The sequence below is a fragment of the Thamnophis elegans genome, chromosome 2, assembly GCF_009769535.1.
Source record: "Thamnophis elegans isolate rThaEle1 chromosome 2, rThaEle1.pri, whole genome shotgun sequence".
NCBI classification, from domain to species: domain Eukaryota; kingdom Metazoa; phylum Chordata; class Lepidosauria; order Squamata; family Colubridae; genus Thamnophis; species Thamnophis elegans.
This window is the reverse complement of record NC_045542.1, coordinates 99,432,988-99,577,166: the sequence shown is the minus strand read 5'-3', so window position 1 is coordinate 99,577,166 and position 144,179 is coordinate 99,432,988. Positions and strand designations below refer to the sequence as shown.

The 144,179-nt window shown below is 38.6% G+C and overlaps 2 protein-coding genes across 2 annotated transcripts; both read right to left on the bottom strand.

Annotated features, from left to right (window-relative positions):
* Positions 1-63,885: 63,885 nt before the first annotated feature.
* Positions 63,886-91,563, bottom strand: REEP2 (receptor accessory protein 2). Its single transcript, XM_032212357.1, has 8 exons — positions 91,482-91,563; positions 90,828-90,900; positions 83,587-83,663; positions 82,849-82,969; positions 77,121-77,234; positions 76,680-76,827; positions 75,677-75,837; positions 63,886-72,238 (listed from the first exon to the last, which is right to left on the bottom strand). The coding sequence occupies exons 1-8, from the start codon at positions 91,511-91,513 to the stop codon at positions 72,164-72,166; spliced, it is 801 nt and encodes a 266-aa protein (XP_032068248.1). The 5' UTR covers positions 91,514-91,563; the 3' UTR covers positions 63,886-72,163.
* A 3,989-nt stretch (positions 91,564-95,552) lies between these two features.
* Positions 95,553-143,212, bottom strand: KDM3B (lysine demethylase 3B). Its single transcript, XM_032209238.1, is given in 25 exon segments — positions 95,553-96,802; positions 97,596-97,730; positions 99,282-99,458; positions 99,767-99,906; positions 100,449-100,568; positions 103,215-103,345; positions 103,453-103,543; positions 104,452-104,623; positions 105,318-105,584; positions 106,230-106,486; positions 108,466-108,742; positions 110,624-110,751; positions 111,102-111,209; positions 112,355-112,507; positions 113,799-114,013; positions 115,588-115,789; positions 117,803-119,051; positions 120,590-121,132; positions 121,134-121,163; positions 122,043-122,111; positions 124,398-124,522; positions 125,928-126,033; positions 132,061-132,174; positions 135,328-135,495; positions 142,897-143,212. Coding segments are annotated over 25 exon segments (5,229 nt in total). The 5' UTR covers positions 143,068-143,212; the 3' UTR covers positions 95,553-96,721.
* Between the last annotated feature and the right edge of the window lie 967 nt (positions 143,213-144,179).

Here is a 144,179-nt window from a genome sequence, read left to right as displayed (position 1 = left end):
TCAACATCCACCACGTGCACATGTGCATGCATACTTACTACCTGCAACGCTCCAGCTGCTCGGCGGAGCAGCGCCATACACTCTGTGTGCGTGTGTAAAAGCCCCGATCGGCTCAAATACAGGTAAGGAGGGGGAGTGGGCAGGTGGGCCCTACAGAGCACTGTACTGGAACAGTACCTGGTGCTCCCAGCAGGCACCGATATGCCCGTACTGGGGCGTACTGCTTGTATTCCACCACTGAGTTACTTATCCTCCTAGCCTTCCAAACTGGCTTTTGCCACAAGCCCTGGGAAGTGGGTGAGATGGACAAGAAGATTTAATGAAGCACTGAATGTGGAAGCTTAACTTTGGAGGCTTAAACATTAAATATGTATGGCTTTAATAGATATATGTATTGTTTTGTTTTATTACTACTGTTATTTAATTGTTGATTCTTTAATTGCCTTATGCAAGTTTAGTGGCTGCATAAATGAAAATAAATAAATAATGCTGTCTTATCACACTCTTCCCCACCCCCCGGTTACTTGCTTAAAAGAGCGTGGACTGACTGGGGACATAATTTATACAAGGTTCAGTAAAGTTCTCATTATATTTTAACCAATTAAACCTGAAATAGTTAATCAGATTTTTTTTTCATGATTATCAAAACTAATTGATCAGAAACGTTCCCCCAAAAGAGAGGTGTTTCCTCTTTTCTAGATCCAATGGTCTTCCACATTTTTGTGAACAAGTTATAATGAGTCAGCAGTGTGTGGCAGAAGCCAAAAATAGCTAATACAATCCTTGGTTGCATAAACAGAGGCATAGAATCAAAATCACGTGAAATATTAGTACCACTTTATCAATCCTTCATAAAGACCACACCTGGAATACTGCATCTAGTTTTGGTCACCACATTACAAAAAAAAGATGTTGATACTTTGGGGAAAGTGCAGAGAAAAGCAACTAAAATGATTATAGGCCTGGAGACTTAAACGTATGAAGAATGGTTGCAGGAACTAGGTCTGGCTAGTCTAGAGCAGTGTTTCTCAACCTTGGCAACTTGAAGATGTCTGGACTTCAACTCCCAGAATTCCCCAGCCAGCATTCGCTGGCTGGGGAATTCTGGGTGTTGAAATCCAGACATCTTCAAGTTACCAAGGTTGAGAAACACTTGTCTAGAGAACAGAAGGACTGGGGGAGACATGATAGCAGTGTTCCAGTATTTGAGGGGCTGCTACAAAGAAGAGGGAGTCAACTTATTTTCCAAAGCACCAGAAGGCAAGACAAGAAACAATGGTTGGAGACTAATCAAGGAGAGAAGGAACCTGGCATTAAGGAGAAACTTCCTAAAAGGTGAATACAGTTAACCAGTGGAAGAATTTGCCTTCAGAAGTTGTGGGTGCTTCATCACTGGAGGTTTACCCTATATATACCCTATGAAGCGGTATATAAGCCTAACTATTGCTATTGTATTTAAGAAGAGCCTGGGCAGCCACTTGTCTGAAATAATATAGGGGCTCCTGCTTGAGCAGGGGGCTGGACTAGAAGACCTCCAAGGTCCCTTCCATCTCTATTCTGAATTGAATTGAAATAAGGAAGGGGAAGAAAAAGAAACGGCTAGCCCTTCAGAAAGCCAGGCCCTCGTTTTCTTTTTAAATGATTCACTCTTCTCTGCTCTTCACAAGTTAACTGCAGTACACCCACTTCTTTTCTTTCTTTAATGAAGCATTCCTAGACTTCTTAGACTATGCTGTCAACGTCCCCATTCAACACTTTCCTAGCCACTCCTGTCGTTTCTCTTCACTTTTGTCCTACTGGCAAGACTACTTCCGGTTCCTTTTATGGGCACATGTGTCTAAGGAGGCGGTGCATATATTTATAAATCTCTTGCAACAGCTGGGCCAACATTGCCCTTGTGTGTGTGTGTTTGTTTTGGCAGAGAAAGAAACCATCCTTTCTGAGCTCACGCTACAAGGCCCAAGATGGAGTTAATGGAAGTTGTATGCTGGTCTCACTCAAAGGCTTTTTCTATTCATTTTTTAAAAAATTAAATAGAGAGAAAGGAAAAGTGTGTCCGTGTCCGCACATGCTGTGTGTGTGTGTGTGTGTGTGTGTGTGTGTGTGTGTGTGTGTGTGTGTGTGTGTGTGTGATTGCCTCTAGGTCAGTCTTGATTCCTTGTGACTGTCTGGACAAGCTCCTGATGTTTTCTTCACATTTTTGAAAGTGGTTGGCCATTGCCTCTTTCCCAAAGCTGAAAGGGAGAATAACTGAGCCAAGGTCACCCAACTGGCTAATGCAGGACTAGAACTCATGACTCCTGGTTTCTGGCTCGGTTCCCACTTCAAGCTCATTCTTTTGATGCTAGAGCCGAGGTGGCACAGTGATTAGAGTGCAGTACTGCAGGCTACTTCAGCTGACTGCTAGCTGCAGTTCAGCAGTTCAAATCTCACCAGGCTCAACATTGACTCAGCCTTCCATCCTTCCGAGGTGGGTAAAATGAGGACCCAGATTGTTGGGGCCAATATGCTGACTCTGTAAACCACTTAGAGAGGGCTGTAAAAGCACTGTGAAGCAGTAGATAAGTCTAAGTGCTATTGCTACTCTGAAAACGCAATCAGGCTGGGGAAATAATAACATTGAGATTAGGCCAGCCTTCCCCTGACCTTGTTGGAGAAATTCTGTTCAACTGATCATCTGAGTTTCACAACATTGTAAGTCATAGTAGCCATTTCCTTGTGCTTCACTGCAGGGACACCTCCTAGCCTCCACCAGCCTCTGAAAACTGCCCCATTTGCTTCTCTCTCCTTACGAAAATGGCATCGAGGCACCTGTTCCTTTGTATCAAATATGACATCGGAACGTACTATTTATATGGCAAAGGAAAGAAATGAGGCTGACCCGTTTTGAAAGACTTGCCTGCGCAGGGGAACAACATGCCCCGTTCCACCAGGCTGTAAATGTTTCCACTCAATATTATCCTAAATAGTTTTGTTCTTTAAAAAGAAGAGGAAGAAGGATGCTTCTGTAGTACGTTTGTTTCCAGACTGCAGCATCACCGCCCGAAATAAGCATTGTGGTTTTTCACTGCATCTCAGTCACCCTGACACAGGAAATGCTGCTCTCTGCTTCTGTCACATTTTCCACTGCTCTAAGAAAATCGAGATTTAATGCAATCAGCTTCAGGGGAGACAGAAAACACAGAACCTCAACAGCACATGACTAAGATACAAAAAAAAAAAAGTATTTCTCCTGACACCCCCTTTTAAGTCATTGTTGGATGAGCTCTTGTGTGGACATCACATCACGTGTTCTCATGTGACCCAGGGACTGCAGTTACGTTATCATCAGAAACCATAATAAGGTTAATCGTTGCTTTTCAGTAGCCGCGTTGGAAACCGATCACATATTGAACTACCCAGGAGCAGATGGTATGAAGCACTTCCAGGCAGTTAGACAGAGCCTCCAAGTTTTCTGCAAATTATAATATGTGCCAATTATAATCAAGAGAACTAGCCTGGTGTAATAGGTAAGTTATCAGGCTAGAAAGGCGAAAACTGTTGAGTTCTAGTCTTGCCTTAGGAACAAAGGGTGACCTTGACCCAATCACTCCCTCTCAGCCCTAGGAAAGAGGCAAGGGCAAGCCACTTCCCAAAAACCTTGCAGGGACTTGTCCAGGCAATCTCCAGGAATCAGAAACTGACTCAAAAGCACACAGGCACATTCCACTCAAACTAGAAGAAGCCTTAAGAGTACTGTATGCTGCCAACTCTCATCTGAGACCTTGGAGCAGCTCAACTTTCAACAGTTGTACCTTGAGGTGGTTGCTATCTTTGTTTTATCTTCCACTTGTTTGGTTTGTAGATCATCCCATGGTGACCCCCCCCCCACAAGGCCAATTTCTGTCACTGCAATCAAAGGTTATGTCTGTAAAAATGCTAAATCAACTTTGAGCCACCCTTCAACCTCCTTATTTGAAAATTTAGTGCTTTATTCTCAAATAATGTACATCTCATGTTTAAATGTACCATTCTGGACCCTGGCCATTGGCCTGGACCCAAACCTAGGCAAGAGTGATGGAAAATATGTGATCAAGGTGAGTTTTCTGGAGATAGTTTGCAGTTGTTATAGAATATCTCTGTCCCTAAAAAGACTTTCCAGTGTTATCCCGTCCTACCACATTCCAGGGGCAGTGATTAACCCTCACCTCCATTTTTGCTTGGGAAGAGCCTAGAGCCTGAGGGGACTAATTTTACAGAGCATGTAGGAATATGCTTTGCTGGCTAAGTTCCCATATTTTCATGCATTGCACTAAGCTGTGGTTCACTAAATCATGGTTGGCTGAAAGAGCCACAATTGTCTGAAATCATCCATCCTATTAAATCACAGACCACAAATCACCACAACTGTCTTTACATGACACCTATTTGGCTTATCGCAGCATGTGCAATTCACCTCTCCCCACCCTTTTTCTCCCCCATTACAAATACTGTCGGCAACATGTTGAAAGACTTGGGCAAACATGCCTTGTCCCCTGTCGGGTGGAAAGCATGAAAGTAGCATGCTCTGCTATTACGTAACATCCATGTTTTCAGTGTTAGTTCTTTTTCTTTTTAAATTAAAGTGTGTCTAGGGTAAAACTCCCTTAAGAACAGAGAAAGTAAATTCCTGTTCGTTGCTATAGCAACACCTTTATAATACTTCTGGCCTTCCTCTAGTGTAAAATGGCACCGTCTTTATTAGTGGCAGCAAACATTTCTCAAATATTCTGAATTTTTTTTTTTAATGCTTATGATTTTCATTTGGAAATACATACTGCTTCTAGATGGGTAAGAAGAAGGCGTATCCATTCCAGGCTAGGTTTTAGCATTTCACTTTTGCCCCTCCCTTTGTCTGCACAATAGAATTGCACACAGGTTTGGTGTGTTGTTTAAAGAATCTTACAGGACTTTTTCTATTCCAATTGCTGAATTTGCTCAACCTAGAGGGAAATGAACAAGGCAGTTAGTTCAAGGAAGTGACAGGGGTGAAAGATTTGTGAAATGTTATGTTCAGTGTATGAAAGGCTCATTAGCTGAAAGAAATCACAAACGACCAAGCTGAACAATAAATAAACCACTGGGTGGCTGGTACAGAGAAGCCCAAAACTAAAAAAATTCTTCAATTATTCCATGATGGGGCTTTGCTCAGGAAAATGGTCAGATAGCTTAAGGAAGATAATCTTCCACCCATGAGGTCTTTGATTAAAGATCCAAAATTCTTCATATCTTAAGATATGGTCTAAGCTTTTGATAAACCTACCAGCTGCTTTTTCCGGTGTTAACAATTGCTACTCTTACGGCCTGGCTTGGTACATTTGGCCATTGCCTTTTTTGTTTTAAGTCCTCCTTTTTAATGTGAGTTTTTCTCTTTTTGACAAGTATGCTGAGATTGTGATATACACGAATTTAATTAAGCCGTACACAACACCCTGACATAGTGGTCAGCATGACTGAAACGATGGGTAAAAAGAAGCAGGATGGGGGTCAGGTTGATGTGATACAAACATCGTCCATTTACGCACATCTTGACTTTTTTTGAGCACAGCGTGCAAACATACCTGGGAATGATTTGGCACTCTTTTCATCAAAATGTCTTTTTGTTTGTCGAAGGAATACAATCCCTTTAATTCAGTATTTTAAAATTTCTGGCTTGCATCTGATGAAAGAAAATGTCCTTCTGGGTTCGGCTCCAAGTGGGGAAAAAGACACTGGAGACATGGAGGCTGCTTGGAAAGATGGTTTATTGTTGGACAGGACCACATGGCTTGAGTCCTGAACAGAAAAGGTGATCACATGCTTCAATGTTGGTGGAGAAGAAGAGAAGGAAGGACTGAGATGCTGAGTCCCTGGTTTTATGCCCTCTCTGGCCTTTGATCTTGAGCTTGTATTCTGATTGGTTGTCAGACTCCCATGGGGCCATGCAGGGGCAACTCTCTAGGCTGCATTTTGAATCCAGGTTTGGTTGAGTTCTCAGATGCCATATGGTGAGTTGGGTAAAATGCCAATAAATGCCTTAATCCCATCCCCCTGGAGCTCAAGTGGAGAAGTCTTTATTATGTAAAGGGACTAGCTTGGCTTTCTTAATGGCCCATTGACAAAGTGGGGATGGGCAGGAAACTACAGACAGCTATTCTGTCTTTTAAAACATGTTTCTTTCTTTTCACTTCCAGAGAAATATTCTGCCTTTTCAATATTTCCTAGGATATTTCATTTTTCTGGGAGAGGGCTGGGTGATAACTTCCTACACATCTTTAATAGATTTTTTTAAATGGTTTTCTTACTCTGGGAACCTACAAAGTGTTTCAGTGATAAACAAGTAAGTCTGATTTTTCTAAAGATTTTTATTCTATGTAGATCCAAGTAGAAACCACAAGCATTTAACCAACAAATAAAACAACCCCGATAAAAGGCTGGAATACTGCAACGTGCTCTACATGGGGCTGCCCTTGAAGAGCACCTGGTGACTTCAGCTAGTCCAGAATGCGGCCGCCCGAGTGATCGTGGGTGCACCTTGGTTCGCCCACATAACACCTATCCTCCGCGAGCTGCGCTGGCTACCTGTTGATCTCCGGGTGCGCTTCAAGGTGCTACTTACCACCCATAAAGCCCTTCATGGTAGTGGATCTGCGTACTTGAGAGACCGCCTCCTGCCAATTACCTCCTTGCGACCTATTAGATCGCACAGATTAGGCCTCCTCCGAGTTCCATCCGCCAGTCAGTGTCGACTGGCAACTACACCGAGGAGAGCCTTTTCAGTAGTAGCTCCGACCCTTTGGAACGATCTCCCCATGGAGATTCGTACCCTCACCATCCTCCAGACCTTCCGCACAGCCCTCAAGACCTGGCTATCCCGTCAGGCCTGGGGATAAAGATCGTAATCCGTCCCCACCCGAATGATGAATGTTGTGTACTATTTTTACTTATGTATTGTTTTATGTCTTACTGTCTTGTACTCCCCTCCCTATATATTGTAAGCCGCCCTGAGTCCCCTCAGGGAAAAGGGCGGCCTATAAATAATAAAACCAACCAACCAAAAGAAATAACAATGTATATATGAACAGCAAATTTGAAATAGTGTTTTGCTTGCTCAAAATATACCTGAAAGGTCATCAGCTTCTACAATGGTATCCACCTTATTCCTTCATGATTTACAGAATTAATGGAGACGAAGTGGAGGTTGCAGCCAGTGTTCGTAAGGACGCATAACAACAACAAAAATATCAATAACAATACATTGTTCTCCTTTCATTTTGCTCAGGTTTGCATCTGATCATTCTAAGAAAAGAGAACCGGATATGGTTCCATTATCCAGGCCTTGCACACTGTCAGGCATTCAGAAATTCCCTCTAGCTTCCCCAGAAAGAATGAGGAGCACAGATGGGAACCAGTGGTGGGTTTCAATTTTTTTTTACTACCGGTTCTGTGGGCGTGGCTTGTTGGGCGTGGCTTGTTGGGCATGGCAGCAGAAGGTTACTGCAAAATCTCCATTTCCTCCTGATCAGCTAGGACTCGGGAGGCAGAGAATAGATGGGAGCAGGGCCAGTCTGAGGTGGTATTTAATGGTTCTCCAAATTTCCACTACTGGTTCTCCAGAACAGGTCAGAACCTGCTGAATACCACCTGTGGTAGGGACATAACTGATACGGACAAAGTCTCCTTCCCTCAATGGCTGAAATCTTACAAGTGCAGCTGCTATGTCTAGTTCCAAGCAAAAGCCTCACCTAGAACAGGAGGCTCTTCCCATGCGTGGGAACTGTGACATTCTGGGCTGGGACTTTGCTTGATATGTATACCGACCATGCTTATTGGTATGCGTGGTCATCTGCTTTGTTCTTGCTCTAGGGCTCTTCTGATTTTCACACTGAATTTTAAGTATAGGAACCCAATGATCTGAACTTTCCAAAAATCTACAAAAAATGAAAGTGCAAGAAGTTTAACTTCCTTTTTTTTAAAAAAATGGCACGTCGCAAAGTGACTATTTGCAAGCTACATCCTCTTAAAAACGAAAGTTCATGCCATAATTTTGCCTTTCTAGTTCTTTTTTTAGCCTCCGCAATGGAAAAAGAAATTGAGAAAGGCTGTAATGTGGCCCTGTTTTAGCAGCAAGGCACTTTTATGCACTCGGTGACTCAGGATAATTTTATAAAAAGGAAGCTGACCAGTCAAAAATAGGTAAGAGTGCAGACAAAAGTCTCACTGTAATAACTGTACTGTATTTGCCATGAGAGATGAAATGCATTCACATTGGAGTGTTTCAGCCCTCCCCTCTCCTCACGATAGCCCAGTTTTGTATTAATTGGTGGTGCAGTGGTTAGAATTTAGTACTGCAGGCAAATTCTTCCCACAGTTCAATTCTGAACTCAAGATTGGCTCAGCCTTCCATCTCTCCAAGATAAAATGAGAACCCAGATTGTTGGGGGCAATATACTGATGTTATAAACCTCTCAGAGAGTGCTGTAAAGCGCTATGGAGCGATATATAAGTGGTATTACTACAGCTATTGTAAATCTAAGTGATGGGCTTCTGTAGGATGCTGGGAAATAGCCCTACCAATTTATTATTGATCTCATTGTTTTCAGTTTGGGGGGGGGGACCGAATATTGCCCTATTACCTTGCCCTTTTTTTTTACTTGAAGAAAAACAGGATTTGCTGAATTCTGCATGTAGAAAGGCAATATTCCTTGTCATTTACTGTTGTATTGAATGAGACCTGTCCTCACTGCATCCCGTATATGCCACCTTTTTTATTTCCCTTGGAGCTTCCCTCAAAGGTTCTTACATTCCATTATCAGTATTCAGGATGATGAAGAATATGCAGCCTCTAACAGAATTGAGCAAGTTGTCCTGATATCAGTGAAATACTGAATTTTGCAGATGGAGAGCAACAGATTGTAGGCAAGTTACAGTTAGTAGGAAAAACAGAGCTCTTGGAAAAGCTCTGTAGTGCAGAGTGGAACAAGGCCAGAAGAGAAACAAGCCAAATGACAATGATTGCAACTTGGATTAAAAGGGATATGAGCATATAGCAACACTTAAGTAAATGATTCCATGCAGGAGAGACTGAAAAAGACAAAAGGAATAGAAGGCGAGAGACATCTGTTTCTCAAGTATTGTCGTCATTATTTATCACTGTGTGTTTTGTATGTCTCCTTTCTACAATGGTTGACATGCAAGGATTTCTGAGGCCAAAATCTCCTGTGAATATCTTTCTTAGTGCTGTTTAGTCAGAATGGATTAATCTAGAGATAATGACATAACTATTCACATAAGAGCTGGAGGACTGCAATGGTCCAGGATCAGACTAATCTTTGAGGCTGGGAGCTTCTGTCTGGATGAAACTGTCTGGCATGTCTGCAGAATGAGTGGCACTAAAGGCAACCTTTGTCTTGCCTGCAGAGAAAATTAATTTGCATCAACTATCTGCTCACAGAATCTGATCAAACAATATAACCAATGGATGTTAATAAGCCAACGCAGCTGTCTTTTCATCACTAAAGGGATTATATGAATAACCTGCAAGATGACTAATAATTGTTATACTTATGACTAATGATTGTTAAAAGAAATAACAAGCAAGGTTTATCATTTTCTCTCAATGCTTCACAGTGTCTTTATCATTCTAATGCTCTTCAGATGTGTTAAGACTACATAATTCCTCATCAGTATAAATACTGGGAGTCCTACCAAAACCACATCTGGACGTAGCCCAATAGGGAAGACTGATCTATGGGAGAATCAGGATGCTCCTGCTTCAGTGGTGAAATCCACTTACCTTTGCTACCTGTTCGGTAGCAATGTGAGGGCGTGCATTATGCATTTTATGCCCCTTTCTAAGTGTCTCATAGCCTGAATACATGTCTAAACACTCTTTACCACAAGAATATAATCTCCTTTCTATCACAGGCAATATTCATTTTTCTCAGCAACACTTACTGAATCTTTGGAGCAACTGATTTCAGATGTCAAGAAATGAATATTTTTGCTTCATTGGTAGTCAATTACAGGTGGAAAGGAGAAAGAGGAAGGTGGGAGAAAGGACTGCTGTGACTGATAGACTGATGAAGTTTAACTCTATAGAGATGCATGGATTGAAGATTTTACTTTCTGAATGTTTGCTCTCACTTAATGGTTAAGAGCAAAAGCGCCACAGCCAGAATCAAGGATGGTGATTGGCTGCCTATCAGACTCTCTCCTGCTATATAGATTCATATCTTTAAGATGTAAATATAATCAGCCTGTACTACTATTTGGGTTACTTAGGAGTTTCACAGGTGACCTGGAGTGCCTGGCCATCTCATGATAAAAAGCCTAACTTCCTTACCGTTATTTTCATCCAAACATAGCTCGATGTTTCAAGAAAATATTCCAAGTCCCTAGTAGGAATCCCACATGGACTGTCACGAAGCAGTGTTCAAGAGACACAATGGGACTTCACATCCACAGCTCCCTGGCGTTATTTTCCTGTGCAGGTTAGGTTATCTTTACTTATGTCAGTGTTCAAGTAATCTTTAACCAGGGCAGGTTTGAGTACAATCTATTTATACCGTGCCTCTTTTTGTTTGTTAACCAATTGTCAAGGAGTCATTGATAGGTGGGATCGCGGCATTTCATGGGCCATTTCAGATGAACGTGGGCACACATCCTCCTCTCCAGGCCACAACCAGGCTTTGCCTGCTGCCATTCTACTCTGTCTCCATCCAGCATCAGACCCAGCAGCAACATGCTTGGCTCCTTTTGGATTTGCACAAAAACAATACGGCTATACTGTCTGTTTTAAAAAAGTTTTTTTATTTTTCCCTTTCAAATTCATTCATAGATATACATTCTTATATTTTCTGTTTAATATTTGTCTATTCATCATTAGTCTCTGTACTCATTTTTACAAATGTACTCTGTGTGTGTGTGTGTGTGTGTGTGTGTGTATATATATATATATATATATATATATATATATATATATATATATATATATATATATATATATATATATATGTAGGTCTCTAGTTATTCAGGTTTTCTCCCGCGTAGAATTGGAGATGTCTTGGCGACGTTTCGACGAAGTCTCATTCGTCATCTTCAGGCTGCTTCAGGCTACTTCAGGCTTGGAGGAAACACCAAGCCTGAAGCAGCCTGAAGATGACGAATGAGACTTCATCGAAACGTCGCCAAGACATCTCCAATTCTACGCGGGAGAAAACCCGAACAACTAGAGACCTACATACTAACACCCGTGAAAACCTCAGAAAACATATATAGATATAGATATAGATGATATAGATATAGCTATAGATATAGCTATAGCTATAGCTATAGCTATAGCTATAGCTATAGCTATAGCTATAGATATAGATATAGATATAGATATAGATATATAGATATATAGATATATAGATATACATACATATACATACATACATACATACATATACACACATACATACATACATATACACACATACATACATACATATACACACATACACACACAGACACAGACACACACATATTCTGAACCCCCTTGTCCCACACCAACACACTCTGAGCAAAGATAAGTTACAGCATTTAATTAACATACATACATACCCCCCCACCACACACACACACATTTTGGGTCACTTTCTTGCCACCCCATGCCTCCATCTTATTTTGCAACAACATTACCCCTTCCATCTTCTCAACCTCCCTTCTCTGCCTTCTTTCCTCCTCTCCTTGCTTCTTTCTTCTTCCCCTCTCTTTCCCCTCTCCTCCTCCCTTCTCCTGTTTCTTACCCTCTCAGCTTTACTGTCTTTAATGTGGAGGTTCATTTTACGTTCCTTGGCAGCACAAGACTTCCCTCCTCCAAAGAGACATCTACCTGTTTCTTTGGGGAAGGGGACTAAACAATCTCTTGGAATGGTGCAATGGTTAAACAGTTCAATTGACAAGACTTCTTAATTTGCCTCTTAACTCTCTGCCTTTACTATTTTTGTTCAAGGCTGAAATAATGTAATTGGGAAGAGACCCATCCCCCCCCCCCGGGTTTTTTGAACAAAACATGGCTGAATTTGTTGCCTGTATAAAGGCAAGAAGTGAAGGGCAGGAAAGTCCTAAACAAGAGGACAGCTTGCGACTCAGTTCCCCTTGTGACCCATGTTGCTTTACTTGAGTCATCTTACATGATGACAAAATGGGTAGAAGGAGAGGCCCAAGGAGGAAATGAAGAACAAAATCCTAAAGTCGGATCTGCTCTGTTCTTACTACAATGGTGTGGTTGGCATTTTTTAAAAAAAAAATTACTGCCAGCTGGTGGCACACTGAAGTGGTGCAGGGAGCCATGGAGATGACCTGGTAGAAACTACTCAGAAACTACTACAAAAACAAAACTTGCAAATGAATGGCTTGAACCTGAGAGAAGGTGGAAAATATTTGGGAGAAACCCAGACTGACTCTTCCCCTGACTCATTGAGGAACAAGAGGGAGGGAAGTGAAAACACGACCAGAACCAACATTCTGCTACTTGCAAGCACATCTCTGAATATAATTACAGTATATTATACTGTAATATAGCATACTGTACTTTTCGGAGTATAAGATGCATTTTCATCCCTAAAAGAGGGTGAAAATTTGGGTGTGTCTTATACACTGAATGTAGCCCCCCCCCATCCCCCCACCCTTTGGCCTCTGCCTCCCAGCAATTTACCTCCTTGCAGCAAATGGAGAAAATGGGGCTTGCGGAGGCTTTGCTGGCTGAGGAACTCTGGGAGTTGAAATCCACAAGTCTTAAAGTTGCCAAGGTTGGAGACCACTGGGCTAAACAATCCTTGCAGCCGGAAACAGCTGATGATGGGGAGGAAGCTTAAACTGAAAGTGAAACTTGCTGTTTGCTCCAAGAGGCAAATTGCTGGGAGGCAGCGGCAGATTTTCTTTCCTTGTGCTAATCAGGTTGTTTGCTGCTTGCTGCTTGCTGCTTGCTGCTTGCTGCAAGGTGGTAAGTCAATAACTACAAATGCCTATAGAATGTTCAAATTATTAGACTTATTTTTTAAAGACTGCTTTATTATTGTTCTAGATAGCTTAACAAAATGAAGAAGCTTTTTAAAATAAATGCTCAATCTGAAAAGGCCCAGTGCTATTGTATCTTCTTTTAAATAGCAGAGAATAATGCATACTTCCAGGAAGCACATCAATTTTAACAGCATCTGTACAAGTATAGTCTGAAATGTAACAGGGGAAGTAGGGTAGAGGGGAATGATGGAGGGAAGATAGAAAGTTGGAGGGGGGCGGAAGAAAGAGGTGTATGGAGAGTGGAAGAGGTATATTGGGTTTCTATTTTTTGGGGTATTGTTGACAAGAGGAATTCTGTGATGATTGTTTAATGTTGCATGGCCCCGGCTATGCACAGTATATATGTGAGTGTATGAAAATGAAAAATGGAAAATAAAAACATTTTAATAATGAAATGTAACACTACAAACAGTGTATATTATCTGTACTGTTTGCTGTTTGTTGCAAGGAGCCAGAAGCAGATTCCCACCCCCCCTTGTTTTCCTCCCCAAAAGCTAGGTGCATTTTATATTTTGGAGTGTCTTATACTCTGACAAAAACAGTAATATAATGTAATGTAATGTAGTGGAGTGGAATGGAATGGAAAATGCATATTTTATAATCTTACAAACATGACTCTGAGCAGCATGCAAACAATAGTTAAAAACTCCATAATGATCTAAAAAAATACAAAATAAAATAAAATATAAAAAAGCAAACATATTGTCAGTTACAAAAGACCAGGCCCCCATGTGAAAAGCCAATTAAACCGATTTATTGCTAATCTTGCCTATGCACTGGAATCTTCTCAACTAAGGATCAGCCCCTGCTTGGAGTTAGATAAAGATCAATAGAATTCAAGGGACTTCGTTTGCTTGAGTCTATGTAGAGATTCTAGGCTGATCCCTCTTTTAACCCAACCCCGTAGATTCAGCTATTCATTCTCCTATACATCTAAAATAAACAGGTATCCCTTTAAACTTCTGTGTTATATAATGTTTCTAATTTTAATTTTTATCTTTTTTAGTGTTTAGCTAAGCAATAGCAAATTTTAAAAAGGAGATATACATGAAACCCAAATAATTGTCTTTGCCTCATATTCTAGCACGTATCTTTTCTATTTCTCAGCCAAAATCATATTAATGAATGAGTCACCTTTTACATTGTGCCCTTTTGATTGAGCATGTTCCTTGAGCTGTAGTCTTAATAAAACTGGAGTTAGGGCATTGATCTTACTAGACAAACTACTGTTGGGGTTGGAGCAGGCCTTCCTCTTATGATGGGTTAGAAGGAAGCACAAAGCTTTTCTTTTCACATAAGTAGTTTCAAGCATTTTGTGAATTGACTTGAGTCATTGTGGTTGGGTGGCATATATCTTTTTTTTTAAATGAATGAATAAGGTTCTCCAGAATTGAAATCTCGTATTGAACTGAGTTTTAGTGGAAACAGTGCTCAATACTTTGCTGTAGGAGGTTGTGCAGACATGTGCTGTACAAATTCACTATCACGTCCTATTTAATCATAGCATGTTATGATCACATTTTACAATACAATACAATAGCAGAGTTGGAAGGGACCTTGGAGGTCTTCTAGTCCAACCCCCTGCCCAGGCAGGAAACCCTATACCATTTCAGACAAATGGCTATCCAACATCTTCTTAAAGACTTCCAGTGTTGGGGAATTCATAACTTCTGGAGGCAAGCTGTTCCACTGATTAATTGTTATAACTGTCAGGAAATTTCTCCTCAGTTCTAAGTTGCTTCTCTCCTTGATTAGTTTCCACCCATTGCTTCTTGTTCTACCCTCAGGGGCCTTGGAGAATAGTTTGACTCCCTCTTCTTTGTGGCAACCCCTGAGATATTGGAACACTGCTATCAGGTCTCCCCTAGTCCTTCTTTTCATTAAACTAGACATACCCAGTTCCTGCAACCGTTCTTCATATGTTTTAGTCTCCAGTCCCCTAATCATCTTTGTTGCTCTTCTCTGCACTCTTTCTGGAGTCTCCACATCTTTTCCACATCATGGCAACCAAAACTGAATGCAGTATTCCACGTGTGGCCTTACTAAGGCATTATAAAGTGGTATTAACACTTCACGTGATCTTGACTCTATCCCGCTGTTTATATAGCCTAGAACTGTGTTGGCTTTTTTGGCAGCTGCTGAACACTGCTGGCTCATATCTAAATGGTTGTCCATTAGGACTCCAAGATCCCTTTCCCAGTTACTACTACTGAGCAAGGTCCCACCTATACTGTACCCGTGCATTTCATTTTTCTTGCCTAAATGTAGAACCTTACTCTCTTCCCCATTGAATTTCATTTTGTTAGATATTGCCCAATTTCTTAGACACAGTCTAATTTAGGTGCTCCTGTCATATATGGTGAACATCTCTCTTTGTTTCCTGATTAATCTCCCAGAAGGAGGCCTATTCCCAGGAAAACTGAGTGATTTTACAGTATCTGTGCAGCTATAAGGACTACACCCTAAAAGGAGATTCTCTTTATCTTTTTTTTAATAGTAAGCATTTAAATTCATCTTAGAATTCATCCACCCTTGTTTGGGAAGCTTCAAAAGCAGGAGTTTTGCTTAGCTCCATTACTGGAATTGTTTTCAATAAAACAATTTGGTGGGATTGAATGTGCAAACAGTATAAGGTATTTAGGATACTGTCTACAACTCATGATTGTTTCCCCCTATCTCATGAACATCACAATTTTGGAAAGGTCTCCTTCAGATTTTTTAAGGCTGCTACCATTGAAAGAACAAAGAAGAAAGTTGTGAATATTCCCAAGGTTGTTTCTCATGGTCTACTAGGTGCAGCACAACAACAGCCTCCCTAACTGTTGTTAAAGAACATATCCCCACAACATTGTCCATCTCATTCCCAGCCCCACTGCACAAGCAGCTTAATGTTGCATTTAGATGATCCAGTGTTGAAAGAGTGTTTTTCTTCTGCTCCTGAACAAACCATAAAGTTTTCTCCATGATGCTAGAGACAGAGTGTCCTGGGGATGTTGCACAGTCCCTCTGGACTGATGGCTCTGCATTACCCTCCATCATGCCCATTTTAGCTTGAGACTTGAGGAGAGACTCAACCAGTAACTTTCAAATTGCTCCTTCTCCAATATATCAACAATATGCCTGCTTTCTTAGGGAAAGCAGTGGGTGGTAGTGAGGGAGATGCCATGGGGATCCACCAATCACATTATTTAAGTTGTCCTGCATCAAATCTCTGAAGACGTCCAATGGTGGCAGCACAAACCATGCCAGCATGCGTGGGGTGTTACCTCCTGCACTGGGGAAGAAGGTACAAGAAGATGGCTGTGAGGAAAAACCCTCAGGTGTAGCAGCTTTTTTTTAAAAAAAACAGGAACTGTGGTTGTATTGCAGAGGCTTGTCAATGCTTAAACTCAGTGGTTACCATGGAAACCCAAACTCCAGGATTTGCTGCTAGAGAGTAATTGGCAATTATATCCTTCTGCCTCAAAAAGTAGCTCCTGAAATCAATTCAGCCTTCTCTTGTGGCTGTTCCTCCTGCCGTCCTCAAGCCTGGCTCCTGTGCCTTTGGCTGGCTAGAATGCAACCGGTATAGTGTTGCCAAATTTTGAGAATTCCTAAGAAGAAAAAGGTAATTTGTGGAGCAAGTCTTCTTCCGCAAAATAGTAGGGCAGGAAAATTGGGATCCTGATGTGTTCTGACTCCCCTCGTCCCACACCAACACACACTCCAAGCCAAAGATAAGTTACGGCATTTAATTAACAGACAGACAGGTCTTGGCAGCAAACTGGCACAGACAAGCTTGGGCAGCAATCCAGCACAGATAAGGCTTGGCAGCAATCCAGCCTGCCAAGCTCACAATAATGTTCTCCGACATAAGTTCCTGCGTTCACTTCTGCAAGAGGGGCGTGTGCACAAGTAGTCCTTTTATAGTCTGGAGAGGAGCCTAATGACCACCAGCTGAGTGCAATTACCTCCTGTAACTGCACAACTGTTCCTGACGCCTATTAGCTCTTCGGTGCCGGGCATCCAGGAACAACTCACTGCTGACCTCAGGCTCACACTCCCTTGTCTCCTCCCTTTTGGTCCAAGGCTCAGGCGCCTCCTGGTGGCCAACCAGCCTCTCTGCGCCCTGCTCAGAGTTGGAACCCTGTCCAGGGTCCTCCACATCCTCCAGAGCCGACTCATAGGGCCCCTCGCTGTCGGAGTCTGGTGGCAGCTCCAACGGCTCCTGCTGGGCCACAACATGATGAATCGTCAGGACTCAAAATTTCCCACCCTCTATTTTGAGGAGGGAGACATGGGACAATGCGTCCGCAAATTAGGTCTGCATGATTGTTCTAACCTTGAAAAAAAGTAACATATTACAGCAGAAGATATATTTCATCATCATTCACTTACATATAAAGGAACTAATAACACAATAGATATATTGACATGCATGGTCTTTGAAGATAACCTAATTGGGTGTTATGTTACATAAAGAATCCAGTACTGCAAAAATATTTAGATAATTAGAACTATATTGATTTTTTTTTTCATATAAAGCCTGGATAAATAACAATTACCTACTTCTAAAATATTTTAAGCTGAAGTTATTTCCCCATGACTATATGATAAAAATAGTAGAATTTGGTAGAATTTGAAAAACAAATTAGATTTCTACAAATATACTAAAGGTCTCCACTATTAAACTGCGAAGAGAGATAATCTATTTTAATTTCAATTAAAGCTAGTGGACGTGTGCTGTTACTGAAATCCAATTAAGATATGAACGTGATACAATTGATAAAATATGAATGCTGTTCTTGAAATAGAATTAGTTATCAAAGAAGCATTATCCAGGATCTGTTCCAAGGGTATTTTTCACTCCTTATTTACTTTATTGCCAAAGAAACAATCAAACAAGATTAACGGATAAGCTGTATGAAAGCCAAGCTGGAAATCATGCAAAAAAACCCTCTGTTAATTATAAGGTAGTGGAAATTACGTTTATGACCATTAAAAAAGAAGAAGTATAGCTCTGGATAATAATATATATCAGTATAGGAAATATGGTAAGTGTCTAAAACAAGTCTTTAGCTGAAACCAAATGACTATTTTATAGCACATTAATTCGGAAGACATCTCCTGTATAGTTAACGCTCATTGTATCATGATGTACAAATATGCTATCATATTTTGCATGTTTTGTAAATTTGTAACAGTACTAGGGAATATAAAGCAAATGTATTGATGATTTAGGGCGTGTCCATTGTACCTGCATGTGCCTGGTCCACCCGCTTTGCAAAGTGAAGAATGAAATTTCCATTGTTTTCTCTTGGAAGTTTTGTCTGGTGATAGTTTTATTTCCAAACTAGACAATGAATCCCACAGTATAAATAAAATAACAAGTGCATACATGCATCGACCTATTAAAAGGTTTGGGGAGGTATACTGTGTGTGTCCAACTATTATGATTCACAATTTTACTCCATTTTGATTGAACAAAATCTGTGAACTCAATGGCACTGAACTAATTGTTTTCTTCTTTCTGTGTATGTACATCAGAAATAACTTTTCCCAGAAGGGAGGGAGGGAGAAAGGAAAGGGAAAGGAAAGGAGGATGGAAGGGAGAGAAGAGGAAGGAGAGAAGGGTAGGAAGGGAAAGAGGAAGAGCAGGAGCAAAGGAGAGGTAAGGGAAGAAGGAAGGGGAAGGAGAGGAGGAAGGAATAAAGTAGAGAAGGGAGAGAGGGTGAAAAGAAAGAGGTAAGGTGAGGAGGATGGAAAGGAGAGAAAGAGGAGGAGAGAGGGTAGAAAGGGGAAGAGGAAGAGCAGGAGTAGGAGAAAGGTACAGGAAGAAGGAAGGGAAAGGAGGAAGGAAGAAAGTAGAGAAGGGAGGGAGGGAGAAAAGAAAGGGAAAATAAGGTGGTGTTACAACAGGAGGAAGGGATGGTAAACAAAGCAACCCAAACTGTATATTATAACCTATTAAATGAAATAATAAATGTATAAGAATGATAAATGTTAAAACACCTGTAACCAAACGACATGCTGTATGTGATGATGGTTTTTTTATTGTTGTGTGTATGTGTTGTCTATGTAATAAAAAAAAATTATAAAAAAAAGAAATAACTTTTCCTTATCCTTTTATTAGCAATCAGTATGCAAATAAGAAATGTAAATTTATTTCAATCTTCCTGTCAACTCTATGGCTCTGTAATTGGGCAAACAGTCTTACAGGTTCTGCAGAGCAGGGGGATCCTGAATAGCTGCATCTTCTCTCACTCTATCAAAGTATGGAAAAGCACATGCGCCAATTCCTTTTTAGAGAGTCCCCAATTTACAACCATTCATTTAGTGACAGACCAAAGTTACAATGGCACTGAAAAAGTGTATAACCAATCCTTGTACTTATAAATGTTGCAGTGTCCCACAGTCACATGATCAGAATTCTGCCGCTTAGCAACCTGCCTGTTTCTACAACAGTTGTAGTGTCTCAGGCTCATGTAATCATTGTTTATGACCTTCCCAGCCAGCTTCCAACAAGGAGGGTCAATGGGGGATGTTGGATTTACTTAACAATTGCATAATTCACCCAACAACTGCAACTGGAGCCGAGGTGACGCAGTTCGGCTGTTCAAATCTCACCGGCTCAGGGTTGACTCAGCCTTCCATCCTTCCGAGGTGGGTAAAATGAGGAGCCGGATTGTTGTTGGGGGCAATATGCTGACTCTGTAAAACCGCTTAGAGAGGGCTGAAAGCCCTATGAAGCGGTATATAAGTCTAACTGCTATTGCTATTGCTAACTGATTCGTTTAACAACACCTGGCAAAAAAAGATTTAAAAAAATCAAGCACAAATTCATTTAATTACAGCCTAGCTTAGCAACAGAAATCCTAATCCCAATTGTGATCATGTGGGCTACCTGTACTTGCAATTTGGGCCATTTAATAAATCCTTAGGATTGTTCTGCAGGGAAATGGCCTTAAAAAAGCAGATATATGTTTTCAAGGCAGGGCCATTTCTCTCCTTTTCCTTTCTCTCTCTTCCTCTCCCTCAGTACCAGGAGTTGTATTCTGAACAGTTGGTCCTTGGTAACCATGACTACGCCATGATGACATCTACAGAAAGTCCTACCATCACTCTATGGAATCGGATCTTATTATTGTAATACCTGTGATCCCTTTTAAACGGCTGTTTAATATTTTTGAGTATCTTCTTCTTGCTCTGACATAGCCTCTGCTTGGTTTATAAACTTGCTCTCAGTAGCTCTGAGTAGTTTTATGCATATCATACATATAGTGTTTATTAATGGTTATGAGCATTTAGAAAATATGAGTGTCATGGCTTCAAAATGTAGTTCACCTGTGCATTTTATATGTACATTAGAAAGCCCATAAGGGGGACACATCAGAGGTGGGTTTGGACCAGTTCAGCTGAGAAGGTAGTAACTCAACCTGCCACGCCCCCAAATTAGTTTTATCGTCATCAGCGCCATCTTGATTTTCAGTTCTGCACATGCTCCGAACAATCTTCTTTGCAAAAATGTATTTTTTCCATTTTTCTAATGTTGTGCGCATGCACAGACCTATTTAGGTGCAAATGCTCATGCACACACATTTTTTTGCCAGTAGCAACCCACTCCTGGGACACATACCAGGTGTGGGAAGAGAAACATAACAGCAGTTTCATGTAGATGATAAACAGGAGCGGGGGGGGGGGGAAGTACCTGCAAAGCAGGGTCCATGAACTGGACCTCTTGCTCCTCATTAACACCAGTTGGGACCAATCTAGGAAGAAGGAGGTGAACCAGCACAAGACTGTGCCATGTACTTTCCCACTCCCTAAGTCAACCCAAAAGGATACCATGGTTGATGACATCAAAAAGTGCTGAGAATTCAAGAACAGCAAGGATGGATGCATCACCTTCATCCTGCTCCTGCCAGAGATTGTCCATGAGTGTGACCAATGCACTTTCGGTCCCATATTATATGTTATAGTTTTATTGTTTTGAATGCTATAATATTTTACAAAGGACAAAGGTGGTTCCTCAGATAATCTGTCCCCCAAGCCATGAAGAGCTTTTAAAATGAAAACCAGCACCCTGAATTCTACCGGGACGCACGCCGACAACCAATGGAGCTCATAGATTAGTGATGTACATGTGCTAAACAACCAACACCACTTATTATCCATACAATTGCATTTTGCACCCTGTAAAGCTTCTGAATGCTCTTCAAAGGCAGTCCCATGTAGAGCATGCTACAGTAGTCCAGATGGGAAGTCATGAGGACATGAATGATAGTGAGCAGAACCTCTTGGTCCAGGAATGGGTGCAAAGTGTGTGTGTGTGTGTGTGTGTGTATGCGTGTATGTGTGTATGCGTGTATGCATGTATGTATGTATGTATGTATGTGGTAGATGGCATATACACATACAGGCACATGTATGAGAGTGCAAGTTCTCCAGCTGGTCAGGCATCAAACATTTCTATCTATTTTGGCATAGTTTTATTGTTGAGATATTTTCTTACCACTTTTAAAAAGAGTACCTTGTTGTCAAACCACTGAAAAAAAAAAAGAGGAACATTAATTGGTATTTTCATGGACAAGAATAGAAGACAAGTTTAAACTTTGATTTAAAGTATTTCTCCCCTGGACTAATAGAAGGCTGCGCAGGGGCACAGTGGTTAAGATGCTGGGCTTGTCAGCTGGAAAGCCAGCAGCTCGGATTTGAGACCCTAATGCCATGCGATGGGGTGAGTTCCTGTCCTCGCCCCAGCTCCTGCCAACCTAGCAGTTCAAAAGCATGCAAATGCAAGTAGATAAATAGGTACCACTTTGGTGGGAAGGTAACAGTGCTCCGTGATGCCATGCTGGCCACATGACCTTTGGCAAAGTCTTCAGACAGCACTGGCTCAATGGCCTTGAAATGGAGATGAGCACCAGCCCCCTATAGTTAAGCAAGGACTAACGGAGTAAAATCCACAGGGACTCCGTTACCTTTGTACCTTTACCTTTAATAGAACTAGTTGGTCTCAATTCAATGCTAATCTTTTTTTTAAAATTCCATCTTAAAATATTGAGTTCTGACAGCGATTTTCAATAAATTCCTTAATGACATTGCTTTTGCACCTGTTAAATTATTTTCTAAATGATTAAGTTGTACACTCAAAGTTAAATGTACGATGCTCACTGAACTGTGCAGCTATACATATGGAAAAAGCACTAAATCCCTGAAGCGTGGCAAGTCTGCTCCCATTTGTCCTGTAGCTGACTCTAAATAGTGTCACTTCAAAATGTGTTAAGCTTCCCCACTGGACTTCAGGGGCCGTCTGCATTTCTGCTTGGTAGAACCCTGAGCTTCTGCTAGAAAGGTCTGCTTTGATAGTTATTCAGGCAATGGTGTTTTCCTAAGTCCCCTCTCCTTTCTAGCCAATGCGGGACTAGAAATCGGCTCAGCTTGGGAAAAGAGATGAATATGGGAAAGCAGAGACAGAGGCTCCGTTCTTACTCAAGTAGACCAACAACCCAGCTCTAAAGGTTAAAAAAATAGGTTGAATATTAAGGGGGATGATAGCATCGTGTCTTGAGGATCTTAGTACTTATTTGTTTATATTCCACCTTTATTATTTTTACAAATAACTCAAGGTGACAAACATGCCCAACACACCTTCCTCCTCCTATTTTCTCCACAACAACAACCTTGTGAGGTGAGTTGGGTTGAGGGAGAGTGACTGGCCCAAGGTCACCCAATCGGTTTTCATGGCTGAAGCAGGACTTGATCTCCCAGTCTCTTGCTTTCTACCCTGGTACCTTAGCCACTAGACCAGTGTTGGTGAACCTTTTTAGCTGAAAAGGGAGTGTGAGTGTGTGTGAGTGTGCAGAAGCGCGCTTCACATGTGCACACTTGTCTGGGCCACAACCCAAAAGAGGAGCTGGGCACGTGCGCGCCGGAAAATGAACTTCTGGTTTACAGTGTGCACATGCTCACCATCCAGCTAGTCTTCCAGTTACTGGTGCGCATGTGATGATCAACTGACTAGCGCACATGCTCATGCCAGAAAACGAAAGACCAGCTCCTCCAGTTTCCAGCACTGCCGCATGCACGAAAGCCAGCTGATCGCCCCACAGCAAAAACCCGGAAGAGGAATGGGTGCCGCCACGCGTGCCAGGCGACATGGCTTGGGCATGCATGCCATAGGTTCGCCATCACAACACTAGACCAAACCGGCTCTAATGGCTGTGATATCTTGTAACACATTTCCTGTTATGGAGATTGTAACATGAATGTAGCAAAAAATTTTTTAGCAATCTTCTTGGGCATAAAAGAATGAGCTGAAAAGATTTCTAGAAAATGTTGCCATGCATAATTCAAAGCTCATTTTCTGCCTTGAAACTGTGTCCATTTTTTTTTGTCTCTCCCCCCCCCCCGTTAAAAACACATTTCTGAATTCCAAACAAGGAAGATTTATTATTAAATTGACGTGCACAAAGTCAGTATCAGCATTTATTAGTTAAACCTGTGAAAGAAGGCATGCCTCTGAGCCTTTTGCACATCCCAGGAAATGCCAAAAAAGGACCCATTATTAGCTTGATCTTCCTCCTTTTTTTAAAAAAAAAGTAATTGATTAAATGTCCTCAAGTCACCATCAATTCTTAGTAACCACATAATTAGTTTCTAAAGGGTAAGGCAAATAACTTTAATGGAAACATGCAAGAACCATTATAGGCAAAAGAGGCTGAAACAATTTATAAGTTCCCAAGAAATAAGATAACACAGGGAAGCAGCTCAGCTGCCTTGATTCCCTGGAGTATAGCAAGGGAAAGAAGATCCAACACAATCTGATTTGCAAGATTGTGTAATTACAGCCAGTCTCAATGAAAATAGTTCTAGCCTTCCCATGGAAGTGATTTCCTGGCCTTGTCTACCTAGTGGGACTATCATCAAACTTTTCCAGAAAGGTCAGTCCCAAATCATGGCCTTTCAGATCTTCCAATGGTACAACCATTACCACTGTAATCTAGTCCATTTGCCTTACTGTTGTTCATTCCCTTTTTAAGTCCATATTTGAAACAACCTCAGTCCTAGTCTTAACTAAGCCTATCACATCTTTTAAATCCATTTTCATAAGAGACATTCTTAAGAGTAATTTCAGCATGCATTGTTCCCAAATAACCTTGAATTCTTCCAGAGTTAGAATATTTTGCTCCTTTCTTTATTAGTGGTCTCTTCTCCTTTAATCTTCTTTCTGTTCTTTTTTGTTTCTGTCTATTATCCAACTATCCCATCTTATCGTTTTTTTAAAAAAAAATTCCATGCATTTTCCCATTGGAGGATTACTTACATATAGTTTCAAAATCTTCATTAAAAAAAAAAAGAATTTAAACAAACCACATGAAGGATTCTCATAATTTATTTCAAAATCTTATTTGATGTAATGTAATATGTGGATTGTCTTATCTTGAGGAACAAGGGGAAGGAATGCTGCCTAGAGAACATTCAGACAGGAAAGCATGAGTCCCCAGTGGCTTTAACACTCAATGGAAGAAATTTGGAAAGGATCCGTCTTAATGAATCAAGCAGTTAAAAGTAGTTCCAGGAAGTTTGTACTTTCAAACTTGCAAGATTCTGTTAATATTGCCTGACAATATAGCAGAATTAGTTCATTTAATCAGGTCGCCTGTCTGGAAGGGCTGACATTTCCAATCAATCTGGCCCCTTAAATCCATTTTTAACTTGCTCAAATCTATGTCCCCATCACCCTTTCATTATTTATTCCAAAATAAGTATATTTTAAATTCTTAAATTTGTATAAAAATTATTTTGTCAAAGATTGAGGGAAATCTACTTGGTATAATGAAACTTGCCTTTCTTAAAGTTCTTAATATGCAAAAGTCATTAACAAGCAATTTCAGATGTAATTATGAAAAGAAGCATGCACACCAGGGATGTGCAGTCAGGGGAGGCATGGGAGGCAGGGCCTCACCACTGTCATCATGAAAAAGAAAAACAAATTTAAAAGGAAAAAGGCTGAAGTAGTTGCTGCCAGAGTCACAGTGGATGACTCTGCTTAGTGCTTAACTGCAGGAGGAGGTGAGAGAACCATGTGCCTCCTTTACTCTATCTTTATGATCACTTGAGCAGAGTTAAGCAAGGGTTAAAAGGCGAAAAATTCCTTATGCAAAGGAGGCACGTGGTTCTCTCGCCTCCTCCTGCTCTGGCAGCAGCAGCTTTTGCCTTTTTATTTTTACATTTTTTACATTTTCATCATGGCAGACAAGAGGGGAGTTGAAATCCTCTGTGACACAGCTGGAAAAGGTATGTGGGTCCTGGGTCGAAGGGAGGGGGAGGCAGGAGGAATTCAAAATTATTGTAATTTGTAAGTAATTTTTTATTATGAGTAATTTGTGTCTGTGTGTGTGTGTGTTTGTTTGTTTCTTCCATTAAACTCAGAAGAATGTATACCTTAGTAATCAGACTTTGCATAAGTTTAAGGCAGCATAATAAAACAGCTATTTCTTTTGATTTGTCAGTTTACTTGCCACGAAGTTTCTCTCCCCACAAAAGCAAACAGCTTCGTGCTCCCCCCCCATCTTCAGTATTATATATGCAGATATTAATGTTCGTGGCTAAGGAGCTACATCCTTTAATAATGCAACTGCTCATGATTTACAAAGGCTAGCTAGTTAACTACAGCAAGAAAAAGGATAACAGAATGACCTTATTTCAAGAGCACAATCTTCCTTCTCCTTCAGCACATACTCGCATGTACACACTGTGGTGTAATTTATTCCTGTCCTCTACGTATTTATATCTTCTTCCAGGCAGCTTCTTATTGCTGTGTTCAATAAAGCTGTTCAGAGGCGGTTATTAAAAGCAGCCAGAGCATTAGGGACTCCGGAGGCATAAATACGTTGACTTCCCTCTGACGTCAGAGTCTGGAAATCCCATTTTAATCAGGTTTGTTGATTTTTATGTGTCCCTTCAGATGAGGAGAATGAGAGGGAAAACTTGTTTAATTGCTGTGGGAGGTAGCTTCATTTTAACTATATACTCATTTCCTTGCTGGTTATATTTGCAAAGTGGGACATGAGCTGGCATAAAGAAGGTTGCATTCCTTGGTGAAAAATCTAGAAACCTATTTCTAATGAAATCTCTTGCCAGTTTTGGTTCTTAAAAAGCCACCTACGCACACCCACACACCAGAATAATATAGGATCTGTTGAATATGGCTGTAGCAATATATATGCAGTGATAGAAGCTTAGAAGTGGTATCCTAACATTAAGAAAAAGTAATCAGATAAGAATAGCAATAGCACTTAGACTTATATACTGCTTCACAGTGCTTTACAGCCTTCTCTAAACAATTTACAGAGCCAGCATATTGCTCCCAACAATCTGGGTCTTCATTTTACAGACCTCAGAAAGATGGAAGGTTGAGTCAACCTTGAGACAGTCAGGATTGAATTCCTGCAGTAAGCTGAATCAGCCTGCAATACTGCATTCTAACCACTGCACCACCTTTCATATTTCCCTTGGGAATGTATATTTTCCTAACCTTGGGAAAAATAGGACACAAAGATGTTCTGACCCCCACCTTGCCCGTTCAAAAACTACAGCCAAACAGAACTTCAAAGGAAATATTTTCATCAGTCCCGGCTTTTGCTGGCTGTGAGCCCAAAATAAACATAGATAAATTCTCTGGCAAAAAGTTAAGCAGCAAATGCAAAAACAAACTCTTACAGCAAACCACTTCTCCAAGTTGGTTTCTTTGAATCATGAACACGAACAGGGAACCTTGACTAGAACAGGAACGGAACGTAATAGAACGGAACGGAACAGAACAAACGAATGTTGACTTCTGCAACTAGGGTGTGGCACCATCAGTCTTTTATCCGCAGGAGGAGATCCTTAACGAGCCACAGCTGCTTGTTATCCTCTCCTGTGAGCATCCTGAAACCACTCACAGGAGGTTTCTGTGTCAGAGTCTGATAGCAGCACCAAAGGCTCCTACCGATCCACAACACAAAGGTATGCACAAGTATTACGTGTGTTGCTGAGAGGTACTTGCCAAAAGAAGCAATGTGCCAATATTTTTGCAGGCACCCTTCAGAATAACAACAACAACAAACTAGGTGAATCACACTATAGATTGCCCCTTGCCATTTGATTTATGACTATCTTTGGAATAATTTACTGCGAGATCAGAGTGCATACTTGAGCAGTTTTACCACAAAGTAAATCTTACCAAATGTGCTGATAATACAATTTATTTCATTTAAAATTTCAGTGTAATGAGGTCTGAAATCTAGAGCGCATTAGGTTGTGGGATGAATGGGGGTGGAGGTACCCAGGCATTGGAAATTACTGCTTTGGATCAAAATACCCAGGAAGAAAATCTACAATGATCAGCCTTCAAAGCATGAACAAGGTGCTCTATTTTCCAACTGCAGCATGAAATAAGGGATGTTAATAGTCAAGAGGTATCACCTTTCTTTTTAGCAATTCTTTTCATCCAGTCATCTCAAAGGATCACACTTGCTTTTGATGCCTTTTAGGAAGTACAGGTAGGTGCTGCTTCGGGATTTGATGAACCAGATTATTGATAAAAATGCCATGAGTGAATCCTACAAAAGGCAGGAAAATTCCTGATTCTGCATCATCTTTCAAATGAAAGCTGTTGCTTAAAACAACCCCACCAGCCTCAGTTAAGCTTCTTTTACATTTCATATACACTTTGCTTACTATGCTCGTTCAAACTGGCTACACAATTTTCTCTGCCTCTTCTAAAATTTCAAATCAGTATTATATAATAAATGCAGAAGATAATGACATCTGGATCACTATAGAAAACAAAACCAATCATTAAGTACAATGATGGCTGGACACTGCCAATTTCTCCAACAGCTCAGATGCTTCCTACTCAAGACAGAAGACTGATAAACCTGTTATAGTACCTTGATGGATCAGCATCCTGTAAAACATTCCCTGTAATTATTATTCATCTAAATTTTACATATTATTGCTTCAATGATAGTAATAGTTTTAGATACTTTTACTTTGCTGCAATTTTCAGATGTTGTTATATCTATATTTATATAAATGCCTCTGTGTGTGTGCGTGTGTGCGCGTGTGCGTGCGTGTGTGTGTGTGTGTCCCAGCATAACTCTGGAACGCCTGGAGCAATTTCAGCCAAACTTGGTACACAATAATACAATAATAAAATAGCAGAGTTGGAAGGGACCTTGGAGATCTTCTAGTCCAACTCCCTGCCTAGGCAGGAAACCCTGTACTGTTTCAGACAGATGGCTATCCAACATCTTCTTAAAGACTTCCAGTGTTGGGGAATTCACAACTTCTGGAGGCAAGCTGTTCCACTGATTAATTGTTCTCACTGTCAGGAAATTTCTCCTCAGTTCTAAGTTGCTTCTCTCCTTGATTAGTTTCCACACATTGCTTCTTGTTCTACCCTCAGGTGTCTTGGAAAACAGTTTGACTCCCACTTCTTTGTGGCAACCCCTGAGATATTGGAACACTGCTATCATGTCTCCCCTAGTCCTTCTTTTCATTAGACTAGACTGCAACCATATGTTTTAGTTTCCAGTCCCCTAATCATCTTTGTTGTTCTTCTCTGCACTCTTTCCAGAGTCTCCATCTTTTCTACATCGTGGCGACCAGAACTGAATGCAGTATTCCAAGTGTGACCTTACCAAGGCATTATAAAGTGGTATTCACACTTCACGTGATCTTGATTCTATCCCTCTATTTATGCGGCCTAGAACTGTGTTGGCTTTTTTGGCAGCTGCTGCACACTGCTGGCTCATATTTAAATGGTTGTCCACTAGGACTCCAAGATCCCTTTCACAGTTACTACTATTGAGCAAGGTACCACCTATACTGTACCTGTGCATTTCATTTTTGTTGCCTAAATGTAGAACCTTACTCTTTTCACCATTGAATTTCATTTTATTAGATAATGCCCAGTGTTCAAGTTTGTCAAGATTCTTCTGTATGTTGAGCCTATCTTCTGGAGTGTTGGCTATTCCTGCCAGCTTGGTGTTATCTGGAAATTTGATAAGTTCCCCATATATTCCCTCATTCAAATAATTGATGAAGATGTTGAAGAGTACTGGGCCTAAAACAGAGCCTTGGGGTACTCCACTGCATACTTCCCTCCATGTAGATGCAGTTCCATTGAGAACTACACGTTGAGTGCGGTTGGTCAGCCAGTTATGAATCCATCTGGTGGTGATGCTGTCTAACCCATATTCTTCTACTTTATGTAGTAGTAGGTTATGGTCTACCTTATCAAATGCCTTACTGAAGTCCAAGTAAACTATATTGACGGCATTCCTCTGGTCCACTAATTTTGTCACATTATCAAAGAATGCAATAAGATTAGTCTGGCATGATATGTTTTTGACAAACCCATGTTGGCTTTTGGCTATTACTTTGCTTGCTTCTAGGTGTTCGCTAATTCGTTGCTTGATTATTTTTTCCAGAATCTTTCCTGGTATTGAGATCAGGCTGATAGGTCTGTAGTTTCCTTGATCTATTTTTTTCCTTTTTTGAAAATGGGAACCACATCAGCTCTTTTCCAGTCCTCTGGTAGTTCCCCAGTGTTCCAGGATCTCTGAAAGATATAGTTCAGTGGTTCTGAGATCTCGTCTGCCAGTTCCTTCAGAACCCTGGGGTGTAATCCATCTGGTCCTGGTGATTTGAACTCGTCTAGGGTAGACAGGTGCTCACTTACCATTTTCTTCCCTATTTCAATTTTTGTTCCTAATCTGATTTTTGTGGTGCTGTTTTTGATAGGTTGGACTGTTTTATCCCTTTGTGTAAAGACAGATGCAAAACATGAATTAAATAGTTCTGCTTTCTCCCTGTTGCTTGTCACCTTCTTGCCACTTTCTCCTAGCAATGGACCAATTGTTTCCTTAACTTTTTTCTTTTTTTAACATGTTGGAAGAAGCTTTTTTTGTTAATTTTTACTTTTGTGGCAAGCCTTTCTTCATTATGAGCCTTAGCTTTCCTCACTTTATCTTTACAGGCTCGGGCTATTTGCAGATATTCTGCCTTAGTTATGTCCCCCTCTTTCCACTTTTTATACTTATCTTTTTTGACTTTCAATTTGTCAGAGAGTTCTTTATGCAGCTATGCTGATTTCTTTTGAGAGCTACTTCCTCTGCTTGGTTGGGTGGCCTGTAGTATAGACCTATGGCAATGTCATCCCCCCCCCCGACCTTTAATATTGACCCAAATGCATTCAAGGTAGTTCTCATCATTGTTGTGTTTAATAATAATAATAATAATTTTAAATTATAATTATAATATTATTTAAAATTATAATATTAAAACAGCAACAAACTGGTGGGAACATCAGCCTGAAAAAGTCACCGAAAATCAGATGGTCAAGATCTTGTGGGATTTCCGTATACAAACCGACAAAATACTGGCGCATAATACACCAGACATCACACTGGTTGAGAAAAATAAGGTCACAATCATAGACATTGCAATACCAGGTGATAGCAGGGTCACCGAGAAGGAACATGAAAAAATCGCAAGATACCAGGTCTTAAAAATCAAAATTCAACGACTATGGCACAAACCAGCAGTGATAATTCCAGTGGTAATTGGCACACTGGGTGCTATTCCAAAAGCACTGGAATTACATTTAAAACAGTTAAAAATTGACAAAATCACCATCAGTCAAATGCAAAAAGCCGCACTGCTTGGATCTGCACGCATATTACGAAAATAGGTTACGACGTCCTAGGCCCCTGGGTGGGGCCCGACTAGTAACCAATGCCAAATCCGGCGAAACAACTGGCCGCTGTGATACAATTGTATAATAATAATAATAATAATAATAATAATAATAATAATGGTGGAAATACAATCAAGGCCATAAATACCTGGGCAATACCAGTTATAAGATACACAGCTGGTATAGTTAACTGGACACAAGCTGATTTGGACCTTTTGGACCGAAAAACCAGGAAACTAATGACAATGCACTACAGTTTACATCCACGTGGTGATACTGATAGACTGTACCTGCCCCGAAAATCAGGTGGCAGAGGATTATTACAAGTGAAGCAAACAGTTGAAGAAGAAAAACATGCACTGGCTGATTATTTAAAAGAAAGTCAAGAACATCTATTAATCGAAGTAAAGAACAAAAATCTACTGAAGGCCCAACAGACGAAACAAGAATACAGAAAAGATGTGATAAAATCAAGAATGGAGAGTTGGCAGAACAAAGCACTGCATGGCCAATTTCTGGAAAAAATAAAAGATAAAGTGGACAGTGAACAAACTTGGTTATGGTTAACAACAGGTACATTAAAGAAAGAAACAGAGTCACTAATCCTGGCTGCGCAAGAACAAGCTATCCGCACAAATGCCATTAAGGCCAAAATCGAAAAATCCTCTGATGATGCCAAATGCAGACTTCGCAAAGAAGCTGACGAAACTGTTGATCACATACTCAGCTGCTGTAAAAAAATCGCGCAGACTGATTATAAATTGCGGCACAATTCAGTAGCACAAATGATCCATTGGAATTTGTGCAAAAATTATAATATTAAAACAGCAACAAACTGGTGGGAACATCAGCCTGAAAAAGTCACCGAAAATCAGATGGTCAAGATCTTGTGGGATTTCTGTATACAAACCGACAAAATACTGGCGCATAATACACCAGACATCACACTGGTTGAGAAAAATAAGGTCACAATCATAGACATCGCAATACCAGGTGATAGCAGGGTCGCCGAGAAGGAACATGAAAAAATCGCAAGATACCAGGACTTAAAAATCGAAATTCAACGACTATGGCACAAACCAGCAGTGGTAATTCCAGTGGTAATTGGCACACTGGGTGCTATTCCAAAAGCACTGGAATTACATTTAAAACAGTTAAAAATTGACAAAATCACCATCAGTCAAATGCAAAAAGCCGCACTGCTTGGATCTGCACGCATATTAAGAAAATACGTTACGACGTCCTAGGCCCCTGGGTGGGGCCCGACTAGTAACCAATGCCAAATCCGGTGAAACAACTGGCCGCTGTGATACAATTGTATAATAATAATAATAATAATAATATACAGATGACTTACTCTCTGGAAAAAATACTGTGGAGGTAAGACACCCTTAACCCCCCTTGGGGGGATGTTCTGTTAAGATACAGCCTGTTGTGCCTTAAATGGCTTCTACTGTACTACTGTAAAATGGCTTCTACTGTGCAGTGTAGTGGTGTTGCCATGGTAACGGCTTCACAGTACTCCACAAGAGGGCTCCCTCTGGTAAGGGGGAAAATCCAACATTAGAATTTATTTTTGGTCCGGACATTTCCCCCTATAAATAAATACCCCGGGCAACAGTATTATCAGTTAGTTTAATATAGTTTTGGTGTTCATATTATGATGTAATATAGGTTGTATTCCCGAACTTACTTATGAATGTTAGGTCATTCTATAAATGTATTTGAACCCTGTCCTAAATCTTATTTATTCATTACTTGTACTGGTTTTTGACTGTAATAAACCAAAACAAACAAACAAACAGCAGGAGGGATATTTGATTGGGGTTTTGCAACATGGAATGCAGAAATGTGGAATGAAACTAGCTGGATTGATTGTCCTGATAATTTTTTTATTTATTTCTGGTGAGTTTTGAATTGACAAGTCATTCATTCATTCAAAAGTTAGATATTGCTTTTTACTAAATCACACTGGCGCTTACAAGATTTCTGATGATGATAATATGTCAGAAAAGCAAAGACATCTTTTTTCTTAGACAAATGTTTTGCATATCTTATTTGGAGGTTTTTTTTTTTTTGCCACAGGCATATTTGGGAGAATGCTCAGTGAACTGTTTTCCCAAGATTTTTTGTATAGAAAACTGGGCTCCTAAATTTAAGACTTGCTAGCTGCAGCATCAAAGGCTCTGCTTTTTTTCTTGTCTCTTTAGCAGCACTTTGCTATCGAAAAATAATGAAGTAGATTATATGATGCAGAGCGTAGCATTTTTATTTTAAAATTTTTATTTGTTCGCCCAGCTCTGTTAAATAGGTAGTTTCATTAAAGACTGAACAATTCTATGGAAGAGGAGGAGAGCATTGTGTGGCATTCACTGAAAAAAATGGCAATTAAATCTTTTATTTAGCTCAGGTGCAGCATCTGTATGCTGAGACAACAGCACGTAGTGTTAATTCTACCAACATGTGGGAGTTCAGTGGAGATACTTGCTGAACATTTTGTCAGACACAAATTTAGCTCCCCCCACAAAAAAAACCAGTTGTAGCTGATTATTAATTGATCTATGAGCATCATGTACTAGAGTATGTTATAGCATAATTTTTGTTATTTCAATTATCCTGAAATAAGATAAGGTAGTAAATTTCATCCCCGTAAGTCTTGGCTTCACATGTTGGGCTAACAGGGAATCAGAGTCTTGATAAAATAAGTTTAAATCCTGTCAATGATTAGGGAATTGCTGGGAAAGGTGAAACAAAAGGGCTATCAACCCTGAAGCTGACCTGACCGGAGGCATCTTGGAGTTTCAGTGTTGGCACACTGGAGCTGAGGGAAAGGGAGGGGGGATTAGAGATAGCAGGGAGTTGTGTAGCCAAGATAAAATACTTTCTTTTAAGAACCAAGGAAATTCTCACACCTGGACCATGGAAGAGAGAAGACACCAGACAACCAGACTGTGTCTTGATTGGGCCATGTGACTGATTGTTTGGGGTTGCGGGAAAACTTTCTCTTTTAATTAGGTGAAAACCGCAGGAATATTCAGTCAGTTTTCACCAGATTTGTGCCAATATGATACTCCCAACAAAGCTATTCTTCGAGGAATTCATCGGCCTCGGAGTTTTGTTTGCTGTGGGACTATTACTTAGAACCTTGGCTTCCAAACAGTAGTGCCTAATAATAACATATCATTCTTCGGCTGTAAGCCACAAGTGGGAATATTATTAAAAAGATGGAAGAGTGTGGGGGTTGTCTTGAAAACCAACATTTAAGAGAGATCCAGATTGGTGTAATGTTTAAGATGCTAAATTAGAAATAGGAAAACCATGAATTCTAATGCTGAAAATCAACTGGATTACTTGGCCAGTAACTCTTTCTCTTTCAACCCAATCCACCTCATAAGGTTGAAAGGAAGGGAACATTAGTCCAACTTGAAGTGTACAAAAGCAATATGGGATATAAAATCTATAAATAAATATATATGTTGGTCTTGTTGTATTCGGGTCTTTTCCCGTGTAAGATTGAGATTGTCTTGGCAACGTTTCGACGAGGTCTCACTCACCATCTTCAGGCTGGTGTTTTTGGCTTAAAGCGTGGCCGGAGCTGCCATCTTTCTATAAATCTTGGTGGGTGGTGGGTGGAGTGCTGGCTTTGTTTCAGTAAGTGGATTGATTGGATGTGTGGCTGTATCATGATTGGTAGATTGATGCTGATTGGTGCTGGCTGTGTGTCCATTGTTGTTTTTTGTTGTAACGGCCTGGGTTGTGGGTGGGGCTCATTTGTTGACTAGGGCTGGTTTCCAGATGTCTGATTGGCGGGAGGTATCGTCATGTTTATTCATGTTGTGGGGGTGTTTCTCTATTTCGATGGCTTCCATAATTATTCTCTTGTTGAAGTGTTCAGTTTTGGAGATTAATTTGGTTCCTTCAAAATCAATTTCATGTCCTGTAGCTTTAAAGTGCTGGAAAAGGGAGGAAGTTTTTTCTTTTTTTCTTACTGCTTTCTTGTGTTCTGCGATGCGTGCATTTATTCTCCTATTAATTTGTCCTATGTATGTTGCAGATTTTGCATGGTATTTCGTAGACTCCTTGGTTTTCTAGCTAGATTTTGTCTGGGGTTTCTTAAGATGTTGGCTATTTTTTGGTCAGTGTTGAAGACTATCTTGATATTCTGTTTGTGGAGAATTTTGCTGATTTTATCTGTGGTGCCTTTGATGTAAGGGTGGAGGGCGATGCTGTTGTCCTATTCTGTGTCTCGGTTCTTGTGGGGAGTCTCCCTTTGGATTACGTTGGTAATTGTTTTTCTTTGGAATCCGTTGGAGATTAATGCGTTTGTGAGAGTGTGTAATTCAGTTTTCAGGTGGTCTTTGTCGGCTAGGCATTTGATTCTGGAGATGAGGGTCTTGGCTACAGAGTTTGATCTGTGCAGGGTGGTGATGGGATTGTGCATTTAGGTAGTGGTTGGTGTGTGTTTTTTTCGAGTAGATGGTGTGTCCTAGGGAGCCATTGGGTTTTTTATAGATTAGGACGTCCAGAAAGGGAAGTTGGTTGTTTGCTTCTATTTCCATAGTGAATTGTATTTTGGGGTGTAGGCTGTTCAGATGTGTGAGGAAGTTGTCTAGTTTTTCTTTCCCATGTGGCCAAATTACGAAAGTGTCATCTACATATCTAAGCCAGAGTTTGTGTTTGTGTTCAGAATTATCTAAGGCGTTAGTTTCAAAATGTTCCATGTATAAGTTTGCGATGATGGGTGAGAGAGTTGATCCCATGGGTGCTCCTTCTATCTGTTTGTATCTTTGTCCATTATGGATGAAGTATGTATTGGTTAGGCAGTGGTTGGTCAAGTCCAGGATGCATTTAGGGGGGGGGGGTTGTATTTGTTCTGGATAGCTGTTGCCAAGACAATCCCAATCTTACATGGGAAAAGACCTGAATACAACAAGACCAGCATACCTACACCCGTGAAAATCTAGGAAAACACACACATCTATACACACACACACACACACACACACATACACACACACAAATGCAATTTTATATATATATATATATATATAAAATGTTCTAAACCAAGATTTTCAGTCTGTGGTCTGAGGGTGAGCCATACTGGTGATCCAAGAAGCTATTGCCAAGTCTCCCGATGCAAGTGCCAAAATCATTGATCAGAAAAATAAATCTTATAAGATTTGGTCACTAAAGATATTTTTGTTTCATTTTGGAGTCCTGGCATCTAGGGGAGGCATTGTCTTGGTGTCTGCAGATTCCACATTGGTCAACTCTAACTTATGTGGTGGCTGTCAAATGTTTTTGGTGATTAAATAGCGATCCACATAAAGGAAAAGAATAACTTAGGACCCGAATATTTGAAATGCAAGTCTTAAGATCCATAGGAGAAGCTCCCTTAAAAATGCCTTCATTGCTCTTCTCTCTGAGAAGTCTTCTTCTTTTGTCATTACTGGGCTATGGAATAAACTCCTTCAAGCTGTTTCCCTTGATACACTTTGGCATTATCAAGAGTACAGCCTTGTATGAATCAGTTCACATATCAGTCTGTTAGTCCCTGTGATTTGCTATAGCAATTCCTAGAAGGCATATTGGTAAACAGCAATGGCAATAGTACTTAGACTTATGTATATACTGCTTTATAGTGCTTTACAACCATCTCTAAGCAGTTTGCAGAGTCAGCCTATTGCCCCCAACAATCTGGCTCCCCATTTTACTGACCTTGGAAGGATGGAAGGTTGAGTTAACCTTGACCTGTTCAGAATTGAACTCCTGGAGTGAGCATTGAGTTAGCCTGCAGTACTGCATTCTAACTACTGTACCACCACAGCTCTAAATCCAATTGATTCTGCTAAATGTAGGCTCATTAAAGTGTTAAATGTAGACTTCAAACAAAAATATTCCAGAAAACTAAATGTTACTGAGTTTGAACAAGCCGATGTGTGCATCTCTCTTTTCTTACCAAACTTGTATTAATCTTCACCTAAAAGTATCTTTATAGTTTTTATACAAGCATGTCGTACTTTTTCAAACCCGTTTTACTGCTCTTATTGTGTGATTTTAATTAGTCAGACATTCAAATAATACATATGAATTAGAAAGACTGAATCTAAATCTTTATATGTGAATAACAGAATAAAATATAATCTGAAGAAAAAAAGAATTGGAATAATAATACTTTGTCAAATTGCATCATTAAATTTATCTGATTTTTTTTTCTTTCTAAGAAGGAAGATAAAGAAACGAATTAAAACAGTGATAATGAACAATCTCTGTCATGAGTGTCTATGGAGATTCTCAGTCATCCAGGTCATGGTTGTCCCAAAGGTGCTTTTCCAGTCAGAGCTGAAGAAGCTTCTCAGATGAGAAGTGAAACGTCTTCAAAGAAAAACCATAAAGTCCAGTTTCCTCTTGAAAAATCACCTTTGGGACTCCTTATGCCAAAAAGACTGCCAGATCAAAACAGGATTAGTTATCAATGACAAAGGGATTATGTGGCCCTATGGACCAGTGGTGAGATTCAATTTTTTTTACTACGGGTTCTGTGGGTGTGGCTTGGTGAGTGTGGCATGGCTTGGTGGGCGTGGCTTGGTGGGCATGGCAGAGGAAAGATACTGTAAATCTCAATTCCCTCCCCATTCCAGGGGAAAGTTGCCCTGGAAAGTTACTCCAGGGCAAAATCCCCATTCCCTCCTGATCAGCTGGGACTCTGGGGACAGAGAATAGATGGAGGTGGGGCCAGTCAAAGGTGGTATTTACCAGTTCTCCAAACTACTGGTCAGAACCTGCTGAATACCATATCTGCTATGGACATCCTTGGAGGAGCTGCCCAGTCTGTAATGAATGGTGTTCTCTCTTCTTTTTCCAAGATGATAGGGGCTGAGGCACAAGGTTTCACAGTTCAGGAAAAATTCAGGTAGCTGTTCCCGTCTCTTGAGCTGGAATCCAAGCTTCTGGGCAGTGGTGAGATTCAAAAAATTTTACTACCGGTTCTGTGAGCATGGTGTGGCTTGGTAGGCATGGATTTGTGGTTGTGGCTTGGTGGGCATGGCAGGGGAAGAATACTGCAAAATCCCCATTCCCTCCACACTCCAGGGGAAGGATACTGTAATATCTCCATTTCTACCCCATTCCAGGTCAAGGATATTTTAAAATTCCCATTTCCTCCCTACCCCATTAACCTGCTTTCCAGCTCTGTTCTCCTATGCAGGGCAACAGAAGAAGAGCCAGCCGATCAGCTGGGACTCGGGAATCAGCGAATGGATGGGGGAGGAGCCAGCCAGAGGTGGTATTTGCCGGTTCTTCAAACTACTCAAAATTACCACCACCGGTTCTCTCGAACTGGTCAGAACTGGCTGAATACCACCTCTGCTTCTGGATAAATAGGGTGGAACGTTTCTAGATGATATTTTTTCCCTCTTCTCTTAAGATGAGAGCTTGGGCTGAATCCCCGCCCTCTCATTGACAGAGGAAGAATTGAAGTCCCATAAAAGCAAAGGAGAACAATCTTCCCTCACAATTCCTTTTAGTACAGAATGGGTTAAATTTCATTACATAACATATAAATAAAAGTGAAGTTGGTGTGTGAAATACAGGTAGTCCTCCAGTTAAGAACAGTTTATTTAGTGACTATTCAAAGTTACAATGGCACGGAAAAAAGGGACATGTTCATTTTTCAACTTATGAAAGTTACACCCACCCCAGTTTTGACCCACATGATCAAAATTCAGATGCTTGGCTGTTTATTCATAATTATGATGGTTGCAGTGTCCCAGGATTGTGTGATCACCTTTTGTGATCTTCTGACAAGCAAAGTCAATTGGAAAGCAAGATTTACTTAACAACCATGTTACTAACTTAACAACTGCAGTGATTCAATTAACGACTATGGCAAGAAAGATCAAATAGGGCAAAAGTCATTTAACAAATGTCTCAGCAACAGAAATTTTGGACTTAATTGTGGTTGTAAGTCGAGGACTACCTGTACATCATACACAGTACAGTGTGTTAAAGTAATCATATGACCTTTATTATAAAAATAGTCCTTTATTTCAGAATAGAGGTTTATTCTGAATTTATTTCTTTTTGAAAAGCTTACTTTTGTCCTTTATTTTGGTCATATAGTTTTTACTATCCAGATGGTACCACTCAATGACCAGTCTTTCACTTTCATGTGAAAAATAGGGGAATTAAATAGGGGAAATTCTTTTTAAAATAAATGTACATATATTGTTAGATTTTAAATACTTTTATTAGAATATGCATTTGTATATTTTTCTTAGTTTTGATTTTGAATTTTCTTTTGTAAAACAAAGTTAAAAACTTTTTTTTTCAATTATGAACTTCTTTCAGATTTGCCTCTTCGTCAGGTTTTTCTTTTATTTGTTACAAGAAAATACAATCAACATATATATGATTGGCATTTTTTTACTTCAACAGAAATAAGATTGTAAGGTTAGAGAAAAATACAGGAATTCTGAAAGATTGCAAAATGAAATAGTTTCTGTTACAATTATGAAGTGAAAAAAATAGTGTGTTCTTTCCCAAACAAATGGTAATTATGGAAGGACAAAGAAGAAATAAAAACCTTAGATGCATGAGGATTTTTTTTCTGAGAAAGTCTCTTCTTGCTGCTAATACAATTGGAAAAAATAAGAAATATAACTTGATTACAGACTTGGTAACTAATAAAATGATCTTTAATGTGCGTAATAACACTATTTCCTTTTTGTGTATGATAAATGTTTATTTATGTGAAGGGAAAAAGCCATTGAAATAATGAATACACCTCAGTTTATCAAACCATGATATAAACCATGATTTTTTACCCAGCACACCAATTTTCTGTTGTGATGATGTATTTTAGTATTTAAAAGACATTAATAAATAATGGACACCCCCCCTTCCAAATTAATGAGTTAGAATGAGGTTTCTTTGCACATTGCTTTAAAAGAGTAATACATGATCAAAAATATTCATATTAATATCTTATAAGATAGTTAACAGTTTTAGAAAAAACAAGCTCTTGGACACTTTTTAATGTAAGCAAAGAATCATGCTTCTTGGGTCAAGGACACCATTATAACTGAAGCTAAAAAGCAGAATAAAAGAAAATGCAAAAAGGTGAAATTTTGCTTCTAAATATAGCAGGAAAATATTAATATAAAATTCTTCAAAGATCACATTCCTGACTCTGGGGGTTTTCTTTCATGGATTCCTTTGGATATGGATGAGACACATATTTTGACTCAATGTTTATGGAGATTCTCAGTTATCCAGGTCATAGTTGTGTCAAAAGTGTTTTTTGTTTTGAAAAGGCAACTGAGCTGGTTTTTTTGAGGAAAAACAAGGCGTTTTGTTTCCTACAGTAGAAGCTTCATCGGTATTTTGGCTCAAGGATTAAGGTGGACTTCATGCTTAGTGGGAAGGACCCCATTACTGTATATTTCTATACAATGGATTAAAACCTTTCCTCCACTTTCTATCCCCCCCACATACACCCCCCACCAAGAAAAACCCTTGCCAGTAATTGTCTATAGAAACTGTTCCCATTTATACCAACAGAATACATTTCGAAGGCTGTTTTTTGGGGTGTGTGCGGGTGGGAGGAGCAGAACTGTTTCAGGCTAGGTAAAAAAGCATGATGGATGTGGGAGATTTTTTGTTGCTCCCCTTCAACTGGCCCTCACTGGGACTCCACTGATAGCAATGGACTGTAATGAAAGTGTTTGCAACACAGAAAGTCATTTTTCAGGAGTAGGTTCTAATATTGCCCTTCTGCCAGAGTCTGAAATTATGCTTTAACTATCTTCCATTGATCTTGGGTGATGTGGGGAGAAAATAATTTTTCTCTGTCTAGCTGCTGATTGAAGAGGATTTTGTCTTGTTCAAGCCCAGGGAGAGAAAATGGAAAGCTCAGAGGAAAGGGTGCTTGGAAAAATTGAATGAGTCAGATACAGAAGCTACCTATGGGCCAGAGATTCTTCATACCTGAGTAACAATCAAAGAGCAATTATGAAATCATTATTAGGAAAAATAGGCTCAGCACATCATGGGATCAAGATCATGGGAAATCTTAAATTAAATTAACCGACTTATGGAGTTTCACTGTATTTTTGAAGTATACAGAATAATTAGAATACAGAAAACAGAGTTGGAAGGGACCTTGGAGGACTTCTAGTCTACCCCATTGCTCAGTCCAACCCCCTGCTCAAGCAAGGGAGACCCTATACCATTTTTGACAAATGGCTTCTTAAAAGCATTCAGTGTTGGAGTAGCTGAGCTGTGTATTGTTTATAACAGAACATTCTTGTAATTTTTATTTAAAAGAAGTATGCTAAGTCAAACAAACAAATATGGAATGCCTATAAAGATCCTATATGACCTCGTGCTCCAGATGGGAAAGGACAGCTGCAACTGGCTTCATCCTGTCTGCTTCTTAAAGACCAGATGGAAGTCAAGGAAAAAAAGTTATAATACTAGATTTAGAGACATAAAACAGGAGATATTAATAGTCAGCATTTAAAGCTATGGCACATCCATATATTTTCTGCACTCATCGGCTGGGATAATTACACCTCTGCACAATTGGTGTGACAATTTAATTCCTTCCTATGTTAAAACTTTTATTTTTACATTGCAGAATTTTATTTAGGACAATCATTAAGTGGGAAACAATATTTGAAGCAATTTCAGCACACACAAAAAAGACACTGGGTCACCATGAAAATATATGACTAAGAACTCTGAAATAATCTATTTTTCAAAGAACACAATGAAAAGATGCCATTAGTCACTCTTTGGGATTGGTGATTAGTGACTTCTTTTCTCTCCGTTATGTGCTTTTATTTTGTCCCTTTGTTAAATTATTTAAGCCTTTCCAAAATAAACTAATTGTTTTCCCCTACATACAAATGCATACCCAAACATACTTTAGTGCAGTTAGATTAATGATGAGGATCCTACAGCAACATTGTTAAAGGTTAATCTAAACCAGAGTCTTTCAACCTTGGGAAATTTAAACATGCTGGCTGGGGAATACTGGAAGTTGAAGTCCACACATCTTTAAAGTTTTCAAGGCTGAGAAACACTGATCTAAATACTAAATGATCCCCATGTTCATCTGTGAGCAGCTGGAGACATTCTGGAAAGACAAGATGTACTTTCCCTTTTTATGATGAATAGCAAAATAAGCTTTTGTTGAACTAAATTTGTATGATATGTAAAGAGGTCAACATGTGGAGTAAAGCTTCTTCTTATGTTACCAGACACTTCAGTAAACAAAGTTATATTCACACACATTTCAGGATGAGCATGTTTACAAACATTAAAGAGATCCTTGGAATGAGAGATATCTTTGTGTCAACATGTAGCACTTATTTTCTGATATCTCACAGCAGAATCTGTGTCCTACCTAATTCTTCCAGAATCCATAATTAGGACAGATTGCGGGATGACTGGGAAAGGAAGGAGGAAAGTAACTGTGGGAAAGTCAACCGACACTTTATCTCATGATCCGGCAACAGAACTGTGGTAGAGGGAGATCTGGGGGAAAGCATATGAAAGTATTCGGAGACTCCACCTTAATTAACTCACAAGAAAGGAAGATGGGAAATTCCAGTTATAGTTCTGGTTTTATATGAGACTAGCATTAAAGATACCTTGCTGAAATCTGAAATTGCTTTCCTTGGTCTTGCCAGCCATGTGAGGGTTTGACACCAGTGCTCAGAATTAGGAATCTGAGAATGGAGGTGGGATTGAGATTCATATAACAACTTTCTAAGATATCGGGAAACAGAAGAACTCCATTATCTTTCTGAAATTTATAGCAGTTAGACTTATAGCAGTTAGACTTATATACCGCTTCATAGGGCTTTCAGCCCTCTCTAAGCGGTTTACAGAGTCAGCATATTGCCCCCAACAACAATCCAGGCCCTCATTTTACCCACCTCAGAAGTATGGAAGGCTGAGTCAACCCTGAGCCGGTGAGATTTGAACAGCCGAACTGTAGAACTAGTCAGCTGAAGTAGCCTGCAGTGCTGCATTTAACCACTGCGCCACCTTGGCTCACAATTTAAAACATACTTTGATACCCTCACGGAATCAAAACATTCTCAAGTATCCAGAGTAAGCAGTCTTTCCCATAGACACACCAAAACTGTGGAAATCTTTGCCACAAGGCAGATGATTAAACGCCTCTTTCATAATAGGTTTGTTTTATGCACAATCTTTCTCTTTAGCAAGGTTTAGGTTTTACCAGAAAATGTGGATTAATCAGGCCCCTGCTTGTATTTGCTATAGGTCTTCTTCTATCTCAGAGTTATCCAACCTTTTCAGCTTTGTGGACTGGAATGGGGGGGTGTAGAGGGGATGGTTCCATGTGCTTGCATGTGTCAAGCAAGCACGTGTGTATGCACAACTCCATTTGTGCAAGGGGTGGGCAAATTCGCATGCCACTGATGCAAATGGAGAGTATGTGCACGCACTCACCTGCTGCTTGTGCAAGTGGTGATGTGCAGGTGCTCGCTTGCCACTTCCATGGCCTGGTTCCGAAAGGCTCAAAGCCCAGTAGTGGGTTTGGGCCCTTGTTCTATCTTCATGCTATGGTTGGTGTTAATTATTTAGAAAACTTTCAGAATTCACAGTGTACGCTGTTTTTTTTCACTTGAAAAATTTAAATTTGTACGACATCAATCTTTAAGCCATTCTTTGAAAATATAATTTTGAGGTACTTGACATTATCATGTTTTGCCCTCCTGTAGCCATTTGTCTCAAGGCCAGAAGCAAGTCATTGGTAATCGCCTAGCAACCAATTACCTGACACACTTTGTGATGTGCTTCTTGAATTTATTTTGAATTACGGCTCTCAGAATGATGGACACATACATATACATAGAGAGAAGGCCAAATGAGGCAAGAAATAAGACTTTGCAAGGACCTCTTCCAGTTGCTGTGGAAAGTCTGAGAAAAATCTGTTATAATAAACATTATCAATGAAGAATTTCTATTCCTCCTAATCTCACTTCATGCGGCAACCAAGGTTACCTCTCCTTGTTTCTTAACCCAACACTCCCTTGTAGGGTAAGGCAGGGCTTGGTCTTCTCTTATTTAATATCTACAAGAGGCCAGTGGGTGAAGTGATACAGCAGTTTGAGATGAACTATAATTCACATACTGAAAACATCCAGCTTTTTATACTCCCCCCCCCTCTGGGGTGCCTGAATTATGCCATGGATATCCCTTCCCAGTTTTCTAGAGGTTGTAAGGGCCTGGGCAGAGGTGGGTTGCTGCCGCACGAACAAATTGGTAGTAAACCAGTTAGCAACCTACCACTGGGCCTGGGGATCAATGGGCCTTGGTATAACCCAAGCAAAACTGAATGGCTTTGAGTGCTTCGGCTTTCTGGGGTCAAAGTCCTAGATGGGGTGGCACTGCCTCAGAGAGACACGGTGTGCAGTTTGGGGTTCCTCTTGGAGTTATGGATTCTGCCGGAAGAGCAGGTGGTAGTTGTGGCTAAGAGGGGTTTTGCACGCCTTCAGGTTGTGCAGACTGTTGAACCCATTCCTGAACTGGGAGGTTCTGCTCACTATCACTCTTGTCCCAAAGATGGTTTTTCAGGAGGCAACTGGACTTTCTCATGGATGAAAGGCAAAATGCCTTCAAAGAAAAAACACCCCCTGAAAAAGCACCTTTGGGACAACCATGACATGGTTGACTGAGAATCTCTACAGATTTTTAGCTGTACAATATGGGATGAACAGCCTTTCAATGGTGTGGCAGTCTGAACAGATTTCCAGAAAAATTGCAGACTACAGGAACCATTTGCACTACTCAGGTGACCCTGAGGACACAGATAAACCTCCAAGTGCTTCAACAATCCTCAGAAAGGATGCAGATGACCAGCTGACTGCAAGGAATATAAATCCTTCCATTCCCCACCATCCAGTCAGAACTGAAAAAGTTTCTTGGATGAGAAGCAAAACGTCTTCAAAGAAAAAAAACCAGTTGCCTCCTGAAAAAGCTCCTTTGGGACAACCATGACTTTGATGACTGAGAATCTCTACAGACCACACGTCTTCTTGTGACTCCTATCTGGATTATTGCTCTACCTGGAATTGCCCTTGAAGAGCATTTGGAAGCTCAAGCTGGCGCAAAATACAGCTGTGGTTACACCTTGTGTTGGTTACAGCCATGCAGACATTGGGCTGCTCAGACTGGAATAAAGTACCTGAAACCAGTTGCTCTGAAGGGCTTAAGGCAATTCCATTTAGAGTACAGCAATTGTGAACTGCAGCTTAGCAAAGATTCTGCAAGTGGGAGGAGGAGGACATCATCCATCTCTGCACTCAGAAGTGGTGTGTGAAGGGACAAAGCAGAAAGTGTGAATTTGCCCAGAGAAAAGAGAATGATTCGGCAGACTATTATGGATCTATTGCACAAGCTCTTTGATTTCATGGTTCAAGACATAGATTCAGTGATATCTGGGTACTCAACTGCTTTGAAATTCATTGAATTTGGTACTCAACACATTTTGACAGGGAAATTTTGTCCTGCTACACATCGTTTGCTTGGTATTCAATGCACAAGCCAGAACTTGTCAGTGCCGACTGCCTTATGACTCATTACATTATTCCTTATGGGAAAAAATGGTTAGATACTCATCATTTTTGATACTCATCACACCTCCCAGAACCAATTAATGATGAGTACTGAGGTGCCACTGTATCGGCTTCTGCATAGGATTAGGAATTGTTCAGTATATGGCCACCAACCAAAGCATTTATTTGGAATATGAAAAACTGGGAACAAATAATGTAAAGAATCAAAGAGACAAAACTCTTTTAACAGGGAATAAAAATGGATCACTGAGCTAGGTAGAGATTTGGCTAATAAACTGATGCTTTCTATTTCCTCCTGATTAATCCCCAGGAAGGTTTATGTGACGTTAGTATTAAATGTCTCTATGCTGTGCTCCAAGGATTTGATGGTTGAGGGCAGATTGCTTGAAAATCCTTTGATCCTCGATATTTCATACCACCTCTAATGCTTTTAAACAGCTTGCCAAACTATGCTATTCTAGAAAATCCCCAAACCTTTGGATCCTAGGTGAAATCTCCGTCACAAGTTTCCCAAAGAATAAGTTTAAATGAAAACAAGCATACCATTCCATCAATGCCCAGATGATACCAGAGGCAACAGAAGCAGGCAGGGACTTTCACATGGACAGGGAAAGACAAAGGCAGCCGACGTGGCTCCTGTTGAAATTCTGAAGCTGGGGTGGAGCCCATCACCTGTTATGGGCCAATTCCTTATTGAGGGTCATGGATTTATGATTAATGAATGCTTTTTTAAAAAGTAAAGTTCGTAAGTCTCTGCTGAGTATTTTTCTATTCAGTTTGATCAGTTGCTTTTTTCTCATGGTAGTATTTCAGATTTAAATACTTAGCATTGTATAAACTATGCATTTCTAATCATGCAGAGAAAGCAGAAAAGCAACTTGTTATGTTTTCAGATCGAATAATGGCCAGCAAAGAAAAGAGAGAGCACACTCAGTTACTTTTTTTCCTTTGCATTTGTGGTGAGCCTTTTACAGGAAGAAAGAAAGGAGAAAATAATATACTGAAATAAAGAAAACGGGTATATTTTTTTTTTATCTTGAAACCCACATATGTGTTGAAATGTTTTTCTTACATCTGCTAGTTAATGATGACGTATCAGTGCTGCTAAACTAAGAAAGTAGTTTATACATACGACTCACACAATCACAGAATACAAATCAGGCAAATCAAGTTGCACGTACACACACACACACACAAACACACACAGAGTGTTGGAAAGAAGCCTCTTTGGAAAAGCTCCAGAAAAATAATCTGTTTTGTATTTATGACAGATGCTTTATATAATGATTATGCTAGCTTGAGCATTAAAAGATAGATCCTTCTTGGAATAAATCAAACTGAAGTACAATGCTGTGTTCTTATCCACAAGGCCTAAGACCAGATGGCTAGTATCTGATTTTAGGGAACAAGATTGTCGGTGATCTAAGGTTTTGTTGCATTTCTATTTTAGTTACTGGCACAAGGCAATCTCCAGAACAAACCACTAAAGGCAGAATGAATCATAAATACTTCAGCACTAAAAATGAGATCAGAAGACATTTCTGAAGAGAACTCTAGATTGCCTCAAATAAATCTATTCATTGCATTTCCTCTAGATAAGATATATGTTTTAACACATATTTAAATGTTATGGGGTAGAGAAATCAGCCTAGTATACTTAAATTTTAATAAAGCTTTCTATCTTTCAGTTATGTTGCATTGATTTAAACGATAATAAGAGAAGTAGTAGTTACCAGAAATTATATCAGGAAATATATCCTTCAGATATGGGTTGTGTTTCAGCTAATGAAGTAAAACGTAAAGTGATTGGATTTGGCTGATGTCCAGTCCTGGGCCAAACATTACAATTCTGGCTGCAGCATAAATACCACTCTTAATTTGGTTTATCAATTGACTTCTTATGCGGTTACTTATTCAGATCGTGGCCTCATATTATGTCTCAACCCGAAAAGGAGACAAGCCCATGTACGTAGTCCTCAACTTACAACAGTTCATTTAGCGACCGTTCAGAGTTACAATGGTACTGAAAATAGTGACTTATGGCCATTTTTTACACTTACGACCACTGGTTCATCTGTAGTCGTTAAGTCCAGGACTACCCGTAATTATCTTCCTTTTCCCACCCCGGCAGAGAAATGGGTTTTGGTGTGACAGTGGCTACATTGATCCCATTTTCTTTTTAATTCCTATATCTGACATCATGAGAATGGCCATTATGTTCCTGGCCCTGATTGAACAATTGAGAGTTTTTGTTTTTTACAAAACTATTTAAAAAAAAAAGAGTTTCACTCCTGTCAAAGTAGCTGGGATACTGGGATACATATTTGATTTTGGCACATTGGAGATAGCCATTGTTTACTATCTGGAACTTAAAATAGGTAAACAGTTTATTCATGACTAGAGACAAATTTGGCTTGGCAAATTAGATCAATGACTGAATGTCAATATTTATGATTCTTAAGCATAGTGAGATACCCAGTTTTTGGAATCCCCTGGCTTAAAGACTTCCTCAGGTTCAGCCAATTCCATCTCCTGGAATAAGCTTGTAGATCATCGTCATCAACAATCATAATCATCATTGTCATCATCATCATCATCTTAGCCCTTCTGTAATTAGCTGCTCAGAACCACAAAGCAAAGCTTCAGCACTCCTTCCTCAGCTTTTCTCAGTGAACTAAGCATCACTCTCTTCAGATCACTTTTTCACATTCTGATCCTGCCAATTAAACTCTACAACTTCATGTAAATTCACAGCTCATAATACTTTTGGGGAGGAAAGAATCAGATATCATTTCAAAAGGGAAAATCATGGACCAATTCAATCAATATGTGAGGATTTTTGAAATACTGCTAATTGCAGGAGATAAAAAATGCAGACGAAAGGGGAAAGCGACTCTGCGTCTTAATCCAGGTGGTTCTTGCTTAACGGATGCTTTGTTTAGCAACCAGCTGAAATTATGACAGTGCTGAAAGTGCTTCTTTACTACAAGTCCTAAAAAATTACAACCGGGGCAGCGTCCCTGAAGCCACATGAGAGAGATTCATGCACTCCACAGCCAGCAGGAATTTACGACTGGTGCAGCATCCTGCCTTCTTGTGAATACCATTTGCACATTTCATAGCTGGCTTCAAACAAACAGAGTCAATGGCAGATCCATCAGTGAAATTACAAATCATGTCACTTTAATGATGAGTTGCTGGTCCCAACTGTACAGTAGTCATTAAGACTAACTGTAGTGGCTCAATGTTGCTGATATTTAATTTCAAGATCCGTGAGTGCTTGAGGGATTAACAAGTTGTATTGCCCTCTGGTTAACATGGGTAGTCTCATTATGAAAAACTCAAGAAGGGGAAAAACTAAGAACTACTAATGCCAAGAGACTAAAATAGAAATTGCTCACTCACTCAATGCACTATCAGAGCTTTACATGCAGCATGAGACAGATAGTTCACATGATAGAATAAGATATGAATCACTATAGCATATCTCTGGGTCAGGGTGTCATGCAGACAACAAAATTAAGACATTTTAAAAAAAGGAAAGATAAGGCTAAATATTTTCTTCAAAATTAAAGATGATATTTATGACTTTTGCTCTTTTTTCACTTATATACTCAGTGTGTAGTCCTCAATGGAACTGCATCTACATGGCGGGAAGTATCCAGTGGAGTACCCCAAAGCTCTGTTTGAGGCCCAGTACTCTTCAACATCTTCATCAATGATTTGGATGAGGGAATAAATGGGGAACTCATCAGATTTGCAGATGACACCAAGCTGGCAGGAATAGCCAACACTCCAGAAGATAGGCTCAAGATACAGAAGGATCTTGACAAACTTGAACATTGGGCAATATCTAACAAAATGAAATTCAATGGAGAAAAGAGTAAGGTTCTACATTTAGGCAAGAAAAACGAAATGCACAGGTACAGAATAGGTGGTACTTTGCTCAATAGTAGTAACTGTGAGAGGGATCTTGGAGTCATAGTGGACAACCATTTAAATATGAGCCAGCAGTGTGCAGCAGCTGCCAAAAAAGTGTTGATACCACTTTATAATGCCTTGGTAAGGGCTCACCTGGAATACTGCATTCGGTTTTGATCGCCACAATGTAGAAAACATGTGGAGACTCTAGAAGGAGTGCACAGAACAACAAAAAAGATGATTAGGGGACTGGAGACTAAAACATGAAGAACGGTTGCAGGAACTGGGTATGTCTAGTTTAATGAAAAGAAGGACTAGGGGAGACCTGATAGCAGTGTTCCAATATCTCAGGAGTTGCCACAAAGAAAAGGGAGTCAACTATTCTCCAAGGCACCTGAGGGTAGAACAAGAAGCAATGGGTGGAAACTAATCAAGGAGAGAAGCAACTTAGAACTGAGGAGAAATTTCCTGATAGTTATAACAATTAATAGGTTATGAATTCCCCAACACTGGAAGTCTTTAAGAAGATGTTGGATAGCCATTTGTCTGGAACGGTATAGGGTTTCCTGCCTAGGCAGGGAATTGGACTACAAGATCTCCAAGGTCCCTTCCAACTCTGCTATTGTATTGTATTGTATTGTATTGTATTGTATTGTATTGTATTGTATTGTATTGTAATGTATTGTATTGTATTGCATTGTATTGTATACTTGCACTATTTGTTGGAAGATATTGGAATAACTGTATTAATCTTTCCAGATCATATATTAATGGACTACTAAATATAATTTAGTTTAGTATACTACTTCATTCTCTTTCTATAACTAGACAGTTAGCAAATTAATTGCAGCTATGGCTAGGAATTATAGTAACCCATATATACTTGAAGAAGGCTGAGGAAGGGTAACATGAATGATTCACAAAATGAAGTGTATTACGTTGAATATCCCCAATTTACTGCCTGCTCACATATGTATTCACATTTAATATTTGTCAGATTTCTTGTTCCACATGGAGTGGATGGATAGTTCAGAATGATGGTGGAAATGCAATCATGTCTTCTTTGTAACTGCAGATAACTTCCTCTCCTTTCTCTGTCTGACTTAGACTGAACCATTCAGCCTAGATATTATTGTGAAACTGAACAATATATTTTTTTAAAAATTCTATAAGAAACTATTCATTACAAATGCTTACATGATTCTAGCTTCTCTTCAACACAAAACCAAACATTTACAAAAAGGATCCAGTAGACTGTTCGACGACAGTCACACCTGAAGAATTTAAATGAGAAACTTTCTCATGCTACAATAGCCACCCAGTGAACTGTTAGTAAAAGATTTATAAAAAGAGCCATGCTGGTCCCCAGGAATCATTTACAAGATGTAGAATAGCATTCATGTGAATCATCAGTTATCTATGAAGCAGCCTAGACACTTAATGACACCACATGCATTGAATGCTCCAGTATGTTGCCTGATTTGCCTCTGGCCATTATGTGGTATCGGCTACAGACCATTGATGATCCCTTATAAACTCTGTACATTCTCCTTATTGTCACCCTTGTAGAACTTGTTTTTGCTTCCCATTGCCTTAGCAATACATATAAGTGGCATGAGAGCAGGTCTATTCCGGGGCGGGGAAGATGTATTTTCTTGTTGGTTAAAGTTCCTGGCAGGCACCCTCCTACCTCCTTGCTCTGTTTTGATTGCCTAGTTTGTGGAAAAGCCAAGGAAAAGCCAAGCCCTAGGTAGAGAAAAAGACACTTGTTTATTTGCCAATTGTTTCACCATATATATTTCCATTGAAGTACCCCACAATATTCCCCTCTCCCATTGTTGCAACTTATCAGGAGTAAGTCCCATAAAATGCATCAAATAACAGTAGATAAATGGATATTGGGGAAGGTAGAAAAATGCTGGAAACATGTTTATTTTTTATGATTTATAAAGTCAAGTGAAAAGACTCTTGTTATTTCGCACTGGAAATTCTGGGGTGTTAACAGCAACTGGCTGGCTTGCGTTCTTTGCATTTAGTTCTTGATTTTCTTGGCTTGAACAAAGATTGGACAGTCTGTCTGCTATAGAATCAGAAGCATACAAGTGACATTAAGGTGAAGACATCTGTGATCTGCAGTCGGTGATGCTGATAGGACAAAACGCAGATTGGGTACATAGTGTTTTGGGAATTAGATGCAGGCTGAACAACTAGTAGTGTAACAATCCTTTGTGTTATGGTGATTGGGGGCCCTATTGGATATGTTTGAGGATATGGGTATTGTTAGCCGGATTTTCTATCTGGTTTCTTTTTGCTTTTATTATTGCTTTGTTTTTAATGGTTTTATTATATTGTGTTTTCCCACTTTGTTTGATTTTACTGTACAATGCCCAGAGTCAGTTTGAAGTTGGCCAGTACTAAAATTTAATTAAATTGTATCAGTTTCTCTTGCAAAGTGACTTAAGGTATGAAGAGTATGAGAATATTAATATAGAACTTTAATTTCAGATCTTAACAGAGGTATTGAAGCATGCTGGACATTATATTTTCCAATGTAGTATTCTCCAGAATTATGTGCACCAGATGTGTTCAGCCATCAACTAAAGAGCATCAGATTAGAGAAAAAATATGCTAATAAAACTTTTAATCAAACATTATTATGAGTCTCTTTTCTTCTTTGGTGTACTATATATCCTAGAAAACTACAAGAGAAATGTATGTGGTGCCGTACTAAAATTTAAGCCAGAATTTTCCCAGTATCCACTCTTAATATAAGCTCTGAAGCAGAAAAACAGGGTTGAGGGCTACACAATTACGCAGGCTACTACTCAGTGTGGTAAACTACAATAAACTCCCTTTTAGGGTCCAACAATCCCTTAATTTGGAATAGAGTTCAGGCAACTGGATGGATCTGAGCGTTTACTGGCCAGATGCCCTTCCTGACACCACACGGAGTTCGCAACCATTTTTCTTCTTTGCGCCCTAGAAGAGAAACATCTGCTGCTACCAAGGATTGAACGTTCTCAATGGGAGGCAAGTGTTTTCACCATTAGACCACCATGCTGCTCAATGTGGTAAACTGCAGTAAAGTAATGTATTCTCACCTTTGTGCATAGAGCATCATGCCTTGAAAGGACATGCTTTTTTGTAGTTTATCATTTCCTAGAGAAGCTGGCTCTATGGGCAAGACATCTTGCAGAAGATAAATCCAGTTAATGAGCTATCTTTCCCTCCTTGCATCATCATTGTTTAATTAAATTATTCTCTGTTCAAACTCACTTAGGCCAGCACCTTACCTGACAGCTTCCTATTAAGCTGGGCTCACAGACTGCCCTGCTGTGATGACAAAATCTCCATAGCAACGGGATATTTGCTGGAGTGACGTGGCTCTGCACTTGCCTATCAGGGAAATTGATTTGAAAGTGAATCTATAAATATTGCAGTTACTTAGCTGGCCTGCTAAACATCTTCCTTTGCTTGACAGAATAAAGATTAATTAAAAGAACTAAATTAGATATAGTTAAGTTTTGTTTATTAGGGGGAAAATGTTATGACACAGGATATAGTCAAATAAAGGAGGGATAATGATGACAACCTATATGTATGTATGGGTACAATATAAGGAAACTGGATGAAAATTGCAAACAGTGATCTCCGAAGGAGGATTAGAAAAGTTTGTTACTAAATATTATGGATATTTAGCTAGAATAGGACATAAGGATCCAGTGCTATTGGAGGATTTTAGAAATATAAAATGAAATGCCAGTAAGTGGTTATGTATTAAATCTGGGTATATTTTATGATGAAGGACGTTCAAACAATTATAGTCAAATAAAAATTGGAGGTATAAGGGCAACATGTATAAATATCTGAGTTAAAATACTATGGCAGAAGATACAAGATTGTTTTGTTATTGGAAGGACACAGGTTGATAGATGGAAGAATATAACTTAAAACTAGTTAAAACTTAGTGAAATTTAGTAATAATAGATATAATTAAACAAATAATAGATAATGATAATAATGTATACAATGTATAGTGTTACGATAAGTAATAATTGGATATGAATATTGAATGATACCCATGAAAGGAAGATTAGAAATCCTTTTGGATTATATATAAAAGTTAATAAAAAAGAATTAAGTTAGATACAGTTAAGCTTTGATTATTAGGGATAAAATGTTATGATAGATATAGTCAAATAAAGGAGGGATAATGATAACCTATGTACATATATATGAGCATAATATAAGGAAACTAGATGAAAATTGCTAACAGCGATTTGGAAAGGAGGATTAGAAAAGTCTGTTATTAAATATTATGGATGTTTAGCTAGAACAGGACATAAGGATTCAATGTTATTGGAGGATTTTAGAAATATTAAATGAAATGTCAGTATGTGGTTATGTATTACATTTTGGTATATTTTATGATGGATGTTTAAATAATTATAGTCAAATATAAATGGAGGTACAAGGGTAACATGTATAAATATTTGAGTTAAAATACTTGAGTTAATATGAATTATGTTTGATGACTGTGGAAGAGATGCACAAAAAGCTTTTGTAACCAATTGATACACTTTCTACAGTATGTAAGGAAGGAAGATTTTATGTGCTGTGTTTGTTTTGGGGAAAAAATAAATTTATATAAAAAAAATAATTAAAGAATTGAGCTTGCCTGTCTTGGCTTTACAATCATTTCCAAAGAAATCAGAAGGAAGAGCTTTTCTGTGGCATTTTTTCTTTAGCAGGAAGATTTACTGTCAAATTATCTGAGGGTGAAAAATAGTTGCTGTTTATCTCCCTCTGGATTGTCCTTCCATTCTTTACATTGTGCCTTGCTTTGCATTGAAGCAGTGTCCCTGCCTAATGCTTCATAATGGTGTGTTCAGGAGCTAGGGTGACAAATATGAGAAAAACACAACTTTAACTAACAGGCTATTTTTGGCATCTTCTCAAAATTTAAACCATCTAATTCAAACCAGCTCATGTCCACGGACTTTAGATTGTACAATGGAAAAAGTTAATAATTATTTCGCCCTGTGATTTTCTCAAATAAATCACAGGCGTTAGAATAAAGGCTTGTTGAGTGTTTGTTTATTAGACCAAAACCAAGAGTCTGAACCAATGTTTCTCAACCCTCACAACTCTTAATCAGATTTTTTGGGATGAGTTTGAATTTGTCATCTCTGAGGAAGTAGACAAGGCCATGGGAGCGCTGAGTGCCTCCACACGTTTACTGGACCCGTGCCCCTCCTGGCTGGTTTCGACCAGCAGAGAGGAGACACAAGGCTGGCTCCAGACGATTACATCTTTGCAGGAGGGGTTTTCCCTGCAACCATTAAAGGAAGCAGTGGTAAGACCCCATCTCAAGAAGCCTTCCCTGGACCCAGTTATTTTGAAAAACTATCGTCCTGTCTCCAACCTTCCTTTTTTAGGGAAGGTTGTTGAGAAGGTGGTGGCGCTTCAACTCTGACGGACCTTGAATGAAACGGATTATCTAGACTCCTTTCAGTCTGATTTCAAACCTGGGTACAGCACGGAAACCACTTTGGTCGCCCTGACCGATGATCTCTGGCGGGCCAGGGATAGAGGATATTCCTCTATCCTGGTGCTTCTTGACCTCTCAGCAGCCTTCGATACCATCGATCATGGTATCCTTCTTCGGTGCCTAGGGGAGGTGGGAGTGAGAGGCACCGTTTTACGGTGGTTCTCCTCTTACCTCTCCGACAGGTCGCAGTCGGTGTTGGTCGGGGGGCAAAGGTCAACCCCTAGGCCCCTCAAATGTGGTGTGCCACAGGGGTTGGTCTTGTCCCCCCTCCTATTTAACATCTACATGAAGCTGCTGGGTGAGATCATGCAACAGCATGGGGTAAAGTACCACCAATATGTGGATGATACTTAATTGTATCTTTCTGCCCCGTGCCAGCTCAGTGTAGCGGTGGATGTGATGTGCCGATGGCTGGAGGCTATTTGGATCTGGATGGAGGTGATCAAACTTGCGCTCAATCCCGATAAGACTGAGCAGCTTTGGATGTTGCCCCCGAAGGACTGCTTGGACAGTCCATCCTTAACCCTGGGGGGTCACTCACACCCTTGTCACCTCGAGGCTGGATTATTGCAACACGCTCTACATGGAGCTACTCTTGAAAAGCATTAGGAGACTGCAGTTAGTTCAGAATGCGACCGCGCGAGCGATATTGGGTGTGCCAAGGTACACCCACGTTACACCTGTCCTCTGTGAGCTGCACTGGCTACCATTGATCTCCGGACTCAATTCAAGGTGTTGGTTGTCACCTTTAAAGCTCTATATGGCTTAGGGCCGCCTGCTGCCACATACCTCCCAGCGGCCAGTAAGATCCCACAGATTGGGCCTCCTTCAGATGCCGTCAGCCAGACAGTGTCAGCTGGCGGGCCCTCAGAGGAGAGCCTTCTCTGTGGCTGCTCCGACTCTCTGGAACCAGCTATCCCCAGAGATCCAGACCATACCCACTCTCATGGCCTTCAGGAAAGCTGTAAAAACTTGGCTGTTCTGGCAGGCCTGGGGCTGTTGACCTCACTGTTGAGGTCCAGCCCCGATTAGAATGAATGTATGAGGGTGTTGCTGTTTTTAAACTGTTTCTTTTCTCGTTATGTGTTTTTTTTTTTCTTATTTTTTGTAAATTGCCCGGAGTCCTTCGGGATTGGGCGGCATATAAATATATTTAATAAAATAATAAATAAATAAATAAATAAATAAATAAATCTTAAGATGTGTGGACTTCAGGTTGGAGAATTAAGTACGGCTGGCTGGGGAATTCTGGGAGTTGAAGTCCATACATCTTAAAGTTACCATTGAGAAACACTGGTGTGGAGAAATTCTTGAAAATATTGATCCAGGCCTTAAGATATGCACAGTTCTGGGAAACATAAATTACAGTCTTTGTTACCTCAAGAAAATGGTTCAATTCATAGGAGATACTTGGGCATATTCTACTACTACATTGTAGCCTGAAACTGCTTGTCTCCCCATGGAAAGCGGCTAGAAGTAAAGCTGGTTCAGCAAATACCTTTCTGGAGTTCAGTCCCACCCTTCAGAGCAATGGCCAGATGTTCTGCCAAATTGCATGGACTTCGTCTTCTGATTGGTGAATTCCCTAGCTTTTTAAAAAAAATCTTTCCCACCTGTGCTGGGAAAGCATGCATTGGTGGCTTTCTTATCCAGCAACTCTTTCAGGACATGTGATTTTCATTGGGAGAGGGAGAAGGAGAAGGGGGAAGAAAGAGACAGAACAGTAAAAGGTCCTTTCCGAAGAAAGTGGGCACCCTGGGACAAAATGGAAATTGGGGGCAACAACTGTAACTAGGGACGTGGCCAGTTTGAGTGGAGGTGTTTGTGTCCCATAAAGGAAGCAAATCAGATAGCACTTCTTATGCTGGCAGAAGCTGGGGGGAAAAGGGTGATTTCTGATGGTTTGGAATAGATAGAAAAATAGCTCCATGTGTTCCTGCCCTCATGAAACAGTAGTCTGTTCTCATAGTGAGGCAACCAGTTGTATAGATTAGCCTTTAACCATAGGTCAGCAGTTATATTTTAATTACTATAGTGTGTGTACAGTCCATGATACTAATGTATGGTTCAGTGCAGGAGTGGGTTCTGGCCGCCATTACTACCGGTTCGATGCCTGAAAATTTTTGTGCATGTGCGCATGCTTGCACTTAAAACGATCTGCGCATGCGTACATTAAAAAAGGAATAAAAATTACATTTTTTTCAATGAAGATTGTTCTGCGCATGTGCAGAACAGAAAATCAAGATGGCGGTGCCAAGGATAGAACCGGTACAGTCACGTGTCCACTGGAGTTAGTACCTTTTTGGCTGAAACGGCCTGGATAGGTAGGAACCCACCTCTGGTTCAGTGTATCATGCAAATGGAAAATTCAACTTAATAAAATTAATGGAACAAATCATAGTCCACTATGTCCAATTGAAGGTCTCTGTGCAACAATTAAAAAAAAAAACATTAAACAGCAACAAGTTTTAGGAGTATATTTGTAGCAGAGGAGGGGGGATGGAAAGAGCAGCCAGAATCTCCCCCCCCCCAGCTCCAACTTTTCATTTTCCTTGTCCCCAGATGACTTCACAATAAAAGAAACCTTGCCATCTTATCCTTAGTAGAATTTCCAGAAGAAAGAGTGCAAATCCAAATCCAAACAGTGTTTGGACCAGAGGTATTCAGCCAGTTCTGAACAGGTTCTGGAGAACCAATAGCGGAAATTTTGAGTAGTTCGGAGAACTGGCAAATAGGCTGGCCCCGCCCCTGCTGCCTCCCAGCTGATCTTCTTTTGTTGCCCTGAACAGGAGAACGGAGCTGGAAAGCAGGTTACTTGCTTCTTCATGCTTTTTATCTAGGTGTAAGTTCTAAATAATAAAAAATATACATTTTAGTTAAGCTCAGTCATGGAGTGATTCTCTCATGGCAGTGTTCGCCTCTGCAATGTTTGAATGCAGTACTGCAGACTACCTCACTTCAGGAGTTCGATTCTGACCTGCTCAAGGTTGACTCAGCCTTCCATCCTTTCGAGGTGGGTAAAATGAAGACCCAGATTGTTGGGGGCCATATGCTGACTCTGTAAACCGCTTAGAGAGGGATGGGAAGCACTGTGAAACGGTATATAAGTCAAAGTGCTATTGCTATTTCTGACATGGTGCTTTTCAGTACCCAAGAGGGAAAAGCAAATGCCACAGGCCACTTAAAGCACCTCACATCAAACCTAATGAACTACTGCATGGAGGTGAAATCATCATTAAAAATGCTCCTCAAATAATTCAAGACCAAACTCATCTCTCCTTGGAAATTGACTTACCATCCGTCTCCTACGGTACAGGGACGTAGAAACCAAATTAACTGCATTTCCTGATTAAAAGAACAGTATGCTCAATAAATATCTAAGCTATCAATTAGGTAATTAAAAATGTAAAGTTTGGTGCCTATTTCATTCCCAACTTCAAATTAGATTAGAGCAATGCCTGTGTGTGTGTATGTGTGTGTGTGCATGTCTGTCTGTTAAGATCCACAAAAAGGTTCAGAGGGAGCCGTGTCAAGAAAAGAAAGCTCTTCCCAGCCAACGTCAGAGCAAACAGCCTGTTTTCGCCCACCAAGACACCAATTTAAAGTAATCAGATCACAATTGTTCAGTTTGAATACACTGAAAATTATGTAACGCTAGCACCTGCAGGGTTAACGCATGGTATTTTATTCAGGAACATTTCTACACAGTTAATTGGCCGTATTTCACCCATGCCACCCCCCCCCTCAATTGTCTTCCATCAGATCTCAAAGCTAGCACTTAGTTACCATGGTCCCCTATTACCCTGGAAACTGTTAGATACTTCTGTATTTTTAGATTTCACAATTAATTCCTTTCCCCCCCTTTTTTTTGACAGAGGATGAATCCAGTTAAAAGCACCACCCTCCCACCTTATCTCAAGAGTCACATTGGTAGCTGAATGGTATTTGAGGCTGGGTAAGAGAAATAAGTAAGAACAATGTTCTAGTAAGCTTACAAGAGAAATAAGTCTATGCGTGGAGCCCCTTCCTGGAGAGTTTGCATTCAAAAGGCTGACTGGATATTGCAGGGATAAAAAATGTAGGACAATGGGAACGAAAATCTCTTTAAGTAGGCTTAACTGGAGGGTTTTTCATTAACTCCAGCAATAAACTAAAAAGGATCAAAGTGAAACTAACTTCATTCTAGGGTTCCTCGTTGACTTTCAAGCTACTAATTTTACAAACAAAGGCACAGTTTTCACAAAAATTTTAAATGCTTCTCCTGTAGGGTTATCCAAATTCTTCTCATCTACTTCCTACTTCTATCAGTTGCTGACTTCAGTACTGTTTGTAGACTTTCAGCAGTGTGTTATATACGCCCCCTAGTGGACAAAAAAAAATCACGATTGTATTTTATTTTTAGGTGAAGTGATAATGAGCCAATAGCTGCAAAGTGCTGAACATGTTTAAGTTACCTGATATCAACATTTTAAAATTGTATTGTTGAGTTCTCCCATAGTCAAGAAGGGGAATGTTTTAAATCTAAAGTGGGGCTTTATTTTACCTTAGCTGTATTAGTTTTTAAGTCAGATACAATATTGCTTTGCAAGTAGAATACTGTAAGCTTTTAAAGATTAAAAACATTTTGCTAAATTAGGAAAGTAGTCTCTAATCCATTAGGAAATTAAATAATTATTGTTAAGAAAGATAACTGGAGGCAAAGTTTTGCATCATATTCCAAGAATTTTGATTGAGGTACATTAGAATAGCTTGAATTATATTTAATAACTCTCCTTTTTAACAATTTCCCTATTCCAAGATCCTGCTAGAAGTATATTCATTTTAATTGCATAATTATTGATTTATTTTGCTATTTTAAAAAGGTTGTTACACTTATAGCAGAACAGTATTGGCTACATGCTGTAAATAAATAGTTACAGGTGGCATATACTATCTTATACAATGCATCTTTTACTAATGAAAATGGGGGGAGAAGGTTCCCCCCCCAATACTGTTAGTAACAGTCTATCATTTAACAGAGTTGTATGGCACCTTGGATTTGAAGACAAAAAAATTTCAATTTTGGAAGATGTGGAATTGTAACTCTCACATGGTTTGCACCTCTTTTAAAGTTGCTTTTTTTTTACCATTGAACCACAAAGCTTTTATGCAACCTTATGCAAAAGCCACGCTTGGTGGTTTAAGAACATAGAATATTAGAGTTGGAAGGAACCTTGGAGGGTCAAACCCTGTGCTTGAGCAGAAACCCTATCCATTTCAGACAAAGGCAAGCCAAGAAGTTGGACAAGTGCTACATTCACATGTGAATGTGTGTGTGTGTGTGTGTGTATGATGCAATGGGCAGCAGGGATCTGAAAACTTATGAAACTCAAGATAGCATCTCAGACAAGGAAAACTGAGCAAGTCAATTGCAAGTTAATGCTGAAAAACAAGAGCAAGGAGGGGCATCTGTGGAATTCATAGTCTGCTTGAAAATGGAGACATGCAGATACTGGTACAAGTTGCAAGATATCTGCTTGTTGAAAGATGTGAAATTAGCGGAGGGTGAGAACATGGTAAAACAGGAGATGGGATCAAAATGAATGGGCACTGAATTAATATCAACTGAATACAAAACAGTATGAAGGAAATTGAATGGCCTTTTTGAGAATGATGGGAATTGAACTGGAAAACAAATATATGAAGAAGAGTAAATGGATCAAGAAGAAAAAGACCAAGAAATTCATGGATGAATGAAGTTAATAAGGTCCAGAAAAAGAAAGAAGGAAGAAATGTAAAGAACAAGAGACAATTTGAAGTACTGACATAATGAAAGTAAAGATGGTTTACTAGTAGAAAAGTATGGAGTGGAATACTGAGTGATATTGATGTAAACTAGATTTACAATATTTCCTTTTCTTGTTCTTATCTCATACTTTTATTTCTTTGGCTTACCATTCTTATACTTTTTTTTTGCACTCTGCATAACTTTGAATTCCTGAAAAGGAATAGCAGAACGAGTGTGCATTTGTGTACACAAATGAATCTAAATTCAAAAATTGAAGTGATTGAGATTATCTTGTTTTACAAACTGCAAAATACAAGGTGGAGAGGCAGATTGAACCACTGAAGTGGAAAACTAAATGCAGATTGTAGTTGATGCTGAACACAACAAATGTTTATTATTTGTCCAAGGCTTCTTAGTTTGCTGATTTTGCTATTAGATTATGTGAGTCTGGATTGTCAGCTTGATTTAATGTTTTTAGCTGTTTGTATGTTTGCTGTAGTTTTGTACACCACCCAGAATCCACTAGAGTTGGGTGGTCAGTATATTTGACAGAGAGAGGGGGCTGAGGGGGAGGGAAGGAGGAGGAGAGGGAAAGGGAAAACAGCAGATTGATTGAAATCTGGCCAAAAGTAGATTAACTGAATCTGTTATATGACTCTTCTCATACTGATAGGAACAAATTTACAAAATAGATTTGATCATTCTTACCAACAATACTGCAACAGAAACTTGAGAAAAGGCCTAGATCCATTGTTGTTGTAGCAATGGCAAATATAAAAACAAATCCAGAAATTTTTTAAAAAGTCTGCAGTGTGTTTACATCAAGATGTAGGATAAGACGTGTGCATGATTTTGCACCTCACTTTATAAATTTGTCCAATTGTACAATGTCAGCTATGTAAAATTTCCATCTCTGTAGAAGAACTTACAGGGATCTGATTAGAGAATAAAGTAGAATGTGGCAGGAATTAAATGAGATACAGACATGATTGCAATGGCAACACAGAAAACTGTTCAAGGAAGATTGAAAAGCATTGCCATATACTAGTGAATAAGAGTGCATCTGCTATTACTAAAAGGCAAACTTATAAACAGATTACAGGAGGAGATAATAAAACTGGAAGAACGTCAAGAAAATTGTCAGAAACCCTGTATGATTGTGAATCTAGAAAGTGCCATTAAATATGAAAACGAAGAGGCAATAATAGTTTTTGCATTGCTGAAACTAATAACTGTTAAAAGGGTGTGTGTGTGTGACTGTTTATTTTTTAACATATTTTAACATTGTTGATTACTCCGGTAGCCATCTTGTAAAGCTCAACTATTCCCTGTATTTCTACGATCCTGGGATTTCTTCAAAGACCCTTTTCTGATTCTTCCTGGTACATGAGACCAGGTTGAGAAGAAGGCATGGGTGCACCCACATTTACCTTTTAAGCTATTCTTTCCTGTTCTCATATCAGCTTGACAATAAGCTGGTTTAAGAAACTCCTATCTTGGCTAAAACATTTTGATAACATCTTTAAAAGAATTTAGGCTGCATGCTATCAGATCCTCCCATCGGATAATTCTTCGGCTGCTGTATCTTCCCATCTTTTTCCTCCAAGAAAGTGATGACCAATGGCTTTCTTCCCCTTCTGGACATTTATACTTGTGCCTGTCTCTCTGACTGTCTGTTCATCCACACACATTTACTACATACTGTACACACAAACTCCGTACCCACACCCAGTTAAATTGAATTTATATTTAAAATGCCAAAGAATCAAAAGGCACACGGACAGAGAAGACAACAGCTTTTAAAAGAAAATATTTCATCCAAAATGCTCAAAGTGACACAACATGGAAAAGTGCACTTCAAAGCCTAGCAGAGAAATGCATCCTGAGATCATTTGGAAGGTAAGTGGGATTCACAGAATGCAATGTCATTCATTTCTGTCCTCCAAAACAGTTGCCTGCCGCATTTTGACTATTGGGTAAACTAGGCAGGGAAGGTAAACTCAGTGCCTTTTTGCAACAGTACTTTGACAAATGCACTCACCAGAAAGTCACTTTTGATATAATTTTGCTCTTATATAAAGGCTGCTCTGTCCAGAATCAGACTGCTTTCTCTGAAATGTGTAGCTTTATACTGTTTCTGTCATTTTCTTCACACTACGGATTTATGAAGATGAACAGCATCACCAACGAGAAGTACACTAAATCCAGTTTCTTTTGACCAGGCAAAATATATTTGTAAAAAACAATATTGTGATGTATTAAATCTCTTTCAGAATATAGACAAAGAAAGATGGACATATTTTGTTAAATTAACAACTACACACGGACAAACAAAGGTAGCAGATATTGAAAACTTAAACGTCCATGCTACAGTTTTATTATCCTGCTTGAATTGGTGTGAAGAACTCTTGGAACTTGGAAAAAGAAATCCTTGCAGAAATAGGGATAGCACTGTAAAAAGATGTGATTAAAAATCATATGAATGTTATTTTTCTGTGATTTTTTAAATATAATCCACCCAAACAATAGGTCCTGTTGGCCAAATTAAAAATGCAAGAAACAGTTAGCTTATTGGTTCTGCCTCTTGCTTCTCCCTATATCCTACCATATTTTAGGTTCAACCTTTACAACCAGAAACTTATTGGTGCAGTAGTATGCAGTAGTATCTCTACCTGAGTAATCTGTATGGCAAGAGGAAGAAGTAATTTAGAGTACTTGGAGGCAGGAATGTGGTACTTGATGTCTTTCTTTAAACAAAACAGTATCACTTTGGATAATGAGAGTCAGCATACAAATAAATAATTTTCCTGGAGTTGTGTGCGAGTCCAAGAAATGCTTCAACCTCTCTATATTTTTGTGATTTAAACCTAGATTTTTCAGAGTTCCAAATTGTTTGGGAAACCTTCATTATCCACTGCAGCAAAACATTGTGGTAATGAAAAAGAAAGAAGAGGAAGGAGCACTTTTACCTGCATCTTGGGAAGGTAAGTTCCCCAAAATGGTTTGGAAAACAGTATGGGGGAAAATAGTTTGAAATGGTGACGAACATTTTCTTTCAGTGTACTGAAGACAAAAACAGCATCTTTAATTCTGATATACTACTTGAAAAGGGACCTTTAAAAAACATTCTGAAATTATATATAGGAACTGGTAGAAGGAAATTGATGATGTTCTTAGTACTTACAAGCATTGAAGAGACAGAGACGGATATATTTTTTGTACATTCCGTGTTATTTCTGATTCCACTTCCTCATTGCAAATAGTACAGTAGCAGCTTTGATATTGGAATTGCAAACACTTGTTCAAATATTGTTCAAATATCTATCGGCTTCAGAGACCCAAGGTCTAACATCAAAATTCATCATTTTGGCTCAGACAAGTTCAGAGAAAATTGATTTCATAGCATGGGTGACTCTTGTAAAATGCACCTTCGGTTCTGGAATTCCACAACACATTAGATTTCACTGGCCCCTAGATTTTAATTTCAAATTACAATCGCTCAATAGCTGCCATATTCTGTTGAGGACAAAGGAAATTTAGCACAAACATTCTGACCAGTAACAAATATGCAAAGAAAAGTGGTTTGGAACAAAAGAAAAACAGAATCTAATAAAGTTCTATCAAGTGAGTTATTACCAAGCCATACTAAGAACAAATGGATGAAAGAATTCAAACAAAATGTAGTGTTTCCACCACCAAATATTGTATAATATAGTGTTTGTGTGTATATCTTATGTGTGTGCAATTTCAATGAAAATAATTCAAATAACCATGCAAATAAACATTTCCCAAATACTTTTTCTACTGGGTCACCACTAACTATGAACATTAATAAAATGATATAAAGTGATAGAAATAAATCTCATAAACACCGAGAGCCTGCAAAAATCAGTTAAATCATTACTAAGGGTTGACAAATAAAATACAGTAGATGGATGAGTTGCACAGAGGTTCTGACGTACGTATAATATACAGGCATTAGATAGGAATATCCATATTCTGGAATTCCAATTTATATTTTTAATGTGCGAACACAAATTCCAGAATATTTGCTTTTACTTTATTTTTTCCTTGCTATCCACATTTTTTTAAAGTAGTCAGTTATGGCGAAATATATGGATTGGCATGTGTGAAAATAGGCATAAGGTATCTGCCAAAGAAAACAAGGATGTTCTTTTCAGGAATGCAGCAATATCACATACAGCAAGAATGTTGCCTCCCCAAAAAGAGGAGGCAACAATCTCCTCCTATAAGGCAGCAGGTACATCTTTTAAGAGGTGAGATACAAATATTTTTACAGGTGTTCCATGAGTCAGAATAACGATACCTGGAGGAGGCAAAGATCCCAAAACAATCTTTCCTGGATTAGTAAACTAATTTGCATTGGACAGAGCGATATCTAAAGGAGTTCACTGCATGATGGAAGAGACAAGCAAAATCTCCTCCCTAGATCAGCAGCTGTGAGGACAGTGAATAGAGAAGAGGTAGCCTTCTTCTTCTTTTTAAGAAGAGGTAAGTTGTCAGACATGATGGGTATGGCAAATAGCTATGCACATGACACCTTGAAAATAGCTTACTGTATGGTAGAGAAATGGCAAAGGAAATGTTTCTCATTGCTTATTCAACTATGAGACTTGATATAATGGTGTGCAGGAGCTGTGTTCTGCTGAGCATTTGCTCAAGAAGAGGAAGACACGGCTTCACCAAAGTTGGCTGCTGATACGTTGAGCTATTTGTATCAGCTCATGTAAGCTGACTCATCTTCCAAGTCTAAACAGAACTTGCGAACAAGTAGTTATTATCTCATCTTCCTGGAAATTCCCTTTTATTCCTCAGCTTAGTCATATCTGTCTTATGGGAGAATCTCCTCCAATCATTTATTCTGCAAGTTAGATTTCCTTGTTCTACTCTGTCCTGTCAGGAGTAAAGATAGTCTTCCTTTCCCCCAAGATGCAGACAGTTGTTGCAGTCAGTTATTCTAGGGAACAGCACATGCAAGACTGCTGAGGAGAAGCAAGACTTTTTCATTTTCTCCTTGGTAAAACTGTTAATACCAGATGCTTTGAATCGTCCCATACAAGTCAATGGATGGGGGCTATATTGATTACCCATATCACAAATCATCTCTGTCTCCTGGCTCATTTCATGCTTCAAGATCTTTTATTTTAAAACATTAAATATATTAATAAATGACGGAACACTGCTGAGAGGTAGTACTTCATTCACATTCTCTCTGTCTAAAGGTTATACATACTGGTGTATAAGTGGATACTTCCTCCAATTCTTTGAAAAGCTGTTCTCTAAACTCAACAAGTATCTATGCTGAGGACTTTTCATAGCAGTCGAAGCTGTTCTAAAAACAGTCAATAAAATTTTAAATGAACAATCGAGATTAGGGCTTCACAAATCCAAGTGAGGATCAGTTAGCAGCAAATAGAGAGATCTTTGCTGCCATCAAGTGCTCTTATAGATTTCTGCAGAACTGATATAATGTCCATAATCAAGGTAACATGTTAAAATGCTTGTCACACTGTACCTCTTTTTAGCTATTTTCTCTGGCAGGAAACAGAGAAAATATACACTACCATATTGTCATGATTGCCACGAAGAAAGCAAAGTGCTGACATTTCTGTATTATAAGCCACTATTTTGGGCTCTCCTCCTGAGCTCCCATGGAGATTCAAACAAGTCTTTTATATGACTGCAAAAGAATGACTGTAGCACTATCCCTTTGACATAACATAAATGAAAATGTAAACACATAACAGGCTAAACCTTGCAATAATTCTGGCTAAAGGAGCTAGATGAATTTGGGAGCATAGATTATGTTGCCAAACATTGGATTTATATATTAACACTGAAAATGGAGTGCTTTTTTATCAGCAGCTAATGAGCTGCTCCAAAATGAAAGATTATGCAAAACTCAAAAGATTATGCAAAACTCAACAACATCTTACCCTTTTTGTGCTCCATTCAACACTCACAAACATAAAACCAACTGTTACTAATGTTATGACCAGTTTGACTGGGGAAAAAAAACAAAACAAAAAAAGAAATAATGCATAAACCTGAATACCACAGCCATGGTATTAAAAATGTTTCATTCTAAGCACTGTAAGAAAGTACATTTGTTCCTGAAATTGAGATAATTTGAAATTTTGTCCATATTTATTCTACCCCATACAACAGCACTGGTTGAAAATATAAAAAGCATTGAATTCCTGAATAAATATTTGACACTGTCTGGCTTATATATAAAATAACACAATCCAACCTTTTGAAAGTCAGACATGTTATTCTTGCTCTAAACAACATTATAATTTGTAATTATAATGATACAAATCACAACAGGAAGACTATGATATGAGCACAGGATAAGAATTATATTATTACTACCCTCTTCAATAATGGCTGTACCACCTTTGATGGACTGATGGTTACACTTGGTATTTGAGTGATTTGTTGTACAGTGAACCTAACTAGGATAAAGGAAGGGGTAGGGGCAGGACAAAAACTGTAATTAAAATGAGTACAATTAATCTGATTAGCTTCCATAATTCTCACAATTAAAATTTTGGCAGAATTTTAAAATGAATTTTGGGAGAATATCTGTGGCATTGCAAACAACATAGTATGCACTGTTATCCAGCAGAACCTGGGCTCTCTACATTGCTATTAAGCTACCAAAGATAATCTGTAAACTTTTGATTTCTTCCATTCTGAAGAGCAAATCAAGAATTGCAGGTTAGAAGGGCAAATCAAGAGCTGTTTTGTAAAACTAATGTGAACTGAAATTACAAATTTTAAATAATGATTAGTGTCTCCGTAACAGTCCCATTGTCAGAATCTTTCAGCATAAAGCACTAATGATATAATCTTTCAGTCCAGCTTTATTGGATCAATCACAGCCCATCAGTTATTCATCCACTGGTCAAGCAAATGCCTATGGGAAGTTTGCAGACAGAACATGAAGGCAATAGCATAATTTCCTTTGTGTTGGTTAGTCAGAATTAGTCAGAAACGTGTGATAATTGTCATAATTAATAACCATTCTCCATTTAGGTGGCTGTTCTTAATGCAGCCAAAATGATTAAACTTGTGTCATCACAATGCAAACTTTGCCTTTTTGTATTTTCTTTACTGTTGCATATTAGTATGTAAAGTGTAGAGTGTGCATCACAATCCTGCAACAGTCCAGCCTCCTCCACATGTTTATGATTCTCCATGCATTTATCCAATCCCTCAAAGTTATGCACTATGAGTTGTGTGCAGAAATGCTGAAAATTATTTGTCCTGAACTTCCTACATTTAACTTTACTGCATGGCGCTGAGTTTTAATATTATGAAAGAGGGAAGAAACACATAATTCCATAAACTTCTATCATTTTCCTCTTACTTGCCATTTTTATAAACTGAAAAACCAGCATTGTAATCTTTCCACACAGGGGAGCAGTTTCATTTTCTACACTTTTTGTAGCTTTACAAAATATTTTTATATGCATATATGTTGCACACAGTGTTTTTATTTTCACACCACTGATTTGTCCAAATAAAGGGCTATTAGGACTTGAATGAAAATATCTCTGATGGGTCATTAGATGGCAATAAATTCTAATTCTTTGCTGTTATCCAGTGGCTGTTCAGATTTTTATATTTTAGATCTGGTAGTCCTATAAATTAGGAAATTGTTCACTCCCAGAATGGATTACTAACAGGTAATCTTATAACTTTTTCTCACTATAAATAACAACTGCTGGAAAGGGAGACTGATCTGCATTAGGAATCCAATAAAAAATATTCCTTTCTTTCCATGCAATAGTATTGCCAAATATTAATCTGAAAGTTTTCACTGATGCTAACTGGAATTTTCCTCAAATATTTTCCTATCAAATAGCAGCTGGGGAAAGAAAGTTTTTGCTGAGTTTCCAATGTACAAGGAAAAACTTAAATACCACCCCCTATATGCCCATACCTGATTAGTTCCTTTTTTGTTTCAATTAATACGTACAGTTTTTAAAAATCAGCAAAATGTTTAATTATATATGGGCATTGTTTTTAATTAGTACAAAAATAAGTTAGAAGAAGCCACATCTTCAGCACTAAAGTGAACAAGAAAAACACTAAGCCAAATATCCAGGAACCACATAACAGAGCTGTCAGATTCTTTAAACTCAGGCTGACAACCAAAATGAAAGATCTATTAAGGCTGTAATATATATATATCTACAAAGCTGAATGCAGGCCAGTGACATAATATTCTTGAAAGGTGTCAAAAAAAGTGAACAGTCATGAGTATCACACACACACAAGCACACACGCACACAGAGGGGGGAAGGGGCAGAGAAAGAGAGAAAGGGAGGAGAGGGGAGGAAGGAAGGAAGGAAGAAAAAGAAAGAAAGAAAGAAAGATCAGAAGACAGCGATGGTGATAGATGTGTCAAGTGACAGAAATATCAGGAAGGAGGAGTATGAGATGCTGGAATAGAACCTGGGCCTGAAGGAGGAACTAGCAAGGATGAGAATAATAAAGGCCAAAATGGTCCCAAGGGCTGTGTGACTCTTAGGCTAGGAGAAGGGCTGCAATATCAGAGCTCTCTGCCTAGAACAGTACAGTGCTAGGAAGAGCTAAGATACTGCACAGAACTCTTAAATGTTCGGGCCTCTGGTAGAAGATATAAGATTGAGGAAGATGCAGACAATTCTCTCTCTCTCTCTCTCTCTCTCTCTCCCCCCCATCTCTCTCTCTCTCCCTCTCTCTCTCTCTCTCTCTCTCTCACACACACACACACACAAACTAGGCTGCAATTGGAACATAAACAAATAATGTAAATGACAAGCGTATCCAGGGCAGGCTAATTTGAACATTTACAGTAGAAGTTTTCTCAAGACTAGACTTGAAGGCGAATTGCTCTATAGAGCAACGAATTGCTTTATAGAGCAACAAGCCTCTTGCAGAAGCTTTAATTATCCAGGAAAGTACTGCTAACAGTCACTGCGGAAACAGAGAATAATAAACAAGAATGATTGCTGTGAACCTAATCCATTAACTTCTGTGCAAATCACTGACAAACAAAGAATCATGACCCCCGGGAGCAATCTAATATACATGTTGTGAGAAATAAAAGACATGTATAAATAAAAAAATCAGAATGTGCACAAACACAAAGAGCAGTTGGATAAAGCCGTGCCACCTTCATTCTGGAAGGGAGCATACCTCCCCCTCTAATACTGCAGAAATACAAAGGTTTTCAATACAGTCAAGCCAGACTCCAACTGCACTTTCTTTCCCTATTCATATTTTTTATATATAAATGGAGTGGTTTCATACCTAAACCCCTTGTAAACAGGACCACTCAAGAATAATTGCAGAGTGTTGGGAAAGAGCAATCAACTAACTAGAAAGTACAGTAGGTTTCTACATTTTTATTCTCAGCAAAGTCAATCTTCCAACTACTAAAAGGCTAATTTCATATTTAGGGCATCCTTGACAATTTTTTTTTAAAAAAATACATTTAATTGTTTGCCAAGTCTTTGGCATTAAACACTATCGGGGAGGAAAGAGAACAGCAAATAGACTGAATATTCTCTTTGTCCTTGCAGGAAAAGAACTGACAGATGTCCAAACCAGAAGTTCAACACAAGTGGAAGGATGTGTAATTGACTGAAAGTAGAATAAAAACAATTTCTTTAAAGGAAATTCTCTTTGTAATCTTAATGATCTCTACATCTTATAACAAGAATGCAAAACAAGAGAGTTAGTTTAAAGAGGCAACTTTGGAAAGTATGCTTACTAGGTCGTAAGTTGCACTGAACTCAGTATGGATTCATTTGAACAAACGTGTTTAAAAATTAGTAAATGTGGTAACTTAGGAAAAAAGTTTTCAAACAACACACTGAAGTGTTATGTTGCATATCTAAAAGCTGGTACTGCCATCTAATATCTTGTGAATAAATTTAATAGGCAAAGATTTGCTTCATTTTTAGACTGGCAGCCTTGATATAAGCGGTATTCATAAAATGGAACTAACCTAGTAAAAATCAGAGTAAACTTCCTAACTTTATAATTTTTGATTATTTATGTTAAAGTTTGTGAAACGGTACATTTAAAGGATTACTTTCATTGATTTTATTATAATTCTCTAGGATCCTTGTTCCTCTCTGAGCTTGGTTGCTTTCTTGCAGATGTTTCATTACCAATTAGGTACTATCATCATTCTATATAAAATCTGAATTCTTGTGGTCACCTAACACCAAACAGTACTGTCTCCACCAAGTAAATAGCATAAGTAGAGAACAATGGAAGATTTGGATGGTAGAAAGTAGTAATTCCTGAGAGCTGAGTAGCCACATCAATTGTTTACATTTAGGATAAGTGGAAATATCCCTACCACTTATTACAAAATGCCACTCAGAAAAACTCCAAAAAGAATTATTGTTTTTGGCCAGATTGCCTGGATGTACTGATTCACTTCAATTTATAATCTGATTACAAACAAAAGCCAGCAGGAATTTATGTACCATTCAGTTTACTATCCACCAAATGCTTTCACACAACCACTTCTTTGAAATAATTCTTACAGAAAGCAGACCAACCTATAAAACCTAAAATATAAAGGCAACTCTGAAGAAGGGGTCCAAAGGTTTGATACTTAGATTGTAATTATTCTGGATTCTAACTCTTTGGAGAGAGTGATCTAGGTTCAGGCATTTCCATATTTCCTGCTCCAACCACGATTCACTTAGTTTTGTCATCTTTCCTCTACTTTCAAAAAACATTTCCCCTTTCCAATACTTAACATAAGCAAAGTCACAATAATTCCACTCAAGCAAAAGAGGCTTCTGCATAGAAAGACCAGATACTGGTAGCAAAGCCAGCCACTTTCATTCTCATCACTATTAATCTTTTCCTCAAGTCACTGCAGCCTGCCCACCCACCCCCACCCCTGCCAAGAAATTCTTTGCTAAAGCTCACTTCACAGACAGTGAAGATGTTGCGTTTACAGCAAACAATCACTTTTCCTTTCTTTTTCCAAAACAATTTTGAAATGCTAGTTTTCAGTACCAGTTCTTGCTTCAGGCACTTCCCAATAATTCCCCATAGCAGCTAAAACATGACAGCAAGTGAAGAGCTACCAGGAGCTCTCCATGCAAATTAGAATTTCAATTGCACCATTTTTTTTTACCAGCCTCTCTGCCAAAAGTGGTTCTAACCCTAATTAAAGAGGTATTTCAGCAAAGAGTTTCTCTACTAGGGTTACACGTGGAGAGGGAATCCCAAAACAACAGGCTATATACAGACAGATTAGCATTTTCCATCACAGAGATGAAGAGTATATAATTCCTGAGGATGGCCATCCTCTGATCTGTGTGCCAAATTTCAATCACCATCTCGCCTGGGAATGAGCTCTACAAAGCAGTAGCTGTTATGTACATGATCTCAGCTCCCATTCCTTGGAGAGTGTCCCTCACAGTGGCAGAAGAGCGCTCTGGGACAGATTTTCAGCTGGATTGTCCTTAGGCTGATTCACCAACAGCAGTGGAGCCTGTAGCTTTCTTCTTGGGGCGGGCTTTCACTGCCTTCTGTGCAGGCTGTAGAGCAAACAAGAGATGCACAACATTACATTAGTCCCCAAAAAAAGATATTTTGAAAAATGGTTTAAATTAGCCACTGAGCTAACAGCTTCAAAAACTGAGCAGGATTGCAAAAAATGCTGCTTCTTAAATCCTCCATTTTACTACTACTAGTACTCTAACAACTGAACTAGTGATTGGGATCAATGTTCCCTCTAATTTTTTTTCAATGTGTGCGGAAAAGTATAGTGTTTGAGCAGCACATTTTCATGCCTGAGCACCTGAATTTTTTTCACAGATGTTTCACAGAGCAATTGATTTATAGGATCCGAATTGGAATGGAGAAAAATGGTTTTGTGTGTGTGTGTGTGTGTGTGTGTGTGTGTGTGTGTTTGTGTGTGTGTGTTTGAGTGAGTGAGGGATCCGGTAAGGGAACTGCACCTATTTAGAAAAGGTAAATTATTGCAAACATGATCAGTTGAAGATAAGTATGGGGACAGGTTGGGCGGTAGAGAGAAAGTGATAAAAGAGTGGGAGAGAGTAAGAGAGGAAGAAAAAAGAGGGAAGAGAGACAGAAAGAGAGAGAAGGAGAAAGAAAGTGACAGAAGAATGGAAAAGGAGAGAGAAAGAGAAGAGAGACAAAGAGAAAGGATGAGAGAGACAGAAAGGGACAGAGGAGAGAGAAGGGAGAAGGAGAGAGAAAGTGAAAGAAGAATGGAAAAGGAGAAAGAGAAGAGAGAAAAAAGATAAGAGAGACAGAGAGAGAAAAGCGGAAGAGGAAAGAGGAAGAGAGGACATCTCATTTCAACCCTGAGGTGCAAATATTCTCTTTGATTGGTAATTTTATTTGTGCATTTACTATCCAATACACTCATTTCTCCTTAAGTTCATCAAGAATTCCCTTCTTTTTATTGAATTTATCACAATACCTTGAGAACAACTTTTTCAGCCTAGCTTTACAGCTATTTAAAATATATAGTAATTTAGGTCAGGTTTTCAGAACATTAGTCTATTTATAAGTCACTACGTGCAAAGAAACAGAATTCACAAAGTTGGCTTCGCTTTTTGTAATTGCCTATTGTCTGTTTAATTTTCTACCTACATTTTTGATAACTGATATTCACTGTTGATCCAAGAAGCCCATAGTAGAAAGAAATCCTCCCTATGAACTTTGTTGGATTTCCATGGAATGAAGTTTGATCTTTTTCTCAACCATACAGTAGCATATTCTTTCTAAGGAGGATATAATCAAGATAGTCCATAATTGCCTATCAATCTAACAGTATGGTGATTGACAATCTCTTTATATTTCAGCTCTAACTCTTTCAGTCTTAAAGGTTTGGTGAGGAGAAATCCCAAAATTCTTTTAAAGAGGAAAAAAAATGCTTGCACAATTACATCTATGGAGACATGTATATATACACAACACACAGAGAAACAAACTTAACAAAGTGCTAAATCTGCCCACCAACTAACTAACTCACTCTCTCTCTCTCTCTCTCTCTCTCTCTCTCTCTCTCTCTCTCTCTCTCTCTCTCTAATGCTTGAGAGAGAGGGGGGAGAGGGAGAGGGCATGTGTATCCCTCCTTCCTTCAGCCCAACATTCTCGCTGGCATCCCGGCCAGATGAGAAGGACTGCAGAGGGTCTCCCTGAGTCTAGGACAGTGAGTCATTAGATGGGAAACTTGTCTCTTGGAAAGAATGACCCAGCTTGGCTCCCGCTTTCGATCTGCCGCCCAACGACCGAATGGAGAAGCAACGAGGCAGGAGAGACAAGACAGGAGAGACAAAGCGGGAGCCAAGCCGGGTCATTCCTTCCAAAGGGCAACTTTCCCATCGAATGACTTGCTGCCCTAGGCTTGAGGAGACGCTCTGCAGTCCCTCTTGTCTGGTCGAGATGCCAGTGTTGGGCTGAAGGAAAGAGGGATACACACGCTTGTGCTCTCTCCCTCCCTCCCTCCCCCCCCTCTCTCAAATGGCAAATCGGAGCAGTCGCTGCTGGGAGCCCATCCCATGCCTTCTCCCAAACCCCACACCCCTTCTCTCAGCTACTTTCTGCCTTGTGGACCTAGAACTGATTGCTGTCTCCAGGTTCGCTCTCCTCTCCTATTATCGTGGAAGGTGTTTCACAAAAACCACTGCGCAGCAGTTGGAAACTGCTGCGTGGTGTTTTGTTGCCACGTGCGCGGCCGCACACCCGCACAGCTTAGAGGGAACATTGATTGGGATCTCTGGAAGTTATATAACAGCAGTAACATTTTTCAATAAAAACAGAAGTAAAATTGTATACTTATTTTATTATTGTCAATATTACAGTAATAACAATTCTTATTAGAAAGATTTTTTATTGGGAAGGTGAGATAGAAATTTAATAAGTATCCAAGCAATCAGCTTATTAAGAAATTTTAGCATGAAAAGACAAGGATCTAAGAAAAAGGAACCTTTCCTTCCAATTATCCCTTCAGTTCAGGTAGCAGAACTGCTTTCAAGGGTTAAGAGTTTAAACAATTCAATATGGAGGCAGAAGGCATGGATGAAGAACACAGATGCTTATTGGTTCTGATTTTGACTTTAAAATTAGAAGATAACACAATAATCACTAACTGGAGCTATTGCCATAACTCCGGTATTTCTATGGGAGTAACATTTCAACACTAAATGCTGTAATTGTCTCATTAAAGGAAAGGTAGGAGAATTGTTTCCATTTTAATTCTTTAAACTATCCCTTCAAGTGGCATGGAAACTTGAGTAATTCTGTTCTATTCCTTTCTCTTCCTTCTCTGGTGAATTTTAATAATCAGACTGAATACTGGGTAAACAATTTTAGCTGAACAGCCTTAAACACATTGATTGAATTTAATTTCTGTTTCTTTCCTGAAAACAAATTAATTATGTCAAAAAAAACAAAAACAGAAGATGAATAAAGTTTCATCCCTGGTTGGTTGTTAGTCCATCCCCTATAGAAGAACTAGTATTGTTAGTTATATATCCTAATGAGAATGGTGCTTCTGCAGCCGAGATATTGACCCCCAATTGAAAAATGTATATTCTCAGTTATGAGTGTATTCAGCTGAGAATTTTCAAGGAAGAGTTTGCTCTCCAGACAGTGATGAATTGCAATGTACGTAATGGTATCAAGTAAAATCATGCCACATGTTACTATTTATAAGGAAATGGTTAACACCAATGTCTGAACAGGAATGGTTTTTTTTTATCAGACTGCTTTCATTTATTTAAATTCTGTCTGAATGGAAAAATAATGTAAAACAAAAATGAAGGCTGATTTATTGGGAAAGGCAGACACTAAGTTAAAGCCTTAGTAGTGAAGTAAAAAAGGAAAGTGTACCATGGTGAAGCGTGTTTGTGCCATTATATGATTCAAGTATTTCCACCTTTTATTTTTTAAGAGGCTACAATCTATACATAGAGGATCCATACAACTGCAGGCCACCTCACCTCAGTCTTTATTGTTTTCTTAGGAGCTTTAAGGCTCTGGGTTCGTTTGGGAACTTTGTCTCCTGTATCATCATCAGATGGTTCAGTTCTAGAATCAGACTGTGTTCCATTATGTCTCTGAGTCATAGCCATGTCCTCAGATGAAGAGTAAAAAGATGCACCTAAGGAGAAAAACAATAGTGGGACTGCTTCATAAAGGTAAAAAAGATACTTAACATATAGAGGCAAGGGAAAAAAAGAGTATATTTATGTACCAGGAATTGAACTCAAGCTCATGGGAAATATGAAATTAAATGTATTTCTGAATCCCATAACTGAAATTCCACTCCTTTATAACAAAAGAGCTACAGTAGCTTCACAACCCATCTATTCCCTCCACTCTAGGCAGCCTTTCTTTTTCTTTAGTATTTTATAGTACACTTAAATGAATAGTTACATTTAGGATATGAAAAGCCTATTCATACAGCTATGTAATCAAATTCTCCTGTTTCTACCAATTACCCTTTCCAAGTCAGGTTCATTGGTGAGATAAAGATCTAGATGGATAGAATGCAAGAATACATGCTTGTGGTTACTTTAAGCAAGGAGCTCCCGTTTTGTATCCCGCTCTCTTTTACATGCAGCTGAGGACGATGCACTTTAAAAATACAAGTGGACCAGGAGCCCTCTGATGCAGGAGATAATATTTTCTTTTTTCCAGGAAAATGCACGAGGTAAATTATCTTCTCTTTTAAGACATACTCTTAAAACTTTTATACAAAGGCTCTTATATTTGCATTTAGACCAATATAAAGTCATTTATAAAGCATTAATATGTGAAAATGAGTCTCTTGCCAATTCACTTCTATAACAGGTATGGATTTTTATTTATCTGTTTTCGTTTATTATATGTTGAATTATCTTTTATTTGTCGGTGTGTTGCTTTAAATTATAAATCACCTTCAATGTTTAGTTTGATCAGATCTATAAATCAATAAATTTAATAGAGACTGACTTCACTAACCTGAATCATCAATAGTTTCAAGATGTCCCTTAGAAGACGTATGCATGTGTGACTCAGGGCTTTGCAAATGCATTGTGTCATCATCTCGAATCAAAGTCAAGTCTTGCATGCTGAAACTCCGAAGTTTTTCAGACAAAACCCCCTGGCCCTTTAAAACACAACTTCTAGTTACAATTATCCACATGTACTACATCAGAATGCATTTTAAGGGGAACATTGAAAGAACATTTGATGAAAAACTAAATACAAAGGCGAAAAAATGGAACGTCAATGACAATTTGGATAGAAAATGAAATGACTGTCTTTTCTCTAACATGAAGAAACAGCCCAAATGGCATGTAGCTAGTTGACAGTAAGAAAATGAATGCAGTGAAGGGAAACACCAAAATTACCAAGCAGAAGGGAGCAAGGCAGATATTAAATAAAGATATAAGGAGTTACCTTTGCAGCTGCAGTAACTGCTGCATTTGCTGCCAGATTTAATCCTCGCTTGCCAACACGCATCATAGTTTCATAACTCTTGTCACGGGCCTGGCTAATATATTCATCTATTTCCTAGAATTTAAGTAAGTAAATGAAGTAAGACTACATTTAGGAATTAACATTATTTACCTATAAAATTCTAGCATAAGATTCTAAGCATTGTGGAGTGCACTCTATCTTTATGTTTCAGCATTGAAATAGAAGGCAAATCTTCCGATCACCTTCTATCAATAATAAAATAAATTCTCAACTGTACTAGTAAATATTTATTGATCACAATGGGCTACAAACTATCTCTAGATAATATATATCAAGGGATAAGAAAAGGTATTTGGAGCATATAAAAAAAATGTTATATATCCCATACTAATTAACATCATTTCCTGTTTAACAATGTATAATTTTATATAGTTTGTATAATAAAACTGTATAATAATATAGTTTGTCAATGCATACCAAAATTCAGCAAGAAAGGGTCACAAAATACCTCATATTACTGATATTCTGAATAGGGATCATCATACCTGATGGCATGCAAGTCTATTAGCACGAGATAAAAAATAGCAACTGATATACCACACAAATTGGCTTATTTTTATTTTAGATTATCAGTTTGATGAAATCCCTGATAAGTACCCAATATGTACTCTAACAGTATATTAGTTACTGTTTTAGTTGGTTGGTGTTCATGGCTGTTTTTTGGATATTTGATCATTCTTAATAAAGATTTACTAAATTGTGTGGCACTGGAATTCACTATTGACACTTCAATGGTTTTAATGATGAATTTACATGAGCACTTCAAGTTAATTTAATCCTATAAAACTAAGGGCCGAGATAGACATAACTCTCTCTCTCTCTCTCTCTCTCTCTCACACACACACACACACACACACATATTGTAGCAGAGTTAATAGTCAATATTTATAATCTTGAAAATATCACACTTGCCAATAGTTTACCAGAGAAAACAAAAATTGATCCTGGAAATTTTCTTTCAGATCTCCATTTTTAAATTAAAGCTCACATTATAGAAATATTTGGCAAAATATGTGGTTTTATTGTAAACTGCCTAGCCCTAGAGTCACTTAGCTTTCTACATGTTGTGGCCCAGCAGGAGCTGCTGTTGGACTCGGATAGTGAGGAACCATATGAGTCTGCCAGGGAAGATGTGGAGGACCCTGGGCACAGTTCAGACTCAGAGCAGGGACCAGAGAGGCTGGTTGGCCACCAGGAGGCGCCTGAGGCATGGAGCAGTGGGGAGGATTCAAGGCAGTTTGCTCCTGACGCCAGACAAAGAAGGGAGGAGAAACAGAAGCAGCAGCTGCGGAGGCAGACTTAGAGACGATAATTAAGCCCAGGTGGTTGTGGCTTGGCCCCTCCCAAGAGAGTATATAAGTGAAGAAGTGGGGAGGGGTCATTTGCAAGACACAACCGTTTGAAACAGTATTGGAATACTCTGTCGTGTATCTGTACCTGTTGGATTTTCAACTAGTCTTGCATGTAAGTCGTGTCTGGGCCTTCAGCCAAAGGAGTTGATAAAGCCATGATTAAAGAATGGCAAACAGCCAAACCTGTGTCTGGGTGATTTGCAGGTTGGGGGGGGTCAGAACACTACACCACCCACTTAGGAGATGGGTGATGTAGAAATGTGAGATAGAAAGATAGACAGACAAACAATTTGCTATTTCAAATGGAGCCACTGAATGTTTTGTATAGCACCATTGTGATGATCTAAAAGGTTAGCTGTCAAATACATTCTTGATGCCTGTCTGTAGAAAGTAATTTATTTATTTATTTAATCACATTTGCATAGTTACCTATCTCACATTCTCTAGCCAGTGGGACCTGCAACACACTCATGGACCTGATGGAATTGAAATAGGTAGGTGTAACCTGGGAGAGACAGTCCCTCAAATATCCTGATTCCACGCCATGTACGGTTTTAAAAAAAGTTATAATCAGCACCTTGAATTTAACCTGAAAGCAAACTGCCAATCAAAGCAGGCCAGGTGTCAGAGCTGCCACGTGAGCAGATCTCACATGCATAACTGCCTATGCTCCCCCATTTTGCTCCAGCTGAAGCTTTTGGATGCTCTTCAAGGACAGCCCCATGTACAGCATATTATAGTAGTCCATTTGAGAGGTTGCTAGGGCATGAGTAGAGTCTCCAAAATCCAGAAATGAGCGTAACTGGATGCCACTTGTGCAAAGGCCCTTTCAGGCATGACTCCCACCTACTCTTTGAGTAGGAGCCAATGCTGGGATTCAAATAATTTAACAACCAGTTCTCTGCCTTAATGACCAGTTGGGTAGGCAGGGACTGGGTGGGCATGGCCAACTCAATGTCACTCACGTCTATGGGCGCTTCACCTTAGCTGTTACAAAGTAATAAGGGTTAACTGGAGAGGGAGTTTCTGTAAGCAGGGCAATAAAGATTAGGCTAGAAACAACACCAGAATGTTTTCTTCCTGCCTTCCTTACAGAATTAGCCCTGTAAAGTAGAAAAAAACAAGATGAGATTTCTTCCAACAACCGGTTCTCCAAACTGCTTAGAAAGTTAACAACCGGTCCTGAATAGTGTGAACTGTCCGAATCCCACCACTGGTAGGAGCTGTAAGTCCAGAAGAACCCTAAAGCTACACACTGGGTTAGGGTTACGGTTAGGCTTGGAGAATGAATGTTGCTAAATCCCCAAATAAAAGAAGGATCTAAAATCCAAAGCCACTCAGTCTTGCCAGGGTTCAGCTGAAACCTGTTGTTCCCATCCAGACCCCCAAAGCCTTTAGGCACTAAGAGTGTAGATAAACACTAGGTCACCAGGGGCAGAAATGTACTACTTGGTATTATCAGCATACTGATGATATCTCACCCCATGGTGATGGATGATCTCACCCAGAAGTTTTATGTAGATGTTTAATAGGAGTTGAGAAAGTACCAAGCATTTCTGCATCCTGGATAGATAAGGATTTTTTCTACTCCTGATCAAAACCAACTGAAATGGTATTATTGATGGTAATCTCACCAGAACATGAACTTTTAATATTTGCTATCTACCTAGTGACCTCTAATGATCATTAGGGCCAGTGAGTTCTGGTGTTGGATGGGCATCAAGGAGACCCAGGCTTCTTGAGTTTCCAAAGGTAAAAGTCACAAATCAAATCAATCAATAAAAGTTCATACAGTTAAAAAATAAAAAAAAACCACAGGATTCCCTACTGACTTCACACCCTGAACAGTAAAAAAACTATAAGGGCCAACAATGAATATTATGCAGGATAGAAAAGTAATAGTTTGAGATATTAATTTACGTTGGAGATGTTTCATTGAACTAAATATAAATACACATGATTAAAAAATACAGATTTGTGTACTCTAACCAAAAGTAACTTGCTTCATAAACTATTTAAGCTCTGAAAGAAACATTAGTGCTGTGTCTATTAGAATACTTTTACCTTACATAGAACAGAATCTTAAAATAGAATCTTAAATGGAATAATTAGTCTCTTTCTTCTCAATGCTTTTGATATGATCTGCATCAAATGCATTCAAAAGGAAGGGCTTAATTATTTCCTAATTGGCACTTCTGGGTATTTCACAATGAAGCATGAAAATTTAAATATATATGGATCTTTTACATCTGATATAAAACAGCATAATGTTGATTTGTAATAAAGTAAAAAAAAAATACAAATTGCAGCTTTCAGGCAATATGACCAACCTTTAGATTGGAAAAGGGGGTCTTTTTTTGCATACGTACTAACAACAAAAAATCAAGAAAATATAAAATGTATTTCATAAAATTTAAAGTTGCTGGAGGATACAATTTACAGTTTAGTGCATTACTCCTCTCTAACATAATAATTTATTTAACTGATTTTTTAAAAACATTATTCTTTTATGCAATCATTTTCTCCATAAAAACCTAATTTCTTTTATTATGAGGCTGTAGAAAGTGAATCATTTGCCACCCAAAGCCCAAAATTCTAAGAAATTATGATAAAATACATGGCACAACATATTGGAGCTTTAAAAGTTTGGATCAACTTAAAGTTAACAGCAACTTTAATCTGATGCCCATTAAAGAAAAGTAGTTTAATATTCCAATGAATGTTATTGCTCTGGAGGATGAAAAACTGCATAGCTCTTCTTACTTTTTAGCAAGAGAAAGCATGAGCTACTTTAAAAAGGAGACACAGGAACCTTCACAAGAAATTTCTGTCATCTACTGAATACCATCCTTCTTTTATTTTTCACAAGCATACCCCGAATTGATAATTCTGTACCTCTATCATGTGCGAGAATTACAAGAGACAACGGAAAGTAATTGCACACCTATTCTCCATTATTGCCACATATTTTACAAGAAATAGATATTCAAGAAAAAAAATCTGTTAATGAAGCGAATGCAGAACATTTTGGCAAGATCCAGGTTATCCTATGAAAGAATGGGAACCATATTTGTACACATACTTATAAAGTTGTTGATTTGTGGATTTCCTTTTGGTTGGAGGTTTCTAAATCACATGAATGCTTCTCCTAACAAGTAGTCTTCAAATATGACTTTTCAGAGGGACACTAGAAGTTATACTATACTAGAAGATAGAAGGTCCTGGCATGTACACACAGTAAAGCAACATGCACAGCATTATTAAAAGTGGCTGTGAAATATCAATCATCATTACTCAAATAAGAGTCAGCATATTTTTATCAGATTGCAAATTTACTCTTGTTCAGTGGGACAATTCATTCATTCATTCATTCAATTTTTATAACCTCCCATTTCAAAGAAGTGACTCTGGGAAGTGAGCAATCCTAAAACAAATACAAATTTTGTACAATATAGTACAAAATTAAATATATATGGTAGCAAAGGGAAAAAAGTCATCATAGATGTTAATATAGCCAGGGAAAAAGGCCATTTACACACCCAAGGCTTTAGACCCAAGCACAAAGGCCTTATGAAAGGCCAATGGGCTTGGGGTCATCCTCAAGGGTGAAAGGAAATGTCTTCCAGAGAGTGGGGATTATGGCAGAGAAAGAAGGCATGTCTCCTAGTCCTTACCAGTTGGATATTACTTGGCTAATGGGGCCCATACGATGACCAATTTACCAGATTTAATTGGACAGGTAGAACCACTGGGAGAAGATGGTCCCTCGGGTAATCTGATTCCAGGCTAACCCTACTTGCCATTTATATTGGCAGAGAAATTCTCTTACTATTTTTCTATCAGGTCTCATTCAACTGTGATAAAAAAATTGTTTTAGAATTTTTTTTAACAGGAATGGCATTTGGCATTCTTGCACTTACTTAGTGATGTGGAGGAGGAGGAGTGCATATGAAGTACATTTCATTGTACAATCATCTTTCCAATAGCCCGCAATCTCCATCATGCCCATTACTTTGATTAATAAATCAGGAGGGAATTCCTCCTATCAAATCTTTTCTGGGTTGATGCTACTTTCATTATTAAATAGGAATCCTGCCCTTGAAATATTTTTGAATAAACTCTGTCCAGATATTAGCTAGGCAATTTTGAAAGATTATTTATGCTCAGCTCCAGCTGCCATGCATTCAGCATGAATAAACATGGATATGATTAATTTCAAGTTTTTTTTTCCTGCAACCCAATTACATTTGAAGTGACTCAATTTTCATGGCTGATAATTGGGCAAGTTGCAATACCTTCTCCTTATTGGAGAGCGTTGGGTGAACAAACTTCCTGTACAGGACGCTGGATCCCTTGGTATAAGGAGAGAGCAGCCAGATCACAAATGCGATTTTCAACTCGAAATAAAAGGGAAACCTGAGAGAAATGGAAAAGCTAGAATCAAGGGTCAGGTTAGAGTCAGACAAAGGTTGATGTCTAGAATAGTACAGATGGAATAAGCAAAGGGAGAAAAAATGAACTACAGATAGAATAGAATCAATACCACAAAAGCCAGTTGCCCTCTATTTCTGCCATAACAACAACCCTGTGAGGTGGGTAGGACTGTGTAGAGTGACTGGCCCCAAGTTACTCTGTGAGCTTTCATACTTAAGGGAGGCCTAGAACTCAGTCTCCTAGTTTATAGATCAGCACCTTAACCTTAACCACTATACTAAATTGGCTCTCGTTCTTTTCAAGAATGCTTTTTTTTGAAATCTCATTTGAAAAGAATCCATTAAAAATTACTCTTGGAAGAAAGAATAATATATTATTGCCAATTTCAAACATTCAATTTATGAGGTACTTTGTATCATATGTGATACAGCAAACAAAATTTAAAATAAAATAAACTTTAGAAAAAACATTCAAAGCACTCAAGAATGAGAAAATAGAATACTTTACTGAAATACATCACAACATAATTGCCAGTTTTAAATTATGATTTAAAAAATATTACAGCATCAAGTCATTCTTACCACTGGTAAAGGACTTACCAAGATAGAATGATGTCTGTGAGTGTTTCGGCTGTGGTGAAGAAGGCAAACACAATCCAATACATCATCCATTTAACCTGCAAGGCAACCTTTGCATTAAAAGTATGCTGAATATTAGGCCTTACCTTAAAACACATATTTGATATATAGGGGTGCCAAACCTTCTGAACAATTTTTTCTCATATATAAAAACAAATATTTACACAAACATCACTATAAAAATGATGCTTGGGTAAGCAAAGTTTGTCATGCTTGTTTGTAAGCAGTTTGTCATGCCTATTCATGCATTTTCTTTCCCCCTTTATCTCCCTCCAATTTTATTTGCTTCAAACATTGAAGCCTGGCAATGCAGTATATAACTAGTAACTGGCATATATATATATATAACTGGTATCTTTGCTGTCCAATAGTTTGTTTAATAAGAGATAACATTGGAAGCAGAGGGAATTTCATCAAAAGAAATCCATGGAAATTTTTCTGCTAATGGAACATTTCCATTACCTCAAGGATGGGGAAAAGCTTTTTGCAATCCTGGGCATTTTTTCAAAACTTGTTTAAAAGTTTAAGAGCGCTAAGGAGCATATTTGTGGCTACAGAAAACAAAGAGAGTTCTCCAAAATAGTGTAATAAATATTTAGGAGGAAAACATATTGCCTAAAAGACCCATATCAGCATCATGATTCTACACAGAAATTAACAGTTGATAGTGTTTTATTACAACATACTGCATATAACAGATATTGTATGTCAGCATCTTGATTGCGGGCAGGCAGGTGCTAGCTCCCCCTGCTGTTTATTAAATAAGAATGTAAGAGCATAAGCAGAGCCCAGCAGAATCAAGCTATGGATTGTCTGGTCCAGCATAATGTTACACAGAAGTCATCCATATCCTTGAAATTAAGACTATAGCTTGTTTCATTGGGCTGGCTAAAAATTCCTTTCTCAATGTACAGTATATAGCAGGTTATTATTTTTTAAATTCTGGAGGAATATACTGTATCAAGGCTAGTAATTATTGATATCAGTACTAAACAAATATCAATAATCTTGTCTAGATGTCTTCACAACCATCTAAATGTGTGATTGTCGCAAAGGTGCTTTTTCAAAAGGCAACTGGATTTTCTTTGTTTTTGATTGAAGATGTTTCGCTTCTCATCCAAGGTTCTTCAGCTCTAAATAAATGGCGGAGAATGGAAGGATTTATATTCCTTGCAGTCATCTAGTTGTTAATACTTTTTCTGAGACACTTTGCGGCTCTTGGAAGTTTATCTGTGCCCTCAGGATCTTTTGAATAATGCAAATGGGCGTGGGACCTTCTTCGAAGGTTGCCTTTTGAAAAAGCACCTTCGGGACAACCATGACCTGGATGACTGAGAATCTCCATAGGCATTTAAATATGTGACTGTCAAATCTTTGGATCATCACTGAATCTTTCCATCTTTAACTTCACCTGATAAAATTGCAGTTATTAAACTCTTAAGGAAAACAAAATCCAACAGTGATTCTGAAGGCTTCCAGAAGGATCTCTACAACCTGGGTATGTGGTCAGCCAAATTATTAAGGCGACTCAGTTTAAATATATGTAAACAAATACACTCTTGAGCAAAAAAACCCCTATTTCACATCTACACTGACAGAATCTGACCTGTGTGTAACCAACTAGGAAAAAAAATATTGGGATCATACTGAATAACTCAGTTAAAATTCTGTGCTGAGTCAGTGTATGTGAAGTAGAAGATATGCAAATTCTGAAGAACTGAAAGAAAAATGTCAATATTGTAATGCTGTTATATAAATCCATGCCTGATTTAGAATATTGTATACAGTTTGGGTTGTTACAGTTGAAAAAGGCTATAACAGAGCTGGAAAAAGTGCAAGAGAGGAATATTTGTTGGTCTCCTAGTTGCAAACATTCCAGTAGAATCTACTTGGCAGCTGTGAGAAACACAGTGCAGACCTAAGATGGGCCTGGTCTGATCCAGCAGAATTGTTTTCTTTCTTTCTTATGAACATGTGTTCTAATATTACAAAGAAAAAGAAGAATTCCCAACACTGCCATGTCCAAACATTAATCTATATCCCTTTTTACCCATCTCCATTCTAAACTACCACATACTTTTCTTTCCTAATTAGAGAACTTTTTTAGTTTCCAATCAAATAAACTACAAGGAATCTATTGAAAATATTTTTGAACAGCTGATTCAGACTTGCAAATGCCTGTTCTTACTATAAAAAGATAAAGCCTCCCTCCAATTGCGTTTAACTCATTGTGACTACATCACAGCATTTTCATGGCAACAGTGAACAGCTTACCATTGCTTTTATTCCAGGATGTTTTTCAATTTACCAGTCTAGCCTATAGTCTTTTATTTCCCTGGTAGGCTCTCATCCAAGTAGTATTCAGGCTAGGCCTGCCTACTTCTGAATTCAAACAAAGTTACTGACATTTTGTAAAGCTGGGGAAACAATTTTATTCAGGCAGGCTTTCAAAGCTCAGTAGTGACTGAGTTTTAATCTTACATGTGGCTTCAAATGTAAACTGACTTTGAATTGCTTACATTCCTCTTTACAGTATTACAGGGTAAATGTAAAACAATAACCAAATTATGATAAGATGAAAGGAAATAAGCACTATCATAATTTTCAATAATACCGTAACTATCAATGCACTGCTTACTACCACACTTTCAGGAGCAATTTCCACACCATTCCCAAAGGCCCTCTGAAAGAACAAGCTCATTTTTTCATCTCTGGAGCTACACTATTACAAAGAAGGAAGGACACCAAGGGGCAGTTTTGTCCTTGGGGTCCCTCCGGCCATCTTCCCTATGAAAACACATCAGACAGGCAGATTTCATTCACAGAAGGCAATTTGTGGGACCCTCGGTTATTGATACATAAAAGTAATATCCACCAGAATAAACTGTATCTGGAAACCACTAGAATCCCATATTAGGGATATACGACAAACTGAAATAAGCCAGTCTCTATTTGAGTTGCTACACTCTTGATGGTGTAGCTTCTAAATGAACTTCAAGAGCAGCAATATGTTTAATAAATAACAGTAATCCAAAAGTGAAGTGATAAAAGAATGAGTATTGCACCAAAGCCAAATAAGGAATGCCCACTATCTCCTTCCACTTCTCAATTAACAGTTCTACTCTTCCACCATCTCCACATAAATTTCTGTACTTCCAGTTTGGTTTCTGTCAACTACAAACTTTCCTAAATTGATCAGATGATCTCATGTAGGTTGCAATGCTTTTTGCTCTTTTTACCTGCCAGATCTTACTTCATGGATCCCTAGTCATAAGGAGTAGTTTTAATAGCAGCCATGGTTTGGGGAAGGTTATTTAATGCTGTGTTTGGCATGGGTTCATATTTTATTATATAGATTGTGGACAGTGGTAATTTGTTTCTACTGCATGTGATCAGAAGCAAATTGCAATTAGATGAACTTTCTAGTTTCTGATACACAATTTCCCAAGATTTGGGGTATAGAATATATAATATTATATATTTTTGTATTTATAAAATATACTATTTATAATAAATACACATTTTTTGGTAGAAAATATTTTTCATTAATAAATAAGAGGTTAGTCGGGTGATGCTGAAAAGTTGTTGGTATTCCTAATCTGTAGCAATTTAGTTATAGTTTTGTGTCATCATTCTGGGTAATCAACAGATTTTCATGCCTAATTTAGATTCTAGTGGCAAGAATGCATTTCGAACTCTGATCCTTTTAAGTCAGGATCAGAGACATAAGTCTGAAACCTAGTTTAGGGAGTGACACAGATGATTATCACTGCTATGGATAACAGTCACTGACACAGATATCTGTATTTAGTTTTTGTATTTTTAAGAGCAACCAAAAGCATTTACAATGGTCACATTCTTGGCCAAGAATTCAATTTATTGAACTTGTATGCTGCCCTATTCCCGGAGGGACTCATCAGCCCCCAGGCCTGCCGGAACAGCTTTATTATAGAAAAACACAAATAATAACTCTTTTATTTTCAATCTTATTCCAATCATTTCTTAGTATGGAAGTTGCCTTTTTCCACTACCAGTTCATACTTAGTAAGTTTTGTAAGTTTTCTATTGTACGCTTAAGACTTCTCCAAGATGGTAAAGATAATTTTTGATTGGGAGCTGTCCAGAGTTTGTTATAAGATGGATGGCTGTATACATGTTTTAAATAAATAAAATCATTACAGATAGTTTTTCAGGACAGGAAACATACACTGGGTAGCAGAAGCTTAGGTGCCCTACTTTACATAAGTTCCATTATTATTTTACCTTTGTTTCGGTAAATTACTGGCTGCCCTAAAGGAAAATGTGCTGTCAGATTCATTAAGGTTCTTTCCGTTACATCTTCTAATTACAATGCTTACCCTACATCGTACTGAGACAGGTTTCAAAGAAATGCTTAACAAACTGTGATCAATATGCTGGTAATATGCCCAATGTCTCACTTGAGTTTCTTGACTTTATTGTATTTTAATTAATATATTTTACTATTGTATTTTAATAGACAATTGAGATTTTAAATTACTGTAATTTCCCTGACCTGCTCTTTGAATGGTTGAATTGGGACAAAAATCTCTATATACATCTGGTTAGAATCAAGTATGGTAGTAGTCTCTGAGACAAGAAGTTTTAAAAGGGGATTGGACAAATTCATGGAGAATGGGCTATGAATGGGCTTTTAATTGCTACTAGCTTTGATGGGTTTCTACTTCTAGAATTATAGGTAGCATGTATGGAATATCAGCTGCATCATACTCCTGAAGAAGTCTCTCCTTCTCCTTCTTCTCCTTAATACTGCAAACAAAGCACCAGTCTAGAGGATCTTATTCATCTCCAAAAATGCCCTTAGATGCTGCAAAGACCTAAACTACACATTTAAAAAAAATGGTGGATGATTGCAGCTTAATTTTTTTTTTTACAAGTCTAGAAAAAAGGCAATAACCTGGGGATGAAAGCAGAGCTTTGTAGCCCAGAAAGAATGACAGGAAACTTCTCAACCAGTTCGCTTCTGGTAAATTGGTGTTTTGTGCCAGCTTATATTAATAGTGGTTTTAGAAATGGGTAAGTTTTCCATGACAGCCATTTTCACTCCTGACAGGTTTCACAATGTCAAATGGATCCCTAGCCTAAAAAGATTGGAAGCCTTGATTTGTTCCAGAATATTTAGAACTATCTTTCTTTCTCCTTATATTGCCCCCACAGGATGTTTCAATGTTTTTTACGGAACATATGAGCAACCCACAACTATTACGTACAGCTTTGAAATTCTCATTTGTGTTGGCTTCAGAACAAGCCTGGTTTGGTACCTGTAATATTAAATAGGGAATTCATAACTTTAAAAGATTTTGGGGGTGAGTTTGGCCACAATAAATAAATTGGCCGCAATTTATAGTTCCAGACAATGGGCAAACATTTTAGCCCTCCATGATGGTAAAATTACCACATCACTAATCCCATTTTGTCATTCTTGGGACAAAAAAAAAAGATTAGTTGTTAAAAAGTTTGCATAATAGGCCTATTCTAAGTAACTAAGGCTTTAGAATACTATGACAAAGGCTTTTTCAGCATTTCCTTGGGGGAACAATCTTTGGAAGAAAGAAAATCTTGAGAGTCATACTATTAATTGTTTGAATAAAAAGGTCATAATATATTGCATGACATATATTTGACAAATGTCTTTAATGTTCATTTATTTTATAAGGGCAAAAGTTTTTTTGAGTTATATTGACATCTTTTTGATGAAAAACAAATTTAGGACAGCTAATTAATGTAACTATCACATAATCAAAACTGGCATAAACATTCTCTTTATAAGAATAATGTTCTACTTTCTAGTTTCCTCTCAGAACAAGCATGGCCTTAAAAATTGAAAGCATGGGTATCACTAAGAACACACATGCAAAGACATACACTCTGGTAAGTCCCATTTTGTTACCTCCACCATTTAGTTCTTAGAAAAAGCATGAAATATTGAAAATAACATTTGTGGATCACATAAATAGTATAATCCATGCTAGGTCAACAATAATTTCATATGTGCTGTTTATGAAAGCTAATAATGTGAAAGTGGAAATATTTTGCAATTTGCCAAAAGCTGCTTTAGGAAGATTTTTAGCCCAAATTTTCAAATGCAACCAATTGGTTACTTTTTTCTACAATGAACTTTTGTGAATGTTCGAATTACATGTATTAAGTAGATTTATACGCTACCCAGAGTCATTGACAGTTTGACAAAATGCAAGTTAAATAAATAAATAAATAACGATCCTATAAAGAAAGTATATACTTCATTTTGATTGGCAAAGCATGGAACAACAAAATTAGAAGCATCTATGTAAAAAAGCAGCACTACTCTTGAGACTAATTTCAATCTTTCCTACTTCTTCTTTTCCAATTCTTTATCTATTTATCATTATTCCTGACACATATTCTTTTGCTTTAACTTCCCTATAGCAAAATAAACAAACAAACCCAGTATATTAACCTTTTCATAAATGGCTAAAAGTGGTTAGGGATGTTCAATACTGTACTTTACAGTCCAATTAAGAAACTTTCATTTAAAATAAAATTTTGTTTCTTAATTTCATAATAATTGTCAAGTGACACACCCAATGGCAAGTACTTGTGACAACCCTCCAATACTCCAGGGCTACAATAAAAAGAACCACTAAAATTGACAACAAAACTGAGCATTGTGTTTTCATCATGGGCATAAAAAAGCACTTTTAGCTTTCCATGCTTTGTGCAAATATGTTAGTGACATAGCTGTTGTTTTAATGTGCAAAATACAATGTTTAAATTGGCTGAAGCCTGCTATTCCAAAGACAGTGTACCACGATGCTTTGGAATAGCTAGTAGTTTATACCAGCTTTAACTTTTATAACATTAAAAGCAAGAAGTGATTAGCTGAAGAAGCATATGGTGACATCATCAGCTTATTGTTCGTGTGCGTGTGTGCGTTTGTGTGTTCATTATATCAGAGAAAATGCTTAAGAGCAGAACAAGCATGTGAACTCTATCCCACAGTATGTTCACATCAAATAAATAAGATCCTTTAAAAAAAACCTAACATATTGACAAAAAGTGAAATCTCCGCTTCTTGCTCATTTACAAAACCTAGTTATTTTCCAGATCAGGAGACAAACGGCAAACATAGCAGAGAAAGATTAGTCCTTTTAAAATAAATATGATGGCTGCCTTGCACTTACATATTCTTTCACATTTTTCGTCTTCACAGCTTTGTAAGAAGAATAGGCAGGGTACAGGGTGCCAAAAACCAAACTGCAACCAGAGTTTTGAAAATAAGAACGAATAAAAACGGGGGTGGGAGGGAGGAAGGAAAGAGAGAGAGAGAGAGTGTGTGAGGTTCCAGTTATTCGGGGTGGGCGTCAGACTCTCGCAAACCTGAGCGACGTCCAGTCCCACCCACACCCACTCACTACGTCCACCTTCACCGGCCCACCGAGCAGGCCGAGCAACGAGGTGCTTTGCTCTCTCCCCCACCTGCTGCATCCACAATTCCCTTCCTCGTCGCCCAGGCCCGTCAGGCTGGCTCACCCGACCTCGTCTATTTCGCGGCAGTTTTTCCTCCCCAAGGGGACGAGGAAAGAGCCCCGGACACCAGGCAACGCCCCGTCTGGTTTCTCCGCCGCCAGGTTCAGGGCGAGGAGCGCTGATCTCCCCCGAACCCCCCCCCCGGCAAGTTGCCCCGGGGGAAGAACGAAAGGGGGGGGGTGTCGGCGCGCGCGCTTAAAGCCCCGGGGAGGGTAGCCCCGGCCGAGCCCCCGGTCCCCATCTTCATCCCGTTGCCTGGCAACAGCACAGAGAGAGGGCCTCCCGCCCAGCCGCCCTCGCGCTCTTACACCACCAGCCGGGAGATGATCCAGGACACCATGGCAAAGCGAGGCCCGGACTCCTCCGGCGGCAGCGGCGGCGGCGGCGGCGACTGGGGAGCTGGCTTTCAGCACCGGCTGCAGCAGCAGCAGCAGCAGCAGCAGCAGCAGCGAAAGGAAACGGGGCGTTCTTAAAGGGCAGGTTTCTGCAGCAAGCGTAGCCCCGCCCCGTTCCCTTAAAGGGGAGGGGCTACCGGTGCGTCGGAGGGAAAAGAGACGCGGACCGCATCCCGAAGAACTCGACTGGGTGCGCGCGCTCACCCCCGCCTCTCTTCCCGGTAGCAGACCCTGAACTGGGTGGGCCGGCCGGCATTGCGTCAAACGAGATTCCTTTGCTGGCTTATAGAGCGGGGTCCGCCCTAGAAAAGAAAAGCTTTGAGAGGGGAGCACGTTAAATCCTCCTTCGGCCCCGGCATGGGAAAGCTTACAAGACGTGGGTGATTACGGGACTTGGGAAAGGTTTACCCCAGACAGGGCAACATTCGCCATAAGATAAAAGCCCTTTTAATCCCCAGAGGGATTAGCACACCTTTTCACGAGGGTTTTCATCGTGCGTGATAGGGAGGACAAAAAGCGCTCCAAACGCAGGGGATGGAGGGGTAATGACTCTTTTCTCCGAAGTTTGCCTTTTCTAAAGAGAAAGAAACGCGGCAGCGTGGCACACACACTTGCACAAAGAGTACGGTATGGTGAGCTGGCGCTGTCAATCTTGCAGTATTTGAAACTATTTTTGTTGACAGGCCAGTAATCAGAAAAAGAATAACATCTGGCCTAGCTATTGCCTTCCCCCCACCCCGAATTACTGGAGCATGGGTTTCTATGACTCTTATGGTTGAAGTACAACATTCATAGAGTGAGTTACCTCATAGCATATTTTGCTGTTCGCACTCTTGATGTATGATTATCTTGCCACACCTGAACTTGAGCTAGCAAAAATGGAAGAGTAGAAAGATGACCAACTGTAGTACATCTAGTGCAGTGATGGCGAACCTATGACACGCGTGTCAGTGCTGACACGCGTAGCCATTTGGGGTGACACGCACAGGATTTCATGCGATTCATCCTCGTCTCCTGCACGGCCGCCGAGGATGAAAGAATCTGTGCTGGAGGAACGGGGGGGCGGGACGTGTGATCTCCCCCGCCCACACTCACTTACTGTATCGCCGCCGCCCCTTTCTGAGCGCAGGGGCTGCTGGTAAGGCGTGCGTGCCGTGCGCACACACGTCATCAGCGCGGCGAGGGAGGACCCGCAGGAGAGGAGCGCGGGAACAGTGCGCGCCTCTCTCCAGTCAGGCCGGCACAGAGAGTCTACTCCTGGGACTGTCGGTTACGACCGCACCACAGCAGGGAACAGCGGAGTGCCAACGGGAACTGTGAGCGCCATTAGCAGCAACTATAAATTGCGCAAAATTATGTTTTTGTCGAAGTGACACACAACGTGAGTTATGCTCGATTTTTTGCCGATTTTTGACACACCACGCCAAAAAGGTTGCCCATCACTGATCTAGTGAGATTGAGAGAATCATAGGAAGAGAATAATAGGAGGGACTAGGATTGTCAACTAATGCAACACTCAGTGTTTTATATATGTGTGCATGCGTATCCCTTGCAGCTATCTTAATATAACTTTTTCACGGTAGGTTTCATGCACTTTCTGCTGTAACTGGTACAAACTGAATCATAATCTAACTTCTTGCAGGAGAGAAGATGCCAGCAACCTTGAAAGAAACTTTGGAATTTTGGACCCAGAAGTTAATTTTAAGTATGCACACCTCTGTAGATGAACTGTATTTAAAGGATGTCATGGAAGGAGGAAAAGTGTTACCTGACAACAGATTTAGAAATGACAGGGTACAATAATATGGAAAATTATACTACACTGTTCCTTCAAAAGGAAATGACTGATGTCTTAATTAAAAAGGATATACAAATAACAAATGAAGAGTCATCTGGATATTTTGGGGGTATTTCAGATAACAAAAGAGGCTTGTTAAAGCTTTGAAATTTGTAAGTAGGAACAAAAGAAATCAAGTTCTAGGACATTATTTGAAGGGACTAAAGATTAAGGTTGTTACAAAGAAATATAATTGGTTTATTTAAATCATTTATCTTGTGATGAAGCATGTATTTTTTACATATTTTCTAAATTCCCCCTTATTTTTTCTATACTCTGGTTTATATTAAAATTTATTTTTGGAAAAAGGAGATAGCTATTCTATTCTGTATTATTCAGATTACCATCTCAAAACTGTGTAGTATTCTGGAAATCACAATTTAAGGAAAATTAAGACAAATTATAATACTTTTGTAGAAGGGAAACAAGAAAAAACAAAATATTACAAATTAAGCCATATAGGGTGGGGTGTGTGTGTGAAGGAATAGATATATTTAACTTTGAGGAAAGAATATTGGAGAAGGGTAGAAACACATCCGGCTTTTTAGATCCTCTAAAACAGTTTTAGCTGAAGGTGATGTTGACATCTACTGTTCCAGAGAACCAGAGAATTCTCAAAGGATAGAATATACATACTTTGCCTGTCCATATTACTAAAGCACTAGCCACTATGGCAAACAGCAGCAATGTGTCATTTGATATAAATCAGGATCTCACTTCTTTCAGGTTTCCACATTGGCCTTTTGAGTTTCGTGCCAATTTCAGTTAAAAATCCCTCTCCAGTAGTACATGTAGTAACATATCTTTGTCACATTAAACATTTGGAAGAACTTCTGAGGCTCTCTTAATCATACCAAAGGTTTTCAGCAGTGCATGCCATTAAAGACTCAGTTTGTGAAACTCTGGTAATAGTCAGTTCCATCCTGAAGACATAACTATTATTATAACAAAGATATTTCAGAATTGGATTTGAAACAAGCTTATTCTGAGAGTAGTGATGAGTTGAGTAGGTAATCCTTTCACAGAAACTCTACAATTATTTTGTTCAAATGATTTTGAGGCAGAAAATTGTGCTATTATTTGAAAAGGTGGCATCCTTTAATAAAATTTCATTAAAAAGTATCCATGCCAAAGTTTACTTATGAAAATAGTGCTAATTAGTATGGCAATATAATGATTTATAGCAGTGTTTAATTATGGACCTGAAATCAGATCATGCATGTTTACAGCCTTTCCTCTTCCATAAGATTAGAGATCTGAAAATTAGTTTTAACACATAGATTGATAGATTGAGGCTTCTGGAAAAATGTTTAATACAAAAGGAAATATTTTAAGAATATTCATAAAAAGTAATGTTGCTCATTTCTAGCAGAGGAAATGAATTTCTGATGAAATCATCCAATAAAATCAGAGGGAAAAAAAGAAAATTTCCCTCGCTTTGGTAAAATGTCTTGAGAAAGCTGGAATTCGTGAGGGGAAAAAAAGGATTTAAAGAAAGAAAAACACTGAAATCTGGATATGGCTGTATCAGCCTTCAAGCCTGAGACATAGGAATAGATATCATGAAAGTTACCAATTTCACAAATTTAAAGAGTTAAAAAAAATTAAAAGAGCTACAATTAGATGCAGAATACTTTTGGGAGACTTTAAATCAAATTTGCACTTCAAATAAATTATGCAAAGAAATCAAATATGAATTGAGAAACAGCTCTATAAATAGATGCAAACATGTACCTTTTTTGCATCCTTGTTTTTTCCTGAGCTTCCTCAGCTTTTACCATTTATTGAGATTTGGATAGCGTTTTGAGTCAAGTGTGATGTGGTACAGTGGAAGTTGTCCACAGAAATACAAATAAGGCGAGAGTACCTGACTATTTCAATCAAGTTGCAGGTTTGCTTACTCCCTAAAATGGATTTCTGATTATGAGGAAGGAAAGGAAAACAATACACCAGACTTCAGAGTTGCCTTTCTGAAAAGCACGCGTGTATGTAGCTCACAGGGATTTGAGGGATGGAAAGGGAATAGAAAGAAGAAAGTACCTATTCAAAGTTTTGGAGCTGAGGGGAGACAGACATGCTTGCTTTTCCTACTTTTATATCTCCCCATGAGCTTCCAGTATAGGTACAATATAGATCAAAGACAAGTCTACAGTAAATGACTTTTATTTTTTAAAAAATGAAATAACCGTGAACATATTAACAGGCCTGCAGGTGGCACTACAGTACAGCTGGATAGAAGGTAGATACAGTCCCAATGAACAGTAAAACAATGGAATCCATCAGTTCAATGGTGACAATTCTGAATACAACTCTATCAAGCAGGAACATTTTACTGAAAATATTTCTGGACAAAGCTGATATTGAAAATTATTTCTGGGAAGCAGTAGTCCCAATCTAAAACTGACAACTGGTATTTACCAGTTTAGGGAGAGATGTACAACACCTCCAAAGCATAAAAGTTCTTTTCCCCCCTTTATATCTTTGTATTGGAAGTAAAATTATTTTTAGCTCTCCTCAGGCCAATTGTGCTATTGGGAATTATTTCTAAGAATAATTTCTGGAAAAGTTTTATTGAAAGGAAGACTAAACACAATGTGCCTTTCCTTGTAGTCCAGGAACTGTTGTGGTATTTCAAATTCTAAAAATATCTACTTTCATGAAATACTGTTTCACTACAAACCTAGTTTTTCACTAAATACACATTTTTTTAAAAAATCCTGGAGCCCTCTGGGAAAATCAGTGGTTTCTCTCTGTGTTTCTGCATTTCTACAGTGTATAAAGAACTCTTAAAGGGAGCATGAAGAACAATTTCTTTTTTCCTTAGCTATGTCAGAGAAGGAGGTCTCATGTTCATGTTCTTGCAGCCAGGATGCTGGCGTGTATAATCATTCAGAGCAAGCTGTTTAGGTCTTCAATAAAATGTCCAACCTTGCATCATTCTTCCTAACTTACTGGAAAGACTAATTAGGTATGAAAAAAGAGTCACACATTTTTCTATTCATCATATGCAGGAATACCACCAGGTTTCCATACAATTTCAATTTGCAAAAGGCCACCAGAAAGGGACTCGGCACCCTTTGTTCTTCAGGAATTCCGTATATTATTGTGACCATCTATTAGATATTCAAGACTGAGGCAGCATATAGGCAGTGGCTGGAGAGTGTAATGAATGCCATGGCATCTCTTAGTGAGAGGTTTCAGAGTCCTTCAGAGGCAGCCACGTGCATCCCCTTTCTATACTGTGAGCAAAAAAACAAAAAAAAAAACAAAAAAAAAAACAACTCCGGGGGAGGGAGGGGGTCAGAATCATCCATTCCTAAGATCTAGCCAGTTTGGATTCATGAGCTTTCAGTGTGCCAACAGCATCTTTGACTGCATGGTAGATAATGTTCTTCACCTGCAAAGAGAATGTAATGAATGAATGTAATGAAGAATAACACCACAAATGTGTATCCATCTGCCCCGTTACTAATTATAAGAGTTCTTTATCAATTGCCTATAAAGTCTGAACATGTATAAGGAAAGAACAGACAGAACAGAGTCCTATAAAATATTGCTAAAACAACACACACACACACACAGAGAAATTGGGTTGTTCAACAGCAATACATCAATGCTAATGTAATTTTTTAAAAAGTAACTCTAAAAAATTCTTGTATTCATTCTTTATTAGAAAATTAAAGAACTGCAATCTAAATCTTTAACCCCTGGCATTACTGAATAAGATTTTGCAAATCCATTCAGCTTGCAAACATCAAACCTCTAAACAGTTTACCATTGTGTCTATGTTAAGGGAATTAAGGATGGAAAGGAGTTTCTTCCCTATAACTAATGTAAATAAATAAATATAGGATATGTGAAGATCCAAGAATACTGAATTTTTAAATCTCCAATACGCTGTGCAATATTCTCAATACTACTGTCTCCAATACTCTTAATAATCTCTGTGTAGAACCTTTAACTTTTAATCAGAGAGACTATTATGAGAAGCCAACATATTGTATAAACTGGTCTGAAATAAACCTAAAACTGATGTAACTATGTCTTAGAATTCATTTAGTTAATATAGCCATAAAATACCTCCTTTTTCTACAACATTTTTAGTACAATTCATTTTTTCAAATGGTATTCCTCCCCTTACAAATATGATATACATCAGAGGTTTTACCAGAAGATTTGCAAACATTTACCTGCAGCTTATCCTCATGGTTTGTGTGAGTATTAGATAGGTGCCTGAATTCTTGAGTCAGACGGAAGCAGTGTTTCACATGTTCTGGAGATACAAAATCTTCTGCCACTTTAATGCAGCTATACAAATTATGAACCTGAATAAACAAGAAAAACAATTCGGATCGTGTACCCCATAATGCTAAGAATCCAACATATTCACTGCTGCATTTGGTATAAGAAATCTAAACAGACAAGTACTATATTAAAGTTGTCATGGACAATTTATGATACTCATGAAAAAAAATCTATTAAAAGAACTTATTACAATCTTAGACTTATAACCACAATTGGGACCAGAATCTCAGCTGTTGAACAAAACAATCGTTAAGCGAGATGTCATCTAGCCACTTTGCTCAATTACTGCAATCTTGTAGCTCCTGGTTGTGCTTGTTAAGCAATCTCTTGAGTTGATACTTGCCTCTCCACTCTGGGGCTAAAAATCCTCCATGGCTGAAAATCCTGCTTGGATTTCAGCACAGACCTTTTTCCACCAGCCCAGCTTGCAGCCATCAGGGAGAATTGCAAATGGTGATCACACGACTGTTAAGATTGCCAATCACTCAGATTTCAATTACATACATGGGTACTACGATGTCCATAACTTCAGTCACAGGTCATAAAGACCCTTCGTTCATCATCCTAACTTTGAATAGTTGCTGAATGAATGATCATAAGCCATAAGTGTATTAATTACTGGATACAGAAAGTTCACTCTTAATATTAATTGGGATCAGAATTACCATAGTTAAGCAAAGTAGTCCTTAGGCAAAACATCAAGTGATTGTGTGGTTTAGTGATGGCAGTTCCAGTAGTCCTGATTGTGCTTATTAGATGAGGACTATGCTGTCATTAGGTAATCACTTCACGCTTCTCCTGCTGTCCTGCTGCTCCTCCCCAGCAAGGCCTCATGTGCTCCCTTCAGCAGATGAGGTTCACTGCCCTCATCTCTACTTCAATTTCTCCATCTGTCTATCTCATCCCTATCTATTTTCTGTCCTCTTCACTGTAATCTGCTGCTACCACCTTCCCTGCCACCCTTTGTTGACATTCACTGTCCTCTTGCTGCTGGCCTGTGATCCAGGTGCCAGACATGAGGGTGGTACCAGTGTGGTGAACATGGCAAGGTGGCGTGAATCTGTCTTCCAAAAAGAGCTCCCTGGGCCAAACTGGCAGAGAAAGTAAAGAGACAGCTCCCTGAATGAAGGGGTGACTATCGGGCAAGGTGGCAAGGCTTATCAAGGACTTGCATAATGTTACTAGTGGCCACCTTTGCCCAGGGAGCTGCTAACTTGCATCTCTGCCATGCCTGCTCTGCTGGCCCATCCTGCTGCCTCTTCCCTGGGCTGGCTTTACAACTCCTTTCTGCAGATGAGTTTCCACTGCGCTTGGAGTGGGCTGCACCCATGTCTAGTCTATGGATCTCAGGCCAGCAGCAGCAGAAGACAAACAAAGGTCCGCTGGAGCCATGGGGATGGCAGGGGAGGCACTGGAGGTGAATGCAGAGCAGTCAAAAGGACAGAGAACGAGGAAATAAATGTGGATAGGTTGGCAAGTGCCAAAAATTGTTCACATGTTCATGAAGGTGCTACTGGTATAACTTTAAAAACCCAGTCTTCTTCTGCAGGGTGGCCCAAAATTCCACTCACCTGATGTGGAGCCCCTGCAGGAATAAATACAGCATCTCCCAGGAACTGCACGATTGCCCAACCTTGCACTCCATATTCCTCGTACAGACGCTTACGAAGGACCTGGTCCAGATACCAGCTTTGGTCATGGATTGGATCATGATCAGGAGGATTTTCTTGCCCCTGTTCTTCACCAACCTAGTGCAAATGTATTGGGATTCAATTATTCTGGATCTACTGGATAGCTGAAGGATCACCTCCTACTTGCAAATTATTTCATTACTGGAATATTAGCCTTGTTTAAATAGTTCTACGGCAATGGTGGTGGTGGTGGGGGGAGGGGGGAGGGAATCCAATTTTCACAAGTAAAATTGCTGAATATATGACCAGATGCCAGTATTAGTTTTATAAAGATACATTTAAGAGTTGGGTGAATCTCAGAAATTTAAAATAAATTATTTGGAAAAGCAAAACCTGTGGTAAATTCTCTATGTGAAATTCCTTACCTTCCGAAGAAGCTCCCTGATTTTTTCAGCATCCTTAGCAGCATAAATGTGCCACAGTGCCCCTGGCTTCTCCTTTGCTTCATGGATTCGCTGTTTTGTAACATCGTCGGCATCCCCTTCATCTATGGTTTTTAACACCTCTGAAATCCAATTCAATAACATATATAGCTTTTTTACTACAATGTGTAACAAATAAGCAATTCTGGTATAAATCATAATACTATAAGTGAGTGCCAGGAAAAATCTGTAACTGTATTTCCTTCTGATAACAGAACACCAATTACCTCACGTGCAACTTAATTGACTTAAGAGAATGTATTTTTTATAAGCTCAAGAGCAGGCCTGGCTATCTACCCCAAGAAAAACTCACAAAGCCATTCCTGGTTAGGGCATTCTGTTCATGCGTTGCCTTGCTCAGTTAGTACTGTGAAAACACATTTTACTTTTTACAATGTTCCTCATGATGCCTGTACAGGTTATCAATGGGGGCATTGCTTAAAGACAAGTTGAAATACCTATACAAAACTAAAAATACACTCTTGACTAGATAGTTGTTTGTTCCTCCCATTTGTTCACAAGTATTATAATCAGAAAGAGCAACAAAGGAACAAACAAAAATAAAAACAAATAGAAATTCAAGTTATTCCCTGGGGGAAAAAAATCAGTTTGGAAAAAAGCTTACCATCATCATGGGCACCATCCCCAATAGGAATTCCAACATACACCATAACATTAACTGCATCTGATACATCTAAATGTAAATTAGTTGTACCAACTCTTCGGTCTTCTGCTGTTATTAGTCCTATGAACAATGCAACAGAAAAATAATTTTATCCTACTGGTATTAGTATTTTTATCTGTATATAGCAGTCCTGACTTCCCAATTATGGAATAATAATTCCTTGTCGTTTTATAGATCATTACCCTATAGTGCTGAAGGGGCTTGTGCAACCCAAATAATGCTATGAATTAAACTATGGGGAATCTGCACTCATGCAAGAGTCACCCGGTAGCCAGGAGGTAAAACTACATGAAATGACATGTAGCTGCTGATGTGCCTGGAAGGAAATAAAAAGTTTGAAGCTGAAAACAGGCATATCACTGCAATGTGGAATGTCAGAGCCATAAACCTTGATGCAATCAGAGTTGAAATACCACGATAGAACAGATATTCTGGAAATGTGCAAAATGAAATAGATCTGGAATGAATCACTTCCCATTAGAGTGCATTCTACTGCTCACAAGAAAATCATAGAAGAAATAAAATAGCTAGCATTATTAACCAAAGACTGTCACTGCTTGAATATAATCCAAGAACAGCAGACTTCAACTAATATTAAATTAGCAAGCCAACTAACACTACACTGATCCAAATCTACACTGCAATCGTTGATGCAGAGAAAAGTGAACAATTATTTGGCCAAATTGCATTGTCTTGTCAACACCACCAAAAAAGATCTCTTATACAAGACTGGAATATTAACACTGGAAGTGAAAAAAGCTTTTGAAATAAAGGAAAAAAATGGTGCTAGAATCTTCCAACCACTATAAATGGACATCACCAGATGGCAATGCAAAAAACAAATTGATTATATACACAGCAAGCAAAGATTGATGAAAACTCTATATTTAGTCAGCAAAAACAAGATTTGCTGTTGACTGCAGGGCAAATCACAATTATTTGCAAAATTAAACTAAGAAAAACAAATAAAGCCATCAGATTAACAAGAACTCAGCAATTCTTCACATGATGATATGACAAAGGTAAAGAATACAGTTATTGAATTAACTCTGATAAATAAGAGCGCCTAGACAATTCTAGACTGAAATTTGTGATATCATTAAAGATGAAGCAAACAACAATATCCCCAAAAGCAAAAGAAAGCAAACTATCTGACATGCTAAAAAATAACTGAAAAAAGGCAGAGCTCAGAAGTTAATATAGACAGAGGAAAATTTGCCCTACTAAAAGTTTCCAAATAACAGCAGATTGAGACAAGGAGTTGTATTTAAATAAGCAAGACAAAGAAATTGAGGCTAACAATCAAACTGAAAGGCCCAAGGAATTAAGAAAATTACAGAAATTGAGAGATCTTCCTGTGTAAAGATGATATAAAGATGACCAAAAAGATATTGTATGAATTTACATAGAAGTACACAAACAGGTCTCAAAAATGACATGTATAAATATATGAGCATTGAACTAGAGTCAGATGTTCTGGGGAATAGATGAGTCCTGGAAAACATTGCTAAAAATAAAGTGGCAGGAGTTGGTGAAATATCAGCAGAACTGTTTAAATCTTACTAGATTCAGTTGAAGAGGTACAGTACATTTTTTGTAAGTACGTACAGAAAACATAACAATAGTCACAGGACTAGGAAGCATAGATTCAAATTCCAAATATCAAAAAGAGCAATCCTAGGTAATGATCAAGCTACAGAATAATTGAACATATTTCATATCTTTGGAAGATAATGCTCAAAACTCTGAAATTTAGAGTTCAATTTACTTGAGACAAGAACTACCTGATGTACAAACTAGATTCAGAAAAGCCAGGGGCATGTAAGATCATGTCACTAACATCCAATAAATAATGCAAAAGGTGATTAAGTTCTAAAAATATATCTATTTTGCTTTATTGATTTTACGAAGCCTTTTCATTATGTAGAACTTAAATGCTTATAGACCTTAAAACATGGATGTACTGGGCCATCTCACCTGTCTAATGAAAAATTTCTATGGTGAAAGGAAGCAACGTTGAAAAGGAAAATGAAGCAAATCAATAGTTCAAAATTTAGGCTTAAAAATTCCAAGAATATCCACAAAATGAAGAGATGTTTAGGACAAAAACAGATGTAGCCAAAAATTCAACTGCAGAGACGGTATACTAACCACTAAGTGTACCTATTGGTTTGGTTTTCCCCATTGCAGTACATGCTGTGAAAGGCTAAATGAAGTAAAACTGGTATCACTGAAATGTGATGTTGGGAAAAATTGTTGAGTATCTTATATCTCAAAAAGAATGAAGAAAACTCTGAACAATTATATTATTTATACCATATCATTTATGCTAATTATATAAATGTATGTAAATGACATGAATTATTTAATGATGTCATTGTCAAAACACCTAAACCAGAGTGAAAATTTGGCAGATGAAACAGCTCTTTGGCTACTAGAAGAGATATCACAATCTAATATAGAAAATAATTGGTACACAAGCCCATCATACTTCAATTTGAAAATTATGGATTCTTAACAAATTTTTAACTGGTATGCATGTTTTCACTTTTGCATTAAATTCATTTTTAATCTTAAAAAATAAATTCTAAACAAATGTGTCTATCAAATTTTGTTGCTTATTTATTCATAGTCAAATCTCACTCTAAATATTTTCACTTTTAAGACTATTAATAGGCATCAAAACACAACTTTTAAATCACACACCATATGCATTGTACATTTTGGGGCCTAGATCAGGTCGCACAAAGTAACTTGGCAACCTAGATGCCAGATTCAGTCTTCCATCTCTTTTAGTATATTCTGGAAGCGGAAGATTCTCCATTAAATCTTCAAACCTGAAATAGGCAAATACCATATTAGACACAAATATACATATTAAAAAAACAATACAATGCCCAAATAAGCAACCTTTGTCTTCAATCATCCAACAGAAGTAACTTACCTTGTAGGCATCATATCCCTAAAATCCTCTCCTGGAGGCCAATCTTTTAACTTCAGTACCATAGGCTGCCCATCGTCTGCTCTTAGTCGTTCTGCAAAGTAGTAATTACATGCAGCTTATTCCTCAACATTTTTTAAAATTATAGAATAATATGCAAGCCCCCCCCCCTTTTCTTTCCCCTTCTCCTCCCCATGGTGTCTTCCTATTTGCTTTTGTATTTTTGCATTTTATTCCATAATTTAATAAAATGTTGAGGAATATAGCTTATGAGCTCTGTTCTAATTTTTTTTAATGAAGTACAAGAGTGACAACTTAGATTTTCAACTGTACAGCTGAAGTAACAAATCAGAAAAAGTTAGATTCAAAACAATTTAGCATTTATTGGTTAGTTTATATCAGGCAAGCCAAATCTTTTATAGCGCTCTTGGGAACTTGATATAATATTTTGCATGATGTACAGCGTATGATGGCAGGATATATGTTCATCAAAATGCTGCCTGATGTTGATGAAAACATTGATTGTTCTGTTTGAATAATCATAAATTAGTGTGATTATCTTTATGCAGGAACTGTGAGAAATATAATGCGATTAAGATTTGGTATTGGACCCAATGACAAAATATTACAAAAATTGATTACATACTTATCCAAAAAATCTAATCATTGCCAGAAATTAAATCAACTTTTTCAACATCTAAAATGTAAAGAAGGATATTAACATAAAATAGGAGGTTTAGGTGGAAGAACTGATCTTCATAATATAATTAAAAATTGTGTACTATTAACAAAAATTGCTTAGGTAAACTCCATTGGTACAATAATTTGTTCTCAGCAAATATACTTAAAAAAGGCTAAACTGAGAAAATCAGCACATTTTTTACAACAAATATACTTAAAAAAAGGCTAAACTGAGAAAATCAGCACATTTTTACAACGTGTAGGAATTAACAAAAGAGAATGGAAGTCAGAACATGATCTTATCTATTAGACTCCACTTACTAGAAATGATTTCAAAGCCATCCCAGAAATCACGCACTTTAACATCTGAGATTATGGCACAATTTCTACAATTGACCAGATCTACATCCTGATCTCCAAATTCTTGGCTAAATGCATCTGGTTTCCAAAGTTCAGGCTTCAGTTTCTTATGAACACCAGAAACTAGAACAGGCTGCAGAAGGATAAATAAAATATATAAGGAATTATTTTAATATGTAAGATTTCTTAAAAAGATAGCTGGAAATGAATAAATGTACATAATAAAAACAATCCAATAAAAGTCATTGTAACAAAGCTGGTTAAAACACCCCTCACTGCAACAGAGTGAAAAAGAAAAAACAATTATCATGAAGGACAGCTTTAAGTAATGATAAAACAAAAACAAAAAACAAGTTGACATTTAGCTCAGTTTATGTTTATAACTCTTTTTTGACTCAAATGAAGAGTTGTGCATATTTACAAAACTAAGCCAGTTAAGCTTTCTACATTAAGAACCACTACTGATTAGTGTACAATTAACGAAAGTATATATTTACCTACATAGTTTAATTAAAAAGTAATATTACTAATTTTACATGTTTTTCACTTGTTTTGAAAACTAGTTTGAAAAGCTATGGCTTTTACATATTTTGACTGCAATAGTCTAATTTCTGAGTTTATTAAGCATTGTGCATATGGCATTTTCTAATTATGGTTTGATTCTAAGCAAAGACTTGACTTCTTATTATATTCTGTTCAGATTCAAATTTCTATGCCTTTACTGCGTATTTCCTAGTTAACAGTATTTTCACAGCAGTTAGTTTGCCTTAAGAATAATACATACATTTTTACAATATAAATGATGATCTGGCTTTTTAAAAATGTACCTGTCCTTGTTTCCAACATTCTCTGAAGATCTTCCAGTTGTTCTTGTTGCTGGGGTCATGAAGACATAAAAGTCTTCCATCACAAAGCCACGAATGAGAAGTATGTGGGTCGAGCACATTTAAACCCATTACCATTTCTTTTACTTCTTTAGGAGTATCAGCTACACTGCTTGCTCGCTTGGCAGCATCAGTCATTTTCTTATTTTCCACTACTGATGCAATTATATGATCAAGGAAGTTTGGCAAACTGGCTTTACTCTTGGCCCCCTAGAAAAAAAAAATCACATAACAACCTAAGTACTCTGTACCCTGCCTGGGCCTTGGATCTTTCAACCCAATAAGCACTTACAGAAAAATGAACAGCTGGCAGAAAGGAAAAACCCTAAATTCTTGGATATGTTAATTACATTCTCTAATAGTACAAATGAATATTGTACTAATATGTTTTACTATTCTATAAAGTTAAACATATTTATCATCTATGGAGTTAAAATATAATATATCCATATTGTAAGACTGCAAGTCATGAATCTCAGTATAATGTCTTTAAAGGAATACCCAATACATTATGTTTCTGTGAGTTGAAGGGGCCAAAACCTTACTGCATTCAAGCTATGTTCTTCAAATGGGCCTGCCTGATTCAATGGGACTGGAGTATGGACAGATGTAGTGTGAAAGAATGGCAACCCTTCTAGCAGTCATATCATAGAGTTCCACCCACTTTGGTCCAATGCCTATTTCAATTAATTTTATTCTCTCATACTGTTTTATTTCATGGTATTTTCATTTGCATCTACCTTTTCTATTATCAAGGCCTCTAGTTTTAACACCTCATTCCTTTCAGTTAGACAACCACTTTTTAATCTACCTAACTCTACAGTTAGAAAAAAAGAAAGAAAAAGTTTTCCTTACTGTGGAAGCTCCAGAAAAAACAGGAGGGAAAGGAATCCCTGCATCAAGTGAGGTCTGAGGCAGCTTTCCAGGCCCAGAGTTAAGCAAATCACGAAGACTGGAACCTTCTGTCTTGTTGCTTGAAGCAACTGGACCCAGCAAGAGACTATTAAAAAGCTTTGGAGTTAAAGGTGAGGCTTTTGTGTTGGAGTTAAAGGAATCCAAACCAAAAGGCGATGGAGATTCTTTATTGAGTACTGATCTCAATGAACCTGCTTCTGAAAAACACATATGGAAGAAAGAACAATTTAAAAACAGAAGTACTTTAATAGTAGTATAATACAGGTTGACTTCAATTACTCATTAAATATGCAAGAATACCATTATTTACTGGCTAGACATATGTAGAATCTAAATTGGGGTGATGGTGGAAAGGGAGGAAGGAGAGGAAAATAGATTGGGTATGCAGCAGGTTGCATGTAAGACAGGCTATACTATATCATTCAGCAAGGAAATTACTTAACATCTAGTTTTCAGGCAATCTCAGGTCTCACCAAACATAATGCGATTTTAACACATTATAATTGTTGATTAATAAGTCATTCTACGTATCAGACATATAACATAATAACAGAATTGGAAGGGACTTAGTCTAACCCCCTGCTCAAGCAGGAAAACTACACAATTTCAGACAAACGGTTGTCCAACCTCTTCTTAAAAACCTCTAGTGTTGGAGCATTCACAACTTCTGGAGGCAACTCATTCCAGTGTTTAATTATTCTAACTGTCAGGAAATTTCTCCTTAGTTCTAGATTGGTTCTCTTTTTGATTAATTTCCATCCATTGCTTCTTGTCCTGCCTTCAGGTGCTTTGGAGAATAGATTGACTCCCTCTTCTTTGTGGCAACTTCTTAAATATTGGAATACTGCTACCATGTTACCCCATTTCCTTCTTTTCACTAGACAAGAACATACCCAATTCCTGCAACCGTTCTTCATACGTTTTAGCTTCCAGCCTCCTAATCATTTTTGTGGCTCTTCTCTGCACTCTTTCTAGAGTCTCAACATCTTTTTATAACATCACCTCAACATCTTTTTATATCTTGGTGACCAAAACTGAATGCAGTATTCCAAACGTGGCTTTACCAAGGAATTATAAAGTGGTATTAACACTTCATGTGATCTTGATTCTATCCCTCTCTTAATGCAGCCATCAAAGCTTTGGTTTGTTTCAGTCTACATTCAATTGAATTATGCAGTAATTCAATTGAATAGAATAGATTCTGTATGATTACATAATTAATAAGCTTTATCAAATATGTAAACTAATGCAGCCAAGTTTGACAGTTGCAGCATATTGCTGGCTCATATTTATGTGATTGGCCACTAGGACTCCAAGATCCCTCTCACAGTTACTACTGTTGAGTCAGGTACTACCTATTCTATACTTGTGCGTTTGGTTTTTCTTGCCTAAGTGTAAAATCTTTTCTCCACATTGGATTTCATTTTGTTAGATAGGATCCAGTGTTAAAGTCTGTCAAGATCCTTCCATATCTTACACTATCTTTTGGAGTATTGTAGCAAAGTATATTCCTGTTAGTAGCAAAATATACTCTTATCTTCTGGCATATATTTTGCTACTAAGGCTGAGGAGACTGCTAGTATAGTATACCCTTTATTGTCATTGTACATCATTTATACAACGAAATTGGTTTATAGATCAGTGGGGACTCAGTGGCTAAGACGCTGAGCTTGTCGATCAGAAAGGTCGGCAGTTCAGCGGTTCGAATCCCTCGTGCATAATGGAGTGAGCTCCTGTTACTTGTCCCAGCTTCTGCCAACCTAGCAGTTCGAAAGCATATAAAAATGCAAGTAGAAAAATAGGAACCACCTTTGGTGGGAAGTTAACAGCGGTGCGTGCGCCTTCGGCATTTAGTCATGCTGGCCACATGACCATGGAGATGTCTTCCGACAGTGCTGGCTTCTTCGGTTTTGAAAATGGAGATGAGCACCACTCCCTAGAGTTGGGAACAGCTAGCACATATGTACGAGGGAAACCTTTACCTAGTTAGCCTGAAGATTCCAGTTATCTTTTCCTTGAAATTAATTATTGACAAACATGTCATACTTGAGACTTGAAAAGTAGTTTATTTGGAAATGTGCTTGATTCTCTTTGTTTTTGAGATCATTGTCCTCCTTGCCATGCTAGATACTGACTGGGCCACTAACAAAACATTTTCAGTTAGTCGGCAGCTTACCTTTTGTTTCTTCTTTTGCCTTCTGAGTCGCTAAATCTGCAAGCCAATGCAATGCTGATGAAGGACTTGCTTCTGGACACAGTGATTTGTTCGGCTTCATTTCCCCACTGTTGCTGGTAGCTGCAACCTCTGCTTTAATGGGCTCTTCTACTTTGGCTTCTACAGTTTCAGATTTTGGAGCATTTGTGTCCAATGGCTCATTCTCAGTTGTCCCTGCAGCACGGGAAAATGTGCTTTCACTTGCAGGACCTGGTACACCGGGATTCATACTGGGCAGCTGCTGACATAGGATCACATGCAAAGAGTCAAAAATATCTTAATCAATTAATAAAAGCTAATACCAATACTAGTTAGAGTAAGAATAAAACTATTTCAAAACACAATAGCTATTACCATACCATGAAAATCATGATTACAAGTTCACTGACATCATTTGACAATTAACAATTAGATGATATTTAAGTAATCTGATCTATATTTTAATATGATTACAGAATATTCAAAGAACGGTCACTTTTGGCTAGAGCTGTGACTGGTGAAAGTCTGTAGAGATTCTCAGTCATCCAGGTCATGGTGGTCCCAAAGGTGCTTTTCCAGGAGGCAACTGGACTTTCTGGTTTTTCCTTTGAAGATATTTCGCTTCTCATTCAAGAAGCTTCTTCAGCTCTGACAGGATAGTGGGGAATGGAAGGATTTATATTCCTTGTAGACAGCTGGTAATCTGCATCCTTTTAGAGGGTTGTTGAAGCACTTGGAGGTTTATCTGTGTCTTCAGGGTCACCTGAGTAGTGATCCTCTAAAAAGATGCAGAAGCAAAACTTCTTCAAAAGAAAAAAAAAAACCAAGAAAGTCCAGTTGCCGCCTGAAAAAGCACCTTTGGTACTTAACAAACTACTAAGGCCCTATCCATTAAAATATCCAGTAGCCAGAATCATTTTCTTCAGAATTCAAGATTCTTTATTTGATCATTTCCCTAGCCAATGTTATCCCTAATGCTTTATATTCATAATTTTCCTTAATAAACAGGTAAAGTACTTTAATGTTTTCCAGGATGACTTGATCTTTAATTTCTACATTTTCAAGTCATATGATAAGATCTAAAACCTAATTACACTTTGCAATTCAGCTGAAAATGATAGCTGCAAAGAGAAACAAAAATCTGTCATCTAGTTGGGGCAGTAGAGGTTGACAGACACAATGTAAAACAGCAGAAGCATTTCTGTCACTATGGCTTTGGTCTAGTCTAACTTGCCTCTCTACATCTATTAGCCAGTATCCATTCAATCCAGAAAACAGCAGATACACACCACACACACACACACATACAAGTAGTTTTCACTAAACCTCCAGTTAAAAGGATCTAAAATCAGACAATGAGATATTACCATAAAATGTGGGAAATCAGTACTTATCAGAATAGATGCCTAATGTATAGGTGTTGCAACTTCTAAAACTCTTCCATTTTGAAAAACAGACATTAATTGAAAAAAGCCACAGACTTGGTTTGGAAGTAATGTTTGACAGAGAGCAGAATCTCTCCTAATCACTGATGTGGAAAGCAGCAGGAAATCTGCTATCTGACTGCTGTAAAACTGTATACATTCTAAGCAAGATCTTGTTAAATGCATGAGTCCAGTTGGATTTTTAGTGGAATATATACACTTTCATTATTGTATGATTTGTGATTGAGTACCTCTTTAATAGATATAATGCAATAATGATGAAAAAAGTAGCTTCTAATTGCTTATTATTAGGTCCACCATATTATATACATATTTTATTGTAGCTTTAGTGGACTTCGTTATAAGGTGTTTTTTTTTAAAGAGGTAAGGATATAATTATTGTAACTAAACATTGGATAAGGTGACCAGACAGAAGATTATCATTTTAAAATTTAAAGAGTTTTGTACTTCTTTTGCCATATGTCATTCAGAATAGATTAAATATGTAAAATATGTGTATCTTCCCAGCAACTACATTGTGAGAGATCTAAAAAGTTACAAGAGATAATAAGATCCAATTAGTACAGGGTATTTATTTACTCTATATCTTGCTATGGAGATGCTAACTTTATCCCACTTCATCCCACTATGCATAATGCACATTGGGATGCTTTTAAGGAAAGTCCTAATTATTGTCAAATTAAAAATTCCCATACCTGTGAAATCCCATTTGTGACAGCAGGTCGCAACACAGATTTGTTCTGCCGATTAATACATGGACAGTTAGCTTTAATTCCCCATTTGCCACGTGCTGCATGAACCATGTCTCCAATATTATATAATGCTAGAAAGTTAAAACATGATAGATTATATTGTGTAGGAAAATCTGGAAGCCTTGAAAAGCATAAATATTTATGTTCAAAATAGGCCCAAGTAGTGAAGGGTTTTTAAAAAAAAAACTAAAAAAAAACAGGAAGTCTACCTTCAGATAGTTCAAAAATTAACACGTAACTCATTCTAAGGCTAAAATTCTCTCTGGTGGAATAATGTATTTCTTTATTGTAGTATATCTCTATAAAACTCCTCCTTTAAGCTGCTTTAGAGGTGAAATTAAAAAGAAAAACTAGAATATATTCAGATCAGAATAAAAGAAACAAAAGGGATATGGAAAAACATTAATGGTTAAAGTTTTACCTGTGCCAGGAATGATTTGGGTTGGCATGAGATTCTCTGGTTCATGCGACTGCCCTTTTGCACACTTCAGCCATGAGAAAACCTCTTCATCACCCATCTCCTCTGTTTCTGGAATAAGGAAAAAGAACAACCCAGTTTTTCCAAATGTTATGCTTTGGTAGCTTCAAAGTACTGTATGTTAATAATTTTTCAAGAGAGCCACTCTTTGATTTTAGGGGGCAATAGTTTCATAGTAAGAAAATTTGTACTAATCTGCAATGGTGCTAAGTGCACTTAGAGCATAATTATTTATAAGGTTTAATATCCTGCTGGTCAGTACCAATATAACAGGTTTATAAGACTAAAACCTAAGCTTAGAATCAACCTTCCAACCTATTTCCTCATCACAAAATAAAATCAAATATCCCCAAGGTAGCCTACTTAATCTCAGTAATGAAAACCTGTATATCTTCATTCTAATTTTTCACATTATGTAAACAGAAATAATATCACTTTGCATATAATATACAGATAGTCCTTGACTGTTCATTTAGTTTTCATTCAAAGTTACAATGCTTTGAAAAAAGTGACTAATGATTTTTGCAGCATGCTCCATAGTCGCATCATCAAAATTTGGATACTTGGCAACTAGCACGCATTTATGACGGTTGCAATGTCCTGGGGTCAGGTGACGATTTTTGCAACCTTCTGACAAGCAAAGTCAATGGAGATACTAGATTCATTTAACAACTATGTTACTGATGTAACAATTGCAGGGATTAACTTAACAACTGTTGTAAAGGAAGGTCATGAAATGGGACAAAACTCAGTAAACCACTGTCTTGTTTAGCAACATAAATTTTGGCCTCAATTGTGGTCGTAAGTCAAGCTCTCCCTGCATTTTCTGAATTAACAAATGAGTGTTCATCACTGAAGCTTAAGGTATTGTTTTCTAGACGAGTTCACATATACACTATATTGCCAAAAGTATTCACTCACAACTGCTTCTGATTATGTGGATGGATGAGCAAATACTTTTGGCAATATAGTGTACTTCTAATCTGAATCTCTTTTCTTCCATCTTCACAGCTTAACATCAAAATGACAAAAGAAGTCTCTTGTTCCTTCTGCTGCTGAATGGAAGTTAGAAACTCTTCATGATCTGTACAAAATACTCAGAGATCCATCACTCCTCATATCATAAATTGATCTCCTCAAAGGACAACTTGCTAGGTTTTACAATATTTATTCCTGGACAGTTTCTAAATACTCACCACTACGTGGACGGCTTTTTCTCAGACGGTAACAGTCCAAACAAACCCCAAAGCCACATTTGCGACATACCCAGTGAATATTGAACAAGGTTGTTTCACATACATCACACATCTCTCTCACACCGCGTACAGCTCTCTTCCAGGCCACTTTCTCTACAAGGAAGAAAACCAACAATTAAAGGATGGCCGATTATTCATAGCAGCAATTTCAAAAATGTAGAGTATTTTAGAAAATACCTCCAAAAAAGTTTATTATAATTTATTTAATTCAATTTTGAGGCTGTTCAACTCCTCTGCAAGTTTAGAAATGAAAAACAATCACATATAGGAAAAATAGCAATTGACTAGAAAACTGCCAACAACCTATCCCAAGGCTGCATATCATTAAGGTGACAACTATATGAATCCCTGGGGAGAATATCATTCAGGAGAGCAGGCACGGCAACCAAGAAGACATACTTCCTAGGTCTTGCAAGGTGATACCGTTTCTCCTACAGGACCTAGGACACATCCATTCTGCCCAACTTCATAGAAGGGAAGACATAATTGGAAACAAGCAGTCACTCAACTATCCAGGCTCTATATTATGAAGGGCATAGCATCTTGAATTACATCTGGAAGCCAACTGGTAACTAGTGTAGCTCACAAAGCAGTGGGGGATAAGCGTAACATGACATATCTGCTTTTGCCACTGTGTTCAGGATCAGCTGTAGTTTCCAAATGGTCTTTAAGAACAGCTTCATCTACAGCATGGGTGTCAAACTCGTGATGTCACCTGACATATTGCAACTTTCCCCCCCTTCGCTAAACTGGGGATAGGAGTGGCCAGCGCGTAATGCATCCGGCCCATGGGCTGCGAATTAGATACCCCTGATGGTACAGTGTGGCAAATTACAGTAATCCAATGTTGAGGTGACTAAGCCATGAGTGACTATCTGAAGGACCTCCCAATCCAGGAATAGGTTCAACTGCTACATCAGAGGAACTTATAAAAAGGGTCCTCTTGGCCAGACTTTTTCTGCTCGCATAAATATCCTTGTGCATTTCTATATACTAGATTCAGGATAACCAGTTTCACATTTTGAAGCGGATTTACATTGGGAACAAACTCTAGAAGTCCAACACATCTAGAAGGCACCATGCTGAGAAAAACTGTATCAAAACAAGGCAAATAAAGGAAATTATGCCTATCTAGTTCCATAGAACCATATATTAACTCAGCTTCAATAGAAAACATATGAAAAGCAATGCATAAAATCCTGTTTTCACACATCAAACAAAATCATTTGGGAAAAAGAGGCAGCCCCTCTTCAAATTCCACGAGGACAAAATTTGCAGAAAAAAAGGCAAATCATTAATAATGACTTGAATATATTTTTTTCTTTTGATTATTCCCATTTCTATACATTTTGCAGGCAGGTCAAAAAAGAAAAGAGGAACTTACGGTGTGGTTCTACCATCATCATTGCTTCTTTCTCAGACATTACTAGCTGACAAAACTGATCACCAACATTGGCCAGGATATATTTGGAGGTCTCCAAATCAATCCCTTCTGCAGGTGATGCTGACGGGATCCACAAGCTCATAGCATCACAATCACTTTGCTGGGGACTTAAGAATCCTTCCACTCGCAATATCCCCTTCCTAGTAAATATCAGCCTGAAACAAATTTGCAGGTATCAGTTGCTCTTCAACAGAAAATGAAATCCAAGCTTTCTTTATGGTATCATTCAAAATTAGCAAAATCGATCAATTATTTATAAATTCTTTTCTTTAAATAGAAAATCCTAGTTATCAAAGTAACTTTTGGAGATGATGCAGCAGAAGAGAAGCCTAGAAAGCTATGGAATGGAAACAAAGAACAAATCCACTCAATATGGATAAGCCTAATCCTATAAGCAAAACGGTGATATTTTCCCACTTTTGTTGCATTTTGCAAAATTACCATGCCGTGCCACTGCTTAAGGTAACTCCTTGGAAGGGAATCAGCCAAAGAATATTTGAAGGGCTGCTGTGAGGAATTGTTTAGATACCTGTCAACTAAAATTGCTCGGACAAGCTGCACACATGTACTGCTGAGACAGTGGTGGGTTTCAAAAAATTTTAGAACCTCTTCTGTAGGTGTGGCCTGCTTTGTGGGAGTGGCTTGACAGTCATGTGACTGGGTAGGCGTGGCCAACTTGTAAAATGTGGTGAAACTTACTTAACAACGCTCTTGCTTAGGAACCAAAATGTTGGCTCAGAAACTCTGGCATTTGAAGCATGCAAGTCTTAAAGCTGTCAAGTTACAAGACCCTTGCACCCCTAATTCTTTAGAAAAAAAACCCAGGAGTGTTCAAACTTGACAGCTTTAAGACTTGTGGACTTCAATTCCCAGAATTCCTCCTCCAGTCATGTTGGCTCAGGAACTCTGGCATTGAAGTTTGCAAGTCTTAAAGCTGTCAAGTTACAAGACCCTTGAACTCCTAACACTTTAGAAAAAAAAAACCAGGAGTGTTCAAACCTGACAGCTTTAAGACTTGTGGACTTCAACTCCCAGAATTCCTCCTCCAGTCATGTTGGCTCAGGAACTCTGGCATTGAAGTTTGCAAGTCTTAAAGCTGTCAAGTTACAAGACCCTTACACCCCTAAACCTTTAGAAAAACCCCCCCAGGGATGTTCAAACTTGACAGCTTTAAGATTTTAAGGTTTAGATAGGACTCTTAGAGGCGGGCGGGGCGATTGGTGAGCCAGCCAATCAGTGAGCGGCGGGCAAGGCAAGTGTGGTGCAGATGGATGGGGGGAGGAAGCTGGAAATGGTTCTAAACGGCACGGTAGATTTATGGAACCTCTTCTATAGGTTAGAATTGGCAGGAACCCACCCCTGTGCTGAGATGACTAAGACAATGAGTTATATTGTTATTTAGGAAGAGTTTGAGCCTGCTGGTGTCCAGAAACTGGACAGAATCCTCAGAACAAATGCAAAACTCTCTACAAGATTTCTCATGGAGGCAACAGTGTTAAGAAACTCCAGTCAGATGTTTTCCATACCAGTCAGATATTTCTACAGTTTTAATATTATTATTATTCTGTTGCACTGGTCTGAGCCATGCACGTAGCATTTCTCTGGAACTATAGAGAACTACGGAAGCTAAGTGAAATCAAGAGATATCTTACTTACTGTACTTACTTGCCGAATGATCATGCTAACAAAGAAAGGAGAGAGTACAAATAACTCAAGAGAGCTTTATCACCTGCGGAAGTGAAAGAACCGACAGGCTACTGTAGAGTCATCCTGTTCCTGTTCCTTGAACTTTCGGTAGCGTTCCAACCGGCATTCTCGGCACTTGTGCAGATGAGGAGCCACATTGATGCATGAGCCATCCTGGAGGAAGGGCTCCCCTGATTGCTTCAGCTTTCTCACCTTACTCATGTCTTTCAGTACAGACTGACCAACTACAAAGCAAAGCATCTATTACAAGCAGGTTACAAGACAGTATGTTTGCCAATATCAAAAAGTATTTACTTAATCTGTAAAATGCATGTTTACTTAGGCAGAGCTGTTATTAGATAGAAGCAGGATTCTACTTGCTGCAAGCTGATAATAGGCCTTATCCAATTTTTGAACAATACAATCAGTGCACAAGTTTAATATTTAGGCAAAAAATGGTAGTATAACCCTACTTTCCCACTTACTTGCCCTTTGTTCGAACTAAATGAAATTTAAATGACAATCAATATATTTCACACTACAGCTATCACAGAGGTTATAAGGACTTAGGTGTATCAGATATGAGCCACCATATACTTAAAATTCATTTTTTTAGCAGTCATTTCTAACTTCCTATTTAGCTTGTACCTATGTTTTCCCTGTAATTAGATTTCTTCACTTTTTGGAGGTTGGAAATGAGAATAATTTAAATGAATGCTTTCAACACCCAAATGTGATATAAGGATCTCAGGGACTTGGTATATCCCAAAGGTGCTTTTTGAGGAGGCAACTGGACTTTCTGTTTTTTCTTTGAAGATGTTTCACTTCTCATCCAAGAAGTGTCTTCAGCTCTGAGAAGAAGCTTCTTGGATGAGAGCTGAAGCAGCTTCTTGGATGAGAAGCAAAACGTCTTCAAAGAAAAACCAGAAAGTCCAGTTGCCTTCTGAAAAAAGCACCTTTGGCACAACCAAGACCTGGATGACTGAGAATGTCAATGGACATGGTATATGTTTGCTTGTTAAAATAAACATGTTCAGTAAGGATAAATGCTGCAAGATATATTGCCTTACTTGGAGAAATGCTGGTGTCAGCCATTTCCTAGTATAATTTATAGACTACTACAAAGAGCTAGAGATTTTTGTGATTATACAAAATACCTCTCTGGTTTATTAATTTTTCTTTTTATGTTAATTCTCCAACCATTCTTTCTAGTACCTAAGTAATGCTGCCCTCTAATTCCCCAGTATTTTGTTTTGCTATTCAAATTCTTTTTAAATCAAACCCAATATAAAATCTATAACAACAAAAGCATTCTTGTTTTATTTTGAATCTCTAAAAAGGATTTACCATGATAAAAGTATCATGAATCTGAAATGAAGGCCAAGTCACATTTCTTCTCTAGAATACCATCTATTTTAGATAGAATTCTAAACTCTAGGGCCGAGTTTCTACCACTGTACAACTTATTTTTCCTGACATTTAACATCTTACAACGCTTTTAGAATTGCCAGTTTTACTGTCTTGTGAGTTTACACACACACACGCATACACACACAGAGACATACACACCACACATACAAAGGTACTCTGCACTTCACTGAAAAAGCTTGCAAAACAACCTAAAACAATTACGATTCACATAAATCATGTTATGTATCATGAGATTGACAGTATAGCAGGTATATAAATACTCAACTACTGTATTTTTTGGAGTATAAGACGCACCGGAGTATAAAACACACCAAGGTTTTGAAGAGGCAAATAAAAAGTTTTTGCACTCTGCAAACCTCCCAAAAATGGCCCTTACCCCCCCCCCCCAAAAGGCATGAATAGCCTTTAGGGGGCTTGCAGAGTGCTTCTGGGGGAGTGGAGGACCCAAAACCAAGCAGAAAATGGCCCGTTTTTCATTAAAAAGGGGGGGGAGGCATGGATAGCCTTTAGGAAGTTTTTAGAGAGCTCTTGGGGGCTGGGTAAAATTGAACAAAAAACGGGCAGTTTTTTGCTCATTTCTGTCCTCCCCAGCTCCCAGGAGCTTTCTAAAAGCTTCCTAGAGACTCTGCATGGCTATTTTGAGGAAGGGGCAGGTTTTGGGAGGCAAAAAATGCTGTATTCAGTGTATAAGACACACTTAGATTTTCAGTTTTTTTTTTTTTTTGAGGGAAAAATGTGCGTCTTATACTCCGAAATATACGGTAAGTAACCCATCAGCTGTCCTCCCCAAATTACCAGACTCTGCCTTTTTAAAAAAACATCATCACCTTTCAGGGGAGCTGTGCGAGGCCTGCCCTTAGGGGCTTGTTTCCCCTTCCCCTTGCCCATGAGTAGTTCAGCATTCCGCTCATCATTGGGACCCAGTTTGCCAATCAAATGCTCTGGGATTCCCTTCAGACAAGCTTTGGTATGCAGTTGCTCCTCAGAATCACTCATATCCGAGAGGTCACTATTGGTGCTAGAATCAGAATCCTGTTTAGATGGCATGCTCCGCTCATCTAGAGAAAACCTTTTTACAGATTCAAAGGGGGGTTTGCTTTCCAGTCCTATCTCGGCCTGTGGAGAGAAAAAGCCACAGGGATGTCTGCCAAACACATTAGAAAAAGTTTTCATTAAAGGATTGTCCTGTTGCCCAGGCCCAACAGATGGCTTTTCTTCTGTTGGACTAGAGGAGAGTGTGGGCATTTCAATAGGTTGTGTCAGACTGCCAACTGGTGAACTAGAACGGCCATTCCCCAGAGTAGATGAACTCTGAACACCAGCAAAGAGAGTTGCACTAGGCACGCTGGGCAGCGTCTTGGAGGAATCTGTCATTATAAACAAGCTTTTCTTTTTCGCTGAAGAGTCAGTTGAGGTGTGCAAATCTGGCCAGCCAGAAGCAATCTTGGAGCCAAGGCCTGAAGAGGGAGAAGCAGAAGCTCCTGACTGCTGAGCTGAAGATGCAAAGCTACTGAAAGGGCTAAGTTCTGATTTTTCTGCAAATGCCAGAAAAGGGTTGGAGGGCTCTTCTCGTGACAATTTGGGAGGTTGTAAAAAGAGATTTTCATGATTATCAGGAGTTCGTGTGCTGATGAGGTTTCGTGGGAAAGCCGGAGTAAGAGTAGGCATGGATTCCAGCGGTAGCTTCCGTTCTGGAGGAGTGCCCAACGGAGTTCCAGGATTAATTTCTCCAGTGGGGCCTTTACTTTTGCAGATCCCCAAACTCAGGTTCTCTGGACTTTTTTTTAACGAGTCCTGATTTGGGGATTCTTCAGTTAGATTTTCTGACAAATTTGTGAAATAGTTACTGGAGGGAAGATTCTGGGACATGCACTGAAAAAACAAGTTCTTTGATGGATCTGTATCTTGCTGGACTTCATGACCAGTGTTACTACCAAAGGAAAATCCAACAGGTGCCTTCTCTGAAGCTAATACGCCATTGGATTGGCTTTGCCCATCATCAAATACTAAAGGCTGGGTTGCAGACGACTGCGTCATTCCAAATCCTGCAGAAGCCGATGCTGAATTTTGGGTATTCTGAAATGAAACAGTTAGGCAGCTAGTTATGTTCACCCTACAAAATCCAAATTTCACCATACCCAAGACAATTTCCCCAATATACTGGCCTAGCAGATCTTAGCAATATATTCCATATCAAAATGTATATTATGCAGATAGATGAGATAGATAGATAGATAGATAGATAGATAGATAGGTAGGTAGGTAGGTAGGTAGGTAGGTAGGTAGATAGAAAGAAAGAAAGAAAGACAGACAGACATATACAGAGAGAGGGGGGGGCAGGCTGCCAAAATTAATTCAGAATGACAAATCACTAAATCTATATACACAGGTAAGTTGTTTTCACAAAGTTGATTTTGTAATTCTTTTCTAAAAAGGAATGTATTATTCCAGATTTTTATTTCCATTTCTGAAACACTTAAATTGTTAATTGGTGCATTTTAGCAGTTATTCTGAAATAGTAACTTGTTTCCTTAAACAGGGGAAGTAAGCATCTGGTCTACCAGTTTTGTCCACCTGGTCTCTTCTCTTCTTCCCCAAGTCCCTCCCTCTTTTGCAACCCTGTTACGTTTTTTAATCTTTCAAAGGCCAGGGGGGGGGGGGGGGAAATGGAACTGGCAGAGATGGATCTTGCTGACATTCTTTCAAAAATACCATCGAAATTTGTTCTGCTTTGCCTGAACTTTGTATTTCCTCCATGAAGTGAATAGAAGATGTGAATGAAATCAGTGAGTTTATAGAGTTGCCTCTGTCTTCTTCAATAACTTATCTGATGGCGGAAGACAAATACCGGAAAAATTACTTCAGGATCTGCCGTATGTTCAGGAAAAGGATAAAGGACATCCATCCTGGACTGCCTTTATGTAAGGCAGGGAAGGGCAAGACTAGGAGCAATAACTGAATATGTTCTCCTGCACATAGAATTTTTCTCTGTGCAAAAGGAAAACAGAACACCATGATTTTGAATCCCATTTCTAACCCAGATCCAGTTCCCTGCTTGCTCCACATTGTAAAAAAATCCGTCAATAAATAAATCATCTTCTTAAAATAATTATATAACTTTCTTTTTTAAAAAAAAAACAAAACACTTTTTACTAAGACAATCAATGTACACTAAACTGGAGACTTTTGAGTTCCAGTTTCATTTATTGTGCAAATTAGTATCTTTTTTCTAATGAGGCAAGAGAAGAATTCACTTGTATAGTTGCTCTTAATTTCTATTCACATACTGTTAGCCTTCTTTACAGAATACTTACGGTTTGCAATTCTAAAAAAAACAAAAAACAAAACCAACCAACCCTGTCCCAAAATCCTATTATACATTCCCCTTCATCTCTTTGTGACCCCATCAAAACTGAACAAAGTTATACAAAACTATTGTGTGTGTATGTGTGTGTGCAAAACAAATTCAAGGTTGTAATATATCAGTTTATAACGTAGCCTTTGATGTCGTCTTATATACAATCCTAGCAATTCCCCAAAAGTCTTAGCATTTTACATACTGGCATCAACTTAACAATGCTAGGTATTCGTCAAACTGGCAATAAACAACTTACCTCTGCCTGGATCTGTGAATGGCCTGTTTTCTGCTTTTCTTGAGCAGAAATTGCCGACAGGTCAGTATCCGAGACCTGTACAGTAGCTGGCGTTGTCCCAGTTGTTGTAATTACTGTAGGAGCTACCGCTAGATCTTGACTGCTCTGTTCTAAGGATTTTGTCACCTCTTCATTTCCAGCTCCACTCAAAAGGGCTTGTGTAGAAGCTGGAGGAAAGGAAGTGAAGGTTGCATGAGTGTCACCACCTACTGGTTCATCTTGGACCACAAGAGTTCGTCCATTCTCCTTTGTGTATGTGGCAAAGCGAATACTTCGATTAACTGGAGAAACAAATGGGGGAGGTTGCTTGGTCTTTGGATCCAGAGTCATGTCACCGCTTCCCTTCCATGCTCCTTTATTTGCCTCGCCACCATCATTTCCATTAGAATCTACTTCGCCCCTCTCCTTTAGCTTCTTTGTAGCATGGTCACAACCAATATCAGAAGCATTTTTTCTTCTTCGTCCATCTTTCCCATCCACACTCTCTCTCTTTTTTTTTCCCTTTGGAGGATTTACCTCCCTTTAGGGATCCCCCCTGCAATAGATAAAAACATTACACACCTCACAACAAAGTCAGGAGAAATCAGTATTGTTATCTATCCAAAGATTTTAAGAAATGTTGCTTAATGTTAAGGAACTTTAAACAAGCAAGTTGCTTTAAATAATATTTAGAAGGTATGTTAAATAATAGATCAATAAGGAACTTAACATTCATTAATTTGCACATAATTCCATGCCTGCCAATTTAGGCTATGTTTGACTGAATTCCATACGGCTTAAGTGTGAATAGGATCTGGTTATAATTAGCAAGTCAAATTTACATAAGCAAAACAAATAATTATGAAGGCTCTATCACAATAAGATAGCTACTCTGATTAATTCATCTATCAGAACCAGTCAAGCTTTTTTTAAAATAGTTTATTAAATGAACCAGAACTGATTGTAATCATACACTGCCCCTCTGAATAAATCCTGGTTTACATATCACAATGATTGGGTTCGTATAACATGCAAAACCAAGTTCAAATAAATTATAACATATGAGCCAGATTTCTGAGTTTCTATATGAAGCTCACAAATCACATGCAGTCCTTAAAAGTCTCAAGTACTCTATTGTTGATGCTTATCAGTCCCCTTCAACATAGTCTTTGTTTCATCATCTTCACTAGAATTGACAACAATCTTTATAGAATCACTGAATAACAGAGACTCACTAGTCTCATTTCTCTACACTAATCTTCCCTAAATCAGGGAGGTGGAAAATTAGAACCTCCTAACGGGTGCAGAACAGTATGCACACCGGTGTGTAGCACGACTAGACCCACCTAGAGGTTTGGAGGGACAATGGAGTTCTAGCTACACACCTTTATTTAGCCCATATCTGTTTATATCATGATGTACTAAAACATGATACCTCATTCTGAATAGATGCGTCCATCACTACATGAATCAGTCGAGGATCTACTGACTTGATTTCACCAGTCTGTTTTTTATGCAATGAATCGAGAAACAAAAAAGGAAAAGGAAATCCAGTATTAGAGAAAAAATACACTGTTTACAAAGCAGCAATTAGTGTCTGGAAAGTATGTCCCCAAGCTATGTCAACTTCTGTTGACATCTCGTATCTTTATCATACTCATTATTTTAAATGTGGCATATTATATAATGCGCTATAGCTGATTTCACTTATTTGAAAATTATTCTAATTACATATTATATAAATCTAATATTAGATATTATAATGTATTAATGCTTTTCTGTTTATATAAACAAAAGGTCTTCAAGGTGGCTGTAATTTTCAATTATACCAGATAATACAAAGATAAGTCCGAAGGAATCATTTTTCCTAAATAAAAGAATGAGATATTCCTTATATTCCCTCCAGTTCTATCTGCAGTTCTACAGAGAGTGAGATCTAAATTCAATTTGAACAAAGTACTAAATCACTTATTAGTATTAGATGTATGCATTTCATCAAACTTTGGGTTCACTAAAATAAAAAACTAGAAATATTTATTCCTTTAAAAAAAATAAGCCATGATTTCCTTAAAGTACAGAGCACTTTGGTTCATTTTAAACTTCTGGTCTTATTAATTCTAATTAGTGTTTAAATGAAATAAAAATTTATGCTCATATCACATTTAAACTCATCATTGTTTAAAACTAGAAGCAGATACATTCTATATCCCGCTTTTATACACAAAAGGCTATTATTTCTGAACAAGCTGCTGTTATTCTAATTGCATGAATCAAACAATCTGAATAAAAACATATCAGCAAATAAACCAAATATTTGACAGAATAAGGATACGGATGTTGTGAAGTTAGACTTTGGGTAGGCACATTCTTCCTCCATAACCACTTTTTATTACACATTCTTAGCAGCAGAGAAAGCTGCTAAAGATTTTTTTAAATAGTTGATATAAAAATCCACGGGCAGAAGAGAATACATTTTAATAATATTCTGAATTTTTATTGAAAGAGTTGGTAACATGTGCAGTACAATGTGCCAAAACACTATCTATGGAATCCCAAAATAATATCTGCAACCTGTTCTTGCATGGATGAAATAACTGTAATCTTAACAATCTCACAATATTGTGGCATTTTTTTTGTACCCCATCTTCAAAAGATACCAACATTTATTGATTGTGTGATAGCACATTCTAATACAACCTGTATTAGATTATCCAGAAACTGGAAAATTGGACATGACTGATCTCAAGCGTCTACTTATACATGCATGTGGAAGTTCACTTGCAGATAAACTTGACTTTCAAAATTTTATAAACATACCAGAAAAAAGTGTGCCACCCATGGATGATCCATGTTTTGGTTTCAAATTTGAGGGTCGCTATATCCGTGAGTATATACCAGAAATATGGGTACCTTTAGAAAGTATTATTATACTTGCAGATAAACCAAGGCCAAGTTTTTGGATGCATTTGGCATTTTAAATTTTTGGTTTATCTGCAAGTACATACCTTAGTTTTCATGTCTGTGGTTTGTGAGAACTTGGGCCATCATATAAACATTGAAAAAGCAGAAGCACCAGAGGTTGTGGAATGATCTGCTTTCAGCGTTTTTTCCCAGGAAGCCATTTGCCCTGTCATGCCGGTTTCTTAAACCATGACCACACAAGACTCAAGGGTATGTTCTTTGCCTAGGCATAATAAGAACAATTTATGTGCATCCAAGAGGGGGAAGTTTCTCCAGCAACGTTGGTGCTTAGAGAACAGGACCTTCAATATCATAACAGAAGAAAGTACCACCTAAATCTTAAATAAAATAATCAAGAAATAATTACAATAAAATGAACACTTTAAAGAGACCAAAGAAAAATAGAGACCCTAAGGGGAAGCCATGACTAGGAGTATTTGTTGTATGCAAACATGCAGTGCATCCATTAAAAATTAAGTTTTATTATGATCCCAATAAAGAGTATTCACAACTGCAAAACTTGAAGATTCACAATGCAGAACAGTACAAAATTATCATTTCAAGGACCACAAAACAAGTTACAGTTACAAATAAATGTGAATTAAATATACATATACAAACATAATAGAATTACAGTAAGCATAATTTACAAATTTACCATGCTCTTAGCACAAATGTTTTTGTAAATAAGTGTAACTGGTCATCAAAACACTATTAGGGAAAGTATCAACTTTGCCATACAAGCAAAGCAGTGAGATCATCTGTAACATCCTGTTCAGTGAACTGAAATGAAGAAATTGGACCTCAAAACCCCATAAAAGCTTCTTACCTCAGTCAAAACCACTTCCATCAGACGTGTGAGAGGATCTTGACAACTCACAACCGCAGAGATCCAGCTGATTTCCTCTTCAGGCTGATACACCTTAACTCTTTGACCCTGTATACTGTAAAGTCCTGGAAAAGAGTTCCACATGATCATGTAAGACAGAAATATATTCCCCACCCCCAAAAGATTTAACAGAAAAAAAACTACCCTAAACAAAAGTGCTTACAAAATATACACATTTTTTAAAGTATTTGTAGAATATAAAGTAAAAATGTTTTAAGAGGTATTATTGAGAGAAATAGTTACCACAAATGTATAGGATAATGAATCAATTTCTAAAATGTATTTTAAATATTTTAACTTGCTGACAGTAACTTCTATTTTTGTTTTACTTTTTTCAGTCATCTTTTATATGATAAAAATAGCAATAATTAGTGAAAACATGCAATGGAATTGGAGGACACCCTTGGATAAACTGCCTTTATTCAATACAAGGTCATGCAGCTTGTTCTTCTCCAGAACTTTCAACTACAACCCATATTATTTTTTCACATAATTACTCACTCTTAGCTCAAGTATTTATAGCAATACCAGACTCATCTTTGATTCACTATATATCCCAATTTTCAGCCATGGGGACAGCAACAAAACCAACCATCTACCTCTATTCAAAGCATAAAATGAGTGAGAAAAAAAATACAAACTTATCAGTAAAAATTAAAACCATGTGTTCTGGCATCAAAAAAATAATTCAATACAACTGGTCTACCATGCCAATAAGTCTAGAAAGGAGAGCAGACTTTGAGGAAGATAATATGACTGCCTGAGAAAAGGCCTTCTTCTCTATACATTTCAAATATTCTTCAATACTGCCTGGCCAAAAGAAGAACAGGTTTATAATGGAAAGCCTGATTCTTCAGATAACTTAATCCCAAGATATTTAGGACTTCTAAAGATCATGACCAGTATTTTGAACTATGCCCTAATCAACAATCTCAATTCTAATATTTTGAACAAGCTGAAACTTTCCAATATTTTTCAAAGGAAGCTCTGAAAAAAAGATAATTATATTACTCTGAAAAACACATGTTCCTGAAGCTTGAAAGATTGGATGCAAGTGCTCAATAATAATAGCTTCTGGACACAATGAATACTTCAACACAGAGATTTGAAACTAAAAACTAGGAATATACATATATAACATAAAAGGGAAGTAAAGGCCCAAGACTAAAAGAAGCTAAGCCCTACATATTGATATAATGGCTATACTGTCCAGGAGCACCCTTATCTAATGCCCTGCAGTTATCAGGCCTTTACTTCTAAGTCTGTGAATATTGAAACCTATTTCTTGAATAGCAGAAAGCGGCTTCAGGTGATGCAGAACAATACTTGATTAATTGTGGGGTTTTAGCTTAAAAAGCCTGAATCATAAGAAACATTTCAAACAAAATGAGGCTTTAAGTAGCACTTATCAATATAATCTAATTGCCATCAAAATCAAACATATTTTAAAAACCTTATTGTTGATCTTACCTCTGCTAAAGATCTCTTGAAGCTTCTGATCACCAATCAATGCATTGACAGCTTCTCTTAATAAAGGCTGCTGTTGGAGAAGTTGGCTCTGACTTTCTGTTGGCATCTGTCAACATGTTTTTAATATGAAAAAATAGACGAGAAATAAGACAAAAGCATGAGTAAGACTGCCAAAGTTGTTCACAGATAATTGACAGGAGCCCAGGTTTTAGAACTGCTTCTAAGTTCTAAAAGTTATTTTGGTATTATACAGTTCTGCTCCTTCTCTCAAGTACATTGTAAAATTTGATAGATATTTTTGCCAATCACAACCTTAGAGAAACAGAACAGGTACCCTGTTGAATTTATGTACGACCTTTATACTGCTTTAATTAGGGATAACAATATGTGCTAAAGCCTTTCCACAGCACATACCCTAAACTGAAAGTCTTGCATCCACATTTTACTTGCTTGTATGCCAACCATTCCCCCCCCCCAAAAAAAAGCTCATGGTGGGTAATAGTAGCAACAAAGAACAATAATTCAAAATTTCAAGTACCCCACATAAAAAAGCGTCAAATGAAAACATAAAATTTAAAGATTAAAAATTGACAAATACAAATGCCACACACTTGCAATCCCAACTATAGCACACCATCACAGGAACATTCTCCTGAAGCTCAAAAGGGATTAAGCTTATCAGATCTCTACTGGTGGGGGCACAGACTACTAAAAATGCCTGTTTCTAAAGATTTTATCAATTGATGGAATGGGATTTAGAGTGACTTTATTTGATCTTGTTGAATGGGCAAATGAATATAAGAGAAAGTGCTTCCAGAATTAGTCAGGTCCAGAGCCATGCATAGTTTTAAAGGTGATCTCCAGCACCCTGAACTACATCCAGAAGCCAAATGGCAACCAGTGCAATTCCCAAAGCAGTGGAGACCACAAGAATATCGGACCATACCCATTACTGCCATGCCACCAAATTCTGTAACACTTACACAACTTCCAAATACGTTTCAAGAATAGCCTTATACAGAATGAGTTACAGTAGTAAAAACAGGTAGACCATAAGTGATTGCAAGCAGGGATTCCTTGTCTGATATATAAGATGTAGCAGAACTAAAGTCCCCCTGGCCATCAACTGTCACCTGTTTAAACAGGCACTGCAAATCTACGAGAACCTTCAAATTGTGTACATCTGAGTAGAGGTATACAACTCTGTTCAGAGTTAACGATGGAGCTTTCTTGAAATTGGTAAGTCTAAAATCATTCCATCTTGCAGAGATTCAGTTGCAGTCTCTTCTTCCCCATCCAGATCAAGACAGCTCAGTCACTGTTTCCATTACATAAGCTGTTTGGTTCAGAAATGAGATACATAGTTGGGCATTATCACCATACTGATGATACCAAACCCAGTGTTGATAGATGGGGTCTAGGACAACTCACTGTGACCAACTTGCCACAGCCAGTTTGTTATGGCCAACTCACTGCAGCCAACTTGCCGAGGGACAACTTGCCATGGCCAACTCACTGCAGGAGTTTCACAAGACAAGGTGCCAGCCATCTCTAATGGCACTGTCTAGCAGGACTCCAGGTCCTCTTGGGTTTCAGTGGTTTTGTCTGCCAATATGTGAAAATTCTTCACAGTGGCCCTTCAAAAACTCTTGGCAAACTTCCTTCCCTAAAAGGAGAATGTATTGTTTTAAAAAGGGCCACTGGACATCATTCAGTATAGGCAATAGGGGTAGCAAAAAAAAAACACCCTTCTATTTTGCCACTTCAATCACCATTGTGTAGGCTCTAATGTAAGCTTATATTAGTATCTTGTCAAATTTAAGACCGATCTTCAAGTAACACTCTGGGTGTCCTTTCTATTGCTTGTTCTCCATGCACTCTTTTAACAGCTCCTTCCCTATTGTGGGGGAGTTGCACCTTAAATTCTACTGAAATCAGAGTGTGATCAGTTCTTGGCAAGGGGTGGAGTTCAATGTCTCTCTTTAGATGTTGCCTCTACTTCAAAACAACAATTAGACGCTGTCATGCATATTGGCAACTATGAACCTGTGGGCTGCTCCATACCATCCAGAAGGTAAGGCCAAAATTTCTAGCTAGAGGAACTCCATCACCACCTTAGCAACCAAGTTGAATATTCCTGGAACAGATGCTACTGTGGAACAAGTGCAACAAACCCATCTGACTCCTTGGGCCCAACTGCACAAACAAGGTCTCACATCTAGTTATGTACACAATAGTGACTCTTGATGCCAGCAGAGTCTCATGGATGAGAACAGCTACCTTCTTCTACTACAGGTAGCCCTTGCCTTACGATCAGGCACTTAATGACTTTACAACTGCAATGACTTGCAACTAAAATTCTGGATTCAATTTTGGTCGTAATTCAAGACCTACCTATACCCAGAGTCCAAGTCAAATATTGAAACTGAAACCCAAGAGATTTCCAAGGCAGGAACATCCCTTACTTCTCCACCCAGGTTTCAATGATATAAGTCTGCCCACTCATCCATAAGATTGTGGATGAAAGTGTCTTTTATAGACAGACCTATAATTTAATTGCAATAGCCAAAACCAATAGACTTCAAGAATCTAGTCCCGATTCCTGGTTTTAAAAGTGAATGCTGGAAGGATGGATTGATTGATCTAATGTATTGAATTTACTGAATCTACCTTCCTAGAGTGTGGCTCCTTCCAGCCAATACTTAAAAGAGTAGGTAGTCAGGAAAACATCCTAATAGATGGTTACAAAAAGTTTCTGCAGCAAAATCTGGCTGAAGAACTTATAGTTTAAATCCAACCCTAGCCCAGGAGCCATAAATGTAGATCTCCTACAACCTTCACCTTCCTTGAAATTCCCATCTGCTCCCATTGTTAGTAGGCTCCAGGTTCTGAAAGAATGATGGAGAAACAGCCAAAATAGTGACCATAAGACTGAGGAAATGTCCTCTAGGCAAGAACTAGTGCTCAAGTTATGGTGCCATGCTTTTTCCCAGTAAGCAGGCTGGCAAAGGCTTAGCAGGTCTTCCACGTATCATGTTGTAAGAACACTGCCAACTATTAGCTGGAAAGTTGTCTGGCATTCCAACTCACTAAATACCTTCAAAAACCAAACTGGTATTAGCCATACTCTGTATCCTCTGACACATTCTTAGAGTCACTTTAACTCTTGCAATTCTTTAAAGCATTCTGATTTTAGGTGCCATAATTTATTTACATCTAAGCTTTTAAACTAAAGAAGTTTGACTTCAGGGAGGACCAACCTGCCCAAATGCAACATTACATAAGCTTTTCCAGCACAAACAAATGTTAAAGCAGCCTCAAATATCAATTATTTAACATGTACTAAGAAGCCATCACAGAATAAAACTTAGAAGCCTTTCACAATAGACAGGTCAGGAAGTAGATAACCTAAGAATTGAACTTTACTGATATAGATTAAAACAACAGAATTCTGACCGCCTTTCTCCTTCCCTCCCACCTATACCAAAAAATCAAGGCAGGGTTATCCAGAGCACTTTCTCATATTTTTCTGGGCTAGGCTGGTATTTAACCAACAATAACCACATATTTTCCATTAAGGCAACCTCCGAACACCTCTACAAGTTGCACTATTTCTTAGCCAATTGCAATAGCACTAATGTGCTTTGTATTTTTTTAAAAAAGACTCAATAGTAAAATTCTATATCTAAAATATTTTTTTTTATTTTTTTTTATTTTTGAATAAACACAAACAAGACACAACAAACACCATAAAAACATATTCCATTACAAATTATAAAAAGTGTCAATTGGTTACAAAGAACTTTCGTACATCACTTCCACAGTCATCACCTAAAATCCATATCAAATTATATATTTTACATCAAATATATTTATATATATTACTATCATACCTCATCCTTCATATGACTATAGTTGTTTTAACATCCCTTTATAACAAATATTGCAAAATTCAAAGCAAAACCACATAATGGCATTCCATTGTCTATTTTCAATATCATCCAACAACATTCTATCTTTGTGAAACGTTCTAAATAAAAATTAATTATGTTTGATAACAAAGTTTCTAAACCTCCTTTCTTAATCACTGTTTACAATTTATATCCAATTTCAATATTATAGGCTTTCATACATAACTAAGTTTCAAAACTTCCTTTCATGGTCATTTAAAATGTATACCAAATTTGCTCTTGTCAAGCCAATATATATGTATACATTATATCATCAATTATTTATCTAACTATATCCATGATCAATCCAATTTCAATATTATAGGCTTTCATACATAACAAAATTTCTAAACCTCCTTTCATGGTCACCATTTAAAAATTTATACCAAATTTTCTCGTCAAACCAAGACACACACACACACACACACACAGTACATATACACATACACATTATATCATTATCAATTATCTATCTATATATATCCATTATCACTTCATTTTGAACATAACACTCTAATTTTAACTATTTAGCTAATATTTTGTTAATAGTTTTCATATCTCAACCTGTGTCTTTCCAGTAATAGTACACTCTTATTTCTTTTGCCTTATGTGGGATTAATCTTCTGGTTATTTCCTTAATCAACTTTGGGTGGACTTCTCTTCACACCTTGTTGCTTGTTGCATGTCTTATAAATTCTCAAAAGCCTCCATCAGCTTCTTTAATAAGCTTATCTTTGGTTATCAGTAGTGCTTTTGTCAAAGTTCCTCTCCTTAAATCCATCAATTCTTCTCTTTTTTCTCCTTCTGTACCTTGAAATCTGGGGTAGAGCTCCTTTCCATCTCTCTTCCCTTTCCATGTTCCATTCTTTCCATTTCCAACTACGCTCAGATTACTGTCAATATCCACAGTTATCTTGCCTCTTTGTTCATTTTTCCGTTGGGTTTTTGAGATTCTAACCTCCACTTTTTCCATTAGCTGGCTATCTTCAATTTCATCAAATTTTGCTATATTACCATCTATATTTTCCAATTTCTTCTCGATTCTCTCTGATGTTTCTAATAATTTTTGAATTTCAAACATAATCTGTTGTAATGTTGTGGTTTCTTCTTGGTATTTTGTCATTGTCCAATTTATAAACACTGCTATGTTGGAAAACAAAGCTTTGTTTTTCACTTCCCTCTTGCTGCCAAAGAGACATCCAACCCATCTTATCTCTTTGCAAGCTAAAACCTTTGAAGTACAAGGTCAAAATGATCAAAGAGAGAGAAAAATATTTCCAGAACTCAGCCTCCAACCTCCAAGTGGCAGTGTAACTTCTTTTCCCTCTGATGTTACTGCTCTCTTTATATTCCTTTTATATCCTTTATATTCCAAGCTTAAAAGAAACTTAAATGGAACAAAATTAAAAATTAAAAAAAACCCGTCAAAGCCAGTATTGTGAAAATATTTTTTCTTAAATCCATAGGTAAAAAAAAAAAAGGTGGAAGAAAACCCAATACTTTCACTTTAAAAAGTAGGAAGTGTTAGCAAAACTTTTATCCATAGAAGACAATTAAAAAAAGGATAACACACTGTCCAAAATAGCTTAAATTCACCGCTTATTTTCTTTTTTTTACAAGTTTAATTTGGTTTTAATCTTTTTGGGGCCCCTTTTGTAAAAATAAAATTTCCTCACCAGATGGACACACTTTCTCTTTCAGTTTTCCTCCTGCTGCAGAGCTGTCCCGACTTCAGCAGCTTGGGGCTGCGCTTCTATTGCCGGCTAGAAGAGATTCTCTTGGATCAATCAGGGACTTTGAGATGTCCCTGAGATCAGCAAGACATACTCTTCCCTGTCACCGTCTCTTCGGGATGGTTTAGGTCCAGATGGACCACCCAGCAGTAAAAGTATCGGCTGCGATCTCAGAGCTCCAAGATCGCATGTCCGTACCGTCGCAACATCAGCTCCTTCTCCTAAAATAGGGTTTTGAAAACTTTTCCTTCACATATCTCCATTTCACTTCAAAGGTTGCTTATCATGCAGCATGATAAAGCAGTACTTCACCTAATTACTGCATTCCCCTTTATTCCCAAAGACAGCGTGATGGAAGAAAATTGAAGACAAAGCACAATTAAAAATAATATATTCCCTTTATATTAAAATCATGACAAATAAAAGGTGTACAATTCTGGATTAACTTACCTGAAAAAGATGTAATCCATTAGCATCAGACAGGAATCTCAAGTCTCGGTCTACAAGAGATTCTACTGGAACCACAGACCCTAAACCCAGTTTATCTACCAAAGGAGTGAATGTCTAAGAAAAAAAAAACAGAACAAAAAGTAGAAATACACATTAGGAAGCCCGCATAGACATACAGAAATACACAATTCTCTCTGCTTTCAAACACACTATTTTTAATATGATCAAAATAACCAAAATTTTGTTTGAGAAATATTTTCATCTGCTAAAAGGAATTACACAATTTTCTTTAAAAATGAAGGTGGCCATGTTTTCATCCCAAAACAACTAATAAGCTTAGTTTTTTACTTAGGGTCAATATAGAACAATACCTATACTTTTAAAATATCTCCATAATACAGATTGTGAATACTAACTTACGACCAAAATTGGTATGGAATTTCCATCATTAAGTTGGTGCGCGTGTAAAGTGAGACATCATGGGACCAGATTGAGTTCTCTTGGGAATCTTGGTTCTTCACTTTGTAGTTGTTAATGCAGGTCATTCAGTGAGTATCAATGCCAATCCAACCCATTCTGAGTTTGGTCCTTCCCAGCCCAGAAGCTGAATCTCTCTCTTTCTCTCGACTGGTGCGGCAGGAAGCAGGATAGCAAGCAGCTCCAGAACCACAGGGGTCTGCAGCTGCTTGCCATCTCCCAAGGCCAGGTGAAGGGTGGAGGAAAGGGCAGAGATTGGAGGGAGAGAAAGGCAGATGGAGAAGTTGAAGGGTCCCTGCAGTTTTAAGCACACAGGACTGCCAAGTGCTCAACGTTTGATCACATGACCATAGGATCACTGCAATGATTGTAATTTCAGGCTCAGATCGCAAGTCATTTTTTTCAGCATCATTGTAATTTTGAACAATCACTGAATGAATGCTTGTAAATCAAGCACTGCCTATAGGGTACAAACATTTCCATTGTAGGTTTTTTTTTTCTCATTTCAATAATTTTTTCCCACTCACTACAGCCTAAATTTGTTTTTTTAGCCAAAAATTAACCTAAAAGACAAGAGGTTTTTAGATCACATACAGTAAAATCTGATATGACCGTGATGGCGAACCTATGGCACGTGTGCCAGAAGTGGCACGCGGAACCATTTCTCCTGGTACACCAGTTGCTCTTCCAGGTTTGGGCACAGCCATCACCAGTTGCTCTTCCAGGTTTGGGCACAGCAGCCAGCTGGTCTTCACGCGCATTGGTGTGCCAGAAAGCTGAAGAGGAGCTGCCCAGTGTGTTTCCGCATGCTAGGAAAATGATCTTTTTTGTTTCCAGTGTGCTAATGCGCGTTGGCCATTTGGTGATCTGGTTCCTGGCGCGCATGCCCACACAAAAACCAGCAACAGGAAGAGCAACGGCCGTGAGATCCCAGCCATCACTTCTTAGCGGAGCAGAGATGTGGTTGGGGCTTCCCTCCCTTCCCGCCCAAGCAGGCTTCTTGCTGGCCCCAGTCCTCCAGCCCGTGGCTCATCTGCGGTCCGAAGTGCCTGGTCAGCTTGGGCACCCCAGAACAGCAGTGGCAGCCACAAGGGGAAGGGCAGGAGCAACCCACTGCAGTTACTCTCATGCCAGCCAGAAGCGGCACTGTGACAGCCACCGGGGGTGAGGGGACAGCAGCGACAAGGATGGGCAAGGGCTTCCCTCCCTCCTCACCTGAGTGGGCTACTAACACAGCCCCAGCCCTCCAGCCCACAGCACTGACATGGATCCAGGGTCTGGAGTGCTTGACAGGCTCAGGTGCCCCAGAAGAGCCAGCGGGCCCCATGCAGCCCCAGAAGAGCAGCAGCTGCAGCCACGGGGGGAAGGGCAGGAGCAACTGGGCAGCCACTGCAGCAGGTCCCACACCAGCAAGCCAGGCCCTCGGCAGTGTCTCCATGCGGCTAGCTTGTCTCCCCACCAGCAGCTGCTCCTCCAGCATCCCGACTGGAAGCAGCAGCGCAATAGCCGCTGGGGTTGGGATGATCACCCGTTCTTGCCATCGCCACTCCTTCGGCCCTGGTAGCAGTGGCTGTTGCGCTGCTGCTTCCATCTAGGATGCTGGAGGAGGAGCTGCTGGCGGGGAAGTGAGCTACCCGCATAAAGACACCACTGAGGGCCTGGCTCACTGTTGTGGGAGCATCTGTGGTGGCTGCCCAGTGGCTCCTGCCCTTCCCCCTGTGGCTGCTGCAGCTGCTGCTTCTCTTCTTCGGCTGCGCAGTGCCCAGACGGCTCTTCTGGGGCACCTGAGCCAGCCAGGCACGCCAGACTACGGATCCACATCAGTGCCACGGGTTGGAGCCACGCAAGTAGCCCGTTCGGGTGGGGAAGTCCTTGCCCGTCCTTGCCACTGCCGCCCCCTCGCCCCCAGCGGCTGTCAGAGTGCTGTTTCCAGGTAGGATGCTGGAGCAGCCAGAAGAAGTGGGGGAAGTGGGCTGGGCAACACCAATTGCAGATGCTTTTTGTGCATCTGATGGAACACGTGGAGGGACTACTGGGATCTGAGGTGGCGGCAGTGGCATGGTTGTTGGCAGCACGCCCGGCAGAGACGGCAACAGCATTGTAGGGGGCGGAGGATAATGCCCAGGGGAAGTTGCCCCACAACCCAGGTGAGGAACATGGGAGCCAGGAAATGGGTCTCCCAGGGTGTAGGTTGGCCAACGCGCGGGCCTTCGCAAGCCGCAATGGTGATAAAGTCTGTGCACTGGGCGGGGTGGTTGCGAGGCTTGGGGCCCGGCACGGGCCAGCATGGCCACCCAACCAAGAGGAAGATGCTGGGTCCGCTGCCTCCAAAATGGCTATTATATTTTTCCCTGGGCTCCGTCTCCCAGGCAGGGGAACAAGAGCTCAATGCCAAGCCCATTGGCCACAGCCATTTCCAAGAGCAGGCTGCACAGCTCACCCCCAAGGCAGCCCGGGAGAGCAAAGAGCCTCGGGAGGGCATTCAGGGGGGCGGGGAAGGCTGTTTTCACCCTCCCCAGGCTCCTAGAAAGCCTCTGGAGCTTGAGGAAAGCGAAAAAGGGTCTATCACAGGCCAAAAGAGGGAGGGGGTTTCATGCGCATGTGTGATGTGTGCGCACGCTCACATGCACATGGGAGTTGTGCACATAGTATTATGGATGTGGGCACACCTGCGCAGGACCCCCCTGCGCTCCCCCCACTTTTGGCACGCGATCCAAAAAAGGTTAGCCATCACTGTGATATGATATAAGTTGCTTCAAATTAAGTATAACAAATTGTGAAAATACTCACCAATGCAGGCCAATGTTCAACTGACACCCTGGTTCCCTGCAGCAAAACTGGTTCATTTCTAGGAGCCCAAACAAGGGAACCTTCCAGCATCAAAACTATAACTTCTTCTGCATGAACCTTTACCCAAGCATGTTGCTTCCAACTGCACCGATCAAATTCCACAAATATCTGCAAAAGATTCCAGAATATGCTCATTCAGATATAAATGCAAACAGTATATGTATTCGTAAGAATATCTAATATCAGCTTGGCTTTTCAACTAAGACTCTGTTTATGTACTTGGCAGTACTACCCCCTTCCCTTCAGACATGCAAGCACATTGAGAGAGGACACTACAAACTGGTATAAGAAACAAGCAATCTCTGGAGTTCCTCCCCCTCTGCCCAGAACTCCTATGAAAGCGACAAGGTTCTGTCTCTTTTTCAAAGGTGCAGGGAGGCAGTCTATCCTAGTGTGCAGTGTAGTTGTGGATAGTAGGAAAAAATAGCAGGCGTTTGCCAAACAAATCCCGCTTGGTGGGGGGGGGGGAGGTCATTTCTCTACCAAACTTATGATTGCTTCTCTATGACTCTAAAATACTTTGTTACCTAATAGGAACCTCTGGAGAAGGTGTAAAAAAGTTGATGACATCGCTACTGTTATTTGCCAATTCTTCTTGCAATCAGCAGAGTGCTACAAGGAGGAACATGGATTGCTGAAGTTTAAATTCAATGACTTAAATGGACTGTTCTAATTCTATGATACACAAACCACTTTCCAACAAAAAGTTCCAGGAATAATGTAAAGGTTTCTCCATCTTCAAAACTTCCCACAAGAGAAGATCCTACCTGTCCCTTTAACCTTCATACTTATCAGAGGAGTAAAAAAGGAAAGCATTTTAATAGTGTTGTCTTTCATGAAAAGACAAGGGAAACTGAATTCTTTGGCGTATCAAAAGTATTTACAGTATTGTTTCCAGACATAGTACAGATCAAGGTGATACAATATGGCCAATCCTGGGCCCTCTGATTTAATATGAGACTTTAAAGGGAAAAGAGAATAAAGTATGTTTGTCATCTGTATTTTAAGATTATGAAAAGAAAAGATAGAACAAAGAGTTTGGTCTTGATCTAGGAATAGCAAGTAGCCAGGGTAGGAATTTAAATATGCAGGGATCAAAGTTACTGAGCAGTTAACCGGGAAGGCAATTACCGTCATCTTGGGAAGAGAGTAGAACAGGGCACATTGATTTTCTTGAGAAGTGTGTCACTATCTTTGAGAGAAGTGTTCCAACCTGACAGGAGACCATCTGCAACAAGGGTGTGAACTCAAGGTCCACGGAGTCACCCTGGAAAGAGCAAAGGACTGACCCGCGGTGATTCTGCCAGCAAAAACGGAGCCCTCACAAGCTCCATTTTCATTGGCAGAGTGCTCAGGCCAACATAGGCACCCCCGACACAAGTGATGTTGAGCTGGCCATGCCCACCCTGGCCATGCCCCGCCCCTATGTGAAACACAACCCTGACGCGGCCCTCAATGAAATCGAGTTTGACACTCCTGATCTACATCATACAGTGTAAGAGCTGCAGCAGCCAATATGCAGGACAGAAGGCAGAAGATTAGCAGAGCATATCCATGAACACTAATTATCAGTCAGAAGACATGATTGAAAACTCCTTCATAACGCATGAACATACTTAAACCATGGTTAATGCACAGTAGACATAGAATCACACATTTTATGAATAATGTGCATTAATTATGGTCAAGTCTTTCCAGGTATTGTGAAATTAAAGAAATTTTCATCAGGTCTTTTGACTGCTAGTTGGTGTTCATGGCAATAGAATGAATACATTGGGGAAAATGTAAAAAGCTGCTGCTTTTCTTCCACCTAAGAGGTAGTTGATTAACTCCATTAACAGATTAGAACTAAAAACAGAGGCTTTGAGACAGAGAAATCTAATCTTAGACATACTGAATTTAAGACGCTAATAACAGAAAAATACCACAGAAATCGCTGGAGATCTGAGACTGACATGAATTATCTGTACCAATTGTGCCTTACATTTAATGTTAAGACTGGTCTTAACCTAATTTTCAACTTTGAATTGTTTATATGTTTTCATTAAAAATGCCTTTCTATTCTCTTCCTCAATAATTTTTCTTATATCTCCCATTAGAAAAGTTTGAAAGTTTGGTTTTTAGTTTGATTATTGTATCTCTTTATTATTGTGACTGTACTTAAGAGTTTTGTGTTCTAACTTTTTTGAAAATGAAAACACAAGAGCAATGTTTCAGTAACATATTCAAATGCCATATTTAAGAAGAAAAATGCTATTATATTTTTAAATATCTGCATGATTTTTTCTCTCATGCCATTTCTTAAAGCAGATAAGAAAAAGAAATTTGGTTTTTAAAGATGAACATTAGACGTAGACTTAAGCAAATTAAGTATCAAGTTACTTTTAAAAGCAAAGCATAATTACAGATAAACTATATCTACTGACTCTAGTCTTTCTCTACTTCAGGATGCTATTCAGAATACCATTCTCTAGAAAAACACCCTTGGCTTCAATTATGAGCTGATCCCCTGTTGACTTTTTAAAATTAGGTGCCTCATAATTTCTTGTAGTCATTGGACAAATGCCTCACAAAATAACTTTTCTACTTAAAGTACTTTGTAGGGATAAAATATTAGAAAATGTAACTGCAAAATAGAACTGGTTTGTTCCAAGAGTTAAAGCATGAACTTGAAATCTGGCATGTCCGATCAGCAGTTTGAAAGCATGCAAATGTGAGTAGATAAATAGTGGGAAGGTAACAGCATTCCATGCATCCTTGGCTTATGCTGACCACATGACCATGGAAATATCTTTAGACAATGCTAGCTCCATCAGCTAAGAAACAGAGATGAGCACTGTCCCTTAGAGTTGGTCATGACTAGACAGGAAACCTTTACCTTTAGGAATAAGGCAACTTGTTTTTTAGTCTTGCATTCAGCAGGTAACTTAGTTGGGAGACTTTGCTAGTCACTATCAATTAGCCATAGGAGAAGCACAGGCAAACCATTACTGAAAATGTTGCTAGAAAAACAAGTAAACCATACATGAAGTCACTAGAAATCATGACTGATTCAAAAACACATATCCATAATCCCTTCCCCTGCAAGAATAGAACTTAACAATATGAAATAATTTGTTCTGAACCAATCAAATATAAATATTTCAAAAGCCTTGAAGAACAGAAAAGTTTTAGTCTGAGGTTAAAAAAAAGACAACAACACTAGGCTGAAACAGTCCCAAAGGTACTTTTTTTAAAGAGACAACTGAAGCTTCTTGGATGAGAAGTGAAACAAAACTTCTTGGATGAGAAGGTAAAGGTCTTCAAAGAAAAACCAGAAAGTCCAGTTGCCTCTTGAGAAAAGCACCTTTGGGCCAACCATGACCTGGATGACTGAGTATCTCCATAGACATTTAGGCTGAAACAGCATTCCAGAGGTACAACTGAAAGTATCTTTTTTACCAGAAAAATGATGCTTTTGAAACAAGGTTCTGTAGATGGTCTTAAAGTTCTTGTTTTACTGATAAAAACTTGAGCTAACTGGATAAATCCCTTCACTTAAAAGTTAGTTGGAAATTACAAATGGAATTAAGAATAAAAATATAATTAGCTGGAGAAATCCAAAAGAATCTACAGAATAGTTAGCACTGATGTTCATATCTTACTCAAGAACAGCTTTAGGAGACCTGCTGAAGAACCTGCAGCTTCTTTAGGCCAAAGTGTAAAAGCAGTTTGTGTCTGTGTGTGTGTGTGTGTGTGTGTGTGTGTGTGTACTTAATAATGAAAACATACAAAATACAAATTTGCATTTAGCTAAACCGTTAGAATTAGATATTATTTATTTATTTAAACAGAGCTAGGATAGATTATGTTTAAATATTGTATATGGTAATATTATAAATTTTAAATAATAATAATCGAGATAATTGAGATAATCTAATGAATAGTAATGAATTTCAATGATAACTAACTTAGGAAATATAACATAGTCATTTATTACTATATTTCTATCCATGTATTCTGGGCAAGCCAACATAATATAAGCGACCATCTACTTGTTTAATAATAAAGCTCCAACACATTATTGTACAGAGTATCTATGAATTTCCAAAGCAGCGTATTAAGCTTTTCTCTACAAACTGATACTATTTCAGTACAAGTTTATGTTATATAATTCATGAAGTCACTCTAAAACACTGTATGTCAATACTTTAAATAAAGTAAATCAACCACCAGAATCAATGAATCATTTTAAACTATTTATATTTTATAATCAACTGGAAGTAAAGGTGATCAGGCATAGTATTTAAAACAGGAATCTCTCTAAAGAAAATTCTTCAGTTCATAACACGATAGAGTCAAAATAGGAAGGAATTGATTTATTTTTATTTATTTATTAATTAGACTTACATACCGCTTCATAGGGCTTTCAGCATAACTGTTATTGTCATATTAGCTTTGTATACTAGCTTTGTAAGTACAAAGTGATAATAAACACTGTACTGAGATATATTAATATCTAGTTTCTAATTTAACCCTGTCTTCTGATAGACGATTCAACTCCAGAACAAATCCTCTGCCTCAACATCTCTGGATTTTTTTCATTTATTTCCCCCACACAAGGTGTAATAGAAACTTTTACATTTAATGATCTTGCTTCTTTCATCTCACATATGATTTTTAATAACCATGCATTCCTGTCATTTTGAGTAACCATTTGTCTAAATTAAAAAGTCCCATCTACAGCATTTTCCTTCAATAATTACTCAACTGGATTTGTAATACCATTTAATCCATAGCTTAGACTTTTGTTACACCTTCCTAAGGAATAACTATCCTAACACATTTTAAACATTCTACACACATATTCTGGAAGTTTGCTGCTTTCTGAATGTGCTTTTATTTTCTACAATCACTACATACTGAGAAAATGTTCAAGTTGCTATCTCTCTCATGGGAATCTGACATTATGAAGCTAAATCATAAAAAACTAGAAAGATAAACCAACTTTCCAGTTTTTGGATCATGAATAATAATCACAGATATTTCATAATCTTTTTAGGATTTGTCCATTTCAGACTTGCTCAACCTTCGTACAAGCCAGTAAAACTTTTTTAGCCTCCCAAAATACTCCTTGTGCACTTATTTCCAATTCAATTTCTACAGCATACTTCAGTCTAGAATATTTCATTATATTTATTCTAGTTATTTATACACTGTAATCCATTCTAAAAGTACAACTTGATCTGGATAATTAAGTCAATTTAATTTTTAAAAATTCCCAGATTACATGTCCATAGTAGAAAGCCAAATCAAATGGCATTGTTGCATTTGCCATTTCTTCATTATCCATCATGAAAAATGTCAACTACAGTATAATTCCAGAATTATTAATTGAGAGACATCTGTGATCATATACTATGATAAGTTAAAACATATATTTGCTTATGGCTTAAGAGTTATGAGCAAATCCAGTTAACTTATCCAATATATAGGTTAACACAACTCTATTATCTTATTTTTCTTTTACTTACCTACACATTTTTATAAACCTTTTGAAACAAGTTCTAATGTTCAACCATTCAATTATAATTCTTTCTTGAAAAGTAAAATAAGTGGGGTAGGTCTATTGAAGCTTGCATTTCTTTTTAATGTACCTAAATGTCCTTTGAAAAATAGTCAACAAGGAAACTGCTAAGGTCAAGCAAGGATATATTGTGATGTACCCAATTCTGTTGAAAATTTTTGGAAGCAAGTTAAATCATGAAGGGTGTGTGTGTCTCAAAATATCAAGCAGATGATAAAACAAAACAAAGCTTTTGGGTTCATATAACTTTGCTCCAAAAACCCATAAATTTTGCTTTAGATGATGGACTGTTTTATATACTATACTAAGAAAACAGCATGCTGACTCAGAAACAACTCCATGCATCTTTGCTTAAACTAGTGTGTTGTGCGACTATGTCAATGGGTAAAAAGCAGAGTAGAGAGCTCGATTGCTGTAATAAATGGCTGAGACTGCCTTATGGAAAAATGTTGATAATATCAAATATGCAAATTGGAATTTAGGTTCATACCCATCTTCTACTTGAGATAAAATATAAAAAAGAATATATGTAGCACAGGGTTCAACTGTGGAGTTCTTGGTGCTCATTTATTGGCTTGCAGATGTTTCATTATCCAACTAGGTATATCATCAATACTACAGATGAAGTTTGTTCCCTGATTATACACAGCAATTCCCCTGCCAGTGTTGAGGGGGATATGATTTTCTATTTAGTGATTCATTTATTATTATTTTTATTTACAGCTTGATTGTCAGGTATCACTCCCACCTTCTCTGAGTACTGGTTGCTGGAGTGGAGATAGTCTGGTCTTTTTGTTTCCTTCTTCAACAAACACACAGAGATAAACCACATTTGCACACCATTCAAAAGAGACAATAAAAAAGTAAGGAAACAAAAAAAAAAACCAGAACTCTTCCTCTCCAGCAGCCAATACCCAGAAGATAAGGAGGGATTAACATCATACAAAAAGAAAACAATACCCTAATCAAGACACTATCAAGGAGAAAACCACACCCCCACCAACACTGGCAGGGCACAAAAACTAGTACTGATGTTACCTAGCTGGGTAAAGAAATGTCTGCAAGCAAATAACCAAATTCAGAGAGCGCCAAGATCTCCAGACATTAAATGTCATTTGAGGCTGAAATCGAAACTGTGTCTTGCATTTAACGATTAAAGCCAATTTATGTATGTATCCCATAACCAGGAAAACAGATACACCAAATATTACATGCCACCCCCAATCTCACATGTGAGGTTTACAGGTGAATAATTCCATCAAAATATTTTGATTACAAACTCATACACACACATTATCCTAGATTCAATATCCCATAATCCTGGAGACTTTTGCACTTAAGGCAAAGTATCCTTAGGAGGCCAAAAGACCCCTTAAAAATGACCGAACTCTACAAGATCCAACTAAATTAGAAAAGTGTGATTTAAAAAACAACATCATCACCGTACTCCAAACACAGTGTAACTAAACGGGGCCACCGGAAAAGGAATTTGCAAACCTACCAGCCAAACAAACTATTGCGAATATTGTTTAACACACACACACCGCGCGATGTTCGCTTAATAAATGGATCCCTAGCATTTTCAGCTCAGGATTTGGGGATCCGAAGGCGATTTTTCGCCGAGAGAAAAAACAAAAACCCAAGAACTGCCGTAAACGCAGCACCTGAAATTCGAGATCAGTGGCCCAAGAGCGGCCTTACACGCCAGAACCCCTCGCTTCCACCTACAAGGAAGGGATTCCGGGTTATTTCGCGCAAAGGCGAAGAAAACGGAGAGAGGGAGAGACGTTTCCTCCAGATCAACACTCCCACCCACCCAAAAACACAGGCAGCTCCCCCGCCATCCCTTCCTCCTCGGGGACACGGAGCCCCAGAGAAACCACGCCAAGCGCGCGCCACAAGGCGGGCGAGCCCCGGCGCTCTCCCCGCCCGAGGGCTCTTACCGCTAGATCCTGAGGGACAGCCCCACTCATAGCCCGCACGGTCCCGCTCCTCCAGGCCCGGGAGGGCAGAGCAGGCCCAGGCTCCGAACCCGCCGCTTCTCCCTCGCCCGGACCTGCTACCAGCAAGAGCAGGAGCCGCTTCCCCACCGGGGAGGCCGTGGCGTCTGCCATCCCGACTGGGCAGAAGCCGCCTCCGCCGCGGTTCTCGACCTCAACAGCCTCCAGAGACACCGAGCGAGTCAGCGACAGCTCTCCCTCTGGGCCCCCCGAAACACTGCCCGCCCTGTTCCCGGCGTGCCCCGCGGCAGGCTCCGATCCATCCCGGCGTGCCCCGCGCTCGCCGAACCCTCCCCTGGCTCTGGCCTCCCAGAATGCAACGCGCGGGACTCTATTTATTTACTTTTTTCCTCCCGGCATGCAACGCTGACCTTTTCGTTCTTGGTGGCTTCGTTTGTTCCGCCGTTCCCCACAGGAGGGCAGAGGAGATCCTGCCTTGTACGCGGTTAAAACACACACAGAGACAGACAGACATAAGACGTGAGGTCCTGGCCCGGACCGGCCGCTTAGCTTGTCCAGCAGTGTGTTTTACACTAACAGGCCACATGTTAATAGTGGAAGAGCAGGAGTAGAACCACTCTATGGATTTTGTTTCCATGGAACTGGCGTTAGAAAGGGGTATTATTTTGGCACTATGGTAATAGAGCATCATAACAAATATCCATTGATAAGCTTTTCTTGAAAGCTGATGTGAATATTCAGGTGACTCACTCAACTACATGTTATGGCCAAATGGTATGCAAAACGTTAAAAAGGGTGTGTGTGTGGTGTGTGTGTGTGTGTGTGTGTGTGTTTTGCACTCCTTTGAGTCCGTTGATTCCTGGCAACTCAACTAAGTCCCTGCAATTTTCTTGGCAGGATTTCAGAAATTATTTGCCCTTCACCTCCTTCCTAGGGCTGAGACAACTGATTCAAGGTCATCTACCTGCTTCATCCACAAAGCAGGACCAGAACTCACGGTCTCTTTGTTTCTAGCTTCATGTCTTAACCACTACACCAGAGTAGCTCAGATAATTACAGTGGGAAGTGAGGGATAGGAAGACTACAGTAGCCTCCACATTTTTAAAGTAGTAAGACTACCATAGTGTTTTACGTGTTGACTAAACCAAAAGAGATTGTGGCTGTAGCTGTTCAAAACTTCACCTCTATGTTCTCAAAAATGTGTAAAAATCTCCTTTTTCCAGATTATATAAATAACCTTTTAGGGTAGTAAAGTATTTCCTTTG

Coding starts and splice junctions, on each gene's coding strand:
- REEP2 (XM_032212357.1), bottom strand. CDS start 91,513: ATGGTGTCCTGGATCATCTCCCGGCTGGTGGT. Junction 77,235..82,848: donor CGCTCTCCAATAAGGAGAAG/GTATTGCAACTT, acceptor CTTAAATTCTAG/GAAATAGATGAATATATTAG. Junction 72,239..75,676: donor AGAAAACAATAAAGACTGAG/GTGAGGTGGCCT, acceptor TTTGCTCTACAG/CCTGCACAGAAGGCAGTGAA.